The sequence below is a fragment of the Lytechinus pictus genome, chromosome 4 (assembly GCF_037042905.1).
Source record: "Lytechinus pictus isolate F3 Inbred chromosome 4, Lp3.0, whole genome shotgun sequence".
NCBI classification, from domain to species: Eukaryota; Metazoa; Echinodermata; class Echinoidea; order Temnopleuroida; family Toxopneustidae; genus Lytechinus; species Lytechinus pictus.
Window position 1 is genome coordinate 18,674,367 of NC_087248.1, and position 144,179 is coordinate 18,818,545.

The following is a 144,179-nucleotide window of genomic DNA, read 5'->3' on the forward strand; positions in this document are numbered from 1 at the left end:
TGCAATTTCATGAAGAGAAAATGAACATTTTGAATGACAATTTCTGTTTAATAGACTACACGTAAAGCAAGTTGAATGCAATAAATAGAGATCAATAATTGTGTGTCTCAACACATACATGTAAATCAGGGTAATCTTGCCAACACATAAGTGCTATAGACCCAGTATATGTTACACATTTATTTTAATATCATTATCTACAGAGATCTTGAATCAAAACCAAAGTTCACACAAAAGATCAATTTGATCGGAATACATGTATTGTTCAAAAGCAAAGCTACACAAGTAGAAATGGCAAAGGCTAACGCTTGAACATGGTGTGAGTGTGACAAAAAGTTATGATTAGTGTTTCCACTTTCTGGGCTCAAAATTACACAATATAACCCCGAGTGAGCCCACTGAATGTGAATATTGTCTTTTTTTTCTAGATATCATGCATACACTGCCATAACAAATCACATGCGAATGGTTGCACAAGCCAATTTCTTCCACATTACTATTACGTCTGCTAAAAATCACTATCAATTGAAGTGTGAAGTGTTGATTCATGCGAGAGATTAAAATCCATATTCCCCCTCCCCAATTAATGGATGGATGGTCCTTACTGATTCAAAATATTGAGAATAAGGTGATACATGTACATGTACATGTATGTAGTTGAGCCACAGGCAGAATCACACGAGATAGAATGGGTGAAATGTGAGGAGGCCGTACTCTATATAGTCTGTCAACAATATGTGCAAAAACAACAAACCCTTGCACCTGTGTATGATTCTGACTAGTCTTTTTATTGACATTATAAATGCCAGTTGTGTGATGACAGTATCAAAATGATTTCAAATAGAGTCCCAAACAATTCTGGTAGAAAGCAATGTGTAGAAAACTTCAAAATTACGACCTTATTTTAAATTTTTGCATGTTGCATGGTTATACTACTTGGACAGTTTTATTAACATGTACAATGTAGGCTACAAGTTGTACAGTATGTAAAATGAAACAATTACATGATGGGAACAGCATTAAACCAAAATGCCCGCAACAGGAGATCAAGTTTCAGTCACTATGGAAAAACAATTTACTGGTAGAAAGGAAGAAGAGCGGAGTGACAACAGGATGTTTTTCTTGAAAACTTGTAGGGCCTTTATCATGTAAAATAATACTAAAATACTTCAGTAATGGAATTGAGGTTTGTGGAAAAAGATAGGATTTGTAGGCTACATGTAGCTTAGGCCTACATGCTATAAATGGTACTTGTGTATTTAAGTGCCCTCATTCCTCCTTTGGATAGCCCTGTATCAAGACTCAGTTATCGATGGAATGGTATTGAACATGGGTCTGCAGACAGCAGACTACATGTATCTTGCTCTGGCATATTAAACTTTATATAAAATATCAAGGCAAATGGCAACACACTCTTAATGAACGCAAATCATCATTTAAAAATCATGAAACTATTATATAAAGCCATAACATACCGTAATCAATTCATGTCCACTCAATAGACCTACAAGTTAATGTACACGTACATCCATAGAAACTCTTTAAAACAATACAAGAGGGTAATCAATATTTGTTGCCAATTTGCAGAGTGAAAGACATATTGACATTGAAAAACTTGTGTATCCTTCTATGGGTAATAGCTGTCCAGTCAAACAAGACAATTGGTCGTACATGTAAGTACTGTATTCAATGGCTGTCTCCTTCAGAGTAGAATGCAGTACAGGACCTTATATTATGAATTTCAGCTGATTGACAATCGAGGCACGACCTGGGAATCTAGAATATGAGGACGCTATGTGTACTCTGATAACAAACAAGAATTGATTTCACCCTTGCTCCATCAATAAATAATAACCAATGTGCGTGTTACAACTACCCCGTATTACCTATTGAAATACTGTACAAATCCAATTACCCTATATCATTAAACTGCACATGGTGTATCTGTGTATGTAGAAAAACGTAGGCCTATATAACAATTTTTCACCTTGTTTGCAAATTGACTGAAAGCAGTATTCATGAGTGAGCAATCTTTTGGGCTCTCACTTTGATGTACATGTATTCAATGAATCTTTATTTGAAATGATAATTGATAAGCATTTAGATATACATGTACATGTACTTCTGTGGTCTGTTTGACTACAGAATATTTGAATTAATATGTATGATGAAGCTAATCCACTAGCCTATAAAGCCCATAGATCTATAAAAAAATAAAAGTGTCAATTTGTGATTTTGACTTTTACCTGTACTGACTTTGTTGAAATTACAATGTAAACCTGTACTATGCACCCTTGTATGTTAGTCTGCGTGCACAGACCTTTGGGTTTCGCAATTCGCACAAAGTGTATAATGCAGAGTCTGAAGTAGTGAGTCTACATGTAGATGTACTATGAGTATGGCTGCCTTTGACACGGACAGAGTCTGATCTTCACTTGAGACATGGTATAAATGGTTAATAACGTGTCAAATACATATGAGCCTGTGCTTGCAGTTGCAGACTACATTGTACTACATGTAGGTGTGAATGTCATGATCTCAATTAGGTATCTCCCTAGACAATAATAACACTGCATTGATATCCATTTATGATCCATTCAGGGCAACAAGGTCTATCAATGTGTAATTTGTCTGGGCCCGGGGAAAGTCTATGCATGTACTGTATATATACAACTACATGTACATGTATATACAACTACGTATACAGGCCAAACTTCTGTATTCTTTAAAGCTACATTCTACACTAAACTAACAATTATGACATGTACTGTATAAAGACATATATGCAGGGTTGGCACGTTTTAAACGGTGTGTTTTAAAACATGTTTTAAAACGCGTTTTAAAACACCCGTTTTTTTTACAAAAAAAACGTGTTTTAAAACACCTCATAGACTTGTGTGTTATAAATATGCATGGACGTGATTTTACATGAATATATTTTTTATACTTTTTTTCTTAAGTGGTATATTATTTTCTTCTAACTAAATCTCTTTCTCACAACCACTCTTTTTCTCCTCTCTCTTTCCCCCCTTATTCTCCCCTTTTCCATTGTTTTGTCATGTTCCTTTCCTCCTGTTCAATTATGTAGATCAATCTATATATTCTCATTTTAACAAGCATTTGAGTGTTGTGCTCACTTTTAGACAGGGAAAGAAACACTATTTAAAATAAGCTCAAATATGTAATAGTAGTACTTGAATGAAATGGAAGTGTTGCACAAGCACAATAATATTTTGCAAATAGACAGTATAACTGACATTGTAACCTTGAGGTACACACGAAAGTAGGTGAAACTTTGCGCTTTGTAAAGATGAAGAAAAGTAGTTTAATTCAGAATAAGATAATCAGCTAGCAAACCTTAAAGGACAAGTCCACCCCAAGAAAAAGGTATTATGCTGAAAGTTTCATCAAAATCGGATGTAAAATAATAAAGTGATGACATTTTTAAGTTTCGCTTAATTTCGCAAAACAGTTATATGCGCATCCTGGTTGGTATGCAAATGAGGGGACTGATGACATCACTCACTATTTATTTTGTATGTCGTTATTTTCTCATTGTCGTAATGTGAAATATATTTTTTTTCCTCCCTGAACATGAGTGGAACTACCATTGTTTTAACATTTTTTGGTTCAGTTATTAGTTGGTCATTATTATCAAATCTGTATAAATTGAAATATTTTATTGTTCAAACAATTAAAAAAACAAAAGAAATAGTGAGTGAGGGACATCATCAACTCCCTCATTTGCACATCACTGAGTTGTTATAAATGTTTTGTGAAAAATAAGCGAAACTTTAAAATGTCATAACTTTCTTATTACATCCGATTTCGATGAAATTTTCAGCATTATGCTTGTTTGAATTTTCTCTACTGATTCAAATCAGCATTTTTCTGGGGTGGATTTGACCTTTAACCCTAACAATCCCAGGGGACTGTAATGGCCCCCTTAAAAATTTCTATGATAAATCCATAAGAACAGCAGGGCCACGCCATATTGTTCAAGACTATTTTTTGGATACATGCATGGATATGCGGTTATGATATTACCATGGAGCTATCAACACATTGATAGCTCCATGATATTACACAAGTAAAGCCAATGCAAATTTTTCGCCAACATTTTATCTGTATCAATATTTGTACTTTTTGTTAATGATTGGAAAATAATTGCCAATAATTTCCATTAAAAAACGATAAAAAAACCCAAAAGTAACCACAAAACTGTACATAAGAAATTTTAAAAAAAAACAGTTAAAACAAACATTGAAAAAAACAATTTGATTAAAATTCCTCAATTAAAGAAATAAGCAGTTCAAGGGCCTAATATTTATAGATTTAAACCCAAACTTATATTTCATGCACTTGTGGGTACCCGGTAGGATGTGAAAGTCATTGTAGCTTGTCCAGTACTGTGTGCGCCTCACTAGCGACTGACTGGAATACTACCCAGGGAGTGGAGGATGTGCATACATTGTGTGTGGGAATGACTGATTGAATCCGATGACTGGGTTAATAATATATCTGTAAAGCGCTTAGACACGTCGTTCCAATGTATTAAGCACTACATAAAAGCGGACTATTATTATCATTATTATTACTTAAAATTTATATAATTGATACAAAGTGAAATAAAGCATATTGAATAAATGAAATTAAGCTTTGAAAGCCTATAGTGTATAGATTATGTTGTTTTCTTACATAGTGCAACTTCTTCTCACCCCTATAGATTGATAAGACTAAAAAACCTGAGACTACATGTATGAGGAATAAACCTATAAAATGTCAACTTAATTTTTTGGCATTCAATTTCCTTGATTTAGTAATTTTGGGAAAAATATGAACTTTTCTGTTGAAAATTCAGTAACAAAAATTGTAGTCATCTCTTAATACTCCAAAAATGTAATTAAAACATCAAGAGCTTAAATCATATTGTATTAAGTGTATAATTTAATTGATTTACAGGAAAATTACATCGTTCGTTGGAAAAAAAACGTTTTAAAACGATTTAAAACGTTTTAAAACAATAAAAAACGTTTTATTTGTTTTTTTTAATAAAAAACGTTTTTTATTACAACCCTGCATATATGAACAAATCTTTACATGTACTACATGTAAAAGCCTTCAATAGGCTTCATGATTCTTAATTGCAATTAAATGCTCTGCATGCCTACATGTACATAATTTTCATTTTAATACGTGTAAAACTCATGAATAAGTCCTTTACAAGGCAGTTTCCTGCATCTGGTATACTGGACAAAAGACAATTTCAGAGAATTTCTCAATGCAAAAAGCATGACTCAGGCCAGGGCGCAACTGATGACATGCAGACTTAAATCAAGGATTTGTGTACACATTTATCTGGTTCAATACTGCCAGATTGTTTACTCAGGTACTGTACAGGTATTTACATATATTGGTCTCTAAAAAAACTGTGCAGCACCGCAGCTCTGCAAATTGACAGAATTGAACATACAGTATGTACACTGTACTAAAGCCTCCTACATGTACATGTACTTGTACATGTTCAGAAGAAATCATTTGATTGGCCTCTCTTTCTATTATCATTCCTCTCACTCAGTCAATATTTCAATTTTCTAATGATGCAGGATCTTTTCTTGAATTGAAGCCAAAAAAAGCTGCAAAGATGGCTATAGAGCTGAATGTTATTTCTACCATGCCGGCCTACATGTACATGTACAGTACATAGAGGTGGACAGACCGAGGTGGTGCACTACTGACTAATCATTATGGAATTGCATCTGAAGACGAGTAATCATTTCGTTATGTACATGTAGGCCTACATGATGTACATCTGGGTCCCGTCTTACAAAGAGTTACGATTGATCCAATCAAACATAACTCTATGGAAATCCATCGGAGTCATAATTTTTTCTACAGGAAATTTGCACGTCCTTTGTAAACAACAAAGAGAAGCACGGTGAATTTTCAAGAAAACAATGAATGCATGAAAATGCATCGTAGTTAGAAAATATTTTGGTCAAACATGCATAATAGATGTTGACGTCGCTGGCCGTCCATAGTGGTGATTGATCGGATCAATCGCAACTCTTTGTAAGACGGGAGCCCAGATCAGATTGCATCCCTCCAAAAAACTCTTAGATGACATCACTCTCACTGCTTCAAGTAGGAGTATTCAGACTGACTATATCACCAGAATACCTGATTACTTGTTCAGGCTTTAAGTTACCCGACTTTCTGCATTCTGACCGACCCGAAGCAGACCCTTTGGGATATAGTTCTCGCCGTTACACAAGCCAGCCAGTATGGTCTGATTAGCAGGCGAGGCCACTCACTGGGTTGAGAAAGCTCTTGTAAATTTGTAATCACACTGCCAAATTACAGTACCTGTGAACTTGAAATACATGTAAGCCCCTGCGAAAGTTCTCGTAATTTTGACAAGTACAGTGCACAAGGTATTTTCTTTCAGGAATATTATCTATACAAGTATTTTGCTTTAAATTACATTGTCAAGAATATCTGGTATTTTATGTTCGGTGAAGGTCAGGGCAAATTTTCAGATCAAAGAATACCTGGTAGGTGACATCATGATGCGACATTTGCTCCTGCGACATTTGCTACGGTCTTTTAGTGAGCATACTTTGTTTGGTTTAGAATTTGGATTTTATTTTGTAATGAAAAGTTTTTAGTTCAGAATGATGTCAAGATGAGGATTAGGATTTATTTAGTTTTGGAGGTTTTCCCATCGGAACAAAAGTCGCCGCAGCAAATGCCACGGAACCACCTGGTATTCTCCAACTTCGAGGTGGTCTGAATACGCCTACTGTCTCGATACACACCAAACTATTCTTCTTTTGTGTCTGTAGTATCACCTTTCTATTCTCCGACTCCTTTCCAAGAGCTCCATTCTCATTCCATACATGTATCTCACCATTCATTGAAAAAGAGGGTATGTATCACCATGGAAATAGAAAAGAAAAGAGACCTCCATGGTTACGAGTTTGGTTTCATCTAGGACAATGTTCAAGGTACAGACATCTGATCATACTTTTGTAATCAATGGGTGAATGTGTGTTTTGTCTTGTTTGAACAGTGAGTCAGGTCACCTGAGCAATACAAGTGTGCAATATTACAACTGCATTAAACTTGATTCCTGTGAAAAACAAATAATGGATCATATGGATATGTACCAGTACATGGACAGTACCGTACTCATTACATACATATACATAGGCCTATACATGTACAGTGAAGGCTGTACAGTCAACGTTATTCTACATGTGTGTACAAAACAAAAACAACATCACTGAGCAGTGATCATATTTTGCAATTAATATCTACAGGAAGTACCGTAATGTACATGTACATGTAAGGGTATCTCAGTATGCATATGTACTGTACATGTACAGCACAATTGTATCAAATAACAGCACAAGCCACAAACCAACCTGTATACAAGTACATGTACAGTACGATCAACGTTCCATATATACATGGGTTACACTTCGTAATTCCGAAGGTTCTTTATTCCGAAGGTTCGTAATTCCGAAACACGCAAATTGCCTATACCTCGATGTTCGTTAATCCGAAAACGTAAAAGGGTTCGTTAATCCGATCATTTGTGGCGTTATTCCGAAGGTTCGATAATCCAAAAACGAAATAAGGTTCGATGTTCCGAAGGTTCGTTAATCCGAAAACGAAATAAGGTTCGTTGTTCCGAAGGTTCGTTAATCCGAAAACGAAATAAGGTTCGTTGTTCCGAAGGTTCGTTAGTCCGAAAACGAAATAAGGTTAGTTAATCATTTAGTTTTCGGACTAACGAACCTTCGGAATTACGAACCTCATTTCTTTTTAGGATTAACGAACCTTCGGAAATACAAACCTTCGGAATAACGAACCTTCGGAATAACCGAACCTTCGGAATAACGAAGCTTCGGAATTACGAATGTATGCGATATACATGTACCTAATTTTATTCATTTATTTATTTTTATATATTTAGTTTTATGTCAGCAGGGTAGGCCCATCAGTAATTGAAGTACATGTAGGCCTACTGTTTTACATATGGGGGCCCTACAGTATAAACAAAAGATAGTAATAGTAAAATTAACAAAGTATATTGCAATCTCAAAAGTTTAGAAAGCAGATGGACACCCCCCCCCCCCCCTAACAAAAAAAGCAGCTTCAGCCTCGGGTAACACCTTCCATGGCCTGGGAAGAGTCATTCATTAAAACTCATTTAGAATCCGCCTCAAGGCCTATTCGTCTGAGCGCCATACAACCACCAATAGGGAAGGACTTCAGTAATTGCGCAAACCCATCTCGGAATGTTCTTAACAGATTACATGGGATTAAATACTTTTAAAGAGCAATCATTAATTGCAATCAGCATGCAGTCTTGTGCTTCATTTCCTGGTACTTTTGCTCACAATGGCTTCATGAATGATGTAATTTATTTCCTGGAGTGTATACATGTATGTGTAGCTGCTAGCCAGAGGAATAGAAGGCAAAGTGTGCAAAATGACAAGAAACTATTAAAATCTATAGGCCTATTCTATGCAATTATGTACAAACAAAAAAGCCTTTTCATGATGGATCATAAAGTTGATTGTACAAATCATAAGAAAAATCAATGATCAATCACTGTAACTTCAATGGTCTGGGTCCCATGGTCAGGGGTGGTATTCTATGGCCATTACATGTATATCTTCGAAATATTTATCTTTAAAATGAAATTTGTATTCTTTAGAGATTAAAAATGTATCTCTCATAAAATTTCATATTCTATCAGGGATCAATTTTATCTTGCGTATGATACACAACAGAGCAGTGCCTGCGTACATGTATATTGCATACATGTATCTGACCATTGCTGGATGATGTGCTTGCACCCATGTTCAATACTTTGAAGGGAACAAATGCTCGAAACTACTTGAAAGGTTACAGAGGCTATTAAGAAACTGAAGGAAAAAAAAACCGATAGAGTGAAAATATCTATGTGTAACGAGGCATACTCATACCTACAAATCCAAACAGAAAATATATGATTTATTGCAAATTCTACTTCAATCTGAAAATACCCAGTATTAACTATCATGCCACCTGGTGCAGAGAAAACTCCATTTCTAATCTCACATGCTGTGTCTTTTCCATGATCAGCTCCCCCATTCCAAAGCCCCCCCCCCCCTTATTTTTTCATTTTGCCTATGACACATACTGTACCATTTTTAGGGTTGATCGAGTGCCACCCCTCCCCCCCAAAAAAAAAAAAAAAAAAAACTGATTATTCTCATACATGTACATGCAAAATTCTGCTGCCAAGTTCATAAAACATAAAATACAAGAACTGTATTTGGTTCAAGCAGGTGGGGATGCCCAAAAGAATAATTGAGTATTTTTAGGCAAGAACCAGACATCATCTACATACATGTATCATTTCCTATATTTCCTGTGATCAAGAAGGTTTAAAACCCGTACTTTATCAAGACAAGCTTCAGGTAACATAGAAATGGGTTCCTTCCTTTCACCGTTGATGTCTCCAGAGGTGACGATTGTGGCGAGAACTACTGTGTCATGAATATTCATAAAACTGTCACTGTTTACAGCCCTCCCTGGCTTTTCCAATTTGATGAATTCCTTCAAATGAGCTGCTGGGTTTTCTGGCACTGGTTTTCCACCAGCCGAGTTTGTTTTTAATAATGATCTCAAGATCCAAGCCAAATCAAACAAATATTTCGCCCCAATCAAGATTAACCTTTTTGGTCACCACATTTGAGATTTTTGTTTGAGTGTAGAACACGACCCTAGGTTATCGAGAAAGGAAACATACTCCTTTTAAAATAGCATGCTTTGATATGGTACCGCTAACATATTTACATTGTAGGCCTATTCCAAACCCCAAACCAGAGCCAGAGTGAATCCGCATCTTTGATTTAAAAGTTTGGCAAAGAGCAAAGTATTTGCAAACATCTCAAGTTGACTCAGAATACATCATCGCAGGATGAAGCCAGCAAAAAAATATATATATAGCCAACTAATTGCTATCTTTTTGATCTGTGATGGTTCTGATCTGATAGTTGCCACGGATCAGTAACACAAAGCGTAGCAATGATCGTAGAGCATTTTCTAAAGCATAATTGCATTGACTACAATGAATAATTAATCGTAAAGATCAAGCATACGATTAATCGCTAACCTTTGTGTTAACAGGACCCAGGTCAGAAATAGCAAATTTGTTCAGCACAGGCTGATGGAAACGGGCCTTCGGTATGGCGACACTTGCAAGAAATTCCAGGGAAAAAGGGTGACAAGTTGTTACAGATGGCTATTTTATTTCCCTGCATGCAGAGGGGGGCCCACCAATGGGGGAACTTTAGCACAATATTTTGAATCAAGTTGACTTTTAGCAGTGCACAACATTAGAACAAAATGTTGAAGACCATCTCATATAAGATGAAACCAGAGTATCACCATGTTCCACAGTATCACACCCAACCAAACCATAATAATATGACCGTTGACTCAGCAAACATGGAACACTGGGTAGCAATTTACAAAGTACATGTAGGCCTACGTACGTTTGTATCATTTCTACATGTAAGCTACACCGAATGTAAAAAAGGAACCTGTTGAGAGATGTGGCCTACAGAGCGCACACAGCAGCAGGCACTCCCTCCCAAAAAAATATGGTCTCAGTTAAACGTCATGAAGGTTTAAAGGTGAAGTTCACCCAGCCGATGACTTTTTTCAAGAAGAGCAAAACAAATTTGAGAATAAACATTTTTTATTTAAGTTCATACCGATCTATCCAAGAATAAGAAAGTTTAATCTTTCAATTTTAAAAATTTATGACATTTACATGTACATGTATACTATGCGAGCAGCTGTAATTCTATAAATTCTCATTTATTATGATTCATGATGAATAATAGCATTATTTTCTTATAGAACAGGAGTTTGAAATAATGTGTTTAATGAAAATATGCTCAAATTGTATCACTTTAAATTTTGTTTTAGAAAATGGCAATACTATCACATGACATATGGGGGAACTACTACAGTGTATTAAGTTTGTGATGCTACAAAATCAAAACTTTTAATATAAAAAAAATCCTTATTCCTTCATTTCCATGACAGATTTTTGCAATACCTTTACTATTGCATTTCTTTTGTTTTTCTGCTTTTAAAGGTCAAGTCCAATCCAAAGAAATGTTGATTTGAACAAATAGAGAAAAATCAAACTAGCATACATGTAACGCTGAAAATTTTATCAAAATCGGATGAAAAACAAGAAAGTTATGCGTCTTAAAGTTTCGCTTATTTTTCACAAAACAGTGATATGCACAACTCAGTGGCATGTAAATGAGACAGTCAATGACGTCCCTCACTCACTATTTCTTTTGTTTTTTGTTTCCTTTTGTTTTCCTTTGTTCGAATTACATGTATACAATATTTCATTTTTTACAAATTTGACAGTAAGGACCACCTAGACTGAACTATATAGTAAACAATGCTAATTCCACATGTTCAGGGAGGAATTAATCATTTCACTTGACCACTTGACAATGAGGAGAAAATTAGAATATTTCATATTTCATATAATAAAATACAAAAGAAATAGTGAGTTGATGACGTCATCAGTCACCTCATTTGCATACCGACCAGGATGTGCATATACATGTAACTGTTTTGTGAAATTAAGCAAAACTTCAGAATGTCAGAACTTTCTTTATATTTTACATCCGATTTTGATGAAATTTATGCTTGTTGGATTTTTCTCTGTTTATTCAAATCAACTTTTTGTTGGAGTGAAATTCACCATTGACAATAATACCACCCCTGTGGTTTATCTGTAACAAAAGGGAGGATTCTCTTCTTCGTGTTCTTGCTTCCTCCTTGTAGTTTTGGGGAGGCCCGGTGAGGTACTGACAGCTCGACGTTTCCTTATTGAAGCCTGTTTTGACGGTTACCATTACAACTTCATCGTCACTCGAATCTTAATTGCAATGCGATATGCTGCTCGCTCACGGCGCGCTGTATGCAGGGGCGAAAGACTAGCCTGCATTGGGCCTGCTGAACACACAAACACATGTGCAATACATACTTGCAGTTGCTTATCCAAAGACTCTGTTCACATGAGAGGTTTATCTGATCCAAGTTAAAGAGGCTTTCCGAGACCAGAAGTACATACATGTATGTACATGTACGTATCTATCAGCAGTGTCATTTTTGCAGTACATGTATATATGTACACACACAGTTATTATAAAAGCTGTTGATGACTGCACCAAAGACTGTTTGCATGAAAAATTATGCCTGGTGCTGATCAATCCAGGTGTAGCCTACATGTACATGTACATGTACATGTACGTCTCTGGTGCATGAATAATGCAGTCGTACAAGCACTACATGTACAATTTACTATCACAGTTGAGCAGCATATTTGACCTGCTTTCCCCAAACCCTGATCACCAGGAATGTTACACCCTATGAAAGTTTTAAACACAAATGTCATTATACATGTAAGTCATATAGGAAAGCTAGAAAATAAAATTGGTAAATTTAGCAGGACCCCCCCCCCAAAAAAAAAAAAAAAAAACAGTTTGTTCTGCAAGGGTGCGAAATATTTTTTAGTATGTACACAAAGACTGCAGTCATGGGCTGTAAGTTAAATTCTACAGTATTTAAGACTACACTACAATTTGTGACACCAGCGGTAGAGTGTCATCCATGCATTATGCAGAAGGCCAACCCCAAACCATCCTAAACTCTCCGTCCTGCTCTTACGATTTTAACCCTATCGAGACTTCTACGGCTTTATTCACAGTAGCTCCCTGCATACAGATCAAATTGAAAGCAGCAACGGATGGGTTAATCAAAGGACTTTCTAAACAGGAAACCGTAGCCAAACCAACCCAGCTCTGCTAGCGAGGTGACAATTGTATTCATTTGCACCCAGGAAATAGATGCAAATTCAATTTCGTAACACACTCCTGATTCAAGGACTGGGAATTTCGCCTTTTCCTGCATACACATTCCAACTACAATTATTCATCTACACAGAGAAGTACCATCACATACATGTACTGTGGAAGAAATATGTGAATGTTCATTCTGTGACAGTATAGGCAAATATTTGCCCTTATGTGATGCCGCGTAAACCAGTATTATGTCAGTACATGTATGTACATGTGTGTCACATACATATGCACTTTCTTTATGAAAAAATGATTAAAATACCCCCTCCCCCTTCCCTCCATGCTTAACTGCATACATGTATGGACGCAAGAAAAAAAAGGATGTTGTAAAAGTCCACAAAATTCACAAGTTCGATCAATAATTTAAAATCTACATATTTTTTTTAAATAATGTTTTGGCCAATGTCTGAACTCAGGCTAAAATAATGAATGGTGAATATGTTCATGTATAGTTTGTGTTATGTATAGTTTGTGTTACATGTACCTCAGGTGATGGTTCGTGCACGCTACACTACATGAGCCTGTACATGTAGCATGCACAAACCATCACCCAAGGTTAAAGAACAATCCAACCTTGGTCATTAAATTTTGTTTGGGAAAGGAGAAAAAAATAAAAACAAAATGGTGAAAGTTTGAAAGAAATCAGACAAGTATTAAAAAAGTTATGGCTGCTTTCAAATTGAGATCCCTATTTAAGTCTATGTAAATTTCAAATTGGCAACTGGGTAATTATTACATGGGGAAAGGACAAGTTTTCCATCTCGGCCATTATCAGGGATTGTAGTTTTCTCCCGAGTACCTTTTCCACTGGGTCAGTAGTAAAAATAATATCCAGGTAGAATATTGTTTCTATGTCCTCATGAAAGAAGAATAAACTTTGAAATATTAAAACTTTTGAGAGATTGATTTTAGCCATGTGTATTCAAGTACACGGAAGAGTACAGTTACTAGTCCTTACCTTACATCATGATGACATCACAAATGCGGCCGATTTGAAGGCTCAATGGGTATAGTGATTACTAATTCTTTAACTTTTGAAAATTCATAACTTTCCTCTTGTTTGTCCGATATTGTTCAAACTTTCACATATCAACTTGTCTGATTTTTCTTTTTCATCTTAAAACAACTTTTTATTTGGGTTGGAATCCCCTTTAATGTCATACAGATGTACATGTACATGTATAAAGGAAGCCGATTACTTAAAAGTCTGTTTGCATTGCATGTTGTTTTGGTTTCCATCATCAAAGAAATGTTATCTTCATTTTGTATTGCTCTCTATAAAAAACAGACACACACTATTACATGTACATGTATTTCCATTTTTCCTCGGATTTCTTTGATATTTAATTGATACATGTTGTACGTAAATAGCAAATATTAATAGTACAACAACTGGTTTACCCTTTCATTTCAGTGATTTGATGCAGCTTATAATAGAATATAAAGCTAATCTCATGCACAGGTGAATAAGAGAAGATACAAAAAACTTGTATGACATAAATTCAAATTCAAATTTGAATTTTTCTGATGTTTAATATGGTATATGAATATTAAATGAAACAAGAATATGTAAGCATTGTAATTTCTACAATTTAAAAAAAGATGTTTTCACTATTTATATAATGACTGCACATGACACAGCAAACAGAGCATTGTCAAAGTTTCATTTTCAGTTTTATACCACTTTATTGATGATCAGCCACATATTTCAGAGGAAGTTCATGTTGATGAAAAGTTTGTTGTGAAAATACCAGAAAAAAAAATCATTAAAACTATTGGTGGGGGCTTGAGGAATATCCATTTAAGAATAAGATTAAGAAATTATTAGAAATTTATGTGTTTGATTTGTGCGTCATGCATGTACACAAGGACCTGCCCCATACCTACATAAAATGCTTTTTTTTTCTTCATTGGTTCAAGATGACTAGAAATTTGTTTCTTTCGAGAGTTGGTGTGAAATGATTTGAAATACTGAATGAAGGTACAATAAAACTGTTTTCATTTTTTGGGGGGGCAAACTTGACATTTCATTGATTTTTCTACTTCACGACCATAGCAAAAAGCTCCTCGCACACGATGTCACAAATCAAGAAATCAACATTTTAATAACTTTAATCTTTTAACAAACAAGTTTTTGTCATGGTGATCTTTTCCTTTTAATAGACCTTTTGTCAAATAATATTAAATGTCCATTTGATGCTACAGCAGGCAACCAGTAAAAAAACAATATTTATCATCTATTGTTCAAAGACATTGAGTGCGACATGTATTGTGTTATTGTGTTTATTCTTTGCCCATTTTCCTTGATTAATTGAACATGATCTATGTGCCTGAACTCCTGAGTGGTCCAGCCCAGATTGTATGTATCTGTGATCAGGTGTTATTGAAGACATACATGTATACTCAGAAATGAATCAATGGATATACCGTCAATGTATCACAATGCATCATGGGACAGAATTTCATTACAGCAGTAGCTACTATCAGTGGCATAACAAGTGATAATGAGCAAAGTATACGATTTTCAATGGAATTGCACTTGTTTTAATTGTTGCAGTGTATAAATACAATTAATACCCTCAATAACATCAATTCGTCAGTTCACAGATAGGAATAAAGTAGGCAAATAAAAAAATTAAGTATCAAGGTGACGCTATATGGGCTTGACATTATGCCCAGTCGATTCTGCAGTGCCCGGAACATGTTTCAATGAAAATATAGCACAAAATATAGTTTTGCACACTTCAAGCTCATTCTGGGCCATTGTTTCTAGCCCACTGTGCTGCACCTCCAGTACACTACTGATTCTGGACACTTGCCTGGTCCAAAATGCAGCGGAGTTCCCTGTCCATGTGTTTGATAAACATTTCTAAAGATACATGTACATGTAGTATCGTGAAATTGTATGAAAAACTTGGTGTTGTCATCAAGAAATGAAGGGCATTTCATTTCCCTAAAAAAAGGATCATTGCTCGTTTCCTGGGGTGTATCAAGGTGTTCTACGGGGACCACCATATTTTCGAATGTTAGTTTTTACAAGCAGCAGAGATGCACTGCCAACATGGGAGATTGTCTCCCAAGTGGGAGATTAATGCAATATCACAGACTTTTATCAATTTCAGAGACAGTCTCCAGAGCCAACCACACAGAAACATTGTTAGCCTAACAGAGCACTAAAGTAACAGTAAGCCTAGTCACATCTTTCAGATTATGAAGCCAAAACAAATATAAATAACGCTGTTGTGACATCAGGCATCGATGCTGTGATATTACTGGTTGTAACAGGGCCTCGTTAGCGCATTGTTAGTGCCAACAACGATTCTGTGCGGCCGGTACAATGTGGGAGACCAATTTACTTTGATACATTTGCTGAAAAAGGATTACCATGGCGGTATCAAAGGAGAATGAAACTCTTGGAGCAAGTTAGCTTTTGTGAAAGCAGAAAAATCAAGGAATAAGATCAACAAAAGTTTGAGTAAAATAGGACTAGCAATAGAAGAGTTATGAGCATTTGAATGTCGAGATCACTAATGCTATGGAGATCCTCCCATTGGCAATGCGACCATGATGTCACAGATGAACAACTCTCCCCTTTTGGACACTGAAAATATACCCCAAAACATCTCTTTTAGCTCATTCTAATCATATGACAAACGATTCATCAATGATATAATGTTGTGAAACCTCTGTACTTGTCCTTTCATAAAGAGAACACTTCACCTTGTGATAGACTCTATAAAAGTGAGAATATAAGTGAAATAAGTACTAAAGTAATGAGTGAGTTGTACGTGTGTGACATCACAGATCTTGGTCGCATTGCCAATGGGAGGATCTACATGGCATTAGTAATCTCAATATTCAAATGCTCATAACTTTATTATTCATTCAATCTTCCTCAAACTTTCAACAATATGTTTCTTTGATTTTGCTCTTTGATATGGATTAAGCTGGTTTCAAGGGTTTCATTCTCCTTTAAAGTGGAAATGTGATGAGCAGGTCCCTCATGAAAAATTACCCCTTTTCCGTCTACTTTTTTTCTTGAGGATTTTTTTTGTCACCCACACACAAAACAAATTTTGGGATTTTTATTTCAGTGAGAAAAAAAAATTTAGTGGAAAAATTTATTTTCTTGTTGACGTTGTTCCCTTGGTCTGGCTTTAGCATAGCAAGTCTCCAAATTATGGGAGATTGTCCATATTGGAAAGAGTCTCCCATTGGCCGTGCGCCTCTTCTGACACGTGGACAGACCCCCCCCCCCCCCTCACTCTCTTTTTAGTTCCTCCGGCTCCACTGTTTGGAGATTGGCAGGTACATGTTCTTCTGCAAAATTAAGTCTGGTAGATGTCAAGTCCAGCACGATCCATGCTTGTGGACCATGATCTGCCAGTGCCACTTTTGAATTATCGGCTTATCTTTCAAAATGGCAATGTCTGATATGAACTGAAGTGTGATGCCTCATTCTAGTAACAGTACAGTATGGTAGTGTGACCTTAATTTGCGCGTTACCCAATTTTGCGCACGGGCGAATACCTCAGTATCTAATTAATATTTTGAAAAACTGATATCACCAAAAGAGTGACTAAAAATTACCCAGTATAGTAATTTTTTTTAAGGTAAGGTCTCTATTAATGAAAATATTGGCAAACTATCGGCAAATTTTGTTACCCTTTGCCCCCTTTTGCATCCGCTCCGAGAAAATCCAACCTTAAAACAAGCATCAAGAATTCGCCAGTTTACAAGCGGAAGTCTCCAAATAAGTAAGTAAAATGTGATACCAACCGAATTTATGGCATTTTAACCTCCATCTGATATAATTATCTTACCTTTGTCTGCTTCATTTCTTTTCTAAAGTCTTGCAAAACGATCGTGCGCAAATTATGGTCACACTTTTTTATGACACAACCAAGCTTTCGATTGTCTGCGACTGCAACGTAGTCCTAGTTCACCGGAAGTGGTGACACCGCTCGTTCAGTATCACGTTCGTACATTGATGAAAACAGTTTCGATTTAAGTCGACGTACCCGTACCAGGCCACAGCATATACCAGCATGATAGCGAGCGGGACGTGGGCCGATGCTCGGCCGGAGAATCAGGCGTAGCATCATGCTACGAACCAGTGGGGCGACTGTGGGTGCAACATTTGTACTCTTGTGCAAAAAAAAAAAAACACTTGTGTGGAAATAGAACATCAATTACCTATCGGATATGTAGTGTCTGAAAACAGGACACACCAAATGTCATGGAAAAGCTGGTAACAAGCAGTAATTTGCAGTTTACCAGCCCTGCTGAATCAACAAACTCGAATGTTGATGCGGCTTCATTCATTTTTGCTAAGTTTGATGACGTCATCATGTACGAACTAGCGCTCGTTCGAGCACTATGACACCGAACGTCAAAACCATACGAGTCACAGATTTGGGCAGTGAACGAGAAGGCTCGTCACAGATTACTTCGCGCATGCGCAGCGCTCCCAAAATTCCTTAATCTCGTACGTCCACATGGCTCGTCACAGAAAACGAAAGGTCTCTACTTTTTCAGCCGAGCGCGCACAAGTCGATCGCCGTGCGATTTTGAGATCGCGATACTAGCGAAACCCTTGACCTAATTTATAATTCCGTCAAGTGCATTTGACTTTAGGATCTTGCCTTCCGTTTGGTATTCATGATTTTGATTAATTTTGTGTGAGCTGTGAGAAATTTTTGATTGAAAATCAACTTCATAATCGATTATGACAGTGGATTGTAAAGTTAGACCTACTCTGACTTGTCTTTGATTTGGTCTTTTTACTTTTTGCAAATTGGCCATCTGGAATTGTTTTTCCAGCCAGACCTGTCCCTAGCTTAACTTTGTTTAGACAGCTGGCAGACATCTGTTTCACAGAGATTTTTAACATTTTGATTTTTTTTTTTTTCTCCTCTGACACAGATGGCTCACAATCGTGTAGCCGCAATTACGGGGTAACAATGCAAAATCCCCCCGACAGGGCTCATTGATTTTTGTCTTTATTCATTTTCATGAAAATATATAAAAAAGAACTGGACCAATATAAAGATTATTATTTCATTTTGAACTGAAACGCACCATAACGGGGGGAAAAAAAACAGTGACTTGCTTTGGAAGTTCGGGCTTTCGGCTGTCGCGCAGCTCCCACTTCCCTGGACTTTATCCGAACTTAATACATTAACATAATAATTAATATGGCCATTGAGTCCCTGTACAGATCGAGTTGGAACTTCGCTCTCTGTAATTGGTGAGTCAGGTGGAGCCAACGCCCAGGCCAGGGCGGAGTTCAGCGCAACAACCAAAAACAGACCGAAGGCGAAGGAAGCTTTAGACGTTTAGTTTTGCCAAGTTTGGTCTAGGCCTACCTAACTCAAACTGCTTTGTTTTGGCATTTGGTGACATGCAATTGTTGAATGAAAGCAAACGTCTACAGCTGCACCTATGTGCAGAAAGCTAGTGTCGCATCAAGACCTAACTTACATAGGTTAGCTGATGATTTTTACTCTCCCCTGACCTGACGCCTCGGCCTTAATCATTGCGCCTCTTTGCTTTGGCTTTGCTCGCTGGAGCCGGGCCAGGGCGGGGTGCAGTGTGTTGAATGAAGTGGTCCCGATCCGGCGATAAGGATTGGCCGATCGCGCAAAGCCCACTCACTCACTGGAATTAAGGCTCACGTTTCACACAAAATTATATAAATATAACATACCATAAAGTGATATTCTTCTCTTATAGACTGTCTGCAAGTCTCCAAAATTTAAAAGAAATGCTAAACTCCTGTATTCTCCTGGGCAACACACCCAAAACAAACGGAAATAACAGGAATCTCCTCCTAAATTCGCGTACGAAGTAAATTCATGGCGTATCGGATATCGATCGGACAGCACTTGCTTGTTAAATGTCGCAGAGGGCAGTATAACTTCTGTATTTCAACATCATGATGCTTCAGCTGTCTGCAGTGTTTCCCAATTAATTTTCATACTTTTTGCAAATGAGGTTATTATAATGGTTTAAGTGAAAGGATTAGGGGTTAAAATAAGACGGCGGATAAAATTATTTCACAGTAAAGTATGTTCTGTGCAATTATGCATCACCTAGCTGAGAAAAAAAATCATCTGTATCAATGACAATGACTTTCAACAATTCTTGGTTTAAGCTTGAAAATATTGTTAAAGGTTTGGTTTTTAAAAAATCCATCAAAGAAAAACAGACTTATTGACTTTCGAAGTTCATGATATACATGTACTTGTGCAACATGCACTGTCCCTTATGTCATGATGGACTATAAATTTTCACTTTACATCACTTTTTAAAGGCTTTATAATGGTTTATGTCTGATATGTATGAATGGGTTGCGGCCGTTGTCTTACAAGTTGAATGAAAAGTAAATGATGTCATGTAAATAAAGTAAATGTTTCAATTTTTCCAACAAATTGGCACTATGAAATTCATGTACATGATATATTGGATAGTTGCTCCCTTGTGACATCACAAATTAAAAATTAATTAATTTAACTTCATAGTCGCTGATAAAATTTTTCCAAACTTTCATCAATGTTTCTGTAATTGTCCTTTCAACAAAATCAACATAACATAAGAATGATCTTTCCTGTAAACAATTCAATAAAATACATAACCAAACCTCTAACTAATTAAAAAGTTATAATGATAAGATAGATAAAATACCTAATTGATCTAAAACTGAGTTTTGAAGGGATTACAATAAAATGGCCTGTACCCAAAAATTTGTTTAAAAAAGTACAGTTGTGCTAAAAAGTTAGTGAACTCCAACAGACATATTTCAGGTGTTCAAGTTCTGCCATCATGTTTTAGATATTAAATTACGGTGAAGTCAAGTGATAAAATATTACATTCGATAAAGTTTATTTCTCTGGGCTTGCCGATCATTGTAGTGTTGTCTCCATTCAACACTCAGCATGAAGGTGTGCATTTTTTTCACTTAATTTTTGGCACCACTTAATATGTGTGCCAATGATTCTGGTTGCTGAGAAATGAACAAATTAAAGGAAACCAAAGCCCAAGATGAAAAGCAATCTTATTGGAAAGAGTAAAATTAATTTTCCTTATTATCTTTAAAATTGCATATTGCCTCATTCTGAGTATACCATATGTCATGGGAAAATATAACTTACACCACTTAAGTCAAGGTCAGCAGGAGATGGTGTGAAATATGTAAAATAAAGGGGAAAATCTGAAAATTTGTGTACAAAACGAATGGAGGGTTGTCCACTAAATCAGCCATTTTGAAGTATGTCTGCCAATTTGAGGATCCCCATAGAAAGTACAACAAGACTTTTTAAACGTCCATAACTTGCCTATTTCACAACCGATTTTGATGAAACTTGTTTTAAATGATTCCCCTTGTATTACTCTTTCAAATAAGATTGCTTCTCTTCTTAAGTTTTGGTTTCCTGTAAGCTTGCCATTCCAGCCAGGTGTCGGGTATTTGTCCAAGCAATGATTGTCCCACATGTGTTTATCTGTGATGTTGTTTTTCAGGTACCTATTTTATTTTTATTTTTTCTTCTTTTGCATTTGATCATGGAGACAATTTTTCGCTATTAATCATGTGAAATAATCATAATGGAATCAAAATACATGTAAGTCCCCCTCGTGACATAGAGCTTATATAGCGATTGATTCGATCTGGAGTCGGTATTTATGATTGATATCATGTAAAATAATCAGAATCCAATCGTAAAAATAAGCCCCATGACCATTCACTATAAGCTTAGCAATTGACTCCAGACTCTAGAACTGTTTTTTTTTTATGAATGATCATGCACAATGATGGAATCAGCAATGCAATCAATTTGCTAAACTGTGTGGTGGCAGCAGTGGGATGTAACACAGAATATATGCCGTGGTAAGGATTAATTTAGCAATATCATCTCAGAGCTGCCAGCTTTGATATGCACCTTTCATTGAGAGTTTTCTACTGAGGAAGGAGGGATATCTTTCTTGATTACACACATTGCAATGAAAGAAATCTGTGTATGGATGAGGGAGATGTTGAAAATCTGCAGTTTTTCACTCAATTTTTCAGGGAGTCTCCCTTCAGTACAATCCGGGAGACTTGGCAGCCCCGTCATCATCTATAGGCTTTTTTGATAAAGAAAGAGGGTGCTTATGAAGGCTGAAATATGTTAGACATGGAATTCTTACTTCTGATTTAAAATAGCATCATCAATTTTACCACATATACTGGGTAAATGCTTGTCCCAATTTCAGTAAAACCCCGGGTCAAAACTACTGATACATGTAGCAAACACCAGTATAGAAGGGCCACCTCTCTATAAAGTCCACGAATTTGATTTCCCTTGATAAGTATTCCCCATTGTAATATTTATTACAGAAAGCTGTTCTTAAAGAATATCTGCTCAAAGACCACAAAGGACCACCTAAAGACCACAAATTTGATTTCCTTCGAAAAGTATTCCCCATTGAAATATGTCTTACAGGAAGCTGTTCTTAAAGATTATCTGCTCAAAGATCACAAAGGACCACCTAAAGACCACAAATTTTATTTCTTTCGAAAAGTATTCCCCATTGAAATATGTCTTACCGGAAGCCGTTCTTAAAGAATATCTGCTCAAAGACCACAAAGGACCACCTTCCTATAAAGACCACAAATTTGATTTCCTTTGAAAAGGATTCCCCTTTGAAATACATCTTGCAGGAAGCTGTTCGTAAAGAATATCTGCTCAAAGACCACAAAGGACCACCTTTCTATAAAGTCAACAAATTTGATGAAGTATTCATTGAAATACCTCTACCTCTTACAGAAAGCTGTTCATAAAGACTATCTGCTCAAAGACCCACTTTTCTTGCCTACAATCGGCAGTTTTACTTTGCACTACTGGCATACAAATATATAACCCCCAACTAAAAGGGTGAATGGTATTTAGCATTCAAATCACACCTCTATGGAATGGTGGATTTCATAATACTTCTTCAATATTCATGGCAAAGATAAAATGAGTATCATATTTTTGTATTTTCCTGTTCTTCTCAAATCACAACACAGTTTTTGTCAACTTAATGCCACAGGATTACAATAATTTTCACTTTGTGAATGAGTTGACACTCCATAAAAGTGAAGTCTGAATAAACAGAGTTCAATTAAACGATGGCTACTATCCAAAGGGCCCTTTTTCAAAATCCGCCAAAATTGTTTGCTCTGTTTCCACCCTGAGCTCAATTTGTACATTGTAATTATAATTACTGGATAATAGCAATAATAACCACAAACGAATAAGATGTTGAACATTTCACATGAATCTTTATTCTCTTTAATTCATTCTCTCCACATAAACTTAATATGGATAATGTAGAAGACAGATATAGCAACATAGTATGATTGTAAAGATAACTGTAAAGATTATAAATAGAGTTACATGAATGTACAAAGTAGAATGTAAGTTTACAAGTACACAAATAATGATCAAAATAACACCATTATGTATATCTCAAGTGGATTTGTAAACAACACCTGGATCAAGATCAAAGATTAAGCAAAAAGGGTCCTACTTTCCCACTCTTTTCATTATTAATATGGGCTCTGTCGCATAGCAAAAACCTGCAATGACCAATCATGATCAATACTGTATGTGTGTTTGGTTATAAAATCTGAACATGCAGGTTTCATAAAGCTGTTCGTAAGTTAAGAGCGACTTTATGAACGACTGGTGAACCTTTCTTATGTTCTAAATAATTACCAATGAACATTTAATGGTGACTATCATTTGCCACAAGAAAGGATCACCAGTCGTTCTTAAATTCACTCTGAACCTACGAACAGCTTTACGAAACGACACCCAGAAACAAATTAGAATCATTTCAAATTCACTACTGATTGCAAAGCTTTATGATATGAAGCACGGGAAGATATCTTGAAGGTATCCATCTTAACAAGTCTTTCTAAGAAATACGTGCAGGTGGCGGAATCACTTCACTTGCGTTCTTAGAGCAGCCCTCGTACATGTATATAGGTTTCACATTATTTCATCACAAATCCAAGTTGCTCACATAGCGGTAAATGCAGAATCGACTTTGTTATATTCCTATAACCTCTACAGCCACCATTTTCATTATCAGTAATAATTACTAATATTATAGTTATTTATTGTACACGGAGGTGGGAGAGGGGTGGGGGAGAATAAATGCTGAATAGAAAAAAAACATTGAAATTAAATGCATTGATATTCAGGTTACACTTCGTAATTCCGAAGGTTCTTTAATAATAATAATAATAGCGGCATATTTACCCAGGGTAGCCACTTCAGTTCCGAAAACTGTTCTCCCAGCGGGCCCTGCTTTATTCCGAAGGCTCGTAATTCCGAAACACGTAAATTGCCTATACATGTACCTCGATGTTCGTTAATCCGAAACGTAAAAGGGTTCGTTAATCCGAACATTTGTGGCGTTATTCCGAAGGTTCGATAATCCGAAAACGAAATAAAGTTCGTTGTTCGGAAGGTTCTTCAATCCGAAAAAACAAAATAAGGTTCGTTGTTCCGAAGGTTCATTAGTCCGAAAACGAAATAAGGTTCGTTAATCATTTCGTTTTCGGACTAACGAACCTTCGGAATTTCGAACCTCATTTCGTTTTCGGATTAACGAAACTTCTGAATTACGAACCTCACTTCGTTTTCGGACTTACGAACCTTCGGAATTACGAACCTTCGGAAATACGAACCTTCGGAATAACCGAACCTTCGAAATAACGAAGCTTCGGAATTACGAATGTATGCGGATATTCATTAGAACAGCAAATATGACAACAGGTAAGTATGCATGTAAAAACTAGGTATTGAATATCAAGGCCCTGACGCACCAACACAATTTAGCCTGTGTATGCGGACCTATGTCAGGCAAGCCATTAATAAATAAATCACATTTCTTGTTATCAAGCGTTCAATTCTATACATCAAGAAATACAATTTGTAATATCGAGAATGTATTCCTTGATAGCAAAAATTTATTCATTTTGGTTTTATATCAGGAAATTAAATTGCAACAAAAAAATCATGAACAGATATATTTCTTTTAAAAAAACCCACAAATCAAAAACAAATTTGCGCAAAGTAATATATCTAGAGTCGTGCTGGCAAGCTAATGACATCATTCAGCTCGCCTTGTGATGTCATAATGAGAAGAAAGTCACTTGCCAGAGCAACTGGTGCAAGATGATTATGCCTAATATCACATTGGCTATGCACACACAAATGCTCCTGAGCTGCGTTGCTGCGTTTTATCGTACCATGTCTGAGCTAGCCTTTATTGCATATTACTCTCATCATTGTTCAGTTTGGGTGGAAATTGTTTACAAACTACAGAAATGGGACATCAACATTATTCATTTTCATAGAAATTGGTTCCAAGTAGCCTTGAATATGTGGGACTATCAAAACTCACTACACCACCGGTATACCTCAAATTACAACATTGCACTCGTCTTTGGAACACATTTCCATTATTCGATGATAAAGACAATAAAAAGAAACATCACGATTTAAAATCAAATTAAACATTATCAATCTTATAGTTTATCTAGAAAGGATTCATCTATATAATTTTTAACTACTCTTCTACAAACTTTTGGAAAGCTGGTTTAAATCATCTATGAGGATGGCCTAGCCTTAGTCAACACAGCACATGGTACCATGCAACAGTAAATGTATCCTTTATACACGCACCATTGTCGCAAATAAATATGTATTTAAACTGCCTGCCTAGACACGTACAAGCATGTAATAAAGCAATACAGTTCAAAAGTTGTTACAACCGGGGGGGGGGGGGGGGGGGGGGGGCTGCTATACAGGAGGGGGTGGTTAACTGCCCCTATAATTTTTAAGTAGTGAAAAAAAAATGAGGAGAGAGAATAATGAACAAAGAAAGCGCATCGAATAGAGAGAGAAAAACATTGTGTAAGTCTATGCCACCCGTTATGCAATTGAAGAAATATGTCGCCTTTCGATCATACAAGAGGTCATCTAGCCAAACCCTTTATGATAAAAACAATAAATTGATAAATTGGCGCCCATCCCTGATTTCAACGTATTTACTTACTATTCGTTTCCAATTCTCGTAATTAAAGTCAACTCAGTATGATCAGCACTTAATGCACAAACAAAACATAAACATGTGAGGAAAGAGGAGAAAACAGCATTCTCCTTCCTTTTTGGCACAGAGTTGATCACGATTCAGCATTTAAAAAAAAAAAAACCTTCACGATTTCACAAATTCAAGATTCAATATAAAAACAACTGGTACACAATCTATCTTAAAGCTTCATGAAAATAAACAATAGTTATCTGAAATGTACAATGAGTGGACTTTTAATATACAATATATACACTTTCATCAAATATAGTTACTCTCTTGAAACGAGTCATTAAAGGAGTTCATGTTCATCGTTGTTTTTTCATGATGAAATCCAAATTTACCTGTTTAGCCCATCATCACACGCAAAAAGACGACTTCTTGATCAATCATCACAGAGGAGACAATTTAAAAACTTATCTACCCCATTCAGCTTTAAACTAGAGAGAATAATGCAAAGAAAAGATATGTTTAACACTCATATGTACTGTATATTAATCTGTTTGTATTGAGAAAAAATATTTTGATTTGCTTTTTATCACGAGACCCATTGACTGGCCCACTAACATAAACGGCTGCCATCGACCTTGCATGTTTATGGATTTAGAGAGATACACATTTGGACTGAAAAATGTTCATACAGTAGTATTATCTCACCTAGCTAGTTACCATTTCATAAGGTCAACCAGATGACCTCTAACCTTTGACATTACCATGCTACTTACATGTAGAGCTAACATCCTCATAACACAGTCACTGCAAGTCATCCCAAATTGCTTTGTAAAGGGACCACCGTATACGTAAGCAATGGTTTGATACATCCTAAATCATGTACACACCAATCATAGTAACATTCCTGTGACTCTTGAAGTCAGCCAGTAGACCCCTGAACTTTAACTGAAATGCGTGTCCTAATTAAAATCAAATTTCCTGTGCAGTGGCGTATCAGGGGGGGGGGGCAAGTGCCCTGTGAACCACGTCATGGGGCCAAGAAAGGCATATTGAAATAATAATAATAAACACAACATAAAATTAAGTAAACTTTGATAATTGATAAAAACTAAAAGGGTCAGCACTTGGGGAGGGGGAGATTTGCACTTTCCAGTGGGGTTAAAATGACTGTTTTTTCCTGTGATCCTGTCATACCAAACATTGTCTCACTGACTTTGAGAAGCCATCATGGAGCAATTAATAATATCATCAGTCTTGTCTCAAGACCCTTCCATTATTATCTCTCAAGGTGGCTTGACACCAGAGACTACCAATGCATTTAAAGCCAAGCATGCACTATGCGATCCCATGCAACGCAATTTTTCAATAAATCGCATTTTGCATTAAATGTGAAAGTTCCAAGAAGTAATAATTTTGAGTTCGGCATAATGTTAGGAAAAATAAAATCATAATATCGCATTGCGGCAAGCCCTGTGGTCGGAGTAAAGTCCAAATCGGCTTCAAGTCGCAGCCAATGATGACGTCATCACGATTTGGATTTGAATTTGCTTTTACTCCTACAGGGAGGTTTGAACTAGGCTGAATTTCTATTTTCGTAGTCCTACCACTATTCTGAACTCTGAACGCTAAGATTTTATTGGTTCGAACGTTCAAATCAAATGTTATTACAATTTCTTTGGAATTCGGATCGCAACAAAACACATAGTGTAAGCGGGGCTTAAAGGCACATTCTCATCAGTTTCCATGGGGAGTTTGACACCATTTGAATATCAACCGCCCAGAGTGAAATTCAATTTATAACCCCAGTCCCACTGGCCCCAGCAAACGTAATGCCACTGGAAATGACCTTTATATGGTAACGTCACCATCTCCCTTCACCCTGGTAGAAGGGACTGACAGTTTCCGGAGGCTTAAGCAGGCTTGGCCAAAGGATTTCTCGCTGGCACACTGAGTTTGCTTTTCCCCAAAGCTGTCTCTAATCACATGTATTTCTAATGCTTTTTTTCACAAAGTCTGGGGTCAGCAAATAACAATCCACTCCCCATGAAAGCTGATTCCCATATGGCCTTAAAGAACAGCTTGTGTTAACCCGTTGACTGCTGAATTCTGTGATTTCTATAGGCTTTATACAGGGACAACCCCATTCTTGTAGGCAACAGATTAATTCAGAGCCAACAAATATGTTTTCTTTTGCCGTAACATTTGACTAAAAAAGAAGAAGTGCCACAAAATATTAAAGGTATAAATACAAAACCTTAAGTTAAAATAAGGTAAAGGTCAGTCCAGAGCCAGCCTGATTCCATGCAAGAAAAAATTAATGAAATAATGTTAAATGAGAAATAAACAAAATTTGAGTAAATGGCGACATGTAATTAATATAGTTGTGGGGGATAAGATGGATTAAATGTATAAGTATGCGCAGATTGGGTGGGGAAGAAGCACAAAATAATATGCAAATATATGAAATAATAAGACACGCAGATGGATAATTAATCTTCTGCCAAAAATCATACATGTACATGTTAGTATAAAGTTCATACTTTTAAAAGAGCACCCCTGATATTATAAACAGTGGTTGGCCAACAATGAAGTAATTCTTAAAGCCCTGTTGCGCACTGGCAAACAAAACTAAGCAAGCAAGGTTTTTTTTAATGGCTTTGGTTTTCTGAGAATAACAAATAAACATAACCCAAACATTTAAAACAAAAATAATTGAAGGAGAAATAATAAATAAATTATTAAAAAATGTTGCTTCCAAAAACATTTATTTCTGTCGCTATCAAAGCACAGTATCGCCCAAGAAAATGAAAAGAAATATACATGCTTTAACGTTACTTTCGTTATAAGTAATTTGGATGATGAGATGCTTGGTGATACATTGTAAGTGAAAAAGAAAATGAGTGACAGCACTGGCAGATCAAGGGGGGGGGGGCACATCTGGCTCGTGACCCCCCCCCCCCTTTTTGAGGACCATTATAAAAAAAAATTATGTAAATATGCCGTTTGAAAGTGAGGACCTTTTTTTTTTTGCTTGTCAAAATTTTCTCAGACAAAATGGCGTTCAATTTCAGATGAAAACCTTTTTTTTTTTGCTTGTCAAATTTTCATTGGGAAAATGTGCCCCCACCCCTTTTGGAAAATCCTGGATCCGCCCCTGAGTGACAGTATCTCAAATACACTCTGATGTATTTTCTTTCAGATCTTATATGAACAGCAATATAACCTATTCACGTTTGTTTCAACAGGGATAAATTTGATTGATATACAGACCCAAGACTTTCTTTCCTACACTAATAGATGCAAGCACTTGAAATATAACAAAATAACAGAAGAGAGGGGTTAACAATCCTAAAAGACACTGAATCAATTAAAGTCTTGGGGCATCACATTTAGAGCAATTCATTAAAAAAAATACCAGCCTCTTTCAAACAATTATTGATCTTTGTTCTGTATCATAAAAAGTTAAGACTATCACTGAAAACTACCCTATAAAACTTGATTTTGATTGACTGCTGAACCATGTTGCCATGTTACACTGTTTCTATGATAGTATGTTATGAAAGATGTAAATCTTTACAAAAGACAGAGAGAGAGGGGGGAGAGACAGAGAGAAAAAAAGCCAGAGGGGAGATGATAAAGAGAGAAAGGGAAATACAGAGAGAGATGAGAGAGCTCATGTACTCTGTCAAATGCAGTCAGGGTTGGCCTGTCACCAATGTCTGTAAATACAGTTTACAATTGCACTGACCTTTCAATCCACATCATTAACATATTGTTTTTCCCCTCATTTTTTTTTCTTATTCGTTATTGCTTCACAAAATGGGCATGTTCTTAACGAGACTAAAACTTGGGTAGAGCAAATTCAAGATATTTTAAAAGTATTTCATCTATTTGATGTTAAATCTCATATTTCATCTGAGATTTGAAAATGAACACAAACAAACAAAACCTCAGAATACTGTACAACCTTACACACAAATGACTGCAATCTGGGCCCTGTCTTACAAAGAGTTACGATTGATCTGATTGACCACAACTATGGACGGCCAGCAACGTCAACATATAAACTGCATGTTTCTTCTAAATTTTCTCTAGATCCCATGTATATTCATACAGATACCATGCATATTCATACATACATCCTTTTCTTGAACATTCCGTGCGCTTCTCTTTGTTAACAAAGGACAATGTGCGAATTTCCTGTGTGGCAAAAATTATGACAACGATGGATTTCCATATAGTTGAGGTTGATCGGATCAATTATAACTCTTTGTAAGAGGAGGCCCTGGTCTTAATACTGTATAAATGCCTATTATTATTTTGGGTCAAGAATTTGGTTAGGAGGCTGTATGCACGCAGGTCAAAATTTCAATTGAATGAAAGCTTACATCTGGAAATATGTTCTAACACACCCATCAGTTAACCATTAATGTACCGTAAGAATTAAGCATCTTCACTCACAAATTCTCTGCTTTGTCTGGCAAACAGAACAAAAGATCTTACCAAGTTTCCATGCTGTTATGCATCTGTAAAAAATGGACCAGAATCTCCGAACAAACTGCATTGACCAAAGCCTTTTGAGTAGCGCCATCTAAGGTAAGATTTGGGAAGGCTGGCATAAAAATGGACCCACAATACACCATTATTCCCTTCATAAACTCTCTATGCACCTTTGTGAAATATGATCAGTACATTGGTATATAATGGCTAAAACACATCCAGGTACAACACCCCCTTTAGAGGCAAATTTGCAGTTACAGAGAAGCAAGAATTATGCTCTTGGCTTCTGCATTTGTAAATCCTATCGGGTCAATACACGTATCGCCTGGCTCACATAGCTGATGAGTTAAAGCAACAGAACCAGCACAAATCTCCAATGTGTTCATTCAAGTACATGTATATAAAATGCCAAGTGTGTTTTCCTCTACTGTACAACGATAATAATAATATTAAATAAAGACCGAAGAATAAAGCCTGGACTAGCTGGCTGTGAAGGGACGCAATCTCTCTAGACTGATCTCCAAGGCAAGGCGTTGGTCGGTTAGCGTTCGCAGCTCCTGCTGCATCTCGCTGTTGTGCCGCGAGAGCTTCGTGTTCTCCTCCTTCTCTTGGCGGATCCGCGCCTGGACGGACTTCCTGTCACCCGTCCGGATCCTGCATTGAAAGGAGAGAAGGAAAGAAAGCATTAATCTACATTTGCCACTCTCAACGCAGGTGAAAATGGGTGCAGCGGTGCCTAATGATCTTTGTGATCACTGATTCTATGAAATTAATCTTCAATGAAATCTCTAAAATTTTCCAATAGTGACCTGTGAGACTTGTGGCATTGTGACCCCCAAATCAAATCAAATCAGATCATCCTCACTCACTTATGCATACATGAGCCAAATTCAAAATTGATACCTCAAGTTGTTCTCCAGTTGGTTCTTTAGGTGGTTCCTTGTAAGAACAAGATGTTTTCAGATATGTTATGACTATTATGACCCTTGGCATTATGATGACCTCCAAATCTAGTCAAATCATTGTCCGGCCAATATGCATACATGAACTGAGAGTGAAGATTGGACCACATTTGAAGTTGCCCTTATCAAATGGTCTTTACTTATCACAGAATGAAAATGGGACAGACAACACGAAAATATGATGCCACGTACAATTCCCTAAGGTGTACTCACTCTGCGACTCCAAGACTGACCGGTGCTGATAAATGTCTCTTTCTCTCTTTTGAAAACTGTTCTCTTCTCTTCTCAGCTTCCGTGTCCCCTGAGAGATGCCTCTCCTTGTTTGTTAGGTTGCAAGGTGACACCTGTAACCAGATATCTAGTATTAAACAGAGCTTCAGCAATTGATCATAATTAATGTGGCAGAATTGATTGCTTTGGCCGTGGAGTCCAATCATCGTGATAATCAATCGTTCATCAGAGGGCTGTATATAATTATGCATGTTTTCAATTCAATTCAATTTCAATACCATCTATGAGGAAATAATGCATCATTAAAAACAAATAGAACATGTATCAACAGTAAAAAAAATCCTGCAAATGCATGCTATTTACCCTCTCCCCATCAAGCCCTTAAAAGGAAATGAAAGAAAGAGCGTCTGAGTGAGTGTCACAACTTTGTTCAAAGTTTCTTATGTTGTGTAACTCTTCAATCAGGGTTCCCAGCTTTTCAAGAAAGCAAAATTCCCTGATTTTTCCCTGATGAAGATTAAAAATTCCCTGATAATCATTTAAACCCAATTCCCAGTTTCGTATGTTTGTTTTTTACATGTATTTTCAGTATAAAAACTGTACTGCAGTCAAAGAGGCTACACTAAAAAAAACCACCATAACCAGTCATTCAATGGATGTTATTTTGATACGCAACAAAACATAAGAGTCTGACTGACTACCATGCTTTCGACTTCTGGGTCGATCAAAATTCCCTGATGTTTCCCTCATTTGAGGCATTTTTCCCTGATTTGAGGTAGTTTTTAATCAAATTCCCTGACTGGAAAAAAGTAAAATAATTTTCCCTGATTTCTCTGATGGGCTGGGAACCCTGTCAATGTACACAGCCTCTCATGAAAACAATCAATGAAACTGAGGGAGTTAAAGAGGCTGTCACACTTAAGGCCACCGCACACATAACGATTGGTCTGCGACCCGATTTTTGAATAAAACATAGTAGAATTTGATACTGATATTGAGACACTGAATATCTTACTGTGTAATGTTCTAAATCATCGCACAAATACCTATGTTCAAATCTGTGACTATGCTAATATCCTTATTAGAATTCAAGTATTCGTAATGACGTCATAGCAATCGTACCATTGCCTACAATTACAATGTAGCTATTCATTTTAGCTATTGTATTTGTTTTACAGTATTTACAGGTTAAGGGGCTGACAGCCACTTAACCTGTATTATAAAACAAATAAATAGCTAAAATAAATAAATCATGATTCCTCTACCTTTCCATCTTCTACTCCTTCTTCAACAAGATCCTCTTCACTAGCCGATGGCCTTGGAGGGGGCACTGGAGGGACTGACTGCTCTATCTATTACACCAGAGATACAACAACAATGCAAAGAAGGAAATAAGATTAATAAAATTTTAAATTACTTGTGTTTGCACTGAGGAGATATGATGGGTATATTTTGAGAAGGGGAGGAAGAATGGTGGTGGTTCTTTTTTTACCCGATCGCTGAGAAAGCAAAAGCATGAATGCTTTTAAGCTTCAGGTCCTCTCTAAGGGGAATGGTTATGTAAACAGAGGGTCGTGTGTTCGAATCCCACCGCGGTCTAGCGTCCTTTGGCAAGGCGTTAATCCACACTTTGCCACTCTTGACCCAGGTGCTAAATGGGTACCCGGTAGGATGCGAAAGACATTGTATGTTTGAATTTGCCAGCGCCATAATAAGGCTGCGATGAATGCAAGGAATGCTCCCCAGGGAGTGGAAATTGTGCACTTTTTGTGCAGGATTGAAATGAATCCAATGACCGGGGTAATAATACGCTGTAACGCGCTTTGAGCCATTCTGGGAAAAGCACTATATAAAAATTGGCTATTATGGGGATAAAAGCCATACCAAAAGGCACTAGCACTAAAAGTGGGAATCGAACCTGGGTCACAGGATTGCAAAAGCACTGGTTTACCAACTGAGCTATCACGCCTCCTCAGACCTTTTGGTTGAATGTGGGTGGTTTGACGAGAGGGGGGGGGGGGGGGTTGGCTTCAGGAGATATCAAAGGACTAGGCCAATAAGATTCCAGAATTTGCAGTACCTTATAACATCTGTCTAAGAAAATCACCAACAACACTTTTCATGAAACGCTCCCCGAGGGTTAACTCACCGTTCTGTTGGTGTAGTCTAATGACACGCCTCTCCTGTCCATCTTTAAACTCGACGACTTGGCCTTCGTCGCTTCAAACTTGCTGAAATCGGCAAAGTCGTGTTCCGTTGACGACATATCCATGCTTTGGGTCTTACTTTGCTGCAAGTAGAGAAAATTGATGATCATGATGAGATGACAATATCAAATGGTACAGGCAATCTACTGTCTGGTACTGAGACTAGTGTACCTGCGTTTAAAAGAAGTGCATCATTGTGGAGCCTGGGGACAAGACTACATGATAACAATCTGACATGATAACATATCTGAATGACACGCACCTTAAAACCTAAGTTAACAACAACAACGACATAAAAATACATTTTTTAACCAAGGTTCTAGTAATGCATACCTCATTAGCGCATTATTTTTGCCAGATTGCTTTCTATATTGGTTACATGTACATTGACTCTCTATAACCACGTACCGGAAAGGCAGTGCCTACCAAACTACTCTAGTAGCAGAAAAAGTATCCAACCATTCCCATCTACCCATCCAGGATATTTGCAGCACAATTTCTGAACTTTGAAAATGAAACCGTATTGCTTCTACACAAACCTGCAACCTGCCTCGTGCACCTTATCCTACACCACAACAGATTGCAATCTCTAACAGTCTATCCAAGAATAAACCATCGACAGAGACTCTTAATTTTATATGACGATACTAAACCTAGCCACCACCCCACAGTAGTAAATGATAGCCATCCTTCTAAACCACTATACTTTGTCTCTATAAAATGTAGGTTCTGCAGTTTCTAATCTGAATAGATGACAGGGGAGCATTTCATGAAACAAATAGTCTCAATGGTTCTCACTGACTTGTTATAAGCTATGGAAATCCTTGCATCTGATTGGCTCAGAGCAAAGTTGTCAGTGAAAATCATATGACTATTTGATTCATGAAACACTCCTCTTGATGTATTGGTTTCACACTGGTGAGGTCAGTGTTCAAAATAAGATAAACAAGGTGTATCAAAAGAAACGCACAAAAACTTTCACATCTTATTCTGAGTGACAACAGTATCAAAATCAGTGCAAAGAATGTCATATCTCTTGTAAGTACATGTACACACAATAGCATTTGAATATTTTTTAACGAGGTTTCTATGACCATGCATCACCGTACCAAATGGTTTTGAAAAATTGCATGCCTAATTGCAGTTAGTCAGTCCGCTGTCTACATAATATCTTGGACACAATGACCATTCATAAGTGAAAATTTAAGAATCCTCAGTGATGATTTTTATGTGTTTTTGGTATTATCTAAGAACCTTCTGCTTTCAAAATACTTATCGAATCCGAAACCAAGATATATTGCTTCTTTCTTGAGGAGATGATAATATACATGTAGTTTTGTTAACATTAATCTATCAATTCAATCTGCAGTGCAGGTGAACAAATTTTGCAAACACTTCATTATGCACAAACAGTTATGCACCTGTGGAATGGTTATTAACTGTACCTACAAGTTTTATCGTCACGAATCTGATAATATTTTTGCAAACAAATATATGGAAGATGTTGTTCCTTTTCTGACACACCCTGTAGAACTATTCTGAAGCTGGGTTTACAAATATCATAATACTTTTATCTCTTTGGTTGAACTATATATACAGTTAGACTTCAATTCACCAGTTGAGTTTCTTTCATTGCTGATGGAATAAAACCATTTTGCTTACTCAAAGCTCTTAAGATGAATCTTCACAATTTTCTTTCATAAAATGAAAATGAAACTATGGACAATTGCCATTGATAAACATTTTATGATACTCTCCAGACCTTCTGCTTTCATTTGATCATTAATATTATTTTTTTTCTTGGGGGCAGGGCATTACTCTGTAAAATTGTTTCTTTACTTTGCTGTCATTATTTTTTTCTTGGAGGGTGGGGGAGAGTGATATCATCATCATCATCATCATCATCATCATCATCCTCCTCCTCCCTCCTCCTCCTCATCATCCTCCTCCTCCTCCTTCTCCTCCTCCTCCTCCTCATCATCATCATCATCATCATCATCATCCTCCTCCCTCCTCCTCATCATCCTCCTCCTCCTTCTCCTCCTCCTTCTCCTCCTCCTCCTCCTCATCATCATCATCATCACCACCATCACCACAATAGCCACCATCTTCCTCCTCTTCCTCATCACAACCATCACTTTTTAAATGGATAAATACCTGAACTTGCTGAGCTGTAGGTCTTGGTGGTATTACTGGACGGGGTGATGAAACACTACTGGATTTTTCTACGAAGAAGAACATAAAAAGAAGATAAAAATCGTCCAGATACACACACCAATATTCTTCAGTACACCTGATGGTAGGATGTGCAACCACTATCAAATTGCCTATGATTAAGTTGGATCTTGTACATACATGTATATACTACACTAAATAAAACAACAACAAATACAGTACATAGGGCAAGGAGCGAATCACGCCAATAGGATCAAGAACAGCCATGCAGCCCATTTCATAAAGAGTTACAATGATTGTAACAATGCAATTATGATAACTACCATGGTAACGGGGCTCTGCAGCCAATCACAATCAAGGTTTTCATGGTAGTTAAATTAATAACAAATTAACCATTGTTTTAGTCTTTACAAAATGGGCCGCTGGTACATTACAGGACAGCCACAGTGAACAGCTATTGCATAGATATACAGTTGTGTTTAAAAGTTAGTGAACCCCACAAAAAATGCACTCCTTCATGCCGACTGTTGAATGTAGAAACATAACTACAATGTTTAGCGATCTAAGAGAAACAAACTTTATTGAATGTACTAAAAGCTGTGTGCACCGGAATCGGTAGACTAGCTTAGCCGGGGTAATATAGGAGCGCCTTGAGCACCTACATGTAGCAAGGTGGACACGTGCGCTATACAAATCCTGTATTATTATTATTCATTATTACTATTTTTCACCTGAATTCCCAATTAAATATCTCAACCATGGCAGAACTTTAACGCTTTCAATTATGGTCATTTTCTGGTGGGATTCGTTAACTTTTGAGCACCACTGTACAACTAACTTTGAATTGGACAGAGGGGAAATGCCCCACTCTCCCATTCCAGTACAGAAACAAAACAAATTCTCCTGATATACTTGTGTACACGTATAATCTGAATCGTGCCCAGGAATAGCACACGTTCATGGTAAACAATCCAAACAAAGCAAATCATAACCATCAATGCTGCTTCATTTTTGTTTTTAAAAATCAAGAAAAGTTGATGTACTCAAATCATACTAAAAAGGTAAGTTAACACAAGCTACATGTACATGTAACTTCAGCACTACATGTACATGTACATGTACTTGTTTTCTATGGACTGTACATCTCTTGCAGCAAAGTTTCTATTGGAAGAGAATTACTTCCTTCATCTTTTTGTCTGTCTCCCTGTGATGTTTGAACAATTATTTAAATGAATTTTTGTATATATTTTTCACGATGCACCTTTACCCATGAGAGACAACTAAAAGGAAAGAAAACCCAGAAGAAATTTCTTTTTCACAGCAACCCGTCTTACCATCCTGGAACACAAGATTAAGATCGAGCGAGCTTGAACGAGAATGATTACGTTGATGCTTCCGAGGGGGTAGGGGCGGGGCAGCCGCCCCTCCCTCCGTAGGCTCCGGAGGAGGCAAGGCTCCTTTCAACATGGCCGAGTTCAGAGACTTGCTCAGCCGCGGCCGAGGCAGGGTGGTACCTGCGTAAGCCAGGGCACTGCGCGAATCAACGGTGCCCTCTCTTGACCGCCGCTGATCCGCATCTCGAGTCATTGTCTTCGTCGGGTGGGGCGCTTTCCTCTTGGTCTTGCCGCTGGAAGGAGGCGGCAGAGCCTGATCGACCTTTGACCCATGGTGATGGGCCTTAGTCGCGTTCTGAGTTTGAGGGCGGGGAGGGGCGTGGCCTCGGGGCGACTCTCCTCCGGTCTCTGTAGTCACCGCACCTTGTCTATACAGGGGCAGTCGCCCTGGGGTGTGCATACTTATAGTTGCACCTGTGTGAGACCTAGATATAATGCAAGGTGCCCGAATGGAGCCAAAAGAGTGACAAAATAATCTATGCAAATAATCTACCCCCCCCCTCCCATCAACAAGACTGAAAAAGTAACTATGCAAATTGTTTTTCTCATTTACAGGCCTATTCAAGATATTGAATGAAAAAATTCTATACTATAGAACTGGATATAATTGAATATTACATTTCTTCATACCCATTGCTTTGAAAGAGACTTCTAAAAAACAATGCAAACTAACAATATGATTGTGAAATATTGAATCAATTGTCAATATTGATTGAAAATACGTTTATTCTACATGTAAATATCAAATTTGTCAATATGTTGCCATTTTAGGGGGCTCAGATCCAATCCTATTCATAGGCTCCTTGTGTTAGATTTGAAATACAGAGTTTTCACAAAAAAGGAAACACGTTTATAATAGTCAAATATTTTCCTTCAAAATGTCAAATTCTAGGACATTTCACTCTTTATTTTAAATGAAAGTGAGAACAAATCAAACTTTGATCAAATGCACATATATGCAAGTTGTTACAGATGGAAGATTCATTCCAATAAAAGTCTTAATTATGCTAGAATTAAAAAAAAAGTAAACCCTTATAAAAGCCAGTATGAATTATCATGCAAAATCCAAATAGAAAAAATCCCAACTGCAACTCATAGAGTGAAAAGTGAACATAAAAATGAAGTGTGTTGGTAATTATGTGTGCATGTGTGTGAGGGTGTGCATGTATTCAAATATATCATTAAAGTAAGTAAAGTTTATACCCAAATTCAATACTTGTAAGCTTCATCAACAATATCAGCAAATGCTGATATGCTGACGTTTTCATATTACGACAATAGAAAGTGAAAATCTTAACTTGGCATTTAAATTTAATTTGGTAAAACATTGAATAATTCTTGCAAAGTTCTTAAGTACTTGAATCCTCACACTCGGACACAATGTGTTTTTTTAATGTTATTGCAATATTAGAAATTTAATTGCTGCCAGAATTTTTATATGAACCCCCCCCCCCCCACTTCAGATCTCAGATACTGATCGCCGCGAAAATTTGCACAGGTGTAGAACCAGATGTGAACTACAAGACTGTCTGTATAGTAAGTTTTCAAAAAAATAATTTACTATATTTTTAAGTAGTTATGCAAAGAAAAGGATGAGATTATTTTTTTACATTTAACTCACTTTTTGAAGCTAGTAGAATGCTAATTTTTGGTAAAAATATTAAATGTTGCATATCTACCAAATATCTACGAATAAATGTACCAAAACATAATTAATGAATTAAGTATTTTTTCAGTTTGTGACTTCTTTGTTTTAACTTCACATTTGCTTTTTATTGTTTTTTAATGACATTTTTTGGTCACTCTTTTACGTTTTTAAACAAAATGAAATAAATCGATGTAAACCAACATTTATGATTTTTTGTTTGGAAACACAATTTGCATTGACTTTGTACACAAAATCACGTATTTGTGTCATTTTGAGTCTGACATGCACTAACAAAATGTTGCATAATTTCATAACTGCATATCCAGGTATTGCAAATTTGGTCTTAAAGGAAGCGCATGACTTGAAAGTAAAAAGTCTGCGAGCAGCGCTGTCAAAAAATTGTTGAGGGGGGGTCAGTTAGACCATTCCTCAGTTAACTAAGGGTAAATGAATACTCCTAGGTGTAATTAATCTATATGTTTGATGTTGTGAGAAATGTGAAATTAAGTGAAATTGAAACTGACGCTAACTAATAAATCATTCAGAGGTCTTCCCCCCCCCCCCTCCCCACTAAGAAAAAAAAATTGGGAAGGGACAAGGGGCTATTTCATCCGTTTCATATTAATACATATTGTCTTTTAATTTGTTATATTCATTTGTATTCTGGATGTTTGCTAGAAATGATAAATAAACTTAAATCAAAACTGACGCTGAAACATTTTATCATTTGGATGTTTTCTCCCTCCCACTACAACAATCTTTGTGACAATCAACCTATTTCATCCAAAGTTCATAATAATGCAAACTGTCTTTTAAATATGTAATGCACCTGTATTCTGGATATTGTGAGAAATTATAAATTAACTGAAATTGAAACCGACACTAAAACATTTTATCATCAGTACATGTACATGTAAGTCCCCCTCCCCATAAAAAAAAGAAAAGGGCACTATTTCATTAAACTTAAAGTTGTGATAACTTTTCCAATTAACAAGTCATGATTCCACAGAAACCTTCATTTGATAGGCTGTTGAGCCATGTTACCATGGCAATTACTTTAATAGCAAAATGGGCCCTAATTTCATAGAAACCCAAACGTGGGCCCCTTGATAGAATAATACTAACAGCTGTATCCCTAATACCTCCCTAAATCTAATTAATCACATTTTTATTTAATATTAGCACAGCACATGTGTTAAAGTGTGTGTTGAAAAACAATACATATTCTGTGATTCAATAGAATGGTAATAAAGAAGTAAAGAATTAGCTTGGCATGCTGAAAATATAGGTGCAAGTTTGACAGGTGAGAGTGCTCAAAAGAGAAGAAAAAAAAGACAGCATACCTATTTTCCTCCAATTCACTAGAAAAGTGAAATAAAAATGATGCAAAACAACAAATCAGAAAAGAAAAATTGCAAAGCTGAACACCATGATCAATAAAAAAAAAAAACTGCAAGCAAATCAAACAAAAAAAGAACAGGTAAAAAAAAATTTAAGTCTTGAAAAAAAAAACGCATTGCACATCATTCAAATAAAACAGAATACAGGAGATAAGTGTATAGAGTTCTTGAACTTCCAAACAAATAGGAATGATGTCTACAAGATAACAATGTATAGATGAATTAAAAAATATATATATTTAAGTCCTTGAATGTTGATTATAAAAATAACCCATGTTTCCAAACTAAGAAGCAACCATTCTTTCATGTCAAGTTTACGATAAAAAAGGTAAATCCTCCTTATTTCAAACTAAGTTTTTAACGAAAGTAATTTCAGCAATATAATTTTTTCAGGAATGTTCCAACATTCATTGATTAACTTTTAAAGTCAAAACCAGGGGAGTACCCTGCACACCTGCACAATGGGTGAAACATAAATTTAAAAAAAAATTATAATGATATGAAATTTCCATTGCACAGATGGGTAAAAAAACTGATATTTCAAAGGTAATACATTTCTAACGAAATCCATATCCCCCACCAATAAAAAGAAAAAGGCAAACGGTTTGATGAATATTTTTCACAAAAAATATGAATACCAAAAAAATGATAAAAAAGAAGTGAAATATAAAGGGGAATAAGAGTACCCTTAACTTCAAAATTTCAAACAAAAGGAAATCCCTCCTTTACAAAACTAAAAATAAAACCCCCACCTTTAAGTACCAACTCAGTAACACACACAAAACACGGCATTAGCTCTGCTGTAAAATCTTACAATTGAAGTCATGTCCAGCTTAAACTTTTCAATCAGTCAATCATATTTTAACAGCTTTTAACGTAATCTTTGCTTTGACCGATCGTTTGACAGCTAATGTAAACTTCGTTTTTTATTGGTCAAAAGAAGGATTAAACAGCTATGTATGTAATCTTTTTTTTTGATTGGTCAAAAAGAAGGTAGCTTACATGCATGTAATCTTTGTTTTGATTGGTCAAGTATATGGATTTGACAGATAATGTTATCTTTGAATTTGATTGGTCAAAGAGTCAGATTAAAGAATAAATGTTCCACAACTGTGAGGAAGTTTTTATTCTGATTTTTTTTTTTTTTTTTGGGGGGTGGTCAAGAATTACTGGACTTTCAATCAATCGTAATTTTTAGGAAGCCTCATTTCATCAAATCAGAGAAGATTATATTCATCCAAGCAATAAAGACTGGATTCAGAATATTTTTGATGTTTTCCAATTCTCAAATGACCACATAATCATAGTGTGATCTTTTAACTGATTTCCTAATCAAAAGAAATAGATGGAAGTACTTTTTTTTTTCGTTAAGCAACTAGTAAGCTCAGAATTAACATTCTGGTTTTTTATATAATGTCTCTAACATATACACGTAAATGTATTTATTCTTTAAAAAAACACAGGCAAAAATAAAATGCACTGATTTAGATTAGCTATTTGAATTAAATGAACATGAATCTTGATCTCCATGCTTTACTGTTCAGCTCTATATGCTAACATTACAAAGTTTTAGCATGTAACTGCATCATTTTTTTTCTTTTTCTGTCTTCTTTCTGAACTACATTTGACACGACAGCATATTTTCTGAAATAATTCAATTGAAAAAGTAAGGATCAGATACAAATAAAAAATATGGATTTCTTGATATTTAAATACGTTTTTTGTTTGAATCTAATTTACAGATGACTTGATATTACAAGAATAAATTGATATGTGTCATGCATTAAAACTAAATTTGTGCACTGGATAACTACTTCTCAATGATGATGAAATGAGGCTTGGAGCTACATGTATGTTAGTAAAGTGTTTGAAGGGCTTAATTTCTATGAAGTCAACACTCTTATTACCTTGACCGATTTCTAGGGACACGGGGGTAGGGTGCAACCTGCTCGATCGACCCCTCTCCAGTCTGGCTGGGAGGGGCGGCTAAGAAGTTAAAAACAAAAAGATGAGATGCAAAGTTAAACTAGGGTCATGAGAAGGGTTATGTATAATAGGACAGGCAAAAATGCAGTGCATACTAATACATGACTACAGTGTATTCATGACTATTCCTTGAAAGAAAAAAATATGCAGATACAAAGACAGTAATAAAGAGAAAGGAGAAAGAAAGGCCTATCAATATCAAACATAATTGAATATCTCACTGGTTCACAGCTATTTGGTCTCATACTTATTGATCTAATACCTGTGTCATCTTATCCTGATTTGGTCGAATTCCAGAGTCATCAAATCTCTGGTGAGTGTTTCATGAAAGTTGTCAGCACTAACTAAATTGTCAGTGCTGACAATTTCAGTGAAATCCTTGGTTTTGATTGGCTGAAAGGCACTGGCTTCTGACTGTTACTATGGTAACTGTCGGAGAAAGACAACTTCTCGGTGCTAACAACTTTCCTGAAACGGTCCCCGGAACGTTTGGCCACGATTTGGTTAAATTCTAGGGTCATATATTAATTCCTGACTTGGGTCAAATTCCAGAGTCATCTAATCCTCACTTGTTCTCTATATTGCAGAGGCCATCATGTAATCCCGACATGGTATCATTCTCAATTCATAAAATCCAAACTTAGTCTCCTTCTCAGGTTGCATGGTATAACAACCACATATTCCACATACAGGAATACATTTGCAGTTCCTTGCACAATGTTGGATCATTTTGTGTCTGTGAAATAGCTGCTCAAGATAGGTCGTTTGTCATCTTGGTCAACAACAAGAACTGCCGCGAAGATCTCTAAACACATGTAGGTTGCTACAGGGATCATTTCTAGAGACAGAGATAACACATTCCATTCCTGTAGAAATCTTCCAATGGTGCAAACCTCAGCAAAATTCTCTTCCTAGAAAACCATCCTTGAACCTCACATTACTAGTGCCATGAAAGTCATAGCCACTTTTCTGGTTAGGGTTGCACTAAGCCAGACACTGCTGATGCTCCCAGAGATTTGAGCGGTACACTTGGTGCACTACATGTATGTCCTGGGTGCCATACTGTAGGTGCACTGTGCTCATAGCAGGAGAACCAACTCAGACATGACATCAACATTTTCCCAGAAAACATCTCTCTTGGAGGAAGGCTTTCTGGAGAGCAAGTCTCCCTGAAGGATGCCTGACCCAAATGTCATTACCTGCGAAGAAACCTGCCGGTTATCCAGAGAGTTTAGTCCTCTTGGACAAAGGCTTCCTGGAGGGCAAGTTTCCCTGGAGGACAACTGACAAAATGGCATCTCCCGTGCAGAAAACTCGCCAGAGCACTTGTAAAGAAGAAAATAAATCTTAATCTTGTGTTCCAAGTATGGCTAGCAGACTGTAGTATCATTTCACAAGTTTTTTTTGTTGAAACTTAAGTTTCAATTCATCTTCAAAATATTTCACTCTTTGTAAATATATCAAATGAAGAGCAACTTAACATCTTAATGTACGTGTATGTGTACCACGTAAATTTTTGGTAAACATAAGAGTGGTAACGAATAACATTAATACTTTTATTGTTTCCACTTGTTTTCAAGATCCTTGGATTAAAATATTTTCTGCTTATCCAAGTTGTTACCTTTTCCATTCAATTTCCATGAACAACTCTTTATGTAACACATTTTCACATCAATACATAAATTTTGTACATATACACAATAAATAACATTTACATATAACAGCCAAAAGCAGGGTATTATTACTGGGTGTGTGAACGATCATGAATCAGGTGTGTCTGGGTCAAGATGTTTGTGGTGGCTTGTTCAGAAAAGAAAGCAGTCACATTTCTTAAATCATGTTTATACGGAAGGGGAACTGTGCAACATGGAATTGTGCACCACTGAATTAAATCATACAATTCAGTTCAATAATTGTTTCAGTTCAAAGTTCTTTGCAGCTCTATCCAGCTCTATTGTGCAAGCAGCATCTCAGCTTTTTTTGTGATTGTGAAATTTAGTCTATTTTCATTTGTTTATTCAATAATAATTGATTGTTTTCTGCAAAACAAAATATTAATGATACTTAGAATTATAATAATGAAGACGTGCTGCATTCATATGAATTCCTGAACGAGCCCTTGTGGTATTGATAGGGTACACATAATACATGAACACAACAGAATGAGGTGTTGAAGGATACAATACTACTTGCGTGTAGAAGGTATTACAAGGAAAAGGTGAAGGTTATATACAGGAATATATACATTTATGCACAAATTTGTTAAATAAAATGCACTGTTTGCTTTTTTTAAGGGATTGTCTGGGCTGAAAATATTTATATTTAAAAAAACAGAGTAAAATTCACAAAGCAAAATGCTGAAAATTTCATCGAAATCGGAGAACAAATAACAAAGTTATTGAATTTTAAAGTTTATCAATATTTTGTGAAAACAGTTATACATGTATGCACATCATCATGAATATTCATTAGGTGGGCTGATGATGTCACATCCCCACTTTCCTTTTTCTCATGTTATATAAAATCATAAGTGTTTCATTTTTCATACATGTGTAAATGATGTGTCTCAATTATGATGAAATAATTTGCGGCAGTATTCAAAAGCACTTAATCAGTGGTCAATCCAATTGTTTTAGTTCTTGGTACAAAATTAAAAAAAAACTAATTTCATATAATAAAATACAAAAGAACAAGTAGGAATATGACATCATCGGCCCATCTAATGAATATCCATAAAGACTTGCCTAGAACTGTTTCACCGGAATAATGCAAATCTTTAAAATTAAAAAACTTCTTTATTTGTTATCCGATTTTGATCAAATTTTCAGCATTTTGCTTTGTAAATTTTACTCTATTTATTGAGATATAAATATCTCCAGCCTGGACCATCCCTTTAAATACAAGCTGACAATAGTACAGTACTTTGACACAAAACCCATTCCACAATCCAAACATGGGACCATTAAAGTGTAGTTTTTCCTGTTCAAAGTGTGTTATTGTTTTTTAAAATATATTGCTCTATTAATGATCCACTTGGATGACCCAAATGTGTAATATATGTACTTTGAATTGAGGCAGGGGTCTGAAAGAAATGTGTGGTCTCCATTGACATCAACTTGTGTTCGATGGATGAATGAAATAATAATATTTTCCAATAATAATTTTCATGATCTATGAATCTTGTGAATATTCATGTACATATTTATTCAACGTGTATGTAGTCACATGACAACTCCCAAGGGAGGACAACTTCGCTTGATACAATTTCCACATGATAAATTCTGTAGAGCAAATCACCCCCCCCCATCGCCCTGAGGAACAAAAAAATCTGGTCTTAGCAGGCAGGTAGTCCTTCTGTGCAGATGGTTGCTAATAAATAACAAGTGAAACGCCTCTGGCAGTCTCGCCTGCATTACGCAATTTAATATAGCAGCAGTGCTAACTTTGAAAACTACTATAAAATAATCATTCACAAAAACATCATTCATATAATGACATAATACCACGTTCATTGACCATAAATGACATTTGAACGGAGACTTAAGACTGTCAACTACACCCATGTCCACATTTCATTCACTCTATTCATAAACTTTCGAAGTTATGATGGCACTTCAACAATTACCCCAACATGGCCTAAGTTTATTGACCTTAACTGACCTTTGACTTGGTTTTGTGACCTGAAACTCACAGGGGATGTTCAGTGATGCTTGATTACTCTTATATCCCAAGTTTTATGAACTAGATCCATAAACTTCAGAGTTAGGATGGTAATTCAACAAATACCCCCAACACGGCCAAAGTTCATTGACCTTTAATGACCTTTGACCATGGTCATGTGACCTGTAACTCGTACAGGATGTTCAGTGATACTTGATTACTCTTATGTCCAAGTTTTATGAACTAGATCCATAAACTTCAGAGTTAGGATGGTAATTCAACAAATACCCCCAACATGGCCAAAGTTCATTGACCTTTAATGACCTTTGACCTTGGTCATGTGACCTGTAACTCGTACAGGATGTTCACTAATACTTGATTAACCTTATGTCCAAGTTTCATGGACTAGATCCATAAATTTTCAAAGTTATGATAGTAATTCAACAAATACCCCCAACTTGACCAAAGTTCATTGACCCTAAATGACCTTTGACCTTGGTCATGTGACCTGAAACTCAGGCAGGATGTTCAGGAATACTTGATTAACCTTATGTCCAAGTTTCATGAACTAGATCCATATACTTTCTAAGTTATGATGTCATTTAAAAAACTTAACCTTAGGTTAAGATTTGATGTTGACGCCGCCGCCGCCGCCGTCGCCGTCGGAAAAGCGGCGCCTATAGTCTCGCTCTGCTATGCAGGCGAGACAAAAATAATAGCTGGATTTATAGAGTGCTTTTTGCCTGAGGATACAAAGCACTGCTATCATAACCTCGGCTTTAGCTCGAGCTACCATCACCGGCGCTCGGTGCAAGCAAGGAATTAATCCTTCCGGGTAGCCCATGCCCCTCACCTGGGTCGAGTGCCGCACAGTGCGGATAAATTTCTTGCTGGAGGTAAACACACCATGGCTAAGATTCGAACCCACGACCCTCTGTTTGAAAGGCGAGAGTCAGAACCACTAGATGATGCGCAGGTGCAATGCAGATTCACAAACACTTTGAGGACATCCTGCCAATCATTTGGGAGTTATCACCCCAGGGGAATTGTCCTTTACAATGAAGACTTGAATGGCAGATGAAGTGGAGCAAGCTGGGGATGGGGCAGGTGGATTGGGTTGGGGTGTGATACGTGTAGGTGAGATTCTTTATCACATGACTTGGTAGGTGTCTTAGCAGCATATTTTTTGGCATGATTGCGTGTCAGGGAAGGATTTGAAATGGGGGAGTATGGCGAGGGTATCAGCAGTAGAAGCTTCATTGATTGATGTTGGAGTAATAAGCATTCAGCGTGGGGAGCTAGATCACGATACTTAATTTGAAAGCTCTTTATAACTGTAAAGGATGTATTTTTCTCCCTAACATACTTTAATATAAGAACATGAATAAAATTGTGAAAAGCAGTTCCAGAACTCTTGGCTTCATACACATTCTTGTACTTACTATTACCTCTAGTCACCTATTATTGCTAAAACCTGTCTAAATTTTTCGTAAAGAATAAAAAATAAAGCAAATTTTACTGAATTGTCACTCTAACATTCAAATCTTATGAAAGTGCAATGAGAGATGTAGCATGGTTCACTATCATTATCATTAGCAGTACTATTATCATCAGTATAGTGACGGTCTTGTGGTTTTAAGGGATTTAAAATAGAGGGAGAGAGCAAAGTAATTCCTAATGTTTGATGTTTAAAGTAATCAGTATTAGCATCATAATTATCATCAACATCATCCTCAATATTATCATTATCATTACTTTATCTTTTTTGTTAACATTATTTTTATTGATATTATCATTATCATTATTACCAATAGTGTAATTTCATTTTTGTTATTATTATCATTATCATTATTACATAATTTCATTTTATGGAGTATTACAAGACACTTACATTCAATTGTAAATAGTCTCAAAATCAATAAATTGCATGTAAATCAAATTTGCATTTACTCACAACATAAATTGCACTTTATTTTCTACATTATGTTTGATTGGGTATTGAACGTAATCAGTTTCTTGCAATTCCCCAATAGAAATAGGGGACTATAAAGAGCTTTCAAATCAAGTACATGTATATGCCTAGAACCAGACACATTTTCCATGCATTTTACAGTGACACATAGCCATGAATGGTGACAGATTATATTCATTGCATCATCTTGTTTTCATTATCATGTCTCAAATCACATGACAGGCCATGTGATCGATCATGTGACAGGGGAGAGGTACCTGAGCCAAACTTGGGGCGGGCCTTGCCCCACTCGGGAGGCGGGGCTATCTTGGCGGGGGTGTGGTCTGTGCTGTTACTACTTGTGATCGTCATGGCGCGGGGCTTTATGGGGGAAGGGACCACTATCTTGCTCTGTTCCATCTCTTCTGGGTGGACGGGATCTAAAGGGATTGAATTCAGGGATATGTAACTCTTCGTGTGAAGTACACAAGATAGTGTAACAAATCTTGTTAAAAATGCAAGAAACACACAAATATTATTAAACACCTACAAAAAGTACATACATGTATTAGAAGAAAAAATCATTTGGACATCAGAAACCCACATACTAACATATCACAAAATGAAATGATATTTGCATTACATTGTTAGTTTTAAAGTACTTCACTAAACCTGTCAGACACCAGAAAGACACACACACTTCGACACCTACATATACAATTCAAAATAGAAAAACATGTTGAAAACAGACATTGATCATTTTTAGGTGATAGATGATTTCACAGAGTTAGGTTTACATTAATGAACCACATCTAGATCTATAATGACACGGTGACTATTAAATCTGATTTTAGATACGCACTAATAACGTTATCACTTGCTGCAACTACATAACACTCACATGTGCTTATATAGAATATATCGTGCGCCATTGAATAGGCAACCAGATAATCGGCGCCTCATAAATGCTATTATTATTATGCAGCTTTAATATAGATAAATCCAAGAAAATAGTCACCAACGGCACGCTTTTTTTTTTGGCTCTATAAGCCCCCTCAAGTTCAAAATCATGGATCCACGACCCCTTAGCAAATTAGCAGAAAGGATGATATCACAAGAATGAAGAATGCCACAGCCTGACTACACAGAGAGGAGCCATCAAAAGGGATATTCACACTGGCAGTAAATCATCCCGATGATTCAATCATCGCGATGATTTGTGCAGTTTTTCTGAATGAGAATAGAAAACTGCACAGATCTCTGCGATGAAGACTGCATGAAGCATCGTGAGTCACCTTGTGGTTTTTCTAACATCGCGAGTAATTTACTCGCGATGATGCGAATGTAAATCCGATGATCCGAAACTCTGAGATGTTCTGTTTAAATTTTGTGCGTTGCCAATTCGCAAAGCAAGATGTGTGCAGGTAAATTTATCCATTGTGCAAGTGCACTCGTGTCCAAAAGACTGCAATGATTTTACGGGTCCTGAATCATCGCAATGTTTTGCTCCAGTGTGAGTAAAGAGGAGGAAATATCACAATAACCTTGCGAGTCAAATCATCGCGGTCGCAGGAGCATGGCCTGTACATTCTTGAGGGGGAGCATTTCATGAAACAACAGTGATTTTCACAGACAGCTGTTATAAGCTACTGAAATGCTTGCATCTCATTGGCTGAAGGCAATTTTGTCACATCCTTTGCTTTATATAGCATACTCTACCTGACAACGTTCTTGGTCTTGTCTCCGGGTTATCGGGATCCGGCTGCACTGGTTTCCCGTCCGGTGAAAGATGTAACGCGATTGGCTGAAAGATCTTTGCATCCTACACAGAATGATAAGAATAAGGGCATGTTATACTTTGGAGATTGTACAAAAACTGATCGATTGAAAAATTTCAATCTCAAGAGTGCACACATTTAATAATTTCCCCTACAGAAAATCAATTCATTTTCTCTGTAGTAGAAAGCAGATAAGGGTTCTGTAACATAAAGCTTTATAGCAATTAATCTTAGGGTTGATCTCTTTGATTGACCAAATTATTGTATATGACCAATCGTAAAATTCAGCCCAACGATTAATCGCTATTAAAACTTAATGTTAAATTTGCAATCAGTTGTTAGAATTAATTGCCAGTCACAACTTTTTTTTTAATATTGCCTTCTTCTACAGCCCCAAACCATGGTACAATAGCCCTATTAGTAACTGATTAGATTTTCATAATTGATTGTATTAATGATTACTTGCAGTTGACTGTATAAACTAATTGTATCTTCAATTGTTTATCTTTGCTTAAAAAATTACTTTTATAAAAAGCTGTCTCACTTATGCTGTGTTCTCAAAGACAGGTGGCAACTTAACACCCTGTGATAAAAGCATGTATTCATTACTGGACGCTTTCTCAATAAATGCACCAAATCAAACGTAATCAACGTATGAAATCTGCATGAATCATGGTTTCTAACAACAGATTCAAAGCCACCTTTGTGAATTTTTTGACAGCCAACAGAAAATTATAGTTTGCTTCACAGGAAATAGGATGGGTGTGGAGGTTCTATGGAAATAGCAATAATGCTGCAATGCAACATGGTCTTATTATGTTATGTTATGTTATGTACGGTGAGCTATCGTAATGGTGTTATGTAGTTATATTTATGTAATGTTATTAAATTAGGTGATGTTGTTATATTATTATTTTATATTCTGTTATATTATATAACATTAAGTTATGTTGTTAAATCATGTTATGTTGTTATGTTATTATGTTATATTCTGTTGTAATGTTATATAATGTTGTGTTGTGTTGATTTTATGTTATGTTATGTTATGTCATGCTATGTCATGTCATCCTAGGTCGTGTCGTGTCATGTTTTGAATAATTGATTTACAATTTAAGATGAAAGCAAAGTGACAAAATTAATGACCATTGATTAAAGTGATAGCAAATGTAGGATTGTCATTCAAGGCTTTTCTCTCTCTCTCTACTTGATTAACATTTCTATGCAATATTTACCACAATTTACATGACTGTATCATCACCTCTGTCTTATTTCTTACATGTACCTCTGAGCTATGTTTTAAGGGATGCGACAGAATTAAATCAATCTCTCTTTTATCATTTTTAATACAAAAAAATGTTTCTGCTAACCTTTTTACACCAACCCAATATCTCTTTATGGATTGCGTATTGATATTACTAACCCCAAGAAATGCATTTTATTCAATTTCTTATATCATGGTTTATAGATTAAAAAAAGACAAAATGTTGAGAAAGGGGAAACAACAAACTGTACAGTACACATGCAGAGAAACAAAGTTTAAAGGCTAGCATTGTGGGAGATTTTAGGCAAGGAACTGGAATGAGGCATATGGATAGGCTTTGATGAAGGAATAAGAACTTTTTTATGTGTATTGGGTATGAGCAAGAACACCCCTTCCCGTGCTGGAGTCTCGTACTTTAATGAATGAAACTTGGCATGTTTTCATATGATGAATGAATCATTGCCAGAGATGAAGGTCATGTGACATTGAAACATATCACCTGACACGATGACTAAGATCATATGGCGATAATACAGTGACTACATGTATGTGAGAATGCTATAAACTGGTCAGGTGATGAAGAAAGTGCCACAATCCAACAAATCAATGTAAAGAATCAGGTGATAGATATAGGGTCACATGACTTCTGGAAGATCATGTGACATTATCTAACAAGTGTAAAAGACTATGTACTAAGAAGATTATAAACTGGTCAGGTGAAGAAGATAGGGTCACAAGGTTTCAAGAAGATCATGTGACATTATCCAATAAATGGAGAGGACTATGTAAGGAGATTATAAACTGGTCAGGTGATCTAGATAGGATCACATGACTTCAAGAAAATCAGGTGATATGCTCAGACAAATGTAAAGGATCATGAGACAAAGTAAATTAAGTGTTTATTTCACAAATAACATGGTTTAAATTGACATAATTTTGTAACCCATATTCAGTGTTGGTACAAAATAAAGAATGTTAATTGCTCAGATGACATGGTTAGGATCAACTTTATACAAAGTATTATTGATATAATTTTGTAAACCCATATCAAATGTTGGTGCTAGGTTAGGAAGCCCTATTCTCACACTCAACATCAAAGCTGAACTTGAAATCACCCAATATTAGGATTATGTGAGCATGAGAGAACAGAATGTAACTGCAAAAATGAGCAAGGTGGCAAACTGAGAACGTCATGTGACAATGGGAGAAATATAAACCTACTGGGTCAGGTGACAGGGCAAGTGCCATGTGACAAGAAATGGATACAACAAAAAAAGCGAAAATCATATGGTACATAACAGGATTATATGGCAAAGTATTATGCGATGAAGTAGGGGTACTATGACAGGTTACATAGTTTAATAGGTGACAGGGAAAGAGTCAGGTGACAAGGTGAGTGTCATGTGACAAAGAAGGAGTTAACAGGTTACAGTCAGGTGACTGAAGAAATTGTCAGGTGACAAGGTGAGTGGCATGTGACAAAGAAGGGGCAAATCAGTATATCAGGAGCTTATAATACATGAGCATGTACCTTGGGCACATTGAAAGAACACATGTTAAAAAAACAACTTTAAAAAAAATGAAAGTCACTAATACACATTTCTGGTTGGTAAAATACCATGTTGCATTTAATTTTTAGAGCTGTGTTTGACTGCATCTTTGACTGTAACATTTTCTTCAATGGGCTCAAAGATGACAAAGAAAGAAGGAAAGGAAAATAAACAGGTGAGAAGATCTGGTCACAAATTTTCATGTGTCAGAGGGGTACTTGGTGTACTATGACAAGTAACATTTAATTTTGGATTGATATACAAAGTTACCAGGTCGGGTGAGCAAGGAACTTCAAAGTCATGTGATTAAAGTAATAAAACATGACATTTTGTATAATTGCACTATTAATCAGGTTAATAATAACATGGCATAGTGACTATGGGATTGATATAAAGGATAACTGGGTCAGGTGGCAGGTGAACTTCAAGGTCATGTGACTGAAGTAATTATAACACATGATGCACAATTGTACTTTTAATCAGATTAATGTTAACAGGGTCATATATCAAGGGTTACTGAGTCAGGTGATAAATGATATTGAAGGTCATGTGACTATGGTAATTATACAACATATGTAAATTGCATTTTGTCTGTTATTATAAAGTAGGATCATATGAATTTTTGATTGATATACGCAAAGTTACTGGGTCAGGTGACAAAAGGAATGTGAAAGTTACATGTATCTAACAAAATGAAATCTGGTAACAAGACATGATAGTATAATTCTACTCAGATAAAAATTAACAGGGTTATGTGACTGTGGGATTGATATGGAGGGCTAATAAGTCAAGGTGACAAAGGAAATTCAAGGAGATGTGAGTGACTAAAGAAATAAGACATGATGTACTTTTAATCAGCTAATGTTAAATAAAAGGTCATGTGATTATGGGATTGATATGCAAGGTTACAGGTCAGGTGAGAGGTGGCAAAATGATCTTCAAAATCATGTGACTGAAGCAATAATGCATGATATAATAGTCAGGTGATATCTATCATCAGGGTCATGTGACTTACTGGGTCAGGTGAGATGGAGGCAAAATCAAAGCTGACCGGAGGCTGGGACGAGGGGGACGGCGGCCCGGGGAAAGGCGAGTCCACGAATGTCGCCCAATTCTGGAAAATTAATTTCATACAAAAAAGGGCAAGAGTTTGAAAAAAAAACTCTTCATGGATCCAGTTCTCTCTATATAATATGACAAATAACATCATAGTTTTCAAAAGTTTCAAGACAGTGAAAGAATGTTATCTTTAATATGAGCAGATACATGTACTATCATAGTACTTAATCACAAAATAACAGGAAAGTTATCTAATAACATGCTGAACATTTCAAACTCATACACATGAATTCATCCAATTTTCTGAGAACACTTGCACATGCACTTGAGTCCCTCAATTTTGCATACCCATGCAACAAAATACAGTCAATCCTACATCATCTAGCAACTACTGTACATATACCTAGAGTATGTTGGTAGGATCATCTATCTATTAAGACCACAAGTTTGATCCCTTTGAATGATGTCTTGTCTTGCTTGGGTGGTGTTTACATGTATATACTACATACTATAATTATCATATGAAATGACCATACTGCACATTCTCCAATATATATTCTACAGTCTCATTTCTATGCCAGAAAATTAGAAGTTAGTTCTTCATATTCACAGGATTCCATTGTCCTCTTCTTGTATATGTACATGTACATGTACTTCATGCTGTGTTAACTGTTCACTCATTGTAAGAGAGTGATTCAAAGTGATTATAATATATTGCATTTTATACTTCTTTTTTTTCTTCTATTGTGCCTCAAGCATTCTGCAGAGTGCTTGTTGTAATTAAAATCATGTATTGTTTTGGGGAGCGTTGTGGCCCAATGGATTAGTCTCCTGACTTTAAAACAGAGGGTCATGGGTTCGATTCCCAGCCATGGCTTAATTTCCTTCAGCAAGAAATTTATCCACATTGTGCTGCACTTGACCCAGGTGAGGTGAATGGGTACTGGCAGGATTAATTCCTTGAATGCACCGAGCACTGAAAGGCAGCTCTAGCTAAAGCCGGGGTAATAATTATAATAAACAATGCGCCTCGGAATAGATTATTCCTAGATAGATGGCGCTATATAAATGCCTATTATTATTATCATAAAGATTGCCCACATTCATCAAAACCCTGAACAATTTACAAGACTTTTCTTAGGTTGTTCCTGCACGAGAATATTGAAAGAAGTGCATTAGAGTACCTGTCAGAGATCAATAATCATAAATATTTTGCAGGAGAGGGGGGGGGGGGAGGGGGAGGTGTTTCACAAAGATTTAATCCAGCCTAAAAAATTAAAAATTTCAAGTTTCATGTTGTAAAACATTCAATCTAATTGGAAAGAACATGCCAATGGGAAGTGCTTTCCTGCATATCAATCAGTCAAGATGTCACGTGCATGTTAATTCTTAAGCATGACTTTAAGTCAGACTTTAAAAACTCTTTGTGAAAACATCTCTGATTTGCAAATTCATGTCCATATGAGCTTTGATCAGTTTAAAAGGAACACGCTAATGTGTACCCCGGAACTTCTACTTTCACACAAAGGCTGACCCGACATTTGCTCGTGCTAAAAATACTCCTCTGTTATCATCTCTTTAATAGAAAAAATAGGGTTAGGACCATGATAGAGAGCTGTCTTATCCTTCTATAGAGGGCTAGAAAATATTTGAGGAGATGCATATACAGAACTACAAACTTAATTTTTGTCAGAACTTACAAAGTGGATGCAGGAAAACATTCACTGCAACTGACCATAGGTGGCGCTAGAGGGGTTTAGTGGAAGTGCTTGGCACTTTCAGAATAGCTCTAATATGTATTTATGAGCTTGATTTCTACAAAGCCAGAAAAGAATCTAAAAGAGTGAACACTTAAGGCAGGACTGACTTGAACCACTCAATAAAACATACGCAATTTTAGTTTAGAGTTGCTTTTTTAAGTGACACTTGATCAACTTTCTGTACAAGCGACGTGTTTGTGCAAAGAAATATTTCCTATTCACGACTGCAGTAGCGTGTACCACTGAACCTCTACTTTCGGACAAAGCGCTGTCCCAACATTTGCGCATGCAAAAAAAATGCTCCTCTATTATGATTTCTCAGAAAACATGGGGTTACGGCTATGATAGAAGGCAGGCCTGCGCGGATCCAGAGTCAGACTCATATGGGGTGCAACATGAAGACATTCTACGGGAGCACCATTATATTTTGAAATATTTACGGGTAAGCCCACTATACCACCTTCCTGGATCCATGCCTGGAAGGGGTTCTCCCAAAGACAGTAAGAATATATCTCAGGAAACCCTTGGTTTACGTGGTCCTTTTCAGGACCAAGCACATGCTAACGAAAGAATATATGGTGTCCATTGAAGCCTCCACCAATTCAGTAATATGCATTCGTAGAAAAACTTTCATGCATTCTGCATGCTCTAATGCTCCGACAGGCCATTCAATAACAGAAAGTGAAGAGTTAAGTCCCTGTCAAACACTGCCATTTAAAGAACCGTCTCAGAAATACTTCAACTTGACTTTTTTTATTTGTTCTTCTCTGGTTTCATAGATGCGTGCAGGTGTTTTAAACCTCAGGCATGGCCGTTCGAAGGGGGAGGGAGGGGCAAAACGCCTAGTATTTTTCTAAGCAACTCGAAAGTGGAGGAGTGTGATGGGGGCAGTTTTGCATATTCTAAATGTGAAATCAAAGGATGAATTTTGAATTTTTGAATTTTCACTTTTCATATAAACCTACTGCCTAAATCTGCAACATTGGATAAGCTCTGCAGTGAATGGGTAAGGATAAATTCAGGGGGTCCTTTTTAATTTTCCAGGGCTCTCGTGAGCATTTGGGGGCAAAATCGCCCAGAGCCCCCGTGTAATTTTCCCCCTGTAATCAACAATAGTCTTAAGCAACAATGCCTGAACACTGCAGATGACAAGGAAGAAATTAACTATTTTTAAACAGGCAGACCATGTAGGTGGCCCAGTGCAGTAGTATGTGACACATGGAGGCCATGCCTCCCTATAAAAGAACTTTGAACTGTATGGTGGTACCGTTACTTCCAAATCATAGCTAACTCTATGAAAAACTGGCCACTTGGCTTATAAAGATCTTGCCATTCCTGTCCAGCCTAAAAACTCGCAATTATATCTGAAATTAGCAGCTGAATCATAGATTTTGGTTTAGAATCCTAGACAAAGTTATCTACTGCCTTTAAAATTGAATCTCCATTCATCTAAAACCATCTCACTTGGGTTGTTAAATGGAAGTAGATGGCAGTGTGTGACAGAGTGTATACATGTAGATATAATACTTAAAGGTCAAGTCCACCCCAGGAAATTGCTGACTTGAATAAATAGAGAAAAATCAAATTAGGATAGTGCCAAATATTTCATCAAAATCGGATGTAAAATAAGAAAGCTACATGTATGACATTTTAAAATTTCGCTTATTTTTCACAAAACAGTGATATGCACAACTAGGTGAGTCAGTCGATGATGTCCATCACTCACTATTTCTGTTGTATTTTATTGTTTGAATTATACAATATTTCAATTTTTATAGATTTGAAAATAAGGACCAACTTGACTGAACCATATAGTATTAAACAATGCTAATTCTACATGTTCAGGGAGGAATTAATCGTTGTATCACTTGACAATTAGGAGAAAATTAGAATATATCATATTTCATATAATAAAATACAAAGAAATAGTGAGTGGATGATGTCATAGTCTCCTCATTTGCATACCAGCCAGGATGTGCATATAACTGTTTTGTGAAATGAAGCGAAACTTTAAAATGTCATAACTTTCTTATTTTACATCCGATTTTGATGAAATTTTCAGTGTTTTGCTTGTTGGATTTTTCTCTTTTTATTCAAATCAACTTTTTGTTGGGGTGGACTTGTCCTTTAAAGCAGAAAGTAAACACACATAATCTCAATACACAAGAAAGGGGAGGGAGACGTAAATGGAAATTTATAGACAGATAGTCATCAAAGCCAACACTGTGATATACCTATGTATGAAACTGCTTGTAATCTACTTTCTGAGCAAATTGATAGATGGATTAGGTATTATTTACAAATTTTTGTAGCAAAGTATACCATGTAACAATGATGGCATGGCATTTGCTCCGGTCTTAATATCTCAAAGGGCATGGGGTTAGAGTTAGCATTGCATTTGAGTTCTTTGATTCAGAATAATGTAAAGAAAAGGTCTAGGGTTTATTTAGTGTTGGAGGCTAGTTTTCATGTTTGGCTTCACGCTCAGATTTTTCATCGGAGAAATTGTCGCCGGAGCAAATGTCATGGAACCGTCACGATGGACCTGCAAACTACATGGAGACTACATGTAAGCTATTCAAATCTAAGGATGTTACTACTATCACGAGGTCCATTGCACGAAGAGGTGGGTTTGTGCACAACTCCATACATCAAGCGCAAGTCCAAAATAAGCACATCTGATTGGCCGACAATCATATTGTATTTCAATATTTTGAGTTGCGATTGACTGCAACCTGTCTGAACAAGGACCTTTGAGATCTATGTAATTATGCTTACTTCTTTCCATCCCATGATTATCAGTGTGAATGCCAGCTTTGTACCATGTGGTTTGCTATTGTATTTTTCCTTAATTGCGTACTTCTTTTCATCCTATCATAACTGCCAGTTTCATACCAATGTAGTTCCCCACTGTATTGTCCTTTAATTACAAAAAATTGTCATGTACATGTATTGGTAATATTTTCTACCAACATTCACAGTATCGGTTTCCGAAAATAATTTTTCTTACAAAGTAGACCCTGTATGTTCTTTTTTTTAAACTAACATCAATTGCATAAAATAGAAATCGCCTTTCATTACTATACTATAGTCAAACTGTATTTTGATTGTTTTATATACAGGGCTCTCTCGAAAAGAACTTTATATTTCCTGAAGAGACCACCCTGTCTAGCCCAACAGTTTAGAAGTCAGTTGATACTTACATCGTCAGCATTTTTCATCTCCGACCCGGATGAGGGCGGGGTCACGCTCCGACCCGTGTGGGCGTGGGGCTGGATTGGATGGATGGTTGTCGTGGTGATGGGCTGGGCGTGGGAACCTGGAATGGAAACGGGTGTTGTGCTCTTGACAGGGACTGGACCTAGGCAGATAAAAGAGATATTACAAAGCATGGAGTGAAAAAGACATGATAGAAAGAAGTAAAATGAGAGGAAAAAAATTTCAATCTTACTTTTTATATCAAATATACAGTTGCAGGAAAGATATTATTAATCACTGTGAGTCATGTTTTATATATATATATATATTTAGGAAGGATATCCAAAGGAAAAAAGGTTAACGAAAGAACTGCTGTGTAAATTAAAATTTATAAATTTAAAATCTCTCAGCTTTATAGTGCTACATGTACTTTTTAAACAAGGCCTAGAAAAACTATTTAGTTTGTACAAGGGTTTAAAGTAGCTCATAAGATCTATTGAAGATCACTGACAAAACTTTCCATGAAATGCTCCCATGGTTTATAAAGGGGGGGGCACTGTAACCGTTCCCAAGAGAATAAAGACAACAGGCACTCACCATCGCCATTGAGTGTGGGCATCTTGGGTATGAGGCATGTTGGCAGTTCATCTGGAAGCGGAATGTTGTGTTTTCTGAGAACTACCAGGTGCATGGCAGTGCAGAACTCCTCGAGGGAGAGAGTGCCATCTTTGTTCACGTCAGAGAGTTGCCTAGATTGAGGAGAAACAGAGTAATATGTTAAGGGTACGTCTCAAGGTACACTGTATGACCTCTAATGATATTTGACCTTAGCATGTGACCTCCAAGAGCACCAGAAAATGGAGATTCAGGTAATGCATCAGTGTCCCAATCAGAGTTATAATATAGTAATAAGGATGCAAAGTGGAAAAGCAAAATCATATGTTTGTTATGTTTTCTGATTCAAACGACCAGGCATAGCAGTGCAGAACTCTTTTTTTAGGGAGAGCATGCCGTCTTTGTTCACATCAGAGTGTTGCCTAGATTGAGAAAGGAATGGAAAGATAGGTTAATGGTTCTATCAGCAGCACCACCATCATGGTCATCTTTTATCACCATCATCATCATCATCGTCATCATCATCTTCATCACCATCTTCATCATCATCATCATCATCATCACCATCATCATCATCATCAACATCATCATCTTCATCACCATCTTCATCATCATTATCGTCTTCATCTTTATCATCATCATCAGTCGGTAGAGCGGGGGTTTCGGATTCCGGTGACCCGGGTTTGATTCCCAAGTGGTGCGCTAGTGCCCTTTGGGAAGGCATTTATCCTCATTACCAGGTCCCTCGGAGAGGACCTTAAGCCGTTGGTCCCCTGGTTGCTTGCTCACAGGCATTCATGCTTTCTTAGCAGTCAGGTAAAAAAAAAACCTCGGTATAACCAAAACCTCGGTATAATCATCCTCATTGACATCATCATCATCACCACCACCAGCGGCCATCATCAAAGTCTTTATCAACATCATTATGTCAATTATTTTCCTTGTTGGACAATGCTACCGTTTTCATCATCATAAGCGTTTTTTTCCTCAGAATATTTCAAGGCCACCATTATTTCTTTACATTGCCATTGCTAAACATGAAGGAAAAAGTTCAAATGCTGAATAGACAATGGGAAGAAATATGTTAAATCATTACTTTGCAGCATATGCCAAAGTTCCATAGCGCTGAAAATGAGGTTGTGGGAAAGTAAAGTATCTGTTAAGTATAGGACCTCCCTGAAAATATTTGTCTTTGTTTTTAGTTCATATGAAAGGTGTAATGTTCTTAAAGCAAGGGCTGAGCGGTTCAAGAAGTAGGAGGTCCCACGTACAACAGGTTGATTACTTTATGGAATTGGCCAGTACTTACCAGATTTTTGACAGTTCTTCTGTTGCAAGTTTTGACTTTTCAAAGAATCCTTTTGCATCTCCACCTGAAATTAATAATTGGTAATGAGAATATTATGATAAGAAATTTGAAGGATGTCATTTCTAGGATTAGGAGCTGTTTGGGTCATTTATGCAAATAGAGAAACATCTGGTAAAATGCAAAAAAAAAATAAGAATCACCTTTGCAGAAAAGTGCAATGCACTGCAAATTACCTTTAAAATACTATCTGCTTTGCCATGTCCAGATTCTTTGACCTCACTTATACTAAAACCAGGGTAAAAATATCAAAAGTCCTTTGGAAGCACAGAGACAACAATGGTTCTGTATTGTTATTGTTTGTATCTTTATCCTACACCATCCTAACAGTATTCAAGACCATATTTTCATTCTGTTTGTTTATGCCTCATACACCCCCATCCTACATGTATAACTCATCCAACCCTCTTTCTGTTGCTTATCCAACCCCTTCTCACCCCTCATCTAACGATATCTGACGACAGCTCTCTTTAATCTGCCTGTTAAGAGCTCCACAGGTTCAGCATTTCAACTGATTGTGCAGTACTCCTGTTGCGCCTTGTTCACCCCACCTTCCTCCTTCCCTCATCAAAGATCTTTTCTCGACTCCCAGAGGGTCAGACTTCAGCCTCTTTGACTGATTTCTATTGTACTCTCTCCACTTCTTGTTACCCATCTTCCCATCCATAGTCCTATCCCCCTCATTCTATCCCCATCCAATAATCTCTTTACTCTACCTGAAAGAAGCCCAATGGGTCAGGCTGGAGCATTCTTTTGGTTTGTACAGTACTCTCGGCTCTCTGATATCCTCTCCCTACCCACAGTCCCACCCCCACTTAAGATCATCCCTTATACTCTACCTGGAGGAAGCCACATTGGGTCAGGATGGAGCATCTTTTGCTTTGAGCAGTACTCTCTCTGCTCTTTGTCACTCCCAATCCCACCCTTCTCCTAGCCCAACCCCTCCCGTCATCCTACCCCCACCCAAGACCATCCCCTGCACTTCTACCTAGAAGGAGCCACATGGGGTCAGTATGGAGCATCTTTTGCTTTGAGCAGTACTCTCTCTGCTCTTTGTCACTCCCAATCCCACCTCTTCTCCTAGCCCACCCCCTCCTCTCATACTACCCCCATCCAAGATCATCCCCTATACTCTACCTGGAAGGAGCCCCATGGGGTCGGGCTGGAGCATCTTAAACTGCTTTGCGTAGTAATCCCTCTGCTCCTTGTTGATGCTCCACACGTCTTCCTCCTCTGCCTCCTCCTCTCCCCTTCCTACCGCCTCCGCTTCTTCTTCTTCCTCCGCCTCCTCCTCCTCTTCATCGTCCTCCTCTTCCTCCTCCTCCGCATCCCCTTCCTGGCTGTCGGCCACCCCGCTCCTGCTGTCGATGGGAGACTCTGAGGTGTGATGGGAGGAGGCAGGAGCTGAGATGGAGGAGCAACTGGATGAGGGACTGACAGCACCGGTGTACAAAGCCCACGACGTGTCCGGACCTTCAGGACCTTCATCTTTAGCATAACAAAGAAAATGGTTCCTGATTAAAGGGTTTCGATGACTACATAACCGTTAATTCATATAAACTGGATTTACCTTCGACCTTACATGTTTGCTGTTTAAAGGGATGGTCCGGGCTGAAAGTATTTATAGCTTAATAAATAGAGTAGAATTCACCGAGCAAAATGCCGAAAATTTCATCAAAATCGGAAAACAAATAACAAAGTTATTGAATTTTAAAGTTAAGCAATATATTGTGAAAACAGTCGTCATGAATATTCATTAGGTGGGCTGATGATGTCACATCCACACTTGTTCTTTTGTATTTTATACTATGAAATTAGGTTTATTCAAATTTTTTCCTCCAAGAACTAGAAAAATTGGATTGACAACTGACTAAGTGCATTAGATATTTATTGCTGCAACTTATTTCATTATAAGGGAGACATATTATTCACACAAGTATAAAATAATGAAAAACCATCAAAAGTCAATATGCAATACATAAGAATAGTATCAAACCAATCACAAAAACACTTCATTTTTTGTCAAAAAATGCTGATATAATCATCATCAATAAAGAGGCCACATGGGATTATGAAGTCTAAGGATTCAATTCTGAAATTGATACAAATATCTACAATATGCCGAGATGAAATCAGTGAGGCATACTTCTTTATAGTTTACATGTCCACATGGAATATGAATCTCATTAAAAAAAAATAAATTATGTATTGGATATCAAAGGATATACAAAAAAGCTCGGCTAAGCTCAGGTTACAAGCGTTATTATAGAGCAGTTGAGAGCCTTCTGTTAAAGTAAGTGATCAGCGCTACATACATAATTATCATTATTATTAATATCTCAACTTTCAAATCAAATGAAACTGATTCAAATCAACCCACCTTCTTCGACTGTCTTTTCAAAAGACGCCCAGCCCTCTTCTGTTTTCGACAACGTTGGAGCAGGAGGTGCACTAGTCTGTTTCTCCAGCCTGCTTATAGGAACATCCCTATCTCCCGTATCCAGGACCATGGTGGCCGGCAGGCTTTGGTTACGCTCTAAGCTACCCGAGGTCTTGGCTGGCGAGACTACTGGCAGGGTTGGAAAAGAAGGTGAACTCCGGTTCGGCGACACAGGGGGAGATGATGGAACCTAAAAATGAAAGGAAAATATGTTTTAAATGCAGTTATAAACCAATTGAAGTGGAGAGGAACCATTTTAAAAGCAATCATACAATTTCAAATGCTAAATATTGTAGTTAATTAAAATACATGTAGTTTTATCAAAGTCTAAATCATCAAAGCTTTTGATTTCCAAAATTGAATAAAAACAGGAAATTTCTTCTCTTTTTTTTTTTGCATTGATTGCAAAAAAAGGATAGTTAGAAAACGGGTCAAAATGAATAATTTAATCAGAATAAGAACTCCCCCTGCCCCTTTTATGTAAGCATCCCCATCTTGAAAATAGAAACCTTTTTTTCTGGCTTGTCAAATTTTTCAGCCGGCATACTGGGAATTTTCAACTTTGTTAAAATTCTTTTTTATTGCTTGACAGATTTTTTCTTGAGAGAAAGAAATCCTTTTGAGAATTACAACCCCTTTGAAGAAATGATCTTGTGCAAGAATAGTATCAATATAAAGTCTTATGAATTCAGCCCAAACAATTGACAGCCAATGATTTTAGCAGCTGGGTTAGTGATTACGACATAGGGTGCCAAGGTGTACCTGAGTAATATTGGTTGGAGATGAACTTTGTTGAATGAATTGATTACTATTGTCTGGTCTGGTAGGTTTGAGGGGTGGCACACTGGCTAGAGTACTTCCTTTCCTATATTCAAACAAAAAGAAAAAGGGGGAGAAAATGGTGAAAGAAAGTTCAGATGTTTATAGGACACAAATACTAAATTAAATAAATGAATTAATTAATGATAAAACAAATGAATACATAAATAAACAAATACTTAATAAACAAATACATAAATATAAAAAAATCTACATAAATTGAATAAATAAATAAATTGAATAAATAAATGAATAAATAAATAAATAAATGAATAAATAAATAAATAAAAATAACCATGTTTTAAATATTGATACTGTTACAAATACATACATGTAAACGTGGAAAAAAATTACTTTGGGTTCTCTACATTTGTGATTTTGAATGAACAGGGGCAAGTTACATACAATCAAACACACGATTCACCATGAATCAATTGCAACTTGGCGATTGACCAATCACAAGCCAACAATTGGGACTTACATTGTCTATTTTCAGTTGTGTTGTATAAATAACTTTTACTACAACAGACTCCTGTAATAGGAAATAAAATGTCCTCGTACAGAAAATATTTTTTCTCTGCTGCATGATATGCTCAAAAGTGTACATTATCAAGAAATGTGACTTTCCCCAATCATTTTGTCAAAATTTTGACCATCTGAATTTGTGTTTTGATCAACAAATTTTGCCAGAGCCAGTTGGTCAAAATTTCAAGATTACAATTTTTGCCCACCCCTTGTTTGTAAATCCTATTTTTTGTTCAATCCATTACAAACATTGATCAAAAATCCTTTTTCAATTTCAAACAATATTTTTTTGCACAGAAAAATGTATCAATTTTATTATGAATATCATCATCGGTACATGTATATCCATCATCAAAACAATCAACATCATTATCCACAGCATGTAAGCTACTGGGCCCCGTCTTACAAAGAGTTACGATTAATCCAATCAATCGCATCTATGGACGGCCAGCAACATGTCAACATCTACATGTATTATGCATGTTTGTTCAAAATATTTTCTAGCTGTGATGTATATTCATGCATTCATTGTTTTCTTGAAAATTCACTGTGCTTCTCTTTGTTTACAAAGGACATTGTGCAAAATTTTCGTAGAAAAAATGTGACACTGATGGATTTCCATAGAGTTACGATGGATTGGATCAATCGTAACTCTTTGTAAGACAAGGCCCTGGTCGTGCTACAGAAAATACATGCACATGTATGTAATCTTCACAAAATTTTCTTTAATGGATATTCAACAAAATGTCTAATTATCGTCTTATTTCAAAAATTCAGTTTGAATTACTTGAGGTTGGAGTGACTTCATATCCTCTACATGTACATACATGTAGGAGTGCACAATAATATTGAATGACAACATTGTGTACAGTGCCTTTAAACTTGAACCCAAGATCACGCTCCATCCTTCCAATATAGCCTAATTCATCAGGGCTTCCAAATTCCAGAAGGAGAAAAAAAAGCATAATAATGATACCACATATAGCCGGCACATCCATGGTTCATTTAATTGCGACCCTGGGCGGACCTTATCTTGTCTATTAAACATAGCTTGCTCAAATCTGTGTTCATAACAAGGGATGAACAGCCGATCAATATGAAATGGGGGAAGAGCCCTCTCGATCCGGCAACGCGTCCCACGATATAGGGTGTCATACATGTATGTGTACTCTTTCCCATGCATGCACCATAATGCAGTCAACGTATGCATGCTGAAGGGCAATGATCTACATGTACCTCCACAGTATAAGTAAACAACTATATAATTCATATCTCATACCTAAAACACCTGTAAATTGCATGGTTCTTTGTACAATACATGATACAAAAAATACATGAACTTGTTAAACTTAATATACATGTAAGTTACACAAGAAGAGCATCACAGCTGCAAATTCAGTTGTACCCCCCCATGTACATGTATGTACATGATATACAATTGTACATAATAATAAACAGAAACCAAGTATCTGATTCCTTCCTCGATTTGCAACATGGTTCTATTACAGGTATTACATGTAGAATGTGCTCAAATCATTTGAAATCATACATGTACTTTGAGAGGTTATTCAATGAACTCGTAAGCAGTGAGCCTGTACCTCCCTCAGACTTTTATCATCTACAGTAGGGAAACCGACCTGCCGTGGCCCTGCAACATACTCTGAGCCTCCGCTCAGAGTATGCAAAAAGTGTGAATAGGAATCAGGCGGCACTGCAATCACCATGAACTGTAAGCTATCCGTCCACCACTGTTTCCACTCGTACATACACTCCCCTCCAAAAGTTTGGGAACTCCTGCCTTCAGTGTGTGTTTTTCGAACTTTGGTAGACTTTACTGAAGTTAAGCCTCATAGTACAGCTGTATTTTTGTTTTAAAGTGAAGGCTATACACAAGTGTACATTTTATCATTGATTCAAACAAATTCAAAGCTCTTAAGGGACGTGCAGCTGCCAAAGAGGGCAGGCTACCAGTCAAGATGGCATTCTCTAAAAAATGCCTACTTCTTTTAACATTGTTCTGTTTGGGGTTCTTTTCTGAAATTCTTCCCAATATTTTGTGAATGTTACAGCAGATGACCTCAGAATTTGTTGCTCAGTATTGTTCATAAGACAGTTAATTTATGGAAATCTGCATCTTTATCCTGGAAAACATCTGAACTTGACAAATGCCTAATCCTTAATTGTTTAAAGAAAATACATGGAAGTGGAGTAGACATCAGTGCAATTTGAAATTCATGAATTCAAAAGTTATTCAGATTTTTTTTACACTTATTCCAGTGCACCTTCACTCATTTTGCCTATTCGGTTTTCTTAGTCAGAAGTCAGTCACAAAATTAAAATGGCTATGACAAGACAGCTTTCTTTGGAAACACGTCAGTCAATTGTAGTTTTGAGGAAAGAAGGCTACTCCATGCAAGAAATAGCCAGGAAACTCAAGATCAGTATCCATGCGGTTCACTACAGCCTGAAACGCAAAGAAGCCACTGGGTCTAATGGGAACAGGAGATGAAGTGGTAGGCCAAAAACAACATCTCCTGCTGAAGATAAATACATTCGGGTGAGCAGTCTGCGCAACCGTTGTCTGACTTGCCCACAAATTACAGCTGGCCTCAACAACACCCGTGAGATGCCTGTATGTTCTTCAACTGTTAGAAGACGTCTCTGTGGAGCAGGGCTGATGGGCTGTGTGGCTTCAAGGAAACCACTCCTCAAAGAAAAGGCTTGCTTGGGCTAGGAAGCATAAAGACTGGTCTTTGGAGCAGTGGCAGAAGGTTCTTTGGTCTGACGAATCAAAGTTCGAGGTGTTTGGCAGCAAGCGACGTACCTATGTGAGACGGCGAAAGGGAGAAAAGATGATACCCCAGTGCATCAAGCCAACTGTGAAACATGGTGGTGGTAATGTCATGGTATGGGGTTGCTTTGGTGCAGGAAAGGTAGGCAGCTTGCACAGAGTAGAGGGTATCCTCAACCAGCACGGCTATCATTCAATCCTGCAGCGGAAGGCCATCCCTTCAGGGAAACGCCTGATCGGAGAAGGATTCGTTTTCCAGCAGGACAATGACCCAAAACACATGTCAAGACTATGCAAAGACTACTTGAAGAAAAAGGAAGAGAAGCAAGTCCTGGAAATCATGGATTGGCCACCCTAGTCCCCAGATCTCAATCCCATCGAGTTTTCCATCGAATTTTCCATATCAGTGAAACACTGAGTATTGTTTGATTTTATTTTTGTGTCTGACTTCTGACTAGGAAAAGGAAAAATGAATGAAGTTGCACATGTTTTAGTGTAAAAGCTCTGAATAAAAGCAGTAACTGCATGTAATAAAAGAAGTTAGCATTTTGAAAGAATGCCATCTTGACTGGTAGCCAGACATTTAAGAGAGTATAAATTTGTTTGAATCAATAACAAAATTTACACTGCTATACAATCTTCACTTTAAAACAAAAATTCAACTATGCTATGAGCCTCAATATCAATAAAGTCTACCAAGTATATAAAAGCACACACTGAATGCAGGTGTTCCCAAACTTTTGGAGGGGAGTGTATATGCACATATTCAATGAAAACTGCTGTACCCCACAATTTGCACCCACAGTTGCTCTCTCCTCCAAATTTTGTGTAGATCTGGGGTCCGTTTCATGAAAGTTGTCACCACTGACAAGTTGTCTTTCTCCGACAGTTACCATAGCAACAGTCGGAGGCCAATGCTTCTTAGCCAATCAAAACCAAGGATTTCACTGGAATAGTCAGCACTGTCCATATACATGTAGTCTGTGCTGACAACTTTGATGAAACACCACCCCAGAACCCTTCAATTGAGAGGGGAGAGGGTAAGGAGTTCTCTTCCCCTCGGATAATTGTCCGATCACTGGGTTTGACACTGCCAAAGCCTTGTATGCAAAGCTTTGCGATTGATCAGGGGCTGATTTCTGTGATTTATTGCGTTGATTATTTTTATTGATCAATCATATAACTCAGCCCTACATGTATGATGTATAACCAATCACAAGGCTTTATTCTGGGCCTAGGAGCTGAAGGGGGTCAAAGACATCCTCTTTAAAATGACAACAGCAAGAGCACCCCTTTCATATAAAGATGTACAGTATCAAACACAGTACTATGCTCATTCGAAACAGAGCTGCCTGGCAAAGGAAGTTGTAAAAATAGCCCAACCAAATGATCAATGAATCATGGAAAGTGGGTCTTAAAGGGAGGAATCAAACAAGTATAGAGTGGAAAATTCCTCGATAGTGATAACTGTAAAATTACTTTGTAGTTTGTATCATTCCGTCATAAAAACTTTACATGTACAATCCTGTTGATTCCTGGTTCAAAGTTTATTAGGAGTGGCTATGACTAGGAAATGGCATCCATGATACAGTGGTAAAAATCATTAACTGCGAGTTAGGGCTTTATACAAGTATCTAAATTCTCTCTTCACTCCCTTCAGGTATTAAGTTTTAATAAACAACCCCCCCCCCCCATAAAAAATGGATTATAATAATAAAAAAGTAAATGAATGAATGAATATAAATAAATAAATAGATAAATAAATGAATAAAAAAATTAATTAATTAACGAAATAACTAAACAAAATGTGATGACACTATTCCAGGACATTAATAATTTCACTCTTATTTTTGTACCAAAATATTCCTGAAGCATGGTATGAGATGAAATTAAAATGCAATCACTATGTTCAAAGGGCCATTTTCATTAAAAAAACACATTATTTACAGGGAAAGGGGGCTGAATAGCATGAAAGGAAAATATCTATATTTTCACAAAGAATAAATTTTTTAAAAATGCAATGGACAATACACTTTTGCAAAAATGCAAGAGATGGTGCTTCCATTTACATTGTTGAACCTTTATTTACCAAAGCCTTTATAAAGACCTGTAGGCTATTTTACAAGTTCATTTTCACACCAACATACAGGTACCTGTATATATCTTTCAGACCATAACCTGCCATAATACTGTATGTGCGTGTGTGTTACACTTCTCAGAGAAAATACAAAATATTAAAGCAAACAATTCAAAGACTATAACAGAAACGGTACCAATGAAAGGAAAGATAGGAAAAACATGTGCACGATGTCATGATAAAAACAAACACTAAATTAAAATGTACTTAGACGAATGCGGATTATGTACATTCATACTGTAAGGAGGACACAATATAATTTTTTGTTTTCAAGTAAAAGACCCCAAAAGAGTGTTTGATAAATTTTTAATTTGTCATAAAAATATCAATATCTTTTAAAAATAAATAATGGAAATTCATGGAACACTAAAAAGATACATTTTGATGGGCGATTCGGCAGACACCACAAACACCAAAGTTCCATCATAATAAAACAAAAATCTTGATCATGATTCTACAACAAGCCTTCTATCGGTTTTGACATATGCTGCACAGTTCAAGGTTGAATTTCCATTTACCAGGTATGTTGTGGTAGATAAATACCAGTTGCGGTAACGATCTCAAAATGAGTTCCAACAGAATCCAATGCAATTACCACCCCAGTGATTGTATGTAAAAATAAAGAATATGTTCTAAATGACTCTGGAAGAAAATGCATAATTGATGAGAAATGGGCAAAATAAGCACAGAATTCAATCAAATGTCGGGTATTTTCCAAGCAATATTAATAGTGTCCCACATATGGTTTTTTGAGTTAGTGATCATCAGAATGATCAGTTTTGAACTAAGATTTCATGATTGCACAAAGATAAGTTTCCATTAATGTACCAGATCTAGATATGTGTTATAAATATGATGACAATTTAACCTTGGCTTGATCTAAAAAGACTTTCTCAGGAAATAATTGTTTGCGGCAACTACTTTATTTTACCTTTAATATAAAGTGAGGGAAAACATTGCTAGATTTGCTGCTACATGTATACTTTCTGATTTGATTCACGATTCACGCTTGTGATTCTAACTAAAAAAAAAGTTAATGACTACATGACTGTATACATGTTTTCTTTTACGTTTTAATGTGTTCAATCTGAACAGCCCTAAAAGGCTACCTTACCTGTCCCCGAGAGTGAATTCTGTATCTGTGATGTTGAAGGCTGGATTGATAAACTCCATCTGGCTGTTAGGGTCTGTCAGGGAGGGAGGAAAATAAAAACTTTCCAGTTAGAATCTTATCTATCACAACTGAACATATTATTAACCTACCTTTACCTTGAATTAATACTGTACATTGCACTTTGATTACACATAATTACATGTATGATTTCAAAACAAAATGAACAAAGGTTTGTAAAGTATGAATAACTTGTAATTTATTATAGAGAATCTTTTCATTAAAGTTCATTTTATTCTGCAAATACAAATCCCAAATCAAACCTTATATTATTTTCATAATCCCTAGAAAGGCCTGGTGGGTGTTTCATAAAGCTGTTTGTAAGTTAAGAGCGACTGTAAGAATGACTGGTGATCCTTTCTTGTGGTAAATGGTATATATTCATTGGCGAAGGTTTAGCGCGTAAGAAAGGAACCAGTCGTTCTTAAAGTCGCTCTTAACTTGGGAACAGCTTTATGAAACGGCCCCCTGGATGATTACACAATGCCCGCCCGATTTGCCTTGCAGTTGCGAAGGAAATGTCAATTACCATGCATACACATTCACCTGTACATGGGCCAACAGAAGAAAACAGAGATCTTTATACATGTATGTACCACAGAGAAAGCATAGCCATAAGAGATAAAATGGACTGCTTTTCTGTTTTATCTTTCTCCACGATAATGATGCAACTTGTATTGGAGTGGTACTGTATGTGGAGTACACTTTACTGCTCCGTAATGAGAGAATCATTAATGTCTCGTGCGTGTAATATCATGAGCATGCGAGGACGAAGGACATGTATGACCCTGTATAAACATAATGCTTTGGGCCTACGGGGAAAATCACAGTATAATTTAGCAAGATGATGATGATGATGATGATGGTGACGATGAGGATGATGATGAATGATGACAATGGCAATGATGAGGGTGATGATGATGATGATGGTGACGATGATGTTGACAATGATGATGATGATTATGGTGAGGATGATGAGGATGAGGAGGATGATGATGACAATGATGATGATAATGATGATGACGATGATGATGATGACAATGATGATGATGATGATGGTGATGATGATGATAGTGGTGATGGTGACCATAATGATGATGATGGTGACCATAATGATGATGATGATAATGACAATGATGATGATTAATGTTCATTCAAAAATGGCCCAAAAAAGCTTTGCAAGAAACAGGAAGATTTTTTTGTGCAATTTTGCTAAACCAAAAGACAAAAAGACGTTGCAGAGGCACATTCGTGTAGGCAACAAACTTTTCATGGCCACTTGCCCCTGTATTTTTTTTAATTTATTTGTTGCAGGGCAGTCAAATCCGTGAAACAAATTTCTTTTGCAGTTCATAAAAATTCAAATTAGCTCAAAATAAAACGTTCAGAGTTGCATTGATAAAATCATGCTATCATTCACCATAACTCAAAGGAGAAATATATTGATTCAAACATCAATGGGAAGGTAATGATGTGGGGATTATCATAAGGTCATTTGAAAATAACAAAAATAATACATAAGGTGGAAATCCGCCAATGAAAAAGCGCTAAAATGCCTCTCCGAAATATGCCGCGCATCGGTCTCTGAATTGACTCAAATTTGATGACGTGTATGACGGTACAAGAGGCGTGATTGGCCCTCCCACATCAAGCTCCACTTGCATGCAAAACCTACTGCGAATGCCAGTGCCCGTGCGATTTCTCGGTCGATCGCTCGTTCTAATTGAATTTCTATATCATTATTCTGACCGACGAAATTCAGGGATTTTTTTTTCATATAAAAATAAATGTACGATAAAAATTATTTTTCTCATTACGATTAATACTTGGCTGAATCAAATATTTGAGATAAATTAATATGAGATGTAAAACTAAAAGATCAACCAGCTAGCTTTTAATCAATTAATATATATGTATATAATGATAATACTTTGTTTATTTATTTATTCATTCATTTATCTATATATTTATAATTTATTTCTTAATTGATTAGTTACCTTATTTATTCACTTATTTATTTACGTCTCTATCTGTCTAGCTAGCTAGCTCTCTAGCCTGTCTGCCAGTTATCTAGCAACATGTATCTATCTAGCTATTTATCTAGCTATCTATCTAGCTAGCTATCTATCTAGCTACATATCTATCTATCTAGCTAGCTAGCTATCTATCTAGCTATCTATCTATCTAGTTATCTTTCTATCTAGATATATATCTAGCTATCTCTCTATCTAGCTACATATCTATCTATCTATCTAGCTACATATCTAGCTATCTAGTATTCTATCTATCTAGCTATCTATCTAGCTAGCTACATGTATCTATCTAGCTATCTATCTAGCTGACTATCTAGCTGACTATCTAGCTATCTATCTATCTATCTAGCTATCTATCTAGCTATCTATCTAGCTAGCTATCTATCTGTCTAGCTAGCTATCTATCTAGCTATCTATCTAGCTATCTATCTAGCTATCTATCTAGCTAGCTATCTATCTAGCTATCTATCTATCTATCTAGCTAGCTACATGTATCTATCTAGCTATCTATCTAGCTGACTATCGAGCTATATATCTATATCTATCTAGCTATCTATCTATCTATCTAGCTAGCTATCTATCTAGCTATATATCTAGCTCTCTAGCTATTTAAATAGCTAGCTATCTAGAGATCTATCTAGCTAGCTATCTAGATATCTATCTAGCTATCTATCTAGCTAGCTAGCTAGGCCTGACTGCCTGCCTATCTATCTTTTTATATGTTTATATATTATACTTTATATATTTCTTTGTTTATTATTCATCTATTGATTTATTCAATTATTACTTTTTTGGAGGGGTGGGGTTCCCTGATTGTTTAGATTACATCTAATATAAGCCATATACTTTAATATATATAGTGCTTGGAGCACTTTATGAAGCAACATCATCATTTTTATATGCTGCTTTAATAAAATTTGGCATTAAGCTTTTTGCACTGCATTTCTTTAACCCTATACTATCCTTAACTCTGGACTATCCTTCACCCCATACTATCTGTTTTGGGGGTTTCACACTGTCTTTCTTAAACCCGGACTATCGCATAGCTCAAGAATATTGATGAATTTGCTACACAGCGCGTGATTAACAAGCAATTTCGACGTCTGTGATAATGCTTAGCCCCTCCCCCCCCCCTTAGCCCCACCATTTCCCAGGGTTAAGGAAAATATGTGCAGTGTGGAAAGTATATAATACTCACCTGATTCACTTTGTGGTCTTGGAGTTGCTACATCATCTCCAAACTCTGGAAGCGGAACCTCTATTCCAGCTGTCAAAGAAAAAAATAATAATAATATGACTACATAATGAAGAAAGGGGGTCCCTGACATCTTTGTACCAAAAAATAATTATAAATTCCACAACTATTGGGGGGAACATATATCATAATAAAGCAAATTTATAGAGAATCAGAGATTTACAACATTTGCTCCGATGACAACTGCTCCTACATGTACATATGTAAGTATACTGGAAAATCTGCACAATACAAAAATTACAAAATACACTGTACTCAGAAACGTGAACGTTCCTAAGAACCCGACAGCCAAATCGCCAATCCTCAAGGCATTTTGAACATAACCTTTCACAGACATAACCACAAATATAAACCCTAACCCTAGCATGTACATGTACCTTCAGAGAAAAAGTTGAGTCGCAACATATAGGCCTACACAGCTACACAACGGGCTCTGGACACAGCAGTGAGTGATTACATGTACCTGAATCACCAGAAAGCCAAGTCACAGAATGAGATGTAGATGAAAATTTTTATGAAGACTCCGCTTGCCCCCAACTTTCCATTTTACTGCATGTATCATCCAAAAGACAAAAATAAACACGCTCTGGGCTCAACGTCAAATTACCATCAAGTGCAAGGCGTAATTTCGCTTCCAATAATTAGGTTTTGACACTTCAGCCGCCTTTAGGGTTTACATTGTACAGTATAAACATACAGATATTATATTACATATTGTACATGTATGTTTATTGGAATGATATTGAAAAATGAGGCTATAAAGAAATAGGAAATTACATACAGTATGTATTTATTGCTGTTTACACTTTGAACTTGTGTCGTATACTCTACAAACGATCACAAGATTCACCTTAAAGGGGAAGTTCACCCTGACAAAAAGTATGTTGTTAAAAAAAAGGAAAAGTAATTACAAATATTGTCATAGGTTGGAGAAAAATCCATCAAAGAATAAAAAGTTATTAGAATTTTAATCATTCGATTTGTGACGTCATATGCAAGCAACTTTTCTACATATCGCATGGTAAAATAATCAATGAAATGTCATTTTCTCAGAAAATTGAAAATCAATGAATTCAGGGACTCGGTTTTAAGGGGAGTGAGAGTGATCACTCGCTACCGCTCACCTTAATCCATTTCAGGTAGAGTGATTTATCTCTCGCCTAAGCGAAATGGAGAATGCAAAAAAATAGAAATCAAGCAACATCATACACTTTTGTACAACACTTTACTTCCATGTACTGTATATATCTCTATTCTGACATCACTTAACCTGAATTTTATAGAATAAGTGTCAGTCAATGATAAAACTATTAGAGCCAACCTTGAAACCCTCCTGTTCAGGTTTATAACACACAATTACACAATCACATTTAAGCAATAACACACAATTAAAATGAGATAAATATACAGTAATCAGGGAATCTGAATTTTTTTTTCTCCTTTTGTTGTTGGTACTGAGTAACTTAGTGTACATTCCTCCATCCATTTTGTAATCGGACAAAAAAGCTCCAGGGCTTTGCATGTCAAAGAAGAGCTTTTTGAAGTGCTCCCCTACCACTCCCCTTAAAAGTTTTAGGAGAGCTTTTTATTGCTCCTCTCATAATTATAAAACTTGAGTCCCTGTGAATTTTACTGTCCATCAGTATACCAATACATCAAATCATTTCACACCCATTCCTAAAAAGAAAACAAAAATATGTCATTAAAAACCATCCAAAAATTGAAATTTATGCTTTTTATAACATACATGTGACGTCCCAAAACCAAAATTTCTAATAACTTTCTTAATCTTTATTGGATTTTTCTCAGACCTTCACCAATATTTTTGATAACTTTTTCAGCTATTTTTAGTACAACAAACTTTTCTTCAGAACGAACTTCCTCTTTAAATATAAATCATGTATGTACATGTTCAGCATGCATATTGGAATGAAATCCAAACTGCTTCTTCAATCAATACAAAAGAAAATGTAGAAAATGTATGTATGATCTACATTTAAAGCTTTGTGTGTATACCTGATCATGTTCTTTATTGAGCTGAAGTCCAGCTTTGGTATTAAAGAAATGAACAATTTTTTTTAGCTGGTAAGTAGTAGAATTAGCAAACAATTCAACAGGCAAAACAAATCCAAACCTGTGATGATATCTATATAATCATGTGTATTAATTCCAGTGTCCAGAGTAAAAAGACAGGTAAAAACACCCTCAGCAATCAATACAATCGATGGTTGTAAATTACTACAATTTAAAAAACAATGAGAAATTACTCAAATCAACAGTGAAACGAGCAACGAGATCATCTCCTATAAATAAATTGTTATATATTCAAGCAAGGAGCTTCGAACTGTAGCTCCTTGATTCAAGGCAGATATTAGCACTACATGTACATGTACACTGAATGCGTACATGTACATGTACGTCTTCATGTATGTCAGTTTCAAATTATTTGCTGTCATCATTTGACAATCCTCAATCTATCCATGGACTTAATAATGAGATTTCAAACACCATGTGACTTTCATCCAATGACTATACCGTAGAAGAACATGGAGACAGATTAGACCTAAAATCAAACGTCTCCAATATTAAAATGAGATCAAATACAGGTAAATATTGGAGATTGCAACACAGTGGTGACAGCTGGAACAAACAGGAAAACATTTCCAACCTTAAACTGGCAATCAAAATTGCATGTATACAGTGGTTGAAAACATATTAAACAGGGAACAATGAAGAAGAAAATTAGAATGAGAGGGACTGGAGGGGGAAAGAGGGAAGGATGGAGGAAGAGGAGAACAACAAAAACAATAACAAGAATAAGAGGTACTGAGCAAGTCAAACTCAAATACACACAGGGAGGGTTAATGAGCAATATCATAAAAGGATACAAACTTCTGAGCTGAAAAGGTAATTGTCTGAAAAAAAAAACTTTGTCATAGTATGTATACAGCGTTGTACATGTAAATGAAAAAAAAATTGTTTGTTCTCAAAATAATGTCATTCAACAATAGCCTGCTCAAGTGCTCATCGCATATCAAAGGAGGAAAAAGATATTGGAAGAAGGATGAGGAGGCAAAGAAGAAGACGACAACGACAAAGAAGAAGAGGAAGAAGACAACATAGAAGAAGTAGACAAAGAGGAAGATGAAGAAGAAGACAAAGAACAAGATGAAGAAGAAGACAAAGAAGATGATGAAGAAGAAGACAACGAAGTAAAAGAAAAAGACAAAGAAGAAAAAGAAGAAGAAAGTGATGATTATGAAGATGAAGAAGAAGAGGAAGAAAAAGAAATAGAAAAAGAAGAGGAAGAGGGAGGATGATGAGGAGGTAAGAAAGAGGAGTAGGAGGAGGCAGAAGAGAAGTAGGAGAAGAAGTAGAAGATGAGTGATAACCAAAAAAGCCTATTAAATAACATAAGATTGTATGTTTTATTTCTATTTATCATTTTCATTACATCATCTGTACAAAATAACTGTACATACAAAAATAAAATGAAGTTCAATGCACATGAGAAGGTTTTTTTTTTACAAGATCTTCACCAACAAGCCTTTAATCCAACTCTTGGAGCTTGGTGTAATCTCTGCAGCTGAAAATAGGCAAGGAGAAGCGTAGAGGAAACACATACATGTAGCCTTGGCCTTACCACAGATCCTGAGCCCTATCCCTTCTGCGAATTCATTTTATGATGCACTCAGAATTATTGATCACACAGTGGATGTACTAGGATATTAATTTGTTTTACGTGTGTACCTTAATTCAATTCTTAATTTCAAAGCAATCTGAATGAAGGTCCTGTATATCTACATGTACTGGTATGTAACAGAATTCAAATCCACTTTTTGTGGGGGTGGACTTGACCTTTTATCCATTCATGTGTACAGTATATCACTGTATAATATGAATTTCAAATTCACCTTCATTCAAACATGTGGGTCTATCGATTACTTAATTCATTCATTCATTTTTAATATACTAAATTATTCAGTTATTTTTCAATGATATTATTTATTTGGGCTGCATTTGAATATACAATTCTTTATTCATTCATTAATTTATTTATTCATTCATTCTTTATTCATTCATCAATTCAATTCCAAAAATACTTTGTTATTAATTAATCAATTCATTCGTTCCTTTTTATACAGTCATCAATCAATTAATGATTGATTTTGATAATTCACTCAGAAAGAAAATCAGATTATAGATGGATTACCCACCCCCCCCCCCCCCACACACACGCACACACAAATGCTTAAAGAAATTGAGGCAAAAGCACAATTTCATTTGAAAAAATCATAGTAAAAATAAGGATTGGGCTACAATACTCAAAAAGCTTCACAAGAAAATGTAGTGTACATGTAATGTACATCTCATCACACAAGAAGTGGCATTGACTTGAGTACAATGTTCTCTATCATGTACACAAAGGAACATTAATGTCTGTATCAATTTATACTCTGTAGGACACACAAATTTCACACATGTAATAAGTATTGGGATCAAAGTCCCAGGGGCTAATGACATTAATGAGCATTGAAGTGGTTTCAGTGATTTGTATTCTTTCAGTACATGTACAGTTTATGCAAAAAGTGAGGAAATTGTCTACTGTTCATAATTTCTTCGATATTAAAGTACAATATGAATAAAGATGAAACTGATAGCTTCACCTCATTTTTGGCTGCATACATACATGTACATGTATGTACACTTTTCTTATATTCAAGGTTACCAAGTAGTTGCTCTATAGCATCATTGGAATGCCCATAAAAAATGCAATCTGATTATTTATACAGTGCGTCCCACAAAAAACGAAACCGAGATTTATCGATGATTTATCATAACTTAATCACAAATACAATAGACAAATTACCTACCATTGTCAAGCTTAGAATCTCTTCTTTCATCTGAAATTACTTAGATTATTTCTCCTTCACGCATGAGTGAGCAAAAACAATTTGAAGAGGGGATACCAAAAAGTCATTTGGCGGGCTGTATCTGGGTTTCATAAAGAAAACCACATTTTTAAAAAGTTCAATATCTGCTCTTTAATTTGATACCTCAATTACAGAAAATGGTCAAGAAATAACAAAGTTCTGGTTATTTGAAATAAGGCTTGAATTTCAATAATTTCATAAAATGAAGAGGTTTTACAGGCTAGGGTTCAAACTCACTCAACACTCCGTTTTGTTGATGATCAGCCATGCATTAAGTCTTTTGTTAACCATGCGATAGCTTCTGTTGGAAACCGGTGAAAACACGTTTATTTAATAAAAATTATGGAAATACAAGCATTGTTTAGAGGGAACATAACGTTTTTACTTCTTGACCATTTTTTGTGATTAAGGTATCAAATGAAAGAGCAGATATTGAACTCTTTGGCATGTGATTTTCTTTTTGAAATTCAGATTTTTTGTTCACTCATGCGTGAATGAGGAATAATCTCATTTATATCAGATGAAAGAGGAGATTCTAAGCTTTACATTGGTAGGTCATTTGTCTATTGTATTTGTGATTAAGTTATGATAAATCGTCGCTTAATCTCAGTTTTGTTTTTTCTGGGACGTACTGTATATACGGGTAGTCTTGAATTTCAGACCTTAAAAAAAAATCAACTTTTCAATCATTTTTTTAATGAAAAATTCATGCATTGCAATTACATGCTATTTTTCAACGATTTGGGTAATTGTCATTAATTGATTAGTATTTATTACAGTATATTTCTCATTAAATTTATCGGGGTTCATCATCACAGTATATACAGTAGGTATAATTAGCATACACTGCACAATATTGTTTATTGATGCATCTTCTATACCGATTTCATACTGACAGCCGAAATGGAGTTACTCCGGAGTCCAGAAGGAGTTACTCCACTTTCTAGGATTATTTCAATCCAGATTCAAAGCGGAATACTCAACCAACTTCACACAGAAGCGCAGTATCGCCTATCTCGCACGTAAAAAACTTAATTCATGGAGGAGTTTTGGCGCGCCACACTTAATGGAAACCACGGAAACGACTGCGGATACACCGCTGCCGCCTGCAGAGCTTGCCAGTTTGAAAGGGGGTGTAATGTCGGTCCGCAGTACAAGCACATCAACTCAATCCGGAGTTCCTCCAGAGTAACTCCACTTCGCCTTCAGTATGAAAACACCTCAAGAAAGTTATGGCAAAGTTAAAGGGTAATCCAGCCTTGGCCATTGAATGATGTGTTGGGAATGAGAAAAATAAATTAAACAGAATGGTGAAAGTTTGAAAGAAATCGGACAAGCAATAAGAAAGTTATAGCTGCTTTAAAATTGAGATCACTAATACTATGTAGATTTCAAATTGGCAACTGGGTAAGTAAATTATGACAAGGGGCAAGGACAACTTTCCCATAGGCCATGTACTTTATTATCAGGGATTTGTGGTTTTCTCCTAAGTACCCATTCCCATGGGGGCAGTAATCTAAATATAACCCAGGTAGTATATTGTTTTATGTCCTCATGAAAGAAAAATATAATTTGAAATAAAACTTTTGGGAAAAATGACATTTTAGCCATAATATGTATTGGAGTACATGGAAGAGTAGTCCTTGCCTTACATCACTATGACATCCCATATGCTGCCAATTTGAAGTCTCCATGGGTATAGTGATTACCAATATTTACAACTTTTAAAAATTCATACCTTTCTTGTTGTTTGTCCAATATTGTTCAAACTTTCACCTATCAACTTGTCTGATATTTATTTTTCTTATGAAAACAAGTTTTTATTTGGGTTGGGTTCACCTTTAAGAAAATACAGTTGCTCACCTCAATTGTTCATATGACTAGTGGAATTTATGATCCTCTGACTGACTACCCTAATATTATAGTCAGTATGTAGAGTGAGAAAAACTACACCATTTCTAATTTCTGAGAAGTCCTCCTAGTCAATTTGGTTTATTTTCAATTGGTCTAATCAATGCCAATTCACCCAATCACAAACCCGTCTACTATCATTTGGTCTACCATCAGTTCGTCCACTACTGTATCCACAGAGTCTAATTGCCACTTCATCCACTCAACATTTTGTCTAATAACCAGTTCATCCAATCGCCATTTTTTAGTCCATATATACAATTTGGCTTAATTGGATTAATATAAAGTGTTAATTGGGTGAAATGAATGTAAAGAAAATTTATATCAGACCAACTGTTATGAGACCAAATGGACATAGACGAACTGGTGATTAGACGAAGTGATTATTGGACCACATGGTTATTGGACCAAATGGTTGTTAGACGAAGTGTTGATGGACGGAATGGCATTTGACTAAATTCAGGTACAGTGTAGACCATGTGATGAATGGACGAGTTGGCAATAGACAAAATTTGGCAATTTACCATCAATTTGATGCAAAGCTCTAAATTACAGGAATTCATGAGGAATGAATGTGGACTGTATACATGTATTGTACATGTACATTGTTCTATGATCATCAGAAAGCAAATGAACATATACCAGCCAAAACAAGTACAAAAACCACAACACCATGGTGCTTCCACGAAGCTTGGAATTTCTTTTTTATAGGAATCAATTAATATAAAGCTACAATATTATTATGATAGCATTTCAACTGTCCATGTGTTTTTCATGCCACAAACCTACCCTAAGAAAAAGGGGAGTTGCCGAAACAGACTCAGACATTTTTTTTTTTTAAAGGGGTGTTTCTCTCTCTCTCCCACTCTCTCTCACATTTTCTTTGGACTTCTGAGAATTTCTATAAGGGGTCATGAGATATCAGGAATTCATGAGTATACCCATCATGAAAAAAAACCATTACATTATAATAAATCATTTAATTCAAAGTGTACACTTGAGTTTTTTTTGGGGGGGGTTCAATTACATCATCTGGGAAGCCTCTATAAATGACAGCTTACAATCAGATGATAGGGGGAGGGGTCTGTCATGAGATACATGTAGGGGAGGGGTACATTGAGCAATGTGCCAGATTAATGAGGATCTCAAAGACAGATAAAACACCGCCAAAAATGATAACTTAACATTTTGGCCAAAACAGAAATATTGGGTGCCAATGAGAAATGGAATGTACATAATTATATGTACATGCATGTACCCAAAAATAGACAAGGAGTGGTAAGTCAGGACTTGGGTATTTTAAATTCAACCCATTGACCCATATCCTGTACTCTGGTTTAATTCAATCTCTGGTCTAAAGTTGTGGTTTGCAGCACTTGGCGGATCCGCCACTGTTCTGCTTGCATGACTCGTAAACAGGGAAGGGGCGTTGGAGTTTGATATCGCACTCCTTTTTTTAATTATTTCTAGGTAGCCCGAGGTGAGGGTTTAAACCCTAACCACCCCCCACCCCCCGCCCAAGATCCATCAATGGTTTGACAATGGAGAGCCAGATATTACACAAATCTTTTTAACATACATGTAATTGCAAGCTCAATCTCTCAGCTTACTTTAGACTCAAATCATTTATACATCAATATCTGGGAATAACAACAAAAATTGTTTTGTTCATCAACAAAGCAGGAAGAAACAACTGAGTAAACAAGGAAACCTGATTTAAATAAAATTTTAATATTTTTCAGCTTTCCATGACTTAAGCACAGAGTTAGACCATGGCCTTTTAAAGTTAAACTGGACTTGAGAATACAGACCCTACATGTACACTTCTGAATTCAATAATTCCCATTTTAGTACCTGTAGGGACCATCCGGTTCCAAAAGGCAACAACAACAGTGACACAACACTTGCTCCTGCAACAATTGCTCTGGGCTTTATTTCGTCTAAGATGTAGGGTTATGGTTATATTTAGGGTTGCAATAGGGTTTTATGTTAGAATAGGGTTAGGTTTAGAATAGGGTATAGTGTTCAATCCAAGGTTGAAGTTGGTCATTCCATCTGTGTGTCAAATTCAAAGCGGAGCAATCATCGCCAGAGCAAATGTCTTGGAACCACAATAACAGTGAATAACTCACCTTGCATGACAAAATCCACAGAATTAGGGAGAGGAAGACCATTCTGCACCATTGCAATCATCTTGAGTGCGCAATAAAACTGACTCCTGCCGTAGTAACCTAACCTTCCTGCTCCACACAGCTCATTAATCTGTATTGAAATACATACAATTTAAGACAATAAATCCATGATTTACATGGTTTAAACAATCACATAATACATTGGGTGTACTCCGATAGCCATGGTTTATTAACCCTCATTCATTAAAGAAAATAATTATGTTAATCCTCCAGCAAAAAAGGTGTTGAAATTAGTATTGTTGTATTAAGAGAAAACATTTTTTTTTTTAAATCAATGACTTTATATGTTACACATATCATCTTTACCAGACATATGGAATCTCCCATGAGAGTGAAGACTAAAATTACATGTATTGTGCAGACTAGGGTTAAACCTAGGATTAATTATCAGAATAGGCCTACTATATACTATCCAATTGGTTCCTAGATTTTCCCCATTTTGCTTGCATGATGACTTGAAAATTTTGAAGATATTATGTGCTTGCCCGCCTTGCCGTTGGCTTCAGAGGTAGTGTTTTATTTGTAATTTGTATACAGTTATTGTTTGCAAAACTTCATGCAAGAATGGAGACAATCAGTCAGGTGCTAAACAAGAAAGTCACCAGCTAATGATGATATCCAATCTCTCGTACATGATGGAGGGACCAAAAGCTACATTCTTTGTTTACAAAACATAAAACTATGGCAATATTAGTATTTGAACAGATTTTTAAACTCTAATTTGTGGTAAATATTTTAAAGATTCTAAATATGAAAATCCAGTTGTGTTTTCCTAAACACCTGATTTTACTGTTGGCATTGGAAGGGGTGCAGGAAATTGCATTTCCTGCGCTTCAAACACGGCCATATTGTTGAAAGAAAATAAAAAAATTCAAGAGAGCTCTGCAAAACTGGAAATAGTTGCATGATTTTATGCATTTTTGTGATTTATTTATTGGTGCCACTGTACTGTAGTAAGTCTGAATGGGAATTCTTTGTCACAATGCAGTCACAGTTCCATAAATTGCAAGTGCACATTTATCCATTAAAATTGATGTGCAAATGAGTGGTGCATCCATGTAGCTTTATCCTTGATAATTTATATTCCTACAGATAACAAGCATGAGAATGGAAAAATTCAATATCTTGAAATGCAAAAGTCCCATTGCGTTTAACCAAGACTTTGAGGTATCTTATTTAGCATTAAACAGGGACAAGCAAAACTTTCATCTGGGTTTAATTTCTCTTTTCTTGAAATCAAAAATTTCCACAAATTAGCTTTTGAAATTTGTTTTGTTTTGAAATAAATAAACCTTTTTATTCTTTGTTTCTCCTCAGTTATACAGACTAACAATAGAGCTTTAACTGCAACTGGTGGCAGCCAAATTAGTTTGCTAAAAAAAGGGGTTAAAAAATTGGCATTTTGCCATTTAAGATTCGACTAGCTACAAAAGTCCAAATTAATTTAAACTGCTTCATGAAGAATATGTTGAAGTAATTAAACATTGAGAATATAACTGAAAAAAGAACCACTAGAAATGATTTCATACATACATTACAGTCACATCACATCCACTCACACTAATTGCGAGGTTAGTATTAGTATACTAATACTTACTAACACATTAGTATACTCATCACATCACATGATTCATACTACTAGTGTGATGATTCAAAATGATCTCCACATTTTCTGGCTTCGTTCAGACGTCAGTCACGTCGTCATGTTCATCATCACTTTCAAGTTTCAGTTTTCAAGACATGACATTGATCATGTTCAATCGGTTTGATTTAGTAACATGGTTATCAATTTTGAAAATAATATGCATCGAAATATATTAATTTAACATTAACAAACAGTCAAAACTAGACAAACTTAAAGGTAAATGACTAATCCGAGTTCCGACATACCCTCTGAATTACGTCGTCCGAGAGCTGCGGGCTCAACCTGAATAAACTCATCGCTCGCTGGGCCGCCACTCGCCCGGAGCTTTCCTTGTCGGATTTGCTGAAGAGCTCGGGGTAATATTGCTGCTCTGCGGGACTCAAGAAAGAACCCTCCATGGCTGATATTAAGATTCGAAATCAGGGCCTAAAGAATTTGGAAACAAGAGAGAGGCTGAAAATCTGTAAAACCTTATGTAAATATCACGAAAACCTAGAAATTGATGGGTAATCACACCCTCCTTTTCGTTCCTTTCGCATCACTGATGGCAGCCATATTGTCGGTGACGTCAGAACAAGTCCCGGATGAGTCACAAAGATGTTAATTCAGTCTGGCTATCTTCCTTTCGAACTTTGAATCTCAGTTGATATGAAGTTTTGGTCTTTTTAAGTAAATAACAACAAAATCTTACAAATGGGGAGGATACTCAAAAATGTGTTTATCAAAGCGAACAAATTATAATTACTAGTCGATCAGAAGGGTGTATAAGGACAACTGGGTCCATTGTAATTTGAAAATCATGAAAATATCGCTTGGTGTACTAGCTAGGCGGGGTGTGGGCCTATCTGTCAAAGCATAATAAACATTTTCAATCATAAGTGATGACAATGTTGCTGCTTTAACTTCAAACAGAATAGGACTATATATCTACATGATACAGGGTATAAGTATAATCATTTACCTTTATTAATATCAATAGATGCCCCCCCCCCCCCGAGTAGTTTTTAAAGTGGTAATAAAATTATTCAAGCTAATTGATTTGACTAATGCCTTTCCAATCTAGGATTCGCATGCAGTGGATCAAAATGAGTTAAAACAGGGAGAATGAAAGAGATATTATGACGATGCCTTGTTTTATGGAAAAAATGATTATCCATGATCATGATGATGGCTGTGGTCACAAATACAACTTGCAAAAAAATAATGGTAATAAAATCATGGTGGTAACGATAATATCTTTACACCATTATTTTATGGTGATGAAGATGATTGTGATGACGATGATGATCATGATCATCATCATGATAATGATTTTTTTTGTCCTTATCTGAGAGGTATTTATTACATTGAAATGAATAAACAAACACAAACAATATATACAATTAGTTTCACTTTTCACAAGCTTTTGATTTCATTGTACTGTTTTTCTGTTATTTTTATCTTGTTACTCTTTTCAAGAAATCTCAAATTAATGACTAATTCTCTCTTAAAATCTGACAACATAGAAAAATAACTGAATTTTTTTAAAGTGAACTGAGCCAACACATAGACTCTATAAATCGTGTATTGTGCGAAAACCAAAATTACGTTCAGAAAAGCCATGTTTTCATTTTCAACATCGTGGCCAATCAATAATGTTTTCTATGAATATTCACATTAGACTGGATCTTAATGAAATACCGTAGTTTCTGCCAAAATAAATTCACATGTGGACAATGCAACAAAATATGATCTAGAGTTTCAATTTGTTTACAATGGTTATACAAGTCATGTCTGATGTGATATTCCATCGAACTAAATTCTCTTTACGATACGGCAAAATCCGATGCAGCAATTTGAAATTATATTGTTTAACTCTGTTATCAAGTAATTTTCCAAACTTAAATTTCAGCAATTTGCTCCAATCATAATCTTCTGCAAGTGAAAGCCTATCTTGCCAAAAATATAACACCATTGGGTGTAAATTCTTTTTTTAATCTACAAAATATGTGTAGAATTGTTTTTGATATTGTAATGTCAATTGAGTTACCGGTTTTAATTTGAATAAATTTATCGTTTTGTATTCGTTGATCACCGTGATTTTCAAGCTGAGCAGTGTTCAACTAATTGAACCAATATGTTGGAAAATTGGTTTTAATTTTAGCATATTGAAATAAGATACAAAGAGAATTCATCGACAGTAGGTCTGTAATACTTTCGGAGTTTTTCCATGATCCATTTTCAATTAAATGGCGTACTTTTACTAAACCCTTATCGGACCATTTTCTGAAATACAATAACCTGTTTTCATGTTTTTAATTATTCCATATGATTTCATTTTCAAGTGAAGTTCAGCCAATAAAGTAAGTAAGTCTGTATAAAATGTAGCCGGGTAATGAATATTTTATTTGCATAATTTAATCATGTCTATACTGGAGAGCAGAATGGATAATGGTATACCGCCTAATTTATGTAACCAAAACTCACAAATATATTTCCATGGTGGTTCATCCCCTCTTACAATTTTTGGTAACCAGGAAAGTGTGAGTGATTTCAATCTAGAATTTATGTCAATCATACCTAATGATGGTTATGATGATGGTATTGATGATAATGATGATGATGATGATGATAATGGTGATGATGATGATGATGATGGTGATGACGATGATGAAGATGGTGATGATGCTGATGATGATGATGCAGTTGATGATGATGCAGATGATGATGATGATGATGGTGATGATGATAATGATGAAAATGATGACGACAATGGTGATGACTGGTGATGATGGTGATATTAGAAACAAAATCAGTGAATTAATGGAATGGATCGGCTTTATATTATAACATTGATGTACCCCACATTGTCACAAAATTATATTTCTTTTTTTTTTGTAAAAGATCTAATTTTTGCCGCTCTCTTACTCCATATGATATATTTTTTGATTCACTGATTACACCAGTGCGGGCAGATCCTATCCGTACACCGTTTGAAGAATGACGTCGCCCTCTCATGGTAAGAAATTTGCTATCATCATGATTACTAAAATAATCTGTCATCGTGAACTCTGAGCTCCAGCTACGGGGGTGGTGGTAATAACATGTCAGGTGCTTCATTTTGCGATCAAGTGGTAATAACGACCCCTCGCTGTCATGTGACCAATGTATACACGTGACAAACAATAAAAGTGGGCGTGTCATAGTGGGATGCGACGAGCAATTTGCTTTGACATTGTTTTGAGAAAATCAACAAACAAATGTTATTTTCATGAAAAAGTCTATGTACACAGATGAAAGTTCCCGAACCATAGTTTTGTTGCACTCTCGGTGCTTTCTCCTCCCCCTCGATCATTTTTTCTTGTTTCTCCATCTCCTGCTCCTGATCTACTCCCCCTCCTCCTCCTCCTCCTTCTTCTTATAATTATTATTCTTCGTCATCTTCTTCATTATCTTCTTCTTCTCTTCCTCCTCCTTCTTCTTCTTAATTATTCTTCTTCTTAATTCTTCTTCTTCTTCTCCTCCTCCTCCCCCCTCTTTCAGTCATTCTTCCATTTTTTCTTTTCACCTCTAACCAGTGGCGTACCTAGGATTTTTCACAGGGGGGGCAAAACCGTCCGCCAAAGAATTTGACAAGCAAAAAAAAAAAAAAAAAAAAAAAAAAAAAAAAAAAAAAAAAAAAGGTATTTCAAGCTCGTCAGGGGGGGGGGGGGGGGGCAGGGATACGTCCTTTGCATGGGTTGTGGCTCGTCAGGGGGGGCAGACTGCCCCCTCTGCCCCCCCCCCCCCCCCCGTAGGTACGCTAGTGCCTCTAACCTTTATTTCCTTTCATTTTGTAAATATATATACTGTAACTTTGTCTCCGACACTGTATCAATATTCTTTCGCTCTAAATATTTCCCCAACCTCTCCCTATTTCACATATACTTTATCAAACAATTTCTATGAAGCAAAAATCTTTATAGTTTCTGAATCAACAACGGATGTAAACAAAGCATTATCGTTCATTCGTTCAGTCAAATTCCACCATCAATAGAAAAAATACAGCGATTATTAGAACTTTGGAATATTTACTTTGTTCTGTGCGGCATTATTTAACAGTAAGTGTTCAGCACGCATATCAGAGGCCCCTACTAGAGAATCTCTTGAAAATTTATAGAGCTATGCACGTCACGTGCAGTCTGTTTTACATGTAGGAACTGACAATACAATCAACAGATCAATGTATGTTTTGTTGCGTGATATACCGGTTTAATCTCTCATTAATCCAAATTAGCCTTGATTTCGACTTCTAATCTGGATAGCTTCGTCAACACCACGCGGGACAGATTTGCCAAGAAAATTGACATTGTGTGTTTTGGCATAATACTCGGCGGAATATAGTGGCACTACGATCTGTACTCTACCTTTTAGCAGGTTATAAGTTTAAAACTTCTTCTGGAACGAACTCCCTGACGGAAATAATTTGATGAAATAAAATGGATACCATGTCGCGGAGACTGTGCCATGTTTTAGCGATTGCCTTGACGGTGCTAGTAACTGATTCAGACGGTCATCTCTGCATTATAACTCCTCGACAAAGAGGAGATCTCGATATATCGACTGTAAGTTATACACTATAAAAACAAATCAGCCATCATTCGTCAGATCAAACGGGCCGCAACTGTTTTCTCTACACGGGCCGCGGAAACGGGGGGGGGGGGAGGGGCTGGGTAGGCTTCAGCCCCCATTTTTTTCCAAAACCATGTACAAAAACGTAAAAATGAACATTGTGTGATTTTGTGCATGGTCGGCCCCCACATTTGGCTCAGCCCCCCCCCCCACCACCACTTTTGAAACCGTTCCACGGCCTCTGCTTTTGTCATAATTTTACTGTATTCTAGTCAGAAATGACGGTGTTTATAGTAAGATTTGACTAGAAAATAGTGAAATATTAGGAAAATAACAGTTAATAATTGTACCCAGATGCCCCTTCCGATGCCCCCTCCATCATGTCGCTTTTAACTGGTTTGTTTAAGAATGAACGATAATGCATGCAGGGTAATGTGAGAACCCGGTGGGGATGCACGTGCCCAACCCTTTTACCACAATAACCACTCTATGAAAAGTGCCCCATTTTCTTCTTTTGTTAATGAAAAGAAATTCTAAAACAATGAACTACTTTTCGGTTCCTTTATTTTCTTTAAAGATATTCATCTAATCATCAGCAGCAGCAGCATTAGTGTTATTTTTTACATGTCCATTATAGAAAAAGTCAATAATTTCCATTTTCTATGTCTTGAGCTTTTATTTTAGTTTGAAGTGTTTTCATTCATCTATCGATAATACTATGTCTGTTGAAAGCATTGCAAGACTGCAAGTATAATTGAAATACATGATTGCGATGGTGATGTGTACATACATTATGTTGAGTATAATAAGCCGACCCATCTCGCTGTTGATAAGTTAATTGGTTTTATCAAAAGAAGAAGATCATCAGCATCAGCAATATACGGAAGAGAAGGTAGTCCTGTAAGTCTTCCGGTCGCTTCTTCTTAGGGAAATACAGACGATACAGCTTTGAGGGTACGCTAAAGAAATGGATCACGTGCTACATAGTGAAGATTGGACCAATGAATGTCCAATGTTCTTTTAAATGTATTTAGACTAGGTGCAGTGACCACTGACTCGGGAAGATTGTTCCAGTCATTGACAACTCTTTGACTGAAAGAGTGCCCTCTGAGATCATTTGCGAGACAGTATAATTATTTCCTTTTTATAGTGTCCTGATGGCAATCGTAATTGTGTAACAACTAAAGAGATTCAAGATTTGAGATCACAAAAACATTTATATCTTTAAGAGAACCAAGAACTTTAAAATCTAACGAGATCTCAAATCTTGAATCTCTTTAGTTTTTACACAATTATGATTGCCATCAGGACACTATAAAAAGGAAATATACTGTCTCGCAAAATGATCTTCTTCTTTTGATAAAACCGATTAAATAAGTGGCTACCCATGGTGAATACAATTTGTTATTTTAATATAATATCATTACTTACTAACCAACGTAATTGTTTTCCATTTAGCCCGGAAGTAGAACCTGTACCCGGCACCAAAGCCCTTGCGGAGGTCAGCCCACCGAAGCGCCAAAGATGACGTACATGGGCGGGAAAACCGCTCTCATCAGGTTCCAACAAAACTTCAACCATTACGAAGTTGGATTGCCAGGTAAGAATGAATCAAGCCATGGGGACTAATAGGATGAGATGAAAAAATAACATAAAATACCTATCACAAAACACTCTGACAGAAGACTTCATTGCATTGGGACCACCTTTCAAGACTGATCTAGAACAGGATAGTGGGGCATGGATCCGGGGTTGACCAGGGGTAGTTACAAAATGAGGGAGATTTTCTCATATAAACTTTAGTGACAAGCCAAATCATGCATTCAGGGTGGGGGAAAGTTATTATACCTTAATACCCCCATCTCTTGACGCTAGGGGTTGGTTCCCAAATTTTTATCACACTTCTTATCGTTTTTCCCCCTCCATGGGATCAGTGGCGTAACAGGCGGGGGGGGCAGGGGGGGCAAGCTGCCCCCCCTGGCGGAGCTCACCGGGAAAATAAAAAAACGGGAAAAATAAAAAAAAAAAGGGGGGGAAGAAAGGGAAAGGGAAAGGAAAGAAAAAAAAGGGCAAGGAAAGGGAAAGGAAAAGGGAAAAGAAAACTAAGAAAAAACACAAAAAAGGGAAAACGGAAAGATAACGGGAAAAGGAAGGAAAGAAGAACAAGTGAGAAAGAACAATTCTCCCCGATATACAAATACATTAGCATAATTAGTAAGACAGGGAAATAAATTAAAGATGACAAAAAGGCAAACAAAAGCGGGATATAAAGGCAGAATGGAATTAGCCAAAATCTAAATTGGAAAATAAAGAATAGGGACAAGATATCGTACACTACCGGGCTGCCGAGGATTGAGATAACGAGCGGGAAGAAAAATGGATGGAATATAGCATAATGTCGTATGATAATCTTGCTAAATCTCCAAACGCTCTGTCCAAGAGTCAAGACCCCGTGCAGTGGGGGCTCTTCATCTGTAACCTTTAATGGGTTCTATAACGGGCCCCTATATGGACCCTTCCTGCATTAAGCTTTACGTTGAAGCACCGGCATACCGGGGGGGGGGGTGGTTCCACAGCCAAGGGGAAATAAAAGAAAATAAAGGAGGCAGCGAAATGACATGAATGAAAAAAAAATATATGACATGATATTTGCTATAATGATGTAAAAATCGATCACATAATTCGAATTTCATTTTAACAGGCCATTTTTTTATGGCTCGCTTCGCTCGCTGACGACTTTTTACAAATTTTCCCATATTTGCTATGGTGTGCCCCTCACAATATTTGGATGGTTACGATAGTACACAACTGCATTGAATTTATGTGTTGTGTGAAAGCTATATAAATATACACGCAATTTGATTAAAATAAGTGGCCATCTGTAAGGTTTAAAATGGCTTTGATATCAAGAGGTTCCGGGGCTCTGCCCTGGACCCCACCCATAAAGCACTGTCATATGGATGAGTTTGGACCATGGCCCCCAAAAGTTCTACAACCAAACAAAAAAAATGAGGAAAGAAAGGAAAGTGTATTATATTTTTCTGAATATCACGTTAAAATCTATCTTCATGTTAGATTCTCATGAAAAGGTGATTTTTTATCTCGCTCGCTTCGCCCTCTCGGGACCTATATTAAGCTACTTCTTGCCACAAGCGCCATACTCGGCCCCCTCGAGCATATAGAGCTTCACCCTGATGCTCACAATCATAACAAAAATCCTGTTCAACGTGGCGTACAAAAAAGAGAGAAAAACGGTAAGAGAGGAGGGTGACATATGATATCTTTTTAACATTATGTCAAAATCTATCACAAAATTGGATTTTTGCAATAAAAATGTCAAAAAAATTTGCTCGCTCGCTTCGCTCGCTCGCTTATATATATATATATATATTTGCCCGATACGCCATATCGCCCCCTCAAACTTTTTGCCTTATGACGCCATTGCCCGTTCCATGATATATGACCGGGAAATTTTTGGCTCTTGCCCCCCCTGGCCACCGACCTCTGTTACGCCGCTGCATGGGATAGGGGACCAGCCCCATCCCTAGATCCGCCACTAAGCACTGGCGTACAATAAAAATACCCCATAAGGTGGCACGACATTTGCTCCTGCGATAATTGCTCCGGGTGTACTTTCGTCTAAGATTTAGGGTTAGGGTTGCAATAGGGGCTTATGTTAGGTTTAGGGTTATAGGTTTAGGATAGGATATAGAGTAATACCTAGGGTTGAAGTTGGTCATTCGATTAGTACGTGGAATTTAGAGCAGAGCAATTGTCGCCGGAGCAAATGTCATAGGACCAACCATAAAGCCCTCTGACAGAATTCCCAATTCTTTTGAGATCATGTTATAATTTTTTTTTAAAGATGAAGAACTTAATTTACTAAAGAAATAACATTGTCTTTCTGGTGCCTGCGATTTGAGTTATGGTAATGTGACTCGGCAACCAAAACCAAAGTTTTCGTTAATGTTGCCACAGTTATAGAATTGCCATTGGCAAACGGGTCCTATGTCTCGCGTTTTTTATCCGAAATGTAGAACTCAAGTGTAGCAGAAAAAGTTGCATTCAAATTCAACAACAAAACAAATATCAGATGCAACCTGATTTTCAGCCCCTCAGAACCGCCCATTTTGGACGTAGGGCCTCTTTCATAAAACTTGTTATGATAACAAATTTACAATAACAGTTTAAAGCTACTGAAATAAATCAATTTGATTGGCTGACAATAATTTTCTTTTAGAAATTGCCTATTTGATCAGTGCTTCCACTTGCAAGGAAATTTCCTTGTTTTAGGGAATTTTAAGGATTTTTTGACTCCACAAGGAATTTTTAAAGGAATTTTGACAATTCAAGGAATTACAAGGAAAAATGAAAAAAAGTCAAGGAATATTTAGGAATATTTAAGGAAATCCAAGGAAATCTGAGAATTCAAGGAAATTGATTGAATTTCGAGGAAAATAAAGAAAAAAATAATGATGAATCTAAAAAATGTTTAAGAGGTTCGAGCCCTGGTCACGTCTTTCGGACGGTGACGTTAAAGGTCGGTCCCAGACGTAAATAATAATATCTGATTGATACACGTCTGACAAAACTCAAATACACACATACACACACACACATTTAAATTTTCTTATATGCTGGCTGGTGTGCTATATACTTTCTTTTTCCTTGGCATGCTAAGACATGTATTTTATGTGCGCACACAGTGATGTTAGTTCTGTTTCTTTACTTTCTTCTCTGCCTGATCATACAGCAACTATTAAAGGCTTAGCATTTTTCTGTTGATACATGTATGCAACATTCTACATGATCAGTGAAACAACTAGGCTTGTAACGCAAAAATATAGACAGGTTTTCTCCAGACTCTAATTCAAGGAATTTTGTCCAAATTTAAGGAAATTTTGGAGCTCAAATAAGGAATTCCAGTTTTAAGTTGTGGAAGCACTGTATTTGATATCATAACAAGCCTTTATGAACGGGGTCCTGATCAGAATCACAAGATATATGACTGTTATCAAATCAAGGAAGTATCGAAATTAGGCGAAGTAGTTTTCATATTCCATGAATTTTCACTCGATGTAAACGATGGACATTATGCGATGTAAATTTCAGTTTTCGGAACTGAAGTGGCTACCCTGGGTAAATATGCCGTTATTATTATTATTATTATTAAATTTAGTCAAGAAGGAAAACGTGTTTTTTTTACATTTTCTTCTAGGTTATATGGATATTTCGCTGGCCCAAAATGTGAACTCCACAGATTTCCAAACGCTTACTCTTCTGGGTGATACAAACGAACACCTTCAACGACATCAGCGAAATTACACGGTTCCCGTTGTGAGTTGCATTCTTATTTTTTTTTCAAATGCGATGATTGATTTGACCACTTATTCCTCTTTATCACGTTCATGTATCTTAAATTGCTGGAATAAACAATGTGAATGGATTTAAACATTAAATTCTTCTAAACTTTTAAAGAAAATTAGAAAAAAAATCGCAACGTTAAGTCGTGACTGCTTAAGAAGAAGCTTATTATTGCATCTGATGGCGGGTAATGAGTAGCAGATAATTTTTGAAAATGTTGTTGTCAAAAGAAAATGGCATGGGGGAAGGGACACTTAATATTAGATAGATCGATATAACATACGGAAACGCAAAGAGAGATTATTAAGTATGCCATTACGTGAATAATATCGTTAAGGAAACGCACTCGTGAATATGGAATACTATAGTAGTAACAATAGCTCCTTTTGGGCACTGGGAGCATTTCATCAAAATTTCCGTCCCGACAAGTTGTCAGATATGACAACTTTCCTTGATTATGATTGGCTCAGAGGTACCGTTACCGTAGTAACTGTCGGATAGAGGTCTGGAGTACTTGTCAGATAAAACGTCTGACAAGTCCTTTCATGAAACGCTCCTCTGTTTACCTCCTGATCTTCTGAAGATGTTGAATCATTTCTCAATACGAAGGTGATGCCGAACGTGTCATGTGACCACTGCGTACTACGCATGCGCTATGTGAGCCACAAGGCAGGGGAGGAGATATTCTATCAATGTTCCGACATCGCAATCAAGACTGCCAACTCGACATCGCTCCTCGACGACGAGGTAAGAAAGATTTAAAGATATTTTCACAACGATACGATTCTTGATAAAGGAAAGGGCACAATGACAGTTCTATTCACTGAGACATTGAAGGGAATGTTTTATTTATTATCACTAATACTTAATCAATATCATATATCAATCAGATCATGATTCAGCAATGTATTTTCGATAAAGACAAATGTTCGTTTCTTTTTACAAAAAAGCCTAAGATATTATTTTTCACTGGATATCAGGATCTGGATAACGAGATAAGGGAGAGTATTCCAGTCAGTATCAAAAGGGCTATGAACTTGCATCGGAGACCCATCACTGTGAAAAGGACCAACACGAACGATGCCGGTGTCACCCCCATCCGACCAAAGGCGCCTTCTAATTCGCTGTACGGCATCACGTGGGACCCTTTGCAGACGACAGGGAGCAAGCTGGTGAATATCGATTTCAATACCGGAGCTATCGAATCGAGGATGGGGCTGTACTTCGGCATGGGCCCAAACGTGCAGTATGGGACGGTGTCACCGACGTAAGTTTGAATCAGATATATGTTATCTATTTTTTAAAAAATGTTTAGAATTCCCTTTCTTTAACAGGCAAATTCCAATCATCATTTCACTCCCATCAATCGGTTTTATTGAAGAGTTCAAATTTTATATCCTATTTTTCTGATCGTCTGATTAGGCTTTTGTCATTGTCATCATCATCTTCACCATCATCGTCGTCGTCGTAGTCATCGTTATCAGCACCGTCATCATCATTATCTACATCATTTTCATCGTCGTCGTCGTCACCATCGTCGTCATCACCATCCTAATATCCCTCATCATTTCCCTCTTTGCTTTCACTTTTCGCACTTTTCCTCTCTACAGTCATTTCGTCACCCTAGCTGTAGCGGTAAAGTTGCGTCATTTTTGTTGCTATATTAAGACTGCTCAAAAAGCTTCAGTTCACCATTTTCCACAATTGCATTTTCTTTCAGCGCACCTTCCGACAAATTTGTCATGGATCAGATCGCCTGTTACTCTCGGGAAATCCCCTATCTTTTCCTTCTTGAACATCGCAACGGGAACCTAGACGCTCGTCCAAACAAAATTCTGTGGATCGACATGTCTGCCATGGCACTCGCGGGCGAGTACGAGATCGAGGGGATAGAATCCGACATCCACATTGCCGCGTTGAATTCGTACCAAAGGACGAACTTCTTGACATTTGAAATCCAACCAACGAAAAACAGTACAGGTGTTTATGATCATTACCTCCTTAAATAAGTAAACAAATTACAGAATAAAAGCTAAACAGAAATATGGAAAATGACAGCTTTTAGTACAATTTCCGTTGTGAGCAGACACGCTTTAAATTTGAGTTCAGTTAGAGTTCATATTGATTGATTCCAAACATAACTCGATAACAAAGTAGTTCGAATGTTTAGTTTTGTATACGCGTGCAGCAATACCACAGTTTCCCATAGAGTCGATTTCATATTGATAACCATAACCCTAATCAAATTTTGACAAAATTAATAATCAAGTTTGAATTCAGATGCTGCTTAGAAACACAAATTTCAGTCAGAACGGATCGGATTTCAACTTAGCTAAAGTCTTGGCATTACAATCTCAATCTGAATCAAGAGGGAAAAAATCGGAATCTTTTGTGGTAACCAACAGGTTTTGAGAAATAAAATCATAGGATAATAATAATGGTAATAATAATAATAATAATAATAATGATAATGATAATGATGATGATGATGATGATGATGACGATGATAATAATAATGATGATGATGATTTAATTCAATTCAAGACTTTATTCCAGACACAACTGTATAGGCAGATGTCCATATATTATACATCTAGCTAGACAGACATACAGAGATAAAACTAGATTAAACAAAGAACAGATAATTATGTATAAAGAGTAGAACAGGGTATAAAATAATCACACTAAAATGATATAGAAATTAACAATGAATACACAAAGCAAAATGACAGCAATGTATAAAAAGTACAATGGAAATATTTACAAATGGCAATATGAGTAACTTGTTTCAATAAAAGACAAATTATAATAATAATAATGATAACAACAACAAAACAGTTCGAAAGTCGCTCGTTAAGTCCTACTGAAGAGGTCGTCACACCTGGATATTCTAGCCAGCGTGTGCCGATGTAAATGCCAACCGTTTTCTCACCTAATCTTTTTTTTCTTTTTTTTAAATTTATATCAAGAATTGCCCTTTTTTTAACAACTAATGATTTCTTAACATAAAGAATGGATCTGGTGTCTCGATAGACATTTTGTGATATCAATAATGGAATAATTGATCTCAAGTAGTGAGAAAACGGCATGTCGGCATACGCTATTCAAAACGTCAGGGGGATTCGTAATATACATGCATATATAGCTGGGAAATATAGCATCTAAGAAAATGTTTCGTTCGTGTGTAAAATCGTGCGTAACTCACAAACATCTTTGTGAATCATCCTCATGACTGTGACAGTCTATTTAAATTTGGGCCGGTATTCTGATGTCGGGTTTAAACATAGACCATGGTGTAACTTGTGCTAAAATTATGGGAAGCCAAAAGTGTCAATTTTTTCCTGATTCTTTAATGGTGAAACAATTTTCTTATTCATATTTCCTAAACAATTGAGAATGATTTGAGAGTCATATGGGATGATATAATTGTATCTCTGCTGTTAGTGAATTATGTAACAATTGGCTATCCATACTTAAAGTGCAACGTTAAACCTGAGTTTTAATTACACCAGACTTCAGAATACGGGCCACGAACATTTTATAGAACATCCATCCCTTACTTAGAAAAAAAACCTTTTTTAATATCCGATCAGGAAATTTCACGTTGATGTTCGGCACCCTGGATTACATGGGCAATCACATCCATCTCTTCACCGAGCCGTCGCCCGAAAACCTCTACGTTAATTTTCTCTGGGCAACCGTCGACCTCAAGCGCCAGATGTACTACGTTTTGATGGGCAATGAGAACGCACCTGTCAAACTTAACTCAAGGATACACAGCTTCAACATCACATCGAGGTGAGTGTTCCCACAAACAACAAATATATTTACTTCACGGCATCATACATTATCCGATTTAATATTAAGCATGATTTTACTAACAATTTGAACATCCTGGGGGCGATATCGGGCTTCGAATCATGTTACTTCCATCAGCTGAAGTTGAAAGATATTTTTATTTATAAATACTACGCATTTCAAGGTGCCAAAGAATGTAAAAATTAACTGAATGCCATCTTATGACGTTGATACCATAAATGCAAAATAATATTGATTCAAGGTCATCATCTTTTTATGTTTATCAACCATTCCACCTTGTTTGGATTTCAACGTCAAAAATGTAAGATCATTTAAATGCATTATATTGTCTTGATCACGTGTTCTATAATTACTTCACTTTTCTTCAGGAACATCACTTGTATTACTGAAGTAGATGTATCTCAGTTCACCATCAATGCAATCCAGATATATGAAAAAACAGGTAACTAATAAAAGCCCATAGGGTACTTTAAATACCTATTGAAGTTCTTTTAGCATTTGGGGACAAATGTATTGCGCGCCATCCATCACTGCATGTAATAGGGAACATAATGCTAAAATCGCTTCGTGGGGACACCGAGCCAGCCTTTCGATATTCGCCTGTTGTTCCTCAGATATTCTCCTTTCCTTTCTTTTTTTTCTCACCAATCACAACTTAGAGTGGCGATTGATTGTGTCACGTGGTTCCTTGCTTGGATGGAATGATTTTGAAAGCATTTGGCACCTAAGCAAAATAGCATTCAAGTTGATATTCTTTTACTTTCATAAAAAAACGCGGCAATATTTTCTTTTACAATCACTGATACTGAAGGTTTCAATGGTTCACATTAAAGGTTTTCCAATAATAACAGGAGTGTCTATGACAATAGAACAATATATTCGATTTTTAAACATTAAGATTTTAAAGAAAACTATAATGCCGTCACACGCCCCCCCCCCCCTCTCTCTCTCTCTCTATTTCTTCTCTTCTCTCTCCTTCCCTTTCATTCCTTTTACAGGACAACTGTTTGCTGTTTCACCCGGACTCTTTCCTCAAGAGTATCCGCCTTGGTATTTGGTTGAAGTCAATCCGGTAACCGGCAGCGTCAAACCGGTCACCCAGATTGCTGCATCTGGTAAGCGTCAATTTCATAATCTACAGAAACTTTAAAGTGCAATCATCTTGACAAGATGGCGGGATATCTTATCTTGCTATGTCGTCTTAATATTAGCCATATTATGTTTACTAGACGAGATATGCTATCTAGTCAAGTCGACTCTGAAAAGTTACATGTCGACATGGTGAGATATGCTATCTCGCGGCCAAGACGATTTATAAAAAGTGCTTTGTCGACATGACGAGATACGTTATCTTACTCAGAAGACTTATTAGAAAGTTGTATATGTCTTTTTTTTTCTTTTCCTCGTTCAGAGGTACTTTATTCTTTATATTCATTTCTCATTTTAACAATTTCTTTCGAGGCACAGTGCGTGTAGAGTTACAAAACAAGTTACATATAAACATGTAATAGACATCAACTATTTAATCTAAAATGTAATAAAGATGAAATTTCTCTATAGGGTTAAAGCTCTTTGAACATTTGAATTAAATGAACATTGGATTTAAATCGCCATTTTACATAAATAAGTATCTCTTTTTTGAACTCATACCAAATTGAATGTATATTTAAAGCTCTTCCTTGTGTCTTATACATGACATAAGATTTGTATATTGCATACTGTGCAAATATCATAAACAAATTAACCAACGTAAACTTGCGATCGTGAATTTTATATCCAATGAACAACGTCGTTTCGTTAATAGGAATTGTCATTTTAAACATGAATTGCAGAGAATTCTTTATCTTTATCCAAAGTTGTATGTCGACATGTTCAGTAGTTTAGATTTTGAATTTTCTGTATTGCTTATATATAGAACTGTTGCTCGTTAAATCATGAATCTCATTAAAATCTGCTCAAATAAATTTATAAATGGTTTGTGAGTAGTGTGACCCAGCTGATTGAGCAAACCGCGTAAACTAACTATATTCCGATTTTTTTAAAGAACTATTCCAAGATTTTGTACAAGCACTTAATGAATTTATTGTAATTGTTAGTCTATGGCAAATCGTTTAGGGAAATGAAAATAATTTGCTGAATGAAAATCAGCACACAATCCATGTTTTACCTTTAAACTATGACATGGCATTTACTTTTTGTTCTTGCACTTTATTTTTATCTACTTTGTTTGTCTGGTGTTTTATTCAGGTATGTTTGCTCCTTATTATGGAGGTGCCATAGTCAACATAGACCAAACCCACGGCCTCCTCTTTTACAACTTCCGTGTAGCCGACTCCAGGGCCAACATCATAGCAACGGTTTCCTTGGATACGTTTGAAGTCTTCTTCTCCCAGCTCACCTCACTCCAACTCGTCCACAACATAGCTCACTTCGACGCCTACGCGCCGTAGTACTTCGGACGACTCGGCCCTCGAAAAGTGATCGGGCGACGCAGAGCGGCACGGATGAATTCGTAGGGCATTTTAGCAATCACTTCGCAGCCGCTTTCTAAAACACAAAGAATCTATTGTCAAAAGCCCTTCATAACAAAGCATCTTTTGTCGAAAATCGGTGAATCAAAACAGCAGTGTCGTCCTGGTAAACGACACATTTTTATTTTTTTCCGGTCCGAATCTTCAGACGATGTGCTGTCCCCAGGTTGGCTGTCCCAGCCCACCTACATGCGACAATGACCCATAATCTGTCCATTGAGATTTGACATGCATTTTCAATAGATTCTCAACGTTGCAGAAAGCATTAGCGAATTGGATGCTAAAATACGCTATTATTACGAGCATGCCGATGGGAGCGTGTTAATTATCAATGAAGCGTGCTGATCATTTCAAGCCTGAAGGCTGTTTTACAAAGCCGTTCGTAAAGTTAGGCATGATTTTACGAACGACTGGAATATGAGAAGCCGAATTCATTTCTCATGCACTCAATTTGATTAAAATCCAATCACAAGTTGCAGCGTGGTGTCGTTATTCTATCAATCACGCTCGCATGTTTTGGCCACAATTTGGATGAGAGCAGTAAGAATAATCTAAACTGTCGTAATTTGTTGGAACTGGATTTAGAAAAAAAAATCGGATCACATTTAGCACTTCATAGACCAGCTTTGTGAAACACCCCTACTTGAAAATCACGAGTGAGCCACAAAATATAAAAAGGGGATAACAATAATATGCAACATTATTCTAACGCTTTAATACAGTACACATTTTCTTAGCGCTGCATACTTTGATATCCAAACAAATAGCAAATTCAATTACAAGTCAACGATTCAAAGATGGAATTTGAAACTGTGTCTGATGACGACCTGAAAGCAAAATATGCGATCGTTTTTCAATTTATCTTCATATTTCCACACCAACTTAATAGTTAAAAAAAAAAACACCCGAAGTTGTCGATTTGGGTTACATTATGAAAGACAATTATCATGATGAATATGTTGTATGCAATCGTTAAATAATCACGTTTGTCATCATTTTGTTCTTAAGGTATTACAGATGAGGGAGATTATATATTTTGTACATTTCAATAAAACAATTTTATCAAGTCATATTTATAATGTTCATAGTATTATTAATATTTTTCCGTTTTTAACAACGAGGAAGGAGGGAGGATGAGGTTGGAAAATGAGTAAAATAAGATAAGCTAATTATAATACATATTATAATACACCTAGCTGTCACAGATTAATGCCATATAGGACAATAAGACTATCAGTGACATCAAAGTGTGGGGGTGGTGCGTGTGTGCGTGTTGGTTCGAGGGTGATATGACTATTTACGTCTAGGACCGACCTTTAACGTCACCATCCGAAATAAGTGAACATGGCTCGAACCTTACACCTCGGCATCAATTCACATCTTCTTTACGTAGGCCCTATATAGCTTGAATTGGATTACAGGCGTATGTTACTTCACCTATAGTACTTTACTGCTCAGTAACCCCATCATAGCTCTTAGAGCGGTTTTAGTGACCAGTTTGACCACAATTTTCAGGCAAATGATCACTTAATGACGAGTAGTCAAGAAGAGCGGGTTATTACTGAATCAACGAGCTGTATACCGAATATTTAATCTATACGATTAGAATATTGCACATTGACCTTAATCCGATTCATTGATTAGTTTTTACCCCCCAAATCATGTTAATACAAGAGAGAGCTAGTGAATTACAATACGGATCGATTAGACGTACTCAGGGGGGCATTTTAAAACGCCATTTGGCTAATAGTCCAGTTCATAATTTCCACTAGCGCGTGATAATGGTGATGCTCCCGCACCACCCGAATGATTAGTTGAATTAATTCCTAATTTCTTATCTAAACTATGCACAACCCGGTGTCACCGGCAAAATGAACATGAATCGATCGAATCCTGGCCATGCAATTTTCAGTAGATCTTTTCGCGGGATATATCGCCCACTCTTGTATGTGTGACTGACCTGTCGTGTTTTGTAATATGCTAGATCGAAGTAAACAGGTAAACGAATGTAATTAATTTATAGAATGTGTACACATGCCGGTTTTTTACGCTCTGTGACACTATAGTTCATCACGTCACATCATCTTTATCATAAAGTACAATATTTATCACACTAATTGCAAAGCAGCATCACACACACAATACAGGTGCAATGTAATTTCATGGTCATATGCATACGCAATGAATTATGACTTCAAAAGGATGCAACCCATCTAAAAATCATTCACAATATCCTCTCTCCATTTCTCTTGCTTCGTCCTTCCCCTTCTCTATATCACTATCGATCCTATAATAATGATGATAATGTCATATTTTACCCAGGATCGAAGCCACTTCAGTTCTGAAAACTGTTCTCCCTGCGGGCCCTGCTTAACATGATAATGGCATTATTACCCCGGCTTTATATAGCACGGTTACCTTCATCGGGCGGTCGAGCATTCGAGGAATTTCCTCCTACCGGTACCCATTCACCTCACCTGGGTCGAGTGCAGCACTGGGTGGATAAAATTTCTTGCTGAAGGAAAACACGCCATGGCTAGGATTCGAACCCGCGACCCTCTGTTTGAAAGGCGAGAGACTATGTATATAGTCGGTTGACCACTAGACCACGACGCGCCACGTCCTTACTTTCTTTCTTCTACTCATCTTCTATACGATGAGAGTTTCTTTGAAAGTCACACCCAGATCGTTTTTTTTTTCCTTCAGATTATTACCATACTTAAATGATGACGTAATCCACAATCGCCTACCAGGTCGCCTTTGCTCATTTCTCCCTTTTTTATTCTTGGTTTTACAGTTTATTTTCATTTTTCCGTGCAACAAGAAGTTTATCGGGACGGGTGATTCTCTGTCGTCAGTGGATACAGAGAGGACAACTTGGTCAAGACTTGGTGTATTTGCATCAAATGTTCCTTTTCTTTAATTCGATGCCGAGCAAAATCGGAGTTAAAGATTCCACTTTGCAAACTATATAGTACATTTTCGGTTATATTATACTTTCAGCTTTGCACTCAGAGTTTATAAATCAAACATATACCCATAGATACATTTTTAGTTGTTTTACTATTAATAGAACTCTATTGCCCGTATTCTGAACTCAAATTAAACCCTGGTTTAAAGTTTTGGTTTATTTATGGATAGCCGATTGGAGCACAAATCACAAACAGTACACGTCAAATTTATCAACTCATTTGACACTCAAATTTTTCATAATTGTCTGGGAATGATAACTGAAGTATTTTGAAGTATTATTCTTCGTTATGAAAGCAAAAGGAAACAAAACAGTAAACATAAACAATATAGAATTTTTGGCTCCCATAATTTAAGCACAGAGTTAGACAGTGGTCTAAGTTAAACCTGACTTCAGAATACGGGCCTATAAGTAAAGTCAAACGAAAATTGCTGTTTTTTGCAGAAATGGTCCTATTTCTACCATTTCTATTCGTTACTGAATAGATTCTGATGAACAGATGTAATAATCTCGAATCAATTTGATATATCGTTTTGTCTTGCAACGTATCCTGTTACAGCCACACCAACGAAACCGGCTCTAAACCGACCAATGGTATGTCATTGATAATATAGCTTCAGTCGTACTAGAGTCCATTTCACCCGTGTGACGAGAGCATTAATCAACTTATATCATTCGCACCATTCCGCCGTTGATTAAAATCGAAAAGAACTGATAGAAATTTTGTGATTTCGCTGATAATTATGTCCTATTTCTTCAGATCCTGATCGATACTGAACGGACTCTCGGGGAGAGATGCATGGCAGAGATGATTGAATCTATGCTCCAATTTGAACGGCCGCCCTTCTTGATTGCTAATAAAACGCGAACCAAGTTTGAACAGAGCGGCGACAATGGAAACCCAATTAATTTCATTCCAACTCGAGAATTTCGGAATGACAACATTTTCAATCTCGACGCGAAACGTGATCAAAGTGCCGTGTGTAGCAATTCGACGCGGACGTCCTAACTTTCGATCACGATAAAACGAACGGATGAAATATACAGTCAGCGTAACTTCACTGACGCAAACTCATCTATTTACGACTTTTCACAATTTTCGGCTACGGTACTTTCAAGGCAGTATGACAGAATGGAGTTCATTTTTACATTTACTGAAATCAGGATGTCTGAGTTTAGAGCATCGCTCTGCTTTATTAATTTTGTAAAGCTAAATTTTAATCAAAATATCTTATCGGACAATGAAATATCTTAACAGAAACATGTTTATTTCTCACTTTTCATCGGCGCTTTTTCCATCTTGATATCGAATGTGAAACATTTTTTAAAACTTTCAACATAACCGTGAATTTCAGCACACGAAACTGACCTTGCTAAATCGGAGTGGAATTCTGTAGTGGATGACATCTGGTATAATTTCACCTAAAGGTAATGATTCCAATTTGATTTTATAACTAAACAAAAAAAAATCATTTTCTGAGCAAGTTTAGGTAGATTCAGAAGACCATTATAAAAATAGAGACGTAATATTTTGACAATATTTTAAGGAAAAACAGTCACGTTTGAATATTTTACTTTGTCCCCCTTTTTTTCTTGGTCGTGGCATTTTACTGGGGGTAGAGGCCCCAAAGTCACCCTTCTGTACGACCGTACATGCTCATAAATACTGATGTTGAAAAAAAAAAAACTTAAATTTCGACGTAGATATAGATGAAACATGCATGGAAACATTATTACAAAAGTTTGAAAACAGAAACCAATAATCATTGTCCCTAATTAACTCATGATCAACATTCCAGTTTTTAAAGTATAAAATCATAATGGAGGGAAGTCTATGACATAATGTCTGAAACAAGAAAAAAAATCAAAACTATTAAATACTTTTAAATAATGCCCTTGAAGGTGCTATTAACTCAAAATAGTTTTTGGATTGCAACATAAGAATGAACATCGATTAACTTTAGTTTCAAATTTATAAAATAAATTTTCAATTGCAAGTATTCTACTTTGACTGTTTATTTTCATGATCCTTGTATGAATTATGTTTTTAAATTTTGTTGTAAATGAAAAATAAATTAAAACTGAACTGCAAGAAAATAAATGTTATCCTGACTCCCTCCATGCCATAGCAAATAAGTATATATAAACTGATGAATGCAAATATAAATGTTAACGTCGACTATCAACATTACTGCGAAATCATATAAATATCAATGTCGCATTTTCTCTAATAAATATTGATGAATTAGGTAATGACGAGTGGCGGAATTACAGATTAATAATAGATGATCAAAGTATTTCATGGAATGGAGAAGAAGTATTTGGCAATATAAGTACGAAACCGCCCTTTGATAGATTGGGCCTACATTATAATGGATTATATTTAATGTATTATTCATAGGCCGAGAATTAATCCCGGAAATATGAGATTAAAGATTTAGAGGGGAGGACGTCCTCTCTTTCCGTGTATTGCAAGGAATTGACATCATTATTATTGTCAATTTAGTTTTTTTATGAATATGATATTAGTGTAGATTATAAATTAAACATAATTTCCTTTCTTATTATTATTTCATCATCGTCATTATTATGCTATCCTAAGTTTTATTACTATCTTTTTCATCATTATTATCGGTATTATTACTTTCATCATTATTTTCTAAACTATAATCATCGTTACAATTACCATTGTTACACTTGTTATTATCATTCTTAATGTTCTTTTTAGTATCATTACTATTATTATATTTCTCATTATGTTATTACTATTATCAACACACAATTGTGGACAAAATTATTAACGGTACCATCACTTTCATCACCATCATAAATTATTGCTTGTGCTTCGTGCTTCAAATTTGTATTACTCGTACATATAGTAATGACATCGCCCCTATATAAGCCTATATAGTTATCATGCTTTTTCATACTTTCTTACGACAGACAGGTAAAACAAGCTTTAATAATTATCTATTACTTTAGCTGGCTCACGCTTCTCCATATACTAAGAATTATGATTCTCTTTTAAGATAAAACAGTAATAAAAAAAATCCGCTCACACTATATTGGCCCAATATGTTAATATCTAATAAAGATTGCTTCTTTAATTCAACAGAGTAATGAAAATTTTACAAATATTTCTTTTTTTTTATATATATAAAGCGGCATTTATAAGAAGCATGGATACGCTTTGTTAATCAACAAAGGAACTGATGGCTGCAGTTTCTCTGCGAGGGACCTTCAATGATAAAGGGGAATAATGCCAGCTATTTTCCATATAATGACCTGCATATAGTAGACCCCATGTTTATATCTATAGTAGATCGACGTTCCATTTGACTTGGTAAGGAAATGTGTAGCTTAGAGTTTTATTTTTGTTTTACTGAAAACATTAGTGCAGTTATAGGCAACCAGCTGACCGATAGCTATAGGCTCTATCCGCGGGACCTGCAGTGAAACTTAAGAATCCTCAATAAATCTCCGACGTACATAAATTATAGTACGTTAATATCTATGGTAGATTGATGTTTCCTTTGAATGAATCGGTAAAAATAATTTAATATCATGGCTTATCTTACTCTAACTGATATTGAAATATGACTGAAATGAGACCAAAAAGTGGACCGGTCGAGCTACCGTTTATTAAGAAACTATTAAGAAACTATTCCCTATGAACCTCCAATCCACAAAGTATATTATCAATGGTAGATAGACATTTTGATCGGTATAAAGGAATGTGTAGTTTGGTGGTGTTTTTTTATATTCTTAATGATATCAAAAACAGAAAAGTAATAAGACAACCACCTGACCGATGACTTAAGGCTCTATCCGGAGGACCTATAGAGTGTGTAGTAAAGGAAATTCCCGATGAATCTCTGACGTACATGGTGTGTTAATATCTACGGTAGATTGATGTTTTCTTTGACTGAATCGGAAAAAATGTGGCATACACAGTAAAAACGCTGTTTAAGATTTTATACAACGCTGTTTACTATATGAACCTTACAGTATTTGTTTAACCGTTTAAACAATCATGTTTAATTTATTGAAAATTAAACTTTGTTGATTAAGATTTAAACACTTGTTTAAACTGTTTAAACAATTACTGTAAGGTTCATAAAATTATAGTAAACAGCGTTGTATAATATTTTTACTGTGTATATAAAGTAGTGTTTTTTTTTACTCTCGCTGATATAAGAAAATGACTGCTACTTAATAAGACAACCAGCGGACCGATGTATTATGGTTCTCTCCGAGGGACCTATACAGTGGTATTGAAGGATTTCCGATGAATCTCCGACGTGTATGTATATATCTATTATGGTCGATTGACGTTTCCTGTAAACGAATCGGTAAAGAAATGTAATGATCTAGTGATGCGGTTTTTCAAAACTCTTATCTGCTTTGAAAAATATGAATGCTAATCAGAAAGCTGTAAATATACAGATGGCATTATATCCTTTCCGAAGGATGGACGTCGGTAAAGGATTATGCTGAATGAATCTCCTCAAGATCTGAATAATTATCATGTTTATCATTATCATTATTGTGTTTACTTAAGTGAATCGGTTAAGGGTTTTATGTTTATTTTTTGCTTAGTGGTTTTTTTAATTGCTATGAAAACACGAATTCTAATCACTCATCTGTAAATGTACAGATGGCATTAGCTTCTCTCCGAGGGACCGACAGCGGTAAGGATTAATGCACTCTAAAAACACTGAGTAAAATTTTACCCAATATTGGGTAGAAAGGGAACATGTATCTTTGGTGGGTATTTTTTACTCCATATTGGGCTATTTCAACGAAACATTGCGTAAAATTTACAAAATTTCCCAAACCAAAAATATATCCAACCAACATGCATGTTCCCATTTTACCGAAAATTGGGTAAACCTTTTTTTAGAGTGTGCGTATTGAACCCGCTATAGACATCTATATAGTAGATTGACAATCCCTTAAACTAAATCGGTTAAAAAAATTTCTTTGTTCAGTTGGATGGTTTTTTTTATTCTTATGCTATGAAAACATGACTGCTGATTAGTAATCTGGTAATGGACAGATGGTATGAGATTCTCTCCGAGGGACCGACAACGTATTAAGGATTAATGCTAATTGAATTCGATGCATAGTATGTTAGTATCTATAGTAGACTGAGAGTTCATTAGAGTGAATGGAACGAAACTTTGCAGATAAGTGGTGTGTATTATCAACTGAACTGCCAGGAAACTTAACAGGGGCAGGAGAAGTTTTCATGAAATGACGCGGCGAATGTTTTATCTGACAACCACCATAGAACCAGTCTCTCCCATGTTTCATAGATGCAGGCTATGTTACAATGGAAAACACTCCGTCCCTCGGATAGGACGTTAAATGGAGGCCCCGTGTAGAAGAGAATCACCACCTTTGCACGTTAAGAACCCACTGCACTATTCGTATTAGAGTAGGGGGAAACCCCGGTGTAGTGGTCCACCTGCACCCCCCCCCCCCCCCGAATCAGTTATATCGGGAGGAGAGGCCCGCGGGTCATAGTGATTTAGTTCGCTTTTCGCCTCCCAGGCACAGGTGACGCCAAACAAATAATAATTATAATAATAATTCTCCTCCAATAAGAATTTACGACATTCATCTGGGGAGCGTTTGGCCAATATTTTTGTCCGTCCGACAAGTTGTCGGATCTGACCGCTTTCCTTGATTTTGATTCGACGAGAAGCACTTATTCTATGGTAAATGTCGGATAAAAACGTCCGACAAGTCCTTTTACAAAACACTCCCGTGATCTAACATCTTGTTAGACGACTGTTATGAAAAGTTCTCCTGAATACCGATGTCTTAAACTCTTTTCCGAGGGACATATAGTGGTAAGGATGAATGCCATACCAAAATGCACATGTTTATTGACTTCATTTCGAACCCTCGTGTATATTTCAGGCCCCTATACGGACAATATGGACAGTTTGGAATTATAGGCACTAGTCAAATAGGAGTGAAAAGAGACGAAGATCTAATAGCAGGGCCCGCTAGGAGAAGAGTTTTCGAAACTGAAGTGGCTACCCTGGGTAAATATACCGCTATTATTATTATATCATACGCATTAGTAATATGAGGATCAAGTACAAGCCTATGCGCGGATGGGTTTTTTTCATTTTAAAAATGTAAGCATGCACTATCCACCGCCGAAGATTTGCTATCGCGCCTACTTTCCTCGTTTCATAAAATCTTTCGTCATAGTAAATGCAATATTTCTATGACTTATTTAAAATAAGCCAATCAAATATCGTCATTTCAGTAGCTTTAACAATTATCGTAATTTCTTACTATAGTGAATTTTTGAAAATGAGACCCGAGACCCTCCTCCAGACAAGCTCCAGATTGCAAAAATTATGTTTACTTTTTTTATTTTCACCCAGACAATCATCTCAATGAATCCGTTTACACAAATCTAAGCGATTAATCTTAGGATAATGCATTATATTGATCATAATGGGAAAACAATCGTATAAAAAAAGTACAATCAATTACAAAGCTTCGTTATACTGGGCCCCTGGAGTCTTCGGCCAACAGAGTGATTGATCTCTCTTTAATGTGTTCATTTACGGTGCGCCACAACAAACAATGTGAGATGTTTTTCATTTTCATAAACGACCTGTAAAATAAATAGTATGAAGTCCATCTTATGTAAAAGCAAGTGAAATGCCCGCTTTCCAATATTTTTACTTACTGCATATTCATTCTCTGTATGATATGGCCTAATGGGAGTATTGTAAGCCCCCCCCCCCCCTCTCTCCCGTATAAATATATAGATACATACATGTAGAGTTTTACTAACTGTCCATCGAGGACGATGAATAGGCCTACACCAGTTTGGGCAGAATAACATCGGAAAGGAGCAAAGAGAGAGAGAGAGGGGGAGGGGTGAGGACGACGACGATGATGATTAGGTGATGACAATTATGATGGTGAAGGTGACGATGATGATGGATATGGTGATGATGATGATGATGATGATGACGATGAAGATGACGACGATGATGACGGTGACGACGATGATGGTGATGATGAAAATGGTGAAAGATACGATGATGATGGTGATTATGATGAAGACAATGACGACGATGATGATGATGATTATGTAGAAGATTATGATGGTGACGAGGATGATATCGATGACGATGATCATGAAAATGTCAGGGATGAGACGGATGTATACTAAATTTGTCCTCGCACCAAAAAAGGAACATAAACCTTACTTTTGAGGAGAGGGGAAATGGGCGCACCTATACTTGCCGAATTATAATTAGTGTACAACAATATGGGGCACATGCCCGTGTTTCCTCTGTATCCTTGCCTGACTTAAATCAAAATTACTAAAATTTAAAATCGTTCTGGGGTGTCATTTCATAATTATTGTTAGCAAAACATGCATGCCTTCCAGAACGAATGAAATATAAAAAGGCCAAATGATTATTATTATGAAAGGCTAAATGCTTTGCTGAACATTCTCATGAAGTTTCAACTAGTACCAACAATATTAGACACTTCTAAATTAACTTCTAAATTAAAAACTAAAAAACAAGAAGAAGAAGCATTATCACCCCCCCCCCTTCCTCTTAAAGCTGGCCAGTACGTTCCATGGCTGCAACTTCGAAAACAAACTGGGGAAGCAATTAAAACCCGTAATTGACCCGTATTTATGATTTCATGCCGAACTGCTCAATAACTGTCGAGGCGGACATACACCTTGGTTCTGAAAATATCAGGTCAAAACTCGTGCAATCATGTCGCAGTAGAATCTGTGCTAAATAATATTGATACTATACCGCTACTAATTTAAATTATACGCACCCACAAAAGATGCAATTTATTGTAAAAATCAAGAGTAACTGCCAGCCTATGCCAAACAATGTATAAGAAAGACAATCAATCTTTGTGTTACACTGAAGAAGATATATTTTCAATGTCACACGCACACGCACACCCTAACACACACACATACACACCCTCACCCACACCCTCACACACATCTAGCGCCGATATTACCGCCTGCTGATTCTTGCATGTCTGATCAAGCTAAATAAAAATTTTGGAAAAAAAATCATAATTTCTCTTTTGTGTAAAACTTTTAGAAAGAATTCCAGAAATAAAATTTGCTATATTTTTCTCTTTTTTATTCAAATAGAGTTGCAGACATGGTCTTTTAATTAAGGAGAAGGGGAACGAACTGTGTGTGGGCTGTTATTAAGTGTGAATAGTTAGTCTTAAAATGTACCTTTCAGATATTCAGAGAATAAATTAGCCGATAATTTCATTTGTACAGAGAAAATAAAATTTCTCTACAGTAAAAGTACGTGTTAATTGCTAATTGGTAACATAATTATTGCGATATGAGTGTAATAGGAAGTGCATTAGTGTGTTTTCATTAAAGTGGGTTTATGTTAGAAGACTATACTGCTGAGAATGATGCATTATGGGTTTTGATCCTGGTCAGAATTTTTTTATGAGTAGTTACGGACTTGAGGTGGCTCCTGGTTAGTATTTGCTTTAAGGAAGTGATGAGCTCTGTTATTTAAAGTGAAAAAAAGAAGGAACTCGATGAAGCAAAATTAATATCCCCATTCATCAAAATTAATATCCCCATTCATATAAAAATAGAAATATTGGTAGGAATAAATTGTGGTCAGTAATCATCAGGCACCGACCTGCATTTCTCATCGACCATAATTATCTCGGCCAAGATGTCTTTCCAAAGGACACATTTCGGCCATGAAAATCAAATTTAGAATTTCATCTTAATGTTTTGATTGCTTGAAGGGAGTATAGTTCATTTCTAAACTGGGATTGGATGGGTCAATTTGATCACTTTCCCGATAAAGTTCGCGATTGATTGAAGCACAGCCCTAGCGTATTATTTATCATACCGTATACACTGGTATACTAATTAAAGAACCCATTTACTGAAGTATCAGGAAAATGTTTCAAAGATAAAGAGTGAAAGCTGTTTCGAAAATAAGTGACCCATATTTAAGATTATTTTCAGCAGGATAATCTTAATATAATGGTCATTAATGTACGATTATTTTCAGAATTATATTTTTAGATTATGCATGCGTCAGTAATCTTAAACTCTTTACATTTTGAGCATTAATCGCCTATTCTCTGAGAAGTAAGAGCCTGTATACCGTGTAAGACACACTGCTTAAGATCTTTATTTTTTGCGATATATAGATAGGAATCTTTATACACTTGACTGACAACATTTCTTATTTGCATGCCCCGAGTTCAGTCTTTTATCTATTTCTTATTTTGCAACCTACTGGATGGTGGCCTCAAAACTCTTGGGGAAAGACTGGCATTTTAGTTTCAGCTTTGCATGCATCGCGAGATCTGACTTTCACACCTCATTTATCCATTGAGTTTCATCCCAACAAGTTGGGACCCCAATATGCGTTGATGATTCAATCTTACCCATTTATCAATTTTCAGATGTTTCTTTTTTTAACATTTGGTGTCCCACAGGGGTCCATTCTAGGCCCACTACTATTTCTCATTTACATTAAGGATATTTGTGATGTTTCAGCTGCTTTGCATTACACTTTATTTGCAGATGATACTAATGTTTTCATTTCACATCGTAAATGTAAATGTTCTAGAGCACAAACTGAATTCAGAATTTCCGAAGCTGACATTATGGTTTAGGAGTAACCTATTACCCCTGAATTTAGGAAAAACAAATTTTGTTCATTTTCAGGGGAGGAAATCTACTGGTAACAAACAAATAAGCATTCAAGTAGATGAAGTTGAAATAGAACAAAGGCAGTGTACACAGTTTCTAGGTGTGTATGTTAATCAGAATCTAGACTGGAGTGATCATGATGTCACTCACATTGTTACCAATTTTCTTGAAATATTGGTGTATTATATAGGGTAAAAGCATTTGTTAATGATAGGATATTAATGATGATATACAATACTCTTGTACTGCCACATATTTCATATTGCAATGTTCTTTGGGCTACATCTAAAGTGTCAACTACCAATATATTTCTCCTGCAAAAGAAAACAGTTCGCATATGTACTGGGTCTGGTTACAGAGACCATACAAATTCCTTATTTGTAAAGCTGAAGTGCTTGAAGGTAGAAGATGTAATTTTTTGGAAAACTGCCTTATTTATGTTTCGTTTAAATGCCAATATGCTGCCTGACTCATTTCTTCAATGTTTCAGCCTAACAGCACTGTCCATTCATATAGCACAAGACAGTCATCGAACATACATTTGGTTAATCCCCGCACCGCATTAGCTTATAAATCAATCAGACACCGTGGTTTAGATGTTTGGAATTCTCTTCCACGTAATATTCGAAATTTGAAAACCTCACATTCCTTTAAATTGGCTGTAAAGCACAATCTCCTTTCAAAATTACAGAATCTGTAAAGTGCTAGTAACGTATACATGTAAGTAATTTTTTCTTTCTTTCTTTTCTTCGTAACTGAAGATTAAGAATTTAACTTTGTTGAATTACTATTACCATATATTCATAACAACTTGAAACTTAATTGTTATATCTTGGCAGTCTATCACTTTTATATTCTTCTCTTTCTTTCCTCTCTTCCTTATTCTTACATTTTTATTTTGTTTTCTTGGATGCAAAACCAGTTTAAAGGTGCTTCAACCAATCAAGCTTTTAGCTTATGTTGCAACACCTTTGTATGTTCCTTATTTACTTGTGTTTTATATATATTTATGTATTATCTGTGTATTCGTTTACATTGTACATTGTGAACATGCATGAATAAATAAATAATAAATAAATGAATAAAGATGTATCCATGGAAATAGCAACCGAGAAAGTACCTATAGTTCTGATGAACGGCTCTTTGGCAAGATAATATAGAATAAATGTCACTTGGGTATAAATCTACAGGAGATAGCCTTTTGATGTCGATAATGCCGACGTAGTGTATACGTGCGGCCAGTCGATTTCTCCTTTAATCCCATTTCAGGATATCAAGCATTTCTTTCTTGAAGTCAATTAATGTACTTCGTTAACACAAAGTATCAATACAAATTCTAAATATAACAAAGTCAGTTTTGTGTTGTTAATAAGAGGCAATTCTTGATTGAAATGGGATTTAATTTAACAAAACGGCTTGACATTTGGCGCAAACATTAACTGCTAATTGATTGATATGCGCCGTATATAAACTAAAACAACAACGGTGGCTATCAAAGTTCTGGGCTCCGTACCGTAGCACAACGGTTTGCAATCAATCGCTAAATACCAATGACCAATCAAAATCATCATTGTATGCGCACTCTGTTTAAAATACTGACCGGGAGCCAATCAGTGCGGCTCTTTCATATTTGCAATTCATCGCAAACCTTTGTGTTACGGAGCTCTGATGTGACAGCTCCTTCACAACGTAACAGACAATATTCATCATCATAATATCATTACGTGACGCCGCGGCGCGCCGGTGAGCGTTATTCCTTCTCTACAATCAGGTGACGAATTACTAACGTTACAAGATCTTCTGTACACAAACTCTCAGCTTCAAATTTGTTTGATTAATAATTTCCCTCTTTCAAACACAATGTGTTGAAAGGAAAATTGATTTAGGCGTCGACTATAGCACTCATGATTGCGATACCGTGGTTTGTATTGATAAGTGCGGGATCAGGATGAGGCGGTTGGGGGATTAGAATAGGGGGTGATTGCGGAATGGGGAAGGGACCGTCGGGGGATAAGAAAGGGGGTGGTTGGGGGAGGAGAGGCAGTGGCGTACCCGGGAAACCTTGTTGCGCGGGGCAAATATTTCTGACAACACTGTAAAACATATTGGGTAAAATTTTAACCAGCACGAGGGTAATTATGTGTCCAGCCAATTTTGGGCAGTGTTTTACCCAATGCGGGAAGCATATTGTCCATAAAAGTTTAAAAAATAAGCAGCAATAATTACTTTAGAATGGGCAAAATTTTCATCACACTGGATAAATAAAAATGCCCAAAAGAAATGCCCAATGTTGGTTGGACAACTAATTACCCTCATAGAGCATTTTCAGCGAATATTTTTTAGAGTGAAGGAAACAAAACAAAATAAGTCATTAAAATTGCTTGGCCCGCCCCCCCCCCCTCTCCTCAATCATCATAATGGATGGGAGTATAGGCCTTGTCGGTCGCGTTTCTCTGTCAATATGCAATGTCATATTGCCCTCAGTCAGTTTGGTGTTAAAGGTCTACTCTTTAATTATTGAAGGCTCTGCAATCATGTTTCTTGTGCTTATTTTGTTTTTACAGAATCCCGGATCCAACTCCGGTCTAAAAGGCTAATGAATAATGTGAAGAATTTCAAACGACAACAAAAACACATGTCAATTTAGCCTTACCTTGACCTTCCCATAACCTGAATTTCTCTGACCTCATATCTTCAGCTCGTTTCTTTGATTAATATTGTCATTAAATAAACAATTAATTGCCCTTCTCTTGTAGCAAATCGATTTCTTCATTTGATCAGAGAGTCAGAACCAGCGCAATATAGATTTTCAATTTGTAAACGCCACTCAATCACAAGAATATCCAATAACTATTTCGTAGCAAAGTCTTAATGGCGTTCGGAGTAACTGACACATGATTATTGACTGTCCCTGAAAAATAATAATTAATATTTCTGACGACCTTTTGGCGAAGATGACTCGTTCTTTTTTTCTTGTTTTTTTGCTAATGACGGGACTTTGAAATGTATGAATGAAAATGAAAACGCGTTCCCCTACCTTTTTATTCATTTTCATCGTGTTCCAAAGATACAGTTCACAATCTCATTACGTTGAGATAACTCTATTAACAGGCAGGATATCGTGACATCACATGTTAGGAAGCACGGGGAGGGGGGGGGGGGCCTCATGTCCCTAGATTCATAATGACTTTTTCTTATTTTTGGGGTGGGGGTGGGGTGAGATATACGCAACAACTTTTTAGGGATATGCCTAATCGTTTTGGGAGTCATGTCAACATGTCGTCGACAATTATTGGTAACGAAAACCCCTTTCAAACCCCCTTTTTGTCTGGCCACTCTAAATTATGGATTCATTGCTGTATACTCATGTAAACTTAAGAATTGCCTATAGTTCCGTCGCTTGAATGCATGCTGCACAGCGTGTCACACAAAAAACGTTAATGAAACTTTAAATGAGATTGTAAAGATTATACCGAACAATTTTGTATATTATTTTATCATCGCAAACTAGCATTTGTTTTATACAACTGACATAAATTTCATGCGATATGGTTCATTAAACACAGAGATATGAGCCATCTTTCAGTACTCATCAGAAAACCTCTCAATCCAAGTTTCGTTATTACGTTGAATAAAGTAAGTAAGTTTCAAGTTCAAGTTTCAAATTTGTTTATTCAAAACCAAAAACATCACATCATAATCAAAATAGATATACATACAACGTAAATGAGTACATAAACATACATCAATTAGATTATAGCATAGACGAATTGGTTTTAGGACCCCTTTAAAAGCAAAGCTTGTGAGTAGGGCCCTGGAATACTTTATTAACATACAACATAGGATATACTAATCTACAAGATACAAAAGGAGAGAAAAAAAATATATAATATGGTAAAGATGCTAAAAATAGAATGGAAAACTATTACAAACACACACATACTTATACACACCTCTACACACACAACCACATCCACCCACATATGCACATACTAAACATAAATTCTGAGTAGGTCATCTACTTAAATGCAAATACATCAACTTAAAATACATATTGAAGTAGTCCAATTATGTCTTCATTCATTCTTATTTTATTTTATTTTTGACAGTTTGGGCCCACATCGTGCGGGCCCATGCTTAAATAAAAATAATGAGGTTTAGGAAACTTGGCGTAACACCTTTAATCAAACATTAACATTGTACAATTTTAATGACAACAAGGAAATAAATTAAAACAATATTTAATCCATGATCTCATCTTGAAAAGTTGCGTAGTTTTTCTTTTAGTTCGTACATGTTTTTATATTATTTACATTTATTCTTTTCATAAACATTTACATGTTGAACGACTCTTTTTATGTACTAAATTATGGTCTATCTGATCTGCCGGTCAAGGCGCAGACATGTTTGCAGTTTGTGCACGTTCAGCCATGTCATGCATGTGGGGAAGAGCTCGACGGACAAATTCTTGTTCTGGGAGCTTTTTTTTTTTACTGGGGGTGCTGATGTAAATTTGACAAGCCCCCCCAAAAAAGTTTCACAAACAAATAGAAAAATTTGACAAATGATAATAAAGAAAGGGTTTCACTAAAAAATTTGAAGTTAATTGTGATTACATTTACCCATTTTTTCACACCTACCTGAATTGTGCTGCCTATGGAAAATAATACACGCAGCACCTCCTAGGAAAATCTTAGGGGTGCGTCAGCACCCCAGCACCCCGCTTCCCAGGGCCATGCTGAATACATATACTACTTAAAAATACAAAACTTGGATGGAGAGGTTTCGTGTTGCGTAATGAAAAAAAAATGCTCATATCTTTGTAAATATTGGACCATTTAAGATAAAATTTCATCCAGTTGCAGAAAATGAATTGCAGTTTACCGGTACAAAGATAGAAAGAATATAATGTTGTAAGTTTAACATCATACCCATCTAAAAGGCCATTTAACATATTTCACAACTACATCTAAATCGATGCGAGGTGTTTGAATTTTTCTCTTCCAACAGGCTACGATGTCAATGCATGCAAGTACTTTGGAAAATTGGAAAACCTGTTAAAATCCAGACGAAATCTTAAAAAAAAAACAGAACATCCAATTTTGTAATATCTGATGTAAATATTCCTCTGGAATATTTACTCAAACAATATGGACCATCATCGTTCTTGCAAATCTAAAGAGCAAATATACATTTTTCTTCTTCTCCCCGTCTCTCTTTCTTGATAATTGCAAACTATTTTTTTCCTTAAGAATGTTTTATCGGGGTTTATATGCTTTCAGACAGTTTACTTTATCTCGTATTCCAAAAGATATATATATTTTTCTCCATACATGAATAAATTATCGGGGTTGACATGCAAGCAGACAGTTTGAAATACTTTCTATCGGGATTGACATGCTACTAGATAGGGTTTTTATTTTCTCTCGTATCACAAACTATATTTGTTCTCCCTTTCAACAGGAATTGTTGTCGGGATTGACATGCAAGCAGCAAACAGTTTGACTTACATTCTATTGCTGGGAAAGTTCCATTCCAACATTGAACATTATTTAAATTAGATTATAATCGAAAAAAAAATGCCCAGAAAAAAATATTTCACTCCTTGTTTTCTGATGGACACTTGGGCCACGTGATTATTTTTATGAAGGTTATCAGGGGCCGTTGCACGAGGAGTTGCAATTAAACTCAACGGACTGAATCAAACTTTTTTTTTTTAATTTATTTTCATTCAAGCTATCTAAAATCCACCAAAGCCACCAACACCAAAGATATATCCCTAACATTATACATGTATTTACTTCCTGATATGTATTCGATAAATGGATAACTTAAGAATATTGCATTATGCTATACCTCCTCTATGTTAACTTTTCAATTCGTCATTTATCTCTGTATATAAATGTATATATGTATGATAATTGGAAATCTATGGAAAATGTATTGATGTATTACTGATTTATACGACATACAGTTATGATTATTTTTGTTTATGTTATCATTGTATAAAATGTTCATGACAAATGAATGAAGTTTGTTAATAAATTCAAACGAAAGTTGACGTTGGGCCAATGAGACGCATGCATTTCGCACTTGCATTTGATTGTTCAGTTACAAATTAAAATGGAACTCCTTCTGCGACGCGTCGGGATCCTGTACTCACCAGTTGGTCTTTCACTGACTAACAAATATTTCAGTGATATCCTTTGGTTTAATAAGCTGAAAACAATTTGTTTTCCGATTTTAGTTATTTTCTTTTTTGAAATGCAAGTAAAAAATCAAGCGCAATTCGGATTGGTCGAAAATGAAATGACGTATTTTTTAAAATTGCATTTGATTGCAACTCTTTCGGCAACACCTACTTGAAAGAACACAGTGTGCCACAGTGGCCCGTATTCTGAAGTCGGGTTTAACTTAAACTCAGGTTTAAAATTGTGGTTTAAGTATGGGAAGCCAAAAGTATCACAATTTTTATTAAGTTGTATGTTTCTTATGTTTGCTGTGCTCTTTCCTGATTCATCGATGGTGAAGAAAATCATCTATTTATACTTCCTACACAATTATGAATGATTTGAGAGCCGAATGAGCTGAAATATGATATCTCTACTGTTAGTGATTATGTAACAATTGGCTGTCCATACTTAAACCACAACTTTAAACCTGAGTTTAAGTTAAACCCGACTTCAGAATACGGGCCTGTGTGTTTACAGTGTGGAACACAATGTGAAATCACCTTCACACTGTTAAATTAGAGCATTTTAACAGTGTGAATCACATATTCACATAATATAGTCGACCGTGTGAACACGCTGTGAACAGTCACGCTGTCCGAGGTGTCCACAGTATGAAAATATCTTCACACTGTTGAATTTGAGCATTTCAAGATTGTATATCACATATTCACATAGTCGACCATGTGAACACGCTGTGAACAGTCTCGCTGTCAAGGTGTCCACGGTATGAAAATATCTTCACACTGTTGAATTTGAGCATTTCAAGAGTGTATATCACATATTCACATAGTCGACCATGTGAACAGTTTCGCTGTCAAGGTGTCCACGGTATGAAAATATCTTCACACTGTTGAAATTGAGCATTGAAACAGTGTGAAAAATAATATTTTCACATAGTCCACACTGTGAACACACTATGATCACGCAATGTGACACCGTGTTCTTTCCAGCAACAGCAAGGACGGGTCCAGTGCATGAAATGTCTCTTGCTTTTTAAGGATTTTCTAGTTTGATAATTTTGGTTCTTGAATTAAAGCTGAACCGTGTGCATTCGTCTAATATTAATCAATTTACTGTTCAAGCTAAGCGGTTTGTCAAATAAAAAGTTCAAAGTGATCAATATATCTGGTCGTGTCTTTTTAAAACATCTGCCGGCATTGAAACATGCAGATGGTATCCTTAAGGAAATTCGTATGTCCGGTTGAAAATATTTTAAATTATTAAGTTTCCTTTCCAATGTTATTTCTAGTCTCTTATTCAAGACACAGATTCTATTAGAGGCATAAAGTTTACGCGAGTAATCTTTTTTTCAAAAATATCTATACTATAAAAATATCGGTTACCAAGAGTGCCCTCCCCCTTACACTTTCTAGTCAAAGCCTATAACAGAAAAGAGATTATGCCTCTTGGCATTTTTCTAAGTGTCTTAACTAAGTTTGACATTTAAGAAAATATAACCCCTTAAAAAATTGAAAGAGTTTTTGATTTCTTGCTAGATATGAGATGTTTTGACGTAATTTGAAATTTTTTTATTTTATTTAGTTGGTTATTTATTTATTCATTCATTTATTTATAATCAACAAGTTAGTTGTTAGATATAAATTTGTGACAGAAAAATGAATCCTGGAATATATTGTCTACGTTTGGCAGAATTCTCAGAAATGCCTGCATTCTAACATGCTTTTGAACCTGCAAAGATATCTTGAGCTGATAAAAAAAATGTTTGCAAAATGAATATGATTATTCAGACAGGTTATTGGATTTCTGCTGCTGCCATAAAAATTAAAATCACAAAGTTACCATGGCAACAAATATCAGTTGCCAATAAGCTTAGTAATAGTTCCCATGATGTCTACGGTAAATATTGGTCAAGAAATCATGAAAAGCGACCCTTATTCAAAGGATGGCCCAGAAAATTCAGCCTTCTTTAAGTCGAATTTTAGGCGTTAATGGATAGGCCAACAGGAAAACCGCGGACGGCATCAAAAGAAATGATTTGAAAAAATACGGAAGTGAAATGGAACAGAAGAATGAAATTTATAATTGTATAAATCTTTACTCGTTTTCAATCTAGTTCGTATTATATTAAAACCACTGGCAGATCGAGGAGGGGGCCTAGCCAGCCCGTGCCCCCTCCCCTTTTGAGAAGCAAAATTAAATTTGTATTGTAAAAATGCCGTTGAAACAGAAGTGTGTCCCCCCCCCCCCCCTTTTGAAAATGAAGATTTTTTGTGTTGCTTGTTACATTTTTTCTAGGACGAAATCTCCTTAATTTTGGTTGAAAACTTTTTTTTTTTTGCTTGTCGAATTTTGTCCTCGGAAAAATTTGCCTACCTCTTTTGGAAAATCCTGGATCCGCCCCTGATTAAAACACATTCTATATACGAAACACATTTCCATTCCATAACTTAAGATAATTTGACTTGAATTAAAAATCAACTCAATATCATTTTTTTACTTTCCACATTATAACTTCGCCATTATCTATTATCCATTAAAATGCAAGTTGTTATCATTACGTTCCTGCTTATACTGGTGTAAGGTATGTCTTTTTAGATTCGTTGAATTCATGTTAGAAATAGATTTTGTTTAAAACGAATGTAATAGAGCAGTTAACACTCAAGAGTCAATACATCAAGAGCAAAGAATTGTTTTTGTATTATGATATTAAGGGTGTACGTAATGAAACTACGGACTGTAAGCGCTTTCAGAAAAGAATTAATGCTTACTTAAAAATAGTCCCTATACAAAAGTCATTTGTAAATGCAGTACATCAATTGAAGATTCATGCATAAGAGGATTTATTAACATTATACGGGGGAAGTAACATGTAGAGAAAAATCGGGTCTTGAATTGATAAAAATGGGGATGGCTGTCTAATTTTCGAATAAAATTGTTGCTAAAGATGAATGAGGTATGCTCCGATGATTTTGATGTCAAACAGCCAGGTATTAGGAATAGGAATCTATTATGATGAGAGCGTTGTCAGGGATACGCAAAACATGATCAGTCGCAGTTTTCTGCTCCGTGACGTCATGTGTTGACTGAATGCAACGAAACATGAATTCAGTGATCATTAGGAGAGGGTTAAAGGATTTAGGGTGAAAATGAAAGCCACACCGGAAGGTCAATTTCATTCCTGCCTGGTTCATTGCAAGATCCAGGGCCTATCAGTGATATCTACTTGAGATAGCGAAATATTTTATCTTACCGTGTCAATTTCATTTAATTTATTGTTTCTGCAACTTTTCATAGATTATACAAAGTATCAAAAATATCTAACAATAATAAAGCATGTGAACAAGGTTGTATTTTCTATAACAGATTGAAAAATGTTGCTGGGGTTGCCACTATAAGCTTAGCTTGACTTCGTGGCAACCCCGGAAAACATTTACTAATTATGTTTAACAATCCCATCTTAATGTACAAGAGTGCAGGTGCATGTGGAAGAAGGGGGGGGGGGCGGAGAAGATAATTTAACTAGTATCATCATAATTATCAACATGGCGAGAAATGTTCACAGCAAAAACTGTGGAGTTAACCGGTGTACATAGAGGACCACACCAGTTATTTTACTCCGGTGCTGAATTGACAGTGTTATTTTAACACCTATAGGTGCTATTACAACACCTTTGGTTGTTACATTTAGACTCTTTGGTGTTATGTTCAATCTCTAGGGTGTAATTCTAACACCTCAGGGGGTGGTCCTCTATTAACACCAACTGGTGTCAGTTTTAACACCACAGTTTTTACAGTGTTATTTTGCCAAATCGACTTAAGACTCTTATTGTGCCACCATGGTGTAATAGATTATCTTGTTGTCATGGCTATCACTATACGCAAGACGCATTCTTGAACGTAAAGAATCTATTGTCTAATGCACTTCATGACAATGAAGAATTGAATTCTTGATATATCAGGAATGGAATCCAATCAAGAATTAATTTCTTTATATCATCATTTTGGGTTGTTAATAAATAACAATTTTTTTATAGCAATGAATATGATGACATAAAAATGGTTGGATAAGGAGAAAAAACGTAATGTTTTGAATTTAAAAGAATTGGACCAGGAAAAAAAACCCGGATAATTTAAAATGAGAATTCTAAGACTAAATTCCGAATTAGCAATCCGGTGGGAAGATTGTAAAAGAAAGGATGAGGCAATTGTCCCATTAATAATTACCATAATTTTGCGCTTTTCTCTAGTGTATCTTTTCGGAAATCAGAACATAACATAGGAGACAATGAAAATTTCTTGTGTTTTGTTTAAAGATAAGAAATAAAATGTTTCATGCTTTTATGTACAGGGGGCAAAACAAAAGTTTGGAGGGTTTTTTGTTTGTTTGTTTTGTTTTTTGGTGTGGTGGCGGTTGCAAACGGGTAATGGGTATAAAGTTGTTTGGGGAGCCGTCCTGCACTATTTTCTAGATGGACTTTTCCCTTAGCTAAGTTGCTGGAAAGAAATGGCTGTCATATTTTACAAAATGACATATATTACTTGCGTTGCATAAGACAAACTTCAAATATCATATTTTGGGCATCATCAGCTTTAAGATAATTGAATGCTGTTTGGTATGGCACAAGCTGCACGTCTGTTGTATGGATTTTGTTTGACAAATTTTTCATCAAATAGCTATTCTTTTTTGGCCACTCCCCCCCCCCCCAAAAAAAAATGAATGTAAACAACAACAAAAACAGATGACTGGTGACGCGAAACCTTTCTCAAAGATATATCTATTATTAATATTGTGAATTATACGAATTCGGTTCTGTTCTGACAAACTAGTTACGGCGCTGTAAGGTTGACACTTTGATAGTCGCTTAAAATGAATATGGTTGCAAAGGGCGGTACTCTCCACAGCCACCAACATAAGTGTGGAGTATTTGATAAATTATTTCACTTATAATTCTTATCTTTCTAGCACATAAATGTCTCAAAAATTCTTCAGACGATGCCAACTTTTTTACTCAAATGTTAGTAGTATACCCCTATATGAAGGCATTTGTTCAGCATGGGCGACCTCTCCCTAAATAATAGAAATGGAAATGGTGGAAAATTAAGGACAAAAGGGGGAAGAAAATGTCAAAAGAAGTGTATGAAAACCAGCTAGAGTCGCGTAACTCTATATCTCACCTGTCTACTTGAACACTGATGAAATCACAATTAATTCGTTTAAGTCGTCTACCCCCCTATCAAAAATCCCGGCGCCGCCCCTGGTGTTTGGGTAGGGGTTGGGTCCAGGACTCGGGGTTTCATCCCTGGTGTAAAGTTTAGGGGGCACCATTATGCGCCCCAAAAGTTCCACCACCAAGACACAAAAATGAAAAAGGAGAAAGGGTGATTTTATTACTCTCGAAATGTAATTGTCGAAATCTATCACAAAATTCGCTTTCGTATTAAGGAGAGCAAAACTTTGACTTTTTAGAGATTTTGCTCCCTATGTTTTAACCCCGGCCCTGCATGGGCCCCCTCAACTTTTTTTATTCATGATATACGCCACTGTATTTTAACTACACAGTAAAAACGCTGCTTAAGATTTAATACAACGCTGTTTACTATATGAACCTTACAGTATTTGTTTAACCATTTAAACAATCATGTTTAAATTATTGAAAATTGAACTTTGTTGCTTAAGATTTAAATACTTGTTTAAACTTGTTTAACAATTACTGTAAGGTTCATATAGAAAACAGCGTTGTATAATTTTTTTTACTGTGTATATAGAAAGGCTGGTCATACCAACCCCCCCCCCCTCCATCCTCCTCTGGTTCCGAGCTTGTTAACAAGTAATAATTGAATGTGATCCCTCTGGACTGTTGGCTATTTGTTCAAGACCTTACCCTAATAGATACGTGATTGAGAGTGATTCGTTTTCTTAATACAGAAAGTGTTTTTTTTAGACGTGACATTTCAGGCATTTTGTTTGTTTTGGATCTGGTCAACGTCAGAATGTAATCGAACCATTACGATGTAAATGCCATCTTCAAAAAGTAGGGTTTTAATATATATATATATATTAATAAATGGCCGAAAGCTTGTACGAATAAAAGTTGAAGAAATCCAGGCTACGTCTCTAGCTTCAATGCTTTTTGAGCTTCTTCGCCAATATATTACTCACTGAAGCACCCACGCAATGTTTAGGTCCTTGCTCATCACAATTATATATATATATATATATATATATATATAATAAACACAAGTTCACAAGGTTGACTGGAGGTTCATCAAATTGGATATATATATATATATATCGCTCAACCAGTGTCAAGTTTAAAATTATTACGCTAAAATATCAATCAATGAAATAAAACAATTCTAAAAAAATCATCAATACTATATCATTATCCACCCATACATCTAATTTACAAGTTTTGCTGATAGTGTTAAGACGTCAAGTATTATGGTAAACCTGTAGCCCGTGACTGGCCATTGGGCTGAAAATCTAGCAATATGAAAATGATAGAGACAACAAGCCACTTTCGTGACAGTAAAACGTCAATTATGATAATAGCATTAACAACGAAGGATCCGTATACACTAATGTCTGTCTTTCAATAATGTAAATATTTGAAACAATATTAATGATTTAAATCAAATTGGTTTATTGCTGTTTGGTTAAATTATTCATGTTGTTTCGTATATGGCAATGATGATCACGCTCTTCAGCCAATTTCAATTATATAATGTATGCAAAGGGAATATCTATAGTATAGACTGCTTCATTACTTTTTTATTGACATACTCAAGTAAGATTGATTTCAAAGCAAAGCCAAATCGAAAGGGTGAATCAATATTAGCCTTTTATACTTGAGATTGGAAAATTATACAAGCCGTAGATCATTGAGAGCATTATAAAAGCATTCAGAGATGGAAATAAACGACAATAAGCAAAATTAATTGAGCAAATTGATAGGAATAAATCAAATAAAAAGAAAATCGCTAGAAAGAGTTTTAGAACAAAGATTGTTGAGAATAGTGTGAAAGATAAAGAAAGATATAAAGATAGATAAACATGAGAACTGAAGAGGGGGATTTCCCATTACTCTCCGTGCACTTCATTTTTTGTTTAGAGAGAGAGAGAAGAGGAGAAAGGGAGTAGAAGAGTGAAAGATGTAAAGAGATGGAGGAGAGAGGAGGTGAAGGGATGAGGGGGGGTGAGGAAGGGGGGTGATATTATTCTCGACGTAATGACTGCCACTCTTACAATAATTTATTCATTATAGATAGAGGTCAAATGTCTTTCGGACTATGCCAACATTCATTTATATGTATTTGGTATTTAGATATTGGTCATTTAAATATAGATCATTATAGATCATTATGAGATAGAGGTCAAATGTCTTTCGAACTATGCCAACATTCATTTATATGTATTTGGTGTTTAGATATTGGTCATTTTGAAAGTATGCTGTAAAGAAATATCATTTATTTATTTTACCTAAAACAATCCTTACGCATTTATGTTTATCAGAGTTTGATATACACATTCAAAATATTGGGCAACATACTGTGTTGGGTAATGTATGTTGGTAAAAAAAATTATCCTGGGTAATTATTATCAAATTGAGCAAATTCATTACCCAATTATTAGTTTTTATTACCCAATTTGGACAGATTCTAACCAATGGTTGTGTGGACAGAATGTTGCCCAGGGTTGGTTAAAAGTTTGGCATGTTTTGCCCAACTATTCTAAGAGTGTACAGTTATACACTCACCTATCAAATGGACTGCACAAAATCACACTTCTTAAAACTTTTCATCTTTTAAATGCACACCTCCATTAAGAACCTGCAATTTTGCGAGTTTTTAATTTCTTCTTTTTCATAATGTTAAACATTATTTTCGTTTTTTATCGCGTTTTGTTAATTTGCATGTTGAACAACATAGTTGTTGTTGTTTTCACATTTCACGTGTTTTGAGGCTATAGTATTGTTGGGCATTGTTCGCAATTATGTTTTCCTTAAAATGAAATTTAAGAAAAAGTGGTTGCTCTCATTCATGTCATTAAGCAAAGATATTTGCACTCTAAATAAACGCATGAGTATAGTTTATTTTTATTTTTCCTATCTACTAGGAAACCGTGACCATGGACACGGTGGCATTGAATATTTAATGAAAATTTGCAATATTGACGATAGAGTTTAATCGTAAATTTAATCAAGTACATTAAAAGGATATCATCATCAGTGGTTTAATTCATACGGTGCTTCCCAACGGTACGCCTACAGCTTCACGTGAAAGCTTAACATGCTCCTGCTTAATTTAATACAAACGCAGGTCACGACTAAAGCCTAATTGGATAATGACGTGGAAAACTGTACTACTTGTTGTAGTGCTATTCACATTAATTACACTCTGATGAATGAATGATGGAACCCTCTACGGGCTGTCACACCGGGGGTGTTTTCACAAAGACTTAAGTGCCACTAATTTAGAGTCGCACTTATTTCCCTGTTGCGTGCGGTATACAACATATCACCACATTGGTCACAATCATTGTTTAGATGACACGCGCTATTGCATATCAGTAAGATTGCGCGTATCATGTAAGGTCACCAGTGGTGGATCCAGGGGTGAGTTGCCAGTTCGTCTACTCACCACATGGTCTACCTTCATTTTAGTCTAATGCCAGTCCGTCCATCAAAATTTCGTCTAACAACCATTTGGTCCAATTATCATTTTGGTCCAATAATCATTTTGGTCCAATCATCACTTCGTCTAATCACCAGTGACCATTTCGTCTCATAACCAGTTGGTCTAATACTCGTTCTATTTTCATTCATTTTGCCCAGTTAACACTTGGTCTAATTAGACCAAATGGTCTATGGACTAAAGTGCTATCAAGCCAACTAGTTATTAGACGAAATGGTGAGTAGACGAAATGGCAACTAGACCATGTGGATATTGGACGAACTGATAGTAAACGAGTTGGCAATTGGACGAAACGGTATTGGACCAAATGAAAATAAACCGATCTAGGGGGGCATTTCCGGCCCGCGCCCCCTCCCTTTTGAGAGTCAAAGTCAATATTTTTAATGTAATTATGTCGTATATACACAAGTTTGCCCCCCCCCCTCGAGAGTCCAAGCAAATATTTAAAATTTTACGCGGGCCAAAATGACCTTCCATTTTTAGTGACAACTTTTTTTCTGCTTGTCAAATTGAAAAACTGTTGTCCTTGAGAGCCCCGAGATAAACAAAAATCAATATGTAAAATATTTACAAAGAATAAATAAATCAAAATGGCATATACAGGTATTACAGCATTACTAAAAAAACCCAGATTGATATAATAAACATTAAAAGACAATCACTTGCAAGAAAAGGTTACTGCGTCTTGTACTGTCCCTGAAAGAAACATAGGTGGAGAAAATACGAGGACGTGAAGACAAAAGGGAAAGGTAGCAATTGGAAACCGCTAAAAACGATTTAACAGGAAAAGGAAGGATGACTGGTAACAGAGTATTGTTCAGTTGATTAAGAAATAATGTAAGTAGCGATTATAGTGTTGTTGTAAATTAGAATATAAATTAATCAACTACTCTATATATACCATCGACGTACATGACGTACGGCCATTCACATGATTACGGTGTGCCATTTTTATAATTTTCTCCTACGGTGCTTTTACATAACTCTATAGTAACTTAATTTCGTGCGATCTCTTTTGTTTCGCAGATCAACCTTTGTCATGGAGACACTGAACACCACACATAGCCCAGGCGAGGAAGACAGTGATTCTAGTCTGATCTTCGTTCTTCAAGGCCTCGTCATCTTTGTCTTCGCCACCCTGATCATTGCTACCAACATCATGAACCTGATCGTTATCCCTCGTCTCCCCGACATCAACGAAGCCAGCAAAGTCTTCTACAACTGCCTGTCCGTCGCCGACCTCATCCTCGGCGTCGTTCTCCTACCCGCCTTGCCATCTGCCATTCTGGATGGCTGGCCATTTGGAGATGTCCTCTGCAAGATCTTCGGGTTCGGTATGACCTTTGTTGCCGGTCTATCCTCCGCCAGTTTGCTGCTCCTCAATCTGGATCGCTTCTTTAGCATAGCCACCCCACTCCGCTACATGGCGATCATGGACCGGAAAAAAGCAGCCATCATCGCAGCAAGTCTTTGCCTCGCCGAGTTCTTGTTCCTTCTCATTATAATGTTCGTCAACCCATTCGGCGTGGGGATCGTGGAGTATTCGCGACTCGGGGCGTGCATCATGTCCTTCAACGAGCCAAATTTCGTTGTGTATTCCCTGCTAATCTTCACTGTGTGCATCTGGTCGTTTGGCCCGATCCTGGCCATCATGTACGCCAGGATAATCTGCATCAGTAGGAGACATGTGAGGCGCATTCAGGTCCAGGAACTCACCAATCAAAGACCAATCTCTAAGTTTGACGGGAGCGACGAAACGGGCTTACAGGACTGCAGAACGGCCCAGGCGCCAAACAAGAAGACGGCGGTCAGCCACCGAGCGATACGTATGACCCTCATGGTCACAGGAACCTATGTCGTGGCTTGGGCACCCTTTACAATTTGCCAAATATACATTGCCATGGTGACCGATGTTTCGATTATCATCCGAGCGTTAGTGTGTTGGCCCCTCCTCCTGAATCCACTGTGCAATGTGATCATCTACTCGGTGACGAAACGTTCTTACAGAACTTTGGCGCGGAATCTACTGAAAGGATGTCTGAGGTGTTCACTCGCAGACCTTCGGAAGGCAACATCCCACGAGATACTCGTGTAGATCACAACGATCTTACGAGTTTGTTGCAAAAAGGAAGTGACGTTTCACGGCTTTGGACATCAGTATGCCACATTATTTTGTGAATGGAAGGTTAGAATAAAATCGAAATGGACGTTACTAAGTTAAACTTTACTCCAGGAACATATTATACCCGCCAGTCATGCGAGAGAACTATAACGAAATATTATATTTTTATTGTCATGATATGGCATACTGCGCCAGAGACTCATGAGACATTTTAATCACATTTGCCGACTCGGAATCCGTGTAAAGTCCTTTAAACACGTTGCCATGATAACTGGAATAGCATAGACCTCATAATTTCATAGCATGACTAATCGAATGATGTAATTTGTTATTTTTATAGCATCAGACAATCATGTCGCCGAAATAAAAGGCATTTACCTTTTCGTTCGATGTTACGCACGGAGGTGGTTTTTCAGAGCACTTGTCTTCTATGAAGTCGAATAAGAAACATGGAAATATAAACTAATACCTTATTGAACTGCAAAGTATATTGTCTTCCTTCCATGTCAAAGGTTATGACTAAACTTATTGTCAAGGGGGGAAGGGGGATAATAAATATGCGTGTCATATTACGTAACGTCATATAGTTACGAGCGTAATTTTTTAGTTTTCGCATTTACTACGGGAAAACTCTCTACAACGCATCGATTCCTTTGAAAATGCCATTAAAAACACCCTAAAACACAATGGAGAGCTGAGAGGCTATTGTCGAAAGTTGGTGGACTGGGACAGCAGATCATCCGAAGATTTGAACAATTGCAAATATGTCGTTGTCCAGAGTCAAGAGATTCCGATGCTGTCCCGGTCCACCAACTTTCGACAAAAGCCTCTCCGCTCTCCATTGTGATTTGACGTGCATTTTCAAAGGAATTTGTGCGTTGTAGAGAGTTTCCCCGTAGTAAATGCGAAAAGTCCGGTGCCATGAGCGTGGAAAGTCACATACATGCAGGGCTGCTGACCCGATTCGATAGCAGCAGCTGAATTTGAAACATCAGAATGTCTGTCGATCTTATGCTTATCGTCTTTAGCTATTAAAGGTATGATCCAGGCTGGAAATATTTATATTATCAATAAGTAGAGTAAAATTCACAGAGCAAAATGCTGAAAATTTGATCAAAATCGGATAACAAATACCAAAGTTATTGAATTTTAAAGATTTGCATTATTCCGGTGAGAGTTCTCATTATGAATAGGCGGGCTGATGATGTCATATCCCCACTTGTTCTTTTCTATTTTGAAATTAGGTTTATTAAAAAAAAAATCTACCAAGAACTAAAACAATTGGATTGACAACTGATTAAGTGCATTAGTTATTATTGCTGCAACTTATTTCATCATAATGAAGACACATCATTTAAACATGTATGAAAAATGAAACATTTATGATTTCATGTATATAACATAAGAAAAAGAAAAGTGGGGATGTGAAATCATCAGCCCACCTAAAGTGCATATAACTGTTTTCAGAAAATATTGATAAACTTTAAAATTCAATAACTTTGTTATTTGCTATCCGATTTTGATGAAAATTTCTGCATTTTGCTCTGTGAATTTTACTCTATTTATTTAGATATAAATATTTTCAGCCCGGACCATCCCTTTAATCCGGTGGTCCGTGTTCGATTGCCACTTGGTGCGTTAGTGCCCTTCAGCAGCGGCAAAGCATTTATCTTCATACCAGAATCCTCGGAGAGGACCTCAAGCCTTCGGTTCTCTGGCTGTTTGTTTATATAGAAGCAAGCTTTCCTAGCAATCGGGCCAAACAAAAAAAAATCACCATCATCACAAACACCGATGTGAAATATGAATCTAGTCATGTGTTTCTTTCACCATGTACAGCCGACACGCAAGATTTATTGCTTTTATCTCTATCAACTTTTTATTAGCAGTCGTACGATTGATTTATAATGCCAGTTCCCAGGATTTCAAAAGGGGAAATGGATCCTCTAATGCACTATCAATATAAATCGCTCTACGATTTCTTTTTATTCTGTAATTTGCTTCTCAAATCATTATAATTACAAAATTATTAATTAGGTTTGAGGTGCACATTATGCTTTTCCATTAGGGATGACCTTCCATTCCAACGTCCTCTCTCCTTTTCTTTTCAAATTCAAATTTGCTTTATTTCATTTTCACAGGACAAAATAAAATGACCGTAAATGATTACAATGACATTTGCAAATGAAACTAATACAACCAATATAAATTGAGGAAGGTATACAATGTATGATATTTTTCAAAAGTAAAAGAATTATTATATAAAAGAAAATTATCATTCACATTGTAAAGATCTGAAGAAAATGGCGGGATCCAGTAAAAAACACATGCTTGTAGTGTGTGGACCCTTTTAAATAATTATTAGAATTGCCTACGAAGACGGACACAGAGGTAACAGAACATAGGACAGCATGATGGCAATAAACAAAGAACAAGAACAAATGACAAGGAAACAAACACGAAGGATATGAAACAAAAAGGAAAAGAAATAAAGAAAGAAAATAAGAGCAGGACTTCAACGCTGAAAAAAAATATGTTGAGTATGCGTAAAATGGTTAAAGGGATGGTCCAGGCTGGATATATTTATATCTCAATAAATATATTAAAATTCACAAAGCAATATGCTGAAAATTTGATCAAAATCGGATAACAAATAACGAAGTTATTGAATTTTAAAGAATTGCATTATTCCGGCGAAAAAGTTCTAGGCATGTCTACAGGAATATTCATTAGGTGGGCTGATGATGTCATATCCCCACTTGCTCTTTTGTATTTCATTATATGAAATAAGGTTTTTTTTCAAAATTTTTCTATAAACCAAGAACTTAAACAATTGGATTGACAACTGATTAAGTGCATTCGTTATTTATTGCCACAACTTACTTCATCATAATGGAGACACATCATTTACACGTGTATGAAAACAATTATAATTTCATGTAATAATATAAGAAAAAGGAAAGGGAAAGTGGGGATGTGACATCATCAGCCCACCTAATGATTATTCATGACGATGTGCATATAACCGTTTTCTCAAAACATTGATAAACTTTAAAATTCTATAACTTCGTTGTTATCGGACTTCGATGAAATTCTCAGCATTTTGCTCTGTGAATTTTACTATATTTATTTAGATATAAATATCTTCAGCCCGGGCCATTCCTTTAATTTAAAGAAGTTGTATGAGATGGGTGTTTTTTTTATCGCAGCCTTTTCTGGCCTGTCCAAAATTTTAATTATTTTAATTGTCATGCTTCTGTGAAAAACGATTTCCCTATTCTCTTGAATCTGTTTCCCACTTTGCTCGGAAGATTGTGTAAAAAGAAGTGTGATTACAAAATGTGAGAAGGCAGTTTTACGTTTGAATACTCCAAGATTCACGTGCCCCCTCCTTCCGCGAAATGCATGGCTGCTATCGATGTTCATTAATAGTGATTGTCCGTTTGCCTGGGGAAGGTTTTTTTTATGGGGAAAATGGGGCGCTTAATTATTTTAATTTGCCTTCCCGCTTCGTTGTTGTTTTTTCTTTCTGGATTTAGTATTTTTCGTGTTGGCAGTTCATTATTTCTAGCTCTAATGAAACTTTTTTATGCATTGTATTAATTCGAAATCGACTAGAGGGGCCGGGTTTTTGGGAGGTTGGAGCTTCGAAAACATGACCGACCATTCGAAATTGATATGCGCTAAACCTCTATAAATAGTGCGGGGATAATACTGCAAACGATTGGAGTGACAGTTGAAAAAAGAGCGTGGATGGTCTGGGTGCATTCGGGTGTGTGGGTGAGAAAGATCTAGATCGAGGGTAGCGAAATACAGAAATAGAGAGACAGACATAGACAAGGTCGAGGGAGAGTGTGTGCGTGCACGCACGTGCGTGGCTGTGTGTGGGAGAGAGAGATCTACAGTAGAAGCTAAATACAGAACAGAAGACAGAGACAAAGGCGTAGGAGGGAGAGAGTGTATGCATGTATGTGAGGGAAAGAGAAAGAGAGAGAGAGAGAGAAGGGGTGGGGGAGAGAGAGATATAGGAGAGAGAAAGACAGAGAGGGAAATGGAGAAGGGGGATCATTGACGGAAGAAAACCAAAGAATCTATTCAGAGTAGAAAAGATCTTGATGGTCTTACTGTGAATTTCTACTCTTTTAAGCCTCCTTTCTTTTCTTATTATTTTCTTCCATATTCTCACCTTTTTCATTAGATTTTGAATATCACCACGCTTTGTTATGTTTATACTGCAAAAGAATTCAGTTCAGTTCAGTTTAGTTTATTTCATTTCCATTTTCTGATAATAAACATAAACATATATATACATATGTATAAATGTACAGAACAAAATAAGTGTTATAAGTATACTTCAATAATCAATTAACAAATTCGTAGGAAATAGATGAAATGTATACAATTTTTGTTCAAGATACATTTTGATGATTAGACAAATTATAGATTACAGTTAGCATGTGAAAATGAAAATGAGGGACTTATTAAAAAAAATGGTTGCTGGTTGTAAAAAAAATCGATATCATGCCGATTTTAATTTTCCAACGAGTCACCGCAACACGGTGGTATAAAATGCACGGTATAAAAATATGGGGCAGACATAATAGATACTTTTCTAGTCTCGTGAAAAAAATGAGGTGTTCCAAATTGCCTACCAAGCCAAATTTCTCTGACGTAAGTAGGCGGTTGCAACAAAAGTGTATTTCGGATGCCTCATGCAGTATTCAGAATCAATATGAAAGTTCTATCTTTCCAATACATGTATCAGCATTGGGATTGATGGAGATTAGATGCTGGAGTTTGCTTTTGAGTTTTAGTGATGCAATGGCGGTGCTCCAGGCTTCATGGGGGCGCGAACCCCTCCTGAAAATTTGAAAGTGATTAGAAGTGAGCAAAAGATAAAAAGGAGCAAGGGAAAGAAGTACGGGGGAAAAAATCCGAGATGCATTTAAAAAAAAAAATTATATTGATCATTTCTCGTGTTTTTTTTTCAATATTGACCAATCACCTCCTTTTAATTTCCAAACAAGACCCAACTATATATATATTTGTTTAATGGATAGCGCGTTGTACAGATTTCATTGTCCCCTTTTCTCCTTTTCTTTCTAACATACTTTGGAGCAAGGAGTTTTAAGACATGGAGAACCATCAAACACTTTCCCTATATAGCCACAATGATAAAACATGTTACGCAGGTGTTTCAGTGCATATTTCCTGCAGATTGTGGACAAAAGATTCCTGCCTAACTACAGATTTACAGGTGAATCGCATAAGGAAACATGCTTTTGTAATGATAACTACTTTTCGCTGCCTCTGGTCGGATAATATAAGCAGACACCTTGTCCAGTTTTACAGGGGACAGCAAAAATAAATGTTGCAATATTTCTTGAAATATGATTTAAAATTACTCGACTGGCCGCAGTTCTGATACACATCAAAAATTAATATATTCCACAAGCTATTCATAATATTATATAGTGTGGAAGTTTGTGGGATTTCGTAAAATGTTGATTCTAAAAATGTCATATTATGAGGTTTTATTACATTTTAAAACTGTTATCATTCAATACAATGTTTCGCCCAATTTTTATGACACAATAAGCCTTTGATTTCGTCATGTGTTCAATATCTATGTTTTATGCTCAAAGGAAAATGAAAATATCTCAGTTATCTATTTTCGACACATATATCTCTTTTCAGTTTTCGTATGAAACTGGCGGCATCACAGGTCGCGACCAAAGGCTACACTGCACCTTTCGTATTCTTTTGTACTTCTTTAGAAATTGGAATCTATTTGCATATCGTTGTCTCTCCATTCTTTTTACCTCCATGTTTGGAGGGAAGAAACTTAATTAGATTAAATGTAAAATGGGATGTGCAAATGCCAGGCTGTCGTTCAACCACCCGAGTCACTGGGTAATAATGTATCAACCACAATCACCAATACATTCAATTAGTTACCTAGGACACAGTATTATGTTTTGATGTCCGCGCAGTGGTTGCACCTGTATTGGCCTGACTCGCATTCGGATTCTGAGTCTTCCTAATGACGATCATGTTAAATGAAATGCCGATAATGTTAAATAAAATGCCATCAAAATGGAGCCCTCGTCGGCAGTCTTTCATGCATTAAAAAAAATCACAAAACACATCCTAGCTAACAAGCTATAATGTCAATTTCATTCATGTAAATATTTAATTGCAAACTAACAAAGCTAACATAGATTTCGATATTTTCTCATCTCTTTGCCTAAAAGGATGAAACTAACACCAATTTCATTACTTTTATCTGTATTCATTCCACTAACATAACTATTGATCCTGTATTATACGGAGAAAGCCTGAAAATAAACACATTTCCATACACTCTTAAAAATCAGAGAACCTTTCTATGTCCCGAATTTGGAACCTTTTAGGTTCTTCTTTAATATGCAGAAAGGGGTTCTAAACAGTCATGTTTAAAGGGATGGTCCGGGCTGAAAATATTTATATCTTAATAAATCAAGTAAAATTCACAGAGCAAAATGCTGAAAATCTTATCAAAATCGGATAACAAATAACGAAGTTATTGAATTTTAAACTTTATCAATATTTTGTGAAAGCAGTCATATGCACATCGTGATGAATATTCATTAGGTGGGCTGATCATGATGTCACATCCCCACTTTCCTTTTTCTTATATGTTATTACATGAAATCATAATTGTTTCATTTTTTCATACAAGTGTAAATGATGTGTCTCCATTATGATGAAATAAGTTGCGGCAATAAATAACTAATGCACTTAATCAGTTGTCAAACCAATTGTTTTAGTTCTTGGTAGAATTTTTTTTGAATAAACATAATTTCATATAATAAAATGACAAAAGAACAAGTGGGGATATGACATCATCAGCCCATCTAATGAATATTCATAAAGACATACCTAGAACTGTTTCACCGGAATAATGCAAATCTTTAAAATTCAATAACTTTGTTATTTGTTAAACTTTGTTATTTGTTATCTGATTTTGATCAAATTTTCAGCATTTTGCTTTGTGATTTTTTTCTCTATTTATTAAGAACTAAATATATCCAGCCTGGACCATCCCTTTAAACAATTTTGATACGACGGCGAGGAACTATTTGAAGCTCTTTAAACAATGCGGGGTTCTTGATGGTTTGAAGAGCCCTAACAATTTTGTAAAAGGTTCTTTCTTCAAGCTATTTGGGTTCAATACACTATCAAGAACCATCTAAGGTTGGAAATAACCTAGTTGTAAAACACAACAACAACAAACAAGGTGAAGGACTTAGAATCCTTTTCTGCTTCCTTGAAGAACAGTGAAAGTTCGAAATACGGGGCAAAGAAAAGTTCTAAAATTTCGAAGTTCATCTTACTCAAGCCCGATGATTAATTTATCTGTGGAGAACCATGATCATTATATCAATATTATTGTTCAATGAGTTGCCATGTGTCAATTTGAATTTGATTTTATCTGATAAAATAGATATAGCTTTCATAATTCAGAGTATCATTCTAATTAAATATTGAATGAACTGATAGTTTTACAGATTAGATAGTACAGATAGTATAATAGTACAGTGCAGAACAAATTAAATTTAACAAATAAGATTCTTATTCTTCATCTTCTCTTTCTTCTTCAAATCTTCTTCTCATGCTGATTAAATAAAAAACAATAATTCAAAACTTTCTTCAATACCTGCTTGACTTGGTTTTCGTTCGTCTTGATTTTCGTGCCGCGTCGGTGGTCTGTATCACGGCCCGTCTCGTCATGCTGATCCAATTTAAAAAAGTACTCGCGAATTAAAGGTTTGCCTGACATAGCATTGGGAATTCATGCATGGCCTTAACACCCCTCTCGTCTTGGATTCTCTGATATGCTCTAGCTGCATGCCCTTATCTATCTCGCGTCATTATAAAAAAAAGAGATATTTTACACCGTACCTAACTCCTGAACAATCACGCTTTCACTGGACCCATCTTAATATTGCTTCCTATCAACTCCCATATTGTTTAATCGCGCTGAGGTGATAGGACGCGTTAAGTCCTCTCGCCAGGCATGCATGATTCCTTGCAGGTGAAATACAATGAAAGAATTTCAATGCATCAACGAAACAATTTAGAGTGCAGTAACTATGTCATACACTTGCATATTTTCGCTGATCTAGGGAGGGTTTCATCAACATTTTCGTCCGACAATTTGTCAGATCTGACAACTTTCCTTGATTTTGATTGGCTAAGAAGTTCTGTTACTATGGTAACTTTCGAATGAAACAAGACTTGTCGGATAAAACGCCCGACAAGTCCTTTCATGAAATGCTCCTCTGCTCGCTGATGAGGTCAAGAACCTTCAATTTTGGGTGAAAAAATTCAATAGAGGGACAGAAACATCGGCTAAACATCCTTATCATTACCATCAACACCAACGCCGTCATCATCATCGACATCATCATTTTCATCATCATCATCATCATCCTCACCATCGACATCACTATATGAACAAGAAAAAATACATTACAGGGTGATTATACTCGACATGATTTATTGCTTTGTACAAGTTCTATGTTTCCTTTTGACATTGCATCATCATTGGCCACTGATAGCAAGATGCTTCAAACAGAGACATCAAAATAGGTTTTTATGAAAACGAACCCTAAATTATTTCAATTGAATCAATAATTGACAACTCATAATTGGTACAAAATATTCATAAAAAGTACTAGCAAATTAATATATATGCGTTTATTCTATATCGACACCTTAAACTTGTTTACGAGGACAAGAGAGACCAAAAGTCCTATCTCTATTGTTAAAAACACGACGGAATGCAGGACGGTTAATTTAGACAAAAATCCATCTACGCATGCTCAGTCCTATAAGGGAGCATGCGCAGATCGGTTTCCATTTGAATCAACCGTCTACCTTGTCTTCGGGTGTGTTCTGGAAAGCTGCCAGTGAACCCAGTTACTGCAATTTTCGAGGGCCATCACAGGTGCCACAATGCAATGACGAGGAGGATGATCTGGAGGATGATGAGGGCTGCGAGTGCGTTGACCTTGATGGTCGTTTGTTCAAAACGACGTCGCTTGGAGCCAAGCCTCCTAAGGTATCGTTGAATAACAATGAAATGGCACATCTTGAATGGATGAATGCATAATTACATACTCGTACTGTCAAAAGGAAGGGCTTGTAACATCTCGGGAAGAAAAGGGTTATTTATTTCTTGGTTTATCTTTTTTTTAAATAAAGATTGAACCGTGGTCATTCATAGATCCGAATCTAAATCCAGTCTTACGAATCGCGAAATAGGCTGAAAGTGCAGTGCTCCAACATATTAGCTTCGAAACCTTTTTTTCTAATTGCGAATTCATTTTAGCCCCATCCCGGAAAAAACACTGCATATGACCTTTAAGTGGTCTCGTCACACTTTATCTAGTGTGTCATGGCTTCATCTCATATTGCCTAGAACAGTCAAGTCCGCCTTATGAATTAAGCCACACTACTGCCAAGTTCCAGGCTATGCCCATTTCTGAAGCATTCTTCTTCTTCTTCTCCTTCTTTTTCTTCTTCTTCTTCTGTATCCTTCCATCGTTGTTTCGGAGATCCATATCGTTTAAAGAGCTGTACTTAATTCGAATGTAATGAAGACATCTAATCCAGAAAATGTTTAGTTGCATTGCATTAAGGCCGTGTCAGAGAGATACATTTTGTGCAAGAATTGTAGAATAAGTAGGTATGGAGTATTTCTTGCTTGGTGAGGAGGGAAGTCCGGAAGAGAACGGACGGGGTAATGATCACTGAATTATTCTGTAACATTTCTAAACCTCATTTATCCCGCCGGATTTGGGGAAGTTTCCGCATTGGACATGTTGGAGGTGTTAAATATGGCGCCATAAGATCGCTCCGAATTAACACACTCATCATCATTCCCATCATCACCATCATAATAACTAAATCTGGCAGGACTAATATAGTACTTCATTATTTTCAGAATGCAAGGACGAAAAGTTAAATCGCTGGTATTATCGTGTGGGTAAACTATGTCAATACAAATCCACATTCACATGATCCAACACTTTATTTCTGTTCGTTCTTTTTCTTTTTACCTTTCTTTTTGCTCTTCCTGTGGCGTTTGTTCTTTCTTGAGGCGGTGATCGAGCAGGCTGACCTCGGCTGTGGCCGCATCCAGCATCATGTCGGTCTTCCATTTCCGACGTCTCAATACGAGGAGCTCGATCTCCACTGCCCGACTTCGTACATCTAGAGCTTTGGTGACTTCCTGTGCCGTGTGGTAGTCGAGAAGGAGTTGTCTGGCAACATTGGAAGGAAATAGGAAATAAACAGAGTAAAATCATGTTAGTGAGAGCCTTTTAGACAATGGCCCTTCTCTTCGTAATATTATAACCCAAACTTGAAAACAGAACATAGATACAAAGATGTATTTGCAAGTTGAATTGTATTTCAATTCGCAATAAGAATCCGATGGAAAACTAATAAAAAAACAATTGAATACACCTAATAGTAATATTTGATAAGGCAGGAAGAAAATATTTCTATTAAAACTCGCTCTTACTCTTTGCTCTTACCTGTAAAGTTCCTCTTCCTTAAGTAGTTCCCGTTTTGATTTTTCGCTCTCCAGCCTGGCATCTCCTAATTCCTGGACGAGTTTTAGTAATCGGTCTTCCTCCTTCTTGATCTCCATCTTGATTGTCCCCAGATGACACGTTGCCAAGGTGATTCTGTCTTTCATATGAAGTCTTTCTATCTTCTTTGGCTGACGGTCTCTATTTTCTACGGTCATGGCGATGATGTTGTTTTCCCGGTTCGGGGAGCGGTTATTTTCGTCTTCATAGCGTTCATGATTCCAGTAAGCATGTACGCGATCGAAAGCACCAAAGTCTTCCATAAATCTCCGAAGTTCTTTCTTAACAACGGTATCGTCATGAGATGGAGGTGTGGTTGGCACATCCTGCCGGCTGATTTCATGACTATCGAATTCATCGCCTGATTGTTGTTCCTCATCTATGTCAGACATGTCAGATAGCTCATTATTTTGGTTGGAAGTTTGTTCTGCGTCTAGAACTACAACGCCGTCGTTAAACCTATCAACGACTAGATCAAGTGCGTCATTCAAACCCACAGGACTGTCTTCAGAGGCTAGAGTCCTTGTCAAGACCTGATGAATACTAGAGTAGGTGCTACTTTTTCGATTGATCGAGGCATTGCTTTCATGTGCAATTGGGTTAATTTGGGTTGGTTGGATGTGTAGGATCGCCGACGGTTGTGCGTCTTCTTCATATTTCTCTTTTGGTAGATAAATGTTGCGTTTTAAAACACTTTCTTTAACTGCGCCATCCTTCTCCGGTTGAAGGATACGACGCCTGTCTTCAACGCCCTTCTGTGAACGATGTCTTACTCGTGTCACCCTTCCGGGATCAAAGTTTGCGGCAGATGATCCTTCATGGTCGCATTCATGAGGCTGTCCGAAATCTCCAGTTTCAGAAATGGTACCTTGTTCACTGCGTTGATTTTCAAATTTCGTGTGTTTCTTGGCGGTATCTCCGGCATCAACCAGAAGGGCATCGTTGCGTTCGGTGGATGATAAGTCATCAAAATGGGATCTTCCGTCATCATGTAGGAGATGAGTCTTGTCACTGTCGGCGTCAGGACTATCAGCGCCAGTACCGTTCGATGCTGCGCCACTTGTTACTTCAATTTCTTCACTCAAATCACCCGTCGAACAGTCTTCGCCCTTTTCTTCGGTTATTCTTGAGGTTTTTCCTTCAACTTTTCTTTCGATCACCACTGGATTATTAGAGGCTGCAACAACTTCAGGAGAGATGATGCCTTCAACAGGAACACACTTAGCTACTTCTTTAACATCGTTTGCGTCCTGAGGCTTATTAACGGTTGGATCATCCCCAGTGATCGAAAAGTCATCCTGGGAACCTGGCGAGTTATCTGAGCCACCACTCACTTCTAAAGCAAATTCAATGTATTGGTCTCCATGTTGCATGTCTCTATTGACCTCTTCATATTCTCCTCTATTTGAATTATTGGCTTGCTGCTGTTTCTGTCCTGATTTAATGTCCGTTTTTCCATCTTCAGAGATGAGTATTCCAGCTTCCTCGAGCTCCTTCTTAAGCGTCATCGGTCCTTTCCGCCGTTGCCTGATTGGGCTTCTCTGGAAGGTGCATCCCTGATTTGGGAGGGTGTTTGGTTTCCTTTCGTCAGATCCGCTATTTTCATCTTCGTCTTGCTCGTCAGTATTTCCTGATTTCTTGATTTTGTCTCTGATTGGCTTTGTGTCTTCATCCTTGACACCATGATCTGTTGACGCAATGGTTTTCTTTCCTTCTTGATTTGTTTCTGACAGTTCTATGTTTCCATCCGTTCGTTTGGAGTCACCCTTGAAGGGCCTCCTATCAAGGATATATTCGTGTCTTAACTGTACTTGAAAGCGTCCAGTTTGGGGAGGTGTGGTTTTCTTGGGCTGTTCGGAAAAGATAGAAGTTGAGCCGGATGATTCCGTCTTTCCATTGGAATCTGCTGAAATTACGCTTGTGATGCTAGCTGAATCTTGCTCTGTCTTGATCCTGTAATGAAGACAAACATATTCAAGTAAGTTATTAAGAAAGTCGAATTGGGAAGGGACAGACAGATTATGAGGTTTAGAGGTCACAGAAACAATGTCGTTAAAGATTCTAGATATCTGTGACTACAAAAATATGACACAACCAATTGGTGTCCTGGGCTCCGTATTCCATAAAGCTTGACCGTGGGTCTGATTTCAGGATTGATCAGAAATCAGTCGTAAAATTCACCCTATGACGGGGTACTGGAATAATAAACTCTACCAAACAGAAACTCTCAGGTATCTAAATCCGACCAATTAGTCATAAACGGTCTGATAACTCCTCGACGCACTGGACAACCAAAATTCCCGGGGAAAATTCTCCACCCTATATCAGAGATCTAGAATATGTTTTATCAAGTGAAATAGGATAGGAAGGAGAGAAAAAATCAAATTCAAAACGGTAACAGGGGAATTGAAATCAAAAGAAGGAAAAAGAAAAATATGAAAACCAACAAAGAGGAAGAAAAGGGGGAAGGGGGAGGAGAAGAAGATATGTAAAGAAAGAGAAGAGGGCCCAAAGGAATTTCAGTAGATTTAGGTTCTCGCTGGCCTAGTCTAATTTGCTGATGTATGGGCTTCTCAAAAATCAGTCTTATTTTATTTTTTGAGTTAGGCCTACCGTATGGGCACTAGTATTCAACCCAGCATAATTCAAAGATTTGGACAAATTCCCCAAAATATTTAGAAATAGGGAATTTTTCTTAATTTCATACCTTTGTTATTTCCAGTGTAATCTGTTGTCGGTATTTTCTTTATCAATCTGTCGACTGTATGCGCGGAGGATCGAATTATGCGGCGATGACCTTTTGCACTGAAATGCACTAGTATTCAACCTAGTGATGATAGATGGCTAATTTCAAAGTGGTTTAGATTGCTAAATTAGATCTAGATTTATGTAAGTCTCTGGCTTTGATTAATTCCCTGTTTGGTCTCATTTAAA

The 144,179-nt window shown here is 36.4% G+C and overlaps 4 protein-coding genes across 7 annotated transcripts; 2 read left to right on the forward strand and 2 right to left on the reverse strand.

Moving 5' to 3' along the window:
* Window positions 1-26,649: 26,649 nt before the first annotated feature.
* On the reverse strand, window positions 26,650-85,203 carry LOC129259420 (ralBP1-associated Eps domain-containing protein 2-like). 4 transcript variants are annotated; one of them, XM_064098550.1, is made up of 20 exons: window positions 84,833-85,203; window positions 82,883-83,012; window positions 73,849-73,917; window positions 70,561-70,633; window positions 63,937-64,039; window positions 63,115-63,364; window positions 61,872-62,222; window positions 60,678-60,741; window positions 59,351-59,502; window positions 58,759-58,916; window positions 53,752-53,850; window positions 49,867-49,969; window positions 42,458-42,536; window positions 40,494-40,511; window positions 37,443-37,927; window positions 36,091-36,158; window positions 33,876-34,016; window positions 32,992-33,078; window positions 31,709-31,839; window positions 26,650-31,187 (listed from the first exon to the last, which is right to left on the reverse strand). In XM_064098550.1, the coding sequence occupies exons 1-20, from the start codon at window positions 84,983-84,985 to the stop codon at window positions 31,013-31,015; spliced, it is 2,889 nt and encodes a 962-aa protein (XP_063954620.1). In that variant the 5' UTR covers window positions 84,986-85,203; the 3' UTR covers window positions 26,650-31,012. The 4 variants fall into 4 exon arrangements, with proteins under 4 accessions (XP_063954620.1, XP_063954621.1, XP_063954622.1 ...); XM_064098551.1 differs by lacking the exon at window positions 40,494-40,511; XM_064098552.1 differs by lacking the exon at window positions 53,752-53,850 and having other exon boundaries at window positions 84,833-85,162.
* A 3,269-nt stretch (window positions 85,204-88,472) lies between these two features.
* On the forward strand, window positions 88,473-101,961 carry LOC129258351 (uncharacterized). The gene is made up of 10 exons (XM_054896633.2): window positions 88,473-89,170; window positions 90,636-90,777; window positions 94,396-94,514; window positions 95,151-95,288; window positions 95,522-95,808; window positions 96,262-96,521; window positions 98,135-98,339; window positions 98,729-98,802; window positions 99,359-99,475; window positions 100,608-101,961. Exons 1-10 carry the CDS (start codon window positions 89,045-89,047, stop codon window positions 100,808-100,810), a joined length of 1,671 nt encoding a protein of 556 aa, XP_054752608.2. The 5' UTR covers window positions 88,473-89,044; the 3' UTR covers window positions 100,811-101,961.
* Window positions 101,962-129,510: 27,549 nt separating this feature from the next.
* Window positions 129,511-131,076, forward strand: LOC129258350 (octopamine receptor beta-2R-like). Its single transcript, XM_054896632.2, has one exon. It carries the CDS (start codon window positions 129,520-129,522, stop codon window positions 130,573-130,575), a length of 1,056 nt encoding a protein of 351 aa, XP_054752607.2. The 5' UTR covers window positions 129,511-129,519; the 3' UTR covers window positions 130,576-131,076.
* Window positions 131,077-139,543: 8,467 nt separating this feature from the next.
* On the reverse strand, window positions 139,544-141,671 carry LOC129258349 (uncharacterized). Its single transcript, XM_054896631.2, has 3 exons — window positions 141,189-141,671; window positions 140,709-140,912; window positions 139,544-139,703 (listed from the first exon to the last, which is right to left on the reverse strand). The coding sequence occupies exons 1-3, from the start codon at window positions 141,635-141,637 to the stop codon at window positions 139,589-139,591; spliced, it is 768 nt and encodes a 255-aa protein (XP_054752606.2). The 5' UTR covers window positions 141,638-141,671; the 3' UTR covers window positions 139,544-139,588.
* Window positions 141,672-144,179: the final 2,508 nt, after the last annotated feature.

Bases quoted from the DNA above. Each gene is read 5' to 3' on its own strand.
- LOC129259420 (XM_064098550.1), bottom strand. From the start codon at position 84,985: ATGGAGGGTTCTTTCTTGAGTCCCGCAGAGCAGCAATATTACCCCGAG. The intron at 59,503-60,677 runs GTAAGTACTGGC...TCCTCAATCTAG, and splicing joins GAAGAACTGTCAAAAATCTG to GCAACTCTCTGACGTGAACA. The intron at 31,840-32,991 runs GTAGAGGAATCA...ATCTGGTTACAG, and splicing joins AAGGAGTAGAAGATGGAAAG to GTGTCACCTTGCAACCTAAC.
- LOC129258351 (XM_054896633.2), top strand. From the start codon at position 89,045: ATGGATACCATGTCGCGGAGACTGTGCCATGTTTTAGCGATTGCCTTG. The intron at 89,171-90,635 runs GTAAGTTATACA...TTTTCCATTTAG, and splicing joins GAGATCTCGATATATCGACT to CCCGGAAGTAGAACCTGTAC. The intron at 99,476-100,607 runs GTAAGCGTCAAT...TGTTTTATTCAG, and splicing joins CACCCAGATTGCTGCATCTG to GTATGTTTGCTCCTTATTAT.
- LOC129258349 (XM_054896631.2), bottom strand. From the start codon at position 141,637: ATGTCTGACATAGATGAGGAACAACAATCAGGCGATGAATTCGATAGT. The intron at 140,913-141,188 runs GTAAGAGCAAAG...CAATGTTGCCAG, and splicing joins AAGGAAGAGGAACTTTACAG to ACAACTCCTTCTCGACTACC. The intron at 139,704-140,708 runs GTAAAAAGAAAA...ACGATACCTTAG, and splicing joins CAGGAAGAGCAAAAAGAAAG to GAGGCTTGGCTCCAAGCGAC.
- LOC129258350 (XM_054896632.2), top strand. From the start codon at position 129,520: ATGGAGACACTGAACACCACACATAGCCCAGGCGAGGAAGACAGTGAT.